This window comes from Pelodiscus sinensis, chromosome 13 (assembly GCF_052426305.1).
Source record: "Pelodiscus sinensis isolate ZL-2025 chromosome 13, ASM5242630v1, whole genome shotgun sequence".
NCBI lineage: Eukaryota > Metazoa > Chordata > Testudines > Trionychidae > Pelodiscus > Pelodiscus sinensis.
Genome location: NC_143064.1, coordinates 46,687,884 through 46,823,343, shown reverse-complemented (window position 1 = coordinate 46,823,343; position 135,460 = coordinate 46,687,884). Strand labels below are relative to the sequence as shown.

General features: G+C 51.7%; 2 protein-coding genes across 8 annotated transcripts; one reads left to right on the top strand and one right to left on the bottom strand.

The window, feature by feature from the left end:
- Positions 1-26,601: 26,601 nt before the first annotated feature.
- Positions 26,602-109,389, top strand: LOC102449669 (H(+)/Cl(-) exchange transporter 5). 7 transcript variants are annotated; one of them, XR_003088347.3, is made up of 14 exons: positions 53,324-54,142; positions 61,373-61,525; positions 76,953-77,104; positions 80,189-80,288; positions 82,895-83,082; positions 84,680-84,802; positions 85,357-85,563; positions 86,726-86,806; positions 89,252-89,794; positions 92,268-92,454; positions 95,143-95,541; positions 97,581-97,797; positions 99,185-100,125; positions 101,081-109,389. XR_003088347.3 is itself a non-coding variant. In XM_075896674.2 (13 exons), the coding sequence occupies exons 2-13, from the start codon at positions 61,390-61,392 to the stop codon at positions 99,273-99,275; spliced, it is 2,424 nt and encodes an 807-aa protein (XP_075752789.1). In that variant the 5' UTR covers positions 26,602-26,792; positions 61,373-61,389; the 3' UTR covers positions 99,276-109,389. The 7 variants fall into 7 exon arrangements, 5 of the variants coding, with proteins under 5 accessions (XP_075752789.1, XP_075752788.1, XP_025037921.1 ...); XR_012895629.2 differs by having other exon boundaries at positions 99,185-101,239; positions 108,890-109,389; XM_075896674.2 differs by lacking the exon at positions 53,324-54,142 and adding an exon at positions 26,602-26,792 and having other exon boundaries at positions 99,185-109,389.
- Positions 109,390-117,082: 7,693 nt separating this feature from the next.
- LOC102454704 (tumor necrosis factor ligand superfamily member 10-like) lies at positions 117,083-129,793 on the bottom strand. Its single transcript, XM_075896676.2, has 5 exons — positions 129,281-129,793; positions 119,663-119,809; positions 118,932-118,968; positions 117,945-118,052; positions 117,083-117,668 (listed from the first exon to the last, which is right to left on the bottom strand). The coding sequence occupies exons 1-5, from the start codon at positions 129,515-129,517 to the stop codon at positions 117,226-117,228; spliced, it is 972 nt and encodes a 323-aa protein (XP_075752791.2). The 5' UTR covers positions 129,518-129,793; the 3' UTR covers positions 117,083-117,225.
- Positions 129,794-135,460: the final 5,667 nt, after the last annotated feature.

The following is a 135,460-nucleotide window of genomic DNA, read 5'->3' as shown; positions in this document are numbered from 1 at the left end:
TTCTCCGGTTTAGTTTTTTTTTCTAGCTCTTCTCCTCTTCATCCCCACCCTGCTCTCCAGGTTTAACCCTCCTGCCTTTGAGGAGGGGGGTTGAGTCTCCTTCCTTCGCTTCTTGCCACCTTTGTCCTTGTTCAAAAGGAGGCTGAGCCCAACCCGCCTCCTGGGCTGGTGTAAATTGGCAGTACTTGCTGCCAGGGCTTCCGGGGGGGGGGGGGGGGCAGCACTGGTTTACAGGAGCTGGAGCTGGAGCTGGGTGGGAGGTTGAACCTGGATCCCAGCTTTGTGGCTGTCCGCTCAAGTGCGGCTTCTTGAGGACTTTCCCGGAAGCGAAGCTGTTAACAGTGGACCTCCCTTATGAGTCAGGAGCTAGTTGTGGGCTGTGTGGTGGAAGCAGATCTGGGGAGCAGCGAGTCTGACACAGTCGCTTGACCAAGCAGAACCGCCCCCTCTCGCTAAGAAAATAAATATCCACGTCCTTTTCCCCTCAGCCTGTTTCTCTCCCCGTCTGGCTGCGTGTCGCAAGACCCTGGCCTGTGTCCTGTGCTTTCTTACTGCTAAAGGGAAACGCTGCACCATTTGGGTGAAGAGATGCCCTTGGGGCAGAAGAGCGAGGACGTTTTCAGAGTTTGTTTGCCGAGAGTGGTTCAGCAATCGCATCGATATTCTTTAAAGCCTCTAATTAAGATGTTTGTCACGTGCGCCCACTGATCCATTTCCAGCCCCAAAAACTGCAGAGAAAGAACCTCCAGGTTGCAAAGTCCAGTGCTCTGAAGTTAGGCCAGGTTAGGTGCGGGTTGCTAGTGCAGTCTTCATCCCTCATGGGCATATGCATTCAATGATTTTTCCAGATCACCTCTGTAGAGCTCTGTGCAGATGTAACCCACACGCCTGGTGTGGTTCACTGTCCCATAGGGTGTGTCTAGACTACATGCCTCCTTCGACGGAGGCATGTAGATTAGCCAGATCGGAAGAGGGAAATGAAGCCGCGATTAAAATAATCGCGGCTTCATTTAAATTTAAATGGCTGCCCCGATCTGCCGATCAGCTGTTTGTCGGCAGATCGGGGGAGTCTGGACGCGATGCCCCGACAAAGAAGCCTTTCTTCATCGGCACAGGTAAACCTGGTTTCACGAGACTTACCTGTGTCGATGAAGAAAGGCTTCTTTGTCGGGGCATCGCGTCCAGACTCCCCCGATCTGCCGACAAACAGCTGATCGGCAGATCGGGGCAGCCATTTAAATTTAAATGAAGCCGCGATTATTTTAATCGCGGCTTCATTTCCCTCTTCCGATCTGGCTAATCTACATGCCTCCGTCGAAGGAGGCATGTAGTCTAGACACACCCATGGAGTGGCATTTAGACCACTTACAGTAAGGTGTGTCTAGACGACATGGCTCCATAGTCAATGAAGCAGGAATTTAAATAATCCTCGTGTCATTAAAATAAACATGGCCGCCGCACTGTGCCGACGATCAGCTGATCAGGCACAGCGCAGCAGTCGAGATGCGGATCTGTCGGCTGCGGAAGCCTTTGCCGACTGATCCCTAATGCCTTACGCCATGTAGTCTAGACATACCCTAAGAGATAAAGAACAAGGCAGCTCTGCAGCCGAAGATATGAACCAGCTGGTTTTATAGCTCAAGCCGTAGAGCAGTGTTTCCTAAACTTTTTAAGAATACAAAACCATTTTTTTTTTATGGGGAGCACCAAAGATTTTTTTGTTGAGGGAAAAAAAAATGGCCAGGGGGAAAATTATTGAGGGGGAAAAAAAGAGCTGGGGAAAGTTATTGAGCAAAAAAAAAAAAAAAAAAAGTCTCCTGCCCCTTTAAGGGTGGCTATTTTGAATTCTATTATTCTCTGACTGCCTCAAGGCACGCCGGTGTGCAGAACACGGCTGTTCAGGCTCCTCCACTAAGCTTCAGAGGTCCCAAGTTCAAATTTACCTGGTAGCAGTTATACAGCTACAACACTTGTATCTGCATCATATCCACAAAAATAAGCTATGGATTTGCAACACTCTACACCTCTCTTTTTTTCCTGAGCACAGGGTGGGCCCTGCTCCCTGAGTGAGAAGTTCTTGAATTGTTTTCTTTTATCCTTGGTGTTCAGTGCATGGAATTGGCTTATTTGCTGCACACAACCCCTGCGCTGGGCTTTTCTACGAGGCGCTGACTGTACCGGTTTAGTTCCTCATGAACATAAATGAATCTCTCTTCCCAGCGCCTCTGCGGTGTGTGAGGGGTTAGCCTCATTTTACACAGGGGGAGCTGCAACAGACTTTACAGCCAAAATTATCAATTGTGTCCACTAGTTTTGGGTGCTCAGTTTGGGAGGCCTCAGGCCTGTTTCTTCTGCATTCTTAACATCGTATCACGGGGCTTTGGCTGTAGCTGTCGTTCTCAGTATTTCAGTAAATCGGCCCCCGGCAGGACACCCAGAAAGCGATCGATTCACATTCAGTGACACCCCTGAGAAGATGTTCGGTTTATACGATTGGCAGAGGCGGGGTACAATCCATTTCTCCAGGGGAAGTATTCAACTGCCTTAACTATGAGACCATTTTCTCTCTCTTGGCAGGCCTCTGCCTCATCTACCGCACCCCTGCCAACCTCTGCACAAAATGAGGCAGGGCCCTCCCGGACAACAGCCTCCTTCATGTACAGTTTTGATTTACCTTTGGGATGTCTTTACTGAATGGTGCAGGGATCCCAGGGAAAAAGCATGTGGGATTATAATCCATGTTCTCTCTAAGTTTTTCCATCCATGTGCGGAATAAAATGTTTATGTGCACCAAGGCATAGGGCAATGTGCACCACCAGCAGAAACAAAAACGGAGCTGTGGACATTCTGCTAATCAGCTGGGCAGCATTTGAATTTCTCATGAGCATCTGCACAAACACCCAGCTTGCAGGGAACACTAGTAGAGTACAATTTCTACCACAAACCAATGCTATCTACAGGAAAGTAATATATGTAGGCAATAATACTGTGCTTTCCTCTTAAGGGATATGGCCAAAACATATCTTTTGCGTATAGTTTTCATCTGTATCTTCCTGCATTGACCTGAGAAATATGCAAGAGAAACCATTGTAGCAGGGAAGGCTGAATGTAATTACAGGCTATAAAATCGTGCATTGTGCAAAGAGCAGGGAGAGGATAGATTTAAGGCTGTGCAGGCAAGAAGTGCAATGGTTTGAGCTGGAGTGAGGTTTATAAAACCCCAGTAGCCAACCACACATCTAGAAAAAAAAAGGATCTGAAGTGTCTTTAAAGGAATTGACAGTGCTTAGCTGGGATGGGAACAGGAGCTTTATAGTCTCCTGGCGAGGGAAGGACACTCTTTAGACTACCCAGTTCCTCTTCTGATTGCAAATGCGCTGTCTCTGGAGAAACAACAGCTTTTTCCTGGCTGACCTGTGGCACCAAACTCCCACAAAGTCAGATCACGGATCTTGAAGGATCAGTTCTACAGTTCCCTGAAGGAAGTGCAGCCTAGTGGTGAGAATTCTGGCCCAGGATTCAGGCGTCTCTTCCCTGATTTGCCATGGATTGATTTTAGGCACGCCACTCCAGCGCCGTGCCTCAGTTTCCCCTCTCACATGGGTCGAATGATGCTGGCTTCTTTCGTAACGTGCTTTGAGATCGACTGACAAAAAGTGCTGTAGAAGCATGTAGAGTATTTCCAGCCCTGCCTTTCACGTGGACCCAGCGCTGTACCTAGCCCATGAGCCGTGGGAAGACCAAAGTGGTGTGGAGGGCCTGGGTGTACAGGAGAGACAAGCCCATTCTGGCCACGACTTTCCAAAAGGGGCGAGTTTCTGGGTGGCTCCTTCAAGGGAACGTCCTTTCAGCGAGCGGGTGCTCGGCTGTTTCTGGAGAACACACCCCTTTACCGGATCCCAGCTCTGGCACCCCAGGTCTCTGTCTGCTCCTGAAAGCTTGGCCTAGATCCACGTCAAAGATCATTGCAGCTGAAAGACCATGTGGCCCGGAGATGCTTGTCCACCATGCTAAGAACTGCTCGGAAATCTGCCAGCGGCGTGCCGCGCAACTGGCAGAGCCAAGTGCATTGTGGGAACCCGGGCGTGGTGAAAGACTCGTCTCTTGGGCTAAATAATATGCAGGGCTGGATGGAGCACTTGAGACTGTGAGTGGGACCCATCCTGCATGGGGGCGGGGTGAGATGGACTAAATGTCACCTAGTAGGTGCTGCCATTTCTGTGAGTGATCCATGTAGCAGCATCGCCTCCAACACTGTCTCTGCATCTTCCACCCACCACCCTGGCCGGCCCCCTCTTTAGGGCTGGGACTGCAGCTAGCAGCAGGCAGGAAAACATTGAAAACCCTGTCTCCAGCAGTGGTTGGAAACCCAACTTCTCCCTGCCGGGCTGGCCTTGCAAGGCATGCTGAGCTGAGAGGGTGAGGTTAGCCACTTCCTCGCATCAGAACCATGCATGACATCAGGCTTCCCAGAAGACACCTGCTCCCCAGCCCGTGCAACGTGACTCGAGGGGTTGCCAAGCAACTGCCTCTGTAAATATAGGCGCGCCCCCAAGGGGCTCCCCCACACAGCGAAGATGTGTTTGTGACTGTGTGTCGGGGCAGTTGCTGGGAGGGGCGGCTGGGTTTGCGCGGGGCGACTGGCAGCGCCGAAAGCCACCCTGGCAAACACACAAACTGAACAAACTCAGCATGCTCTGCAGGGACAAAGCCTGGAGTATCCAGTCCCCATTCTGAGCCCCAAAGCCGGGGATCTCGCTCCCCTAGCAGTTCTGGCTGGGCCAGGTGCAAGGTGTACGGAAATTGTCGTTTTTTCCCCCTGAAATTGACGATCCAAACCTGAATCCACAAGGGGGCATTTGTCCAGCTGATGATGGCTACAAACAGGTTTTTGCTCTTCAGTGCAAGCAGCCTTCACGGCAGCAAATCTCACTCAGCAGGTATTGAGTATGGATGTAAAATCCTGTTTAATTGGTTAACTGGTTAAACTGCCTAACTGGGTAACTGATTAAAGCGGGGCCAGGTGGGAAGACGGTTCTAGCCAAGGAGGGCAGGTGGGGCTCTGCCAGCCCTCTGCCCGCAGCAGGCTGCAGGCGACGGGCTGCTCCTGGGTACTGGTTAATCGTTACCTGGTAAGCAACCGGTTACCCGTTCACATCCCTCGAGTCGACCGGACTTTCCTTCGGAACTGGTTGAAATTTCTCACCTTGCAACAATTTCCTGCAAAATCTCCACAAAAACCAACAACAAAAGAAGCTCAAATGAGCCACGTTTTTAAGCAAAACTCTTTCCCCACCTTTGTCCCAATCAGAGGGTTGACGTTTTTCAAGTGTGGACAAAAATTCTTGGAATTTCAAAGGAAACCGCTCAACCTTCAGCTAACGTAATGTAACAAGCCGGGGAGGCAGCTCTCCCTTCCGCTAGCCTCTCCGGCAGAAGGTGGAAGACCTGCACTGCCAGTCCAATGCAAGGGACCAGCAGCGCATGTGACTTCCTGTGTGCTACCGATTCCGTCGCACCCAGGGCCTGGCCCCAGCCCTCTCATTTCTTATCTTCAGTGGGGTTTGGACAGGGGCTTTGCCTACAACGTAGGCCCTGATCCTGCCAGACGTGAAGCACGTGCTTAGCTTTCGGCTACCGAGCAGGGGCGTGGCTCTCCGGGATGTGCCACACCTTTTGTGCCACACGTTCTGCCCCTGGGAGAACTCTTCCCCCGTGGCGAGTGAAGAGCGAGGGAGGAGCAGGGTGCTCCTAAGGATGGAGCTTCCGTTCCGTGTCACGGGGCAGAGAAAACGTGGTTTTACATATTCAGGACGGGGCGTGGGGAAGCCCAAAGCGGCCGATAAATGGGTCCAAGAAGAGCATCCCTCTCACATCACATCACTGTGATGGACACCGGGCAGCGTACCAGCCCTGATTGCCTTCACCTGACAGCTGCATTGGACAGGCTGGGTGTTTGCTGCTCCTTGGAAGCCACGTGGTTTCCCTCCTCAACCATGCTCTTCACTGTAGGGCATGGGACAGCGTGTGGGACGCACTCAGCCAGAACCCAAGAGCTCTGCAGAGAGAACAGAACCATTCAGACTTTGTCTAAAACTCCACAAAGCCGCTCAGATCCCCTGTTTGATCCCAGCCTGCCCCTGGACCTCACTGCCACAACCAGCTTTGGCCACGATCCCACACAACCTAGCAGCGACCCTCGCTCCAGCCTTGGGGCCTGATGATCAGGGCAGTGCCGGACATCAACACTTTAAAAAATGGCGTCTCAAAAATGTTGCAGACGAGGTAGGTCTTGTTACGAGCTGGCTGCTGAGGCTAACCGTGCACTAAGATCCCTCTCAATTTCACTTCTTCTTTGGAAGGAGGACTCTTTCCTGACTGTCTCGTGACCCTCGTGATCCAAATCCCCGCTACCTCCTTGTGAGCAAGGCAGGGAGGAAACCCCCCGGGTGTGGATCTCTCCGTGCACAGTGTGAGGAGGGCTACCTGTGGTCCTGCCTTGCGAGCTGGGTCCTTGCACTTTGAAACGCGGCTGTGCAGCAAGACGTGCGGTCTCACGTGCCCGCCTGCAGAGGAGACAGATGCAAAAGCTCATCTCCGGCAAAGCCCTCAAAAAAGGGAAGGCGCTCCCTCCTCCCTGCCGTGGTCTCAGAATAGCCGTGGGCCAGCTCATCTTCACCGGGGAGGCGTCGCGGCGGCTTGGACCACAGAAATCCCCCTGGGGTTGTCCCTGGGGTGCCGATCAAGCCACCCATGCCCACCTTCCTGCCAGTGGCATAGCCCGAAGGGCCCACTTTGGGGGGGCCCCGACTGGATTGGCAAGAATGGGGGCAGAGCAGGGCAGAAGGGATGGGAAGTAGCCCCAACTCCGCTGCCCGGCCGGAGCACCAGGGCAGAGCAGGATAAACCCCAGGGGGTGGACCTGGATGCAAAGTGGGTAGGCCACGGCCCACTCCCTCCCACCCGTGGCTACACCGTGGTCTGGATCCTACAGCTGTGCAGAGGGTTGGTGGCTGCAGGCTGCAGCGCCCCCATCCCTATTGCACCAGCGAGTGGCCTGGGTGAAGTCCGTTTGCAGGGGCTGCCAGCCCCGTGCTCCACGGGCCGCTGGACGGTCACGGGCAACAGGGCAGGTTGCCTGGAGCCTCGTGAGCTGCCGACATGACGTGAGCACCCGCCAGAGCAGAACGGGCACATGGTCCCTCCACGGGGGACTCGTGGTCCCTTGGCACACCCTTGGGCTTGGCTGGTTCCTTGCACCACAAGCAGGTTGCCTAGCAACTGCTGGAGTCTCGCTGTCATCTGCTTTTCTTCCAAGCCATGCATCACACACGGGGCAGGAAGTGGCTAGTCATGAGCCCGGCAGCAAATCACATCGACCCAGAACAGCCCCTGCCTGAGCAGTGCTCCGTACAGAGAGCTGCCCCGGTGCCGGGAGCCAGGGGCTATGTCATTCCTGGGCAGAGGGAAACTTTGCCTCCCCTGCCATGGACACGGGGCTCTGAGACCACGAGCCAGAGCGCCTGCCCCTCCCTGGACAAGTCTCCGTCGGGAGCACAGACCCCGCCAGCCAGATCTGCTGAGCTCCCTCGTGCTACCAAGGGCTGGGTTTGGTCCAGGCCAGAGCGCCTGTGGTCACCCTGACCCGCGTTCCTGCTGCCACAGGCGTCTCCTGGCTCCGCACAGGCGCTGTGCTGACGGTGCCGGAGGCCTCTCTCAAGGACTCCCCCTAAGGGACAGCGACTGCCCCATCATGCATTCACCGTTGCTCTCCCTGGCTAGTAGCAGCTGGAGGCGCCATCCCGCTGGAGGGGACCTCTCCCGTTGCTCTCTAGCGCCCGCCTCTGGTCACAGGACAGAGCAGCATCCAGCCGGAGACTGGACCCCGCAACTGAGAAGCAGGGAAAAAAAGATGCCCCTTAAGCTCCAGCCCCACATGGGTGTGTGGGTGGAGCGGGGGGGGGGGGGGGCGGGTGTTGATTACAGTGGAGACACGTCTGTAGGTTTTGCATCTGCTGTTCTAGCAGGATCCGGTGCCACTTTGGAGTTGGGGAGTCCTGGTCTGTGGGGACCTTGTTTCTGATGACAAGCTTGTGTGTGTGTGTGTGTGTGTGAGAGGTTGTGGGGCAGGGTGGGGGACTGCTAACGGGGGTATGGTCGGAGGGGGATTGTTTCTGTAGGGAAGCAGGTCATCTCAGGGTACTTGGGTGCCAATTCCAGGATGTGATCGACTTCTCCAGTGGCGTCCCCTTGTTTGGGGAAGGCAGTTTGGGGCGTGTGAAGGTGCACACCCCAGACTTTCCTCTCCGAGCACAGTCGCTGGGGTGTGAGTAGAGCCTGGCTGTAGATAACCGACTGCTTGGTGTGTTTCCGTGGTTACAGGATCTATGAAGCGAAGTGTGATGGGCCAGGAGTTTCCTGTAGATAATCGTCCGCAGGGTTTCATGGTTGAAGCTGATTGTGGGTCCAAGAAGTGCGACTGTTCCAAAGACAGTTTAATGGATACGGGGCGGGGTGGGTGTTGAAGTCGTGGTGGCTCTCTCACAGGGCCCCAGAAACAAGCTGCAAAAGGGATCGCTACCCGTGGCCCCCAAAGAAACTGTTGGGTCTCAGCTCCCTCAGACCTTCCTTGGCCCCGGTGGGCCCTTGGAGTTGAGCTCCTGAAGAGTTGGCGGGCAGGAGTCACGCTCTGGGATGCTGAGGAAAAGCAGATGGTTCCTTGCTGGGCGTGAATTAATCAAGACTCATTATCTAATTAGGAGCTCACAGCACAGGCAGGAAGAAAAGCTTCTAAGAGCGACCAGGATTCATTCCTGGTCCATAGGTACCCCCAAGCTGCCTGGCTCGTTGTCTCCCGATAGTGGGTGGAACAAGTATCACAATTGATGTGTCTACTGTTGCACACAAGGTGAGGGATTCTGCCTGTAGCTCAGGCAAGTGCTGCTCATACCTTCAGAGCCAAAGGCCGTGGGTTCAAACCCCTACCAGAGAATGTATTACACATCCTTGGAGCATCTGTATTAACAGCCAGAAGCTTCGGGTGCCCTTAGCAATGGAAGATGCTGACGTCAGGTGTCTGCTGCCGCCATGGAGAGTTTGTTTTCCTGTACGACACACCAGCACGTGTGATTTCTGGGGGAGGTTCTGAGGTCAGTGTGGGAGGGGGGGCGAGGCAGGAACCGCTGTGCACCACTTGGTTTCTGTGTGAAGAGCCTGTTTCCTACAGTGTGATCTGTCACGGGGGCGATGCTGGAGGGCAGAGAGTGGATCAATATGTACGGCATTTACTCCCCTTCCCCAAAGGGCATGGAATCAGTTCCTACCTCTCAAGACCCAGTGCGCTGTCATGCTGGTTTTGCTACGTTGGGCCCCGTATTATTAAGCTCCATGGATAGCTTGAGCAGTTTAAGGGCAGGGTGGCAGACCTGTTTAGAGGAGGAATCACTTGATAATTCCTTGTCCTGTTCATTCCTTCTGGGGCACCAGGCGTTGGCTGCTGTCGGCAGACAGGATAAGATCAGAAAAACGGCCAGACTGGGTCAGACCAAAGGTCCACCTGGCCCAGTGTCCTGTCCCCCCAGAGGGAGTGAACAGAGCAGGGAATCATCAAGTGATCCCTCCCCCGTCACCCATTCCCAGCTTCTGACAGAGGCTAGCGACACCATCCCTGCCCATCCTGGCTAATAGCCATTGATGGATCTAACCTCCATGAACTTTCTTGAACCCTGTTAAAGTCCTGGCCTTCACAACCTCCTGTGGCAAGGAGTTCCACAGGTTGACTGTGCGCCGCATGAAGAAAAACGTCCTTTGGTTTGTTTTAAACCTGCTACCTATTGATTTCATTAGGTGACCCCTAGTTCTTAGGTTATGGGAACAAGTCAGTAATTTACTGGGCTAGATGGACCTTTAGACTAACCCAGTCTGGCCCTTCTTATGTTCTTAGGTCCCCGGAAGCCCCTTGCCCCTGGCCTGTGGGAGTTTTACAGCGGCTGTGCTGGGCCTGCTAATAAAGTACAGCCGTGGCTCTGAAGCCTGCAGTAGCCCCACAGAGGGCGTGTGTGGGTGTGAGCCATATGTTCTGCTCCATGCGATCACGGCTGCTCCACCCTGGGCGCTGTCCCCCGGCAGCTGCATTTGCTGTGGCGGACCTGCCACGCCCTGCCGCAGCCTGGCTCTGATGATCCCGGGTCAGGCACTGACTCACGGGCCGGGGCCTCCTCCCTGGGGCTCTCCCCACCCGGAGAGTTTGGGGGGAGTCATCTCTCCCCACAGCCTGCCTGTGGCCCTGCTGGGATGAGCAGTCCAGGGAGGCTGTGCTGGGGGGGTGCATGTCCCCTGGGGTGTGCTGGGGTGTGTGTGCATGTCCCCTGGAGTGTGCTGGGGGGGTGCATGTCCCCTGGGGTGTGCTGGGGGGGGTGCATGTCCCCTGGGGTGTGCTGGGGGGGGTGCATGTCCCCTGGGGTGTGCTGGGGTGTGTGTGCATGTCCCCTGGAGTGTGCTGGGGGGGTGCATGTCCCCTGGGGTGTGCTGGGGGGGTGCATGTCCCCTGGGGTGTGCTGGGGTGTGTGTGCATGTACCCTGGAGTGTGCTGGGGGGGGGTGGGGGGGGGGGGCTGCATGTCCCCTGCGGTGCGATGGAATGGATTGGAATGTGCTGGGCGGATGCATGTTCCATGGGGCATCCTGGGGGGGGGGGAGGATGCATGTCCCCTGGGGTGTGCTGGGGGGCTGGGGGGTGCATGTCCCCTGGGGTGTGCTGGAATGGATTGGGATGTGCTGGGGGGGTGCATGTCCCCTGGGGTGCGATGGAATGGATTGGAATGTGCTGGGGGGATGCATGTTCCATGGGGCATCCTGCGGTGTGCTGGGGGGGGGTGCATGTCCCCTGGGGTGTGCTGGGGATTGGGATGTGCTGGGGGGGGGGGGTGCATGCCCCCTGGGGTGTGCTGCAGTGGATTGTGGGCCGGGGCAGAGGATCATTTGCTTTTGGAGGCTGGAGCAGGGCTCATGTGTTAGGTTTGAGGGTGGGGGATGGGTATCCTACAGAAATGATTTCCCATGATCCTGGTGTGGGGGGGCATATTGTTGGCCCTTGATCCTGTCGCCCCCCCATTAGTGAGGCTGGAGGCTGACTTCCCCGGGAGGAATCCGCCGGCACAATGCAACCCGCGGCACAGCTGCGCGGTATCCTGTCCCCTCTCCTTGCTGGGTCACTTCCACGGATTGTTTCGCTGCCGTTCTGTGGGGCCGGGATGTCGGGAGCCCCCCCCCCCCGCCCCGGGGACACGTGCGATTCATGGCTCAGGGTGGGCTGGGGCGCCAGGCAGCCTCAGTGCACGGCGCTTCCCCGGGGCCTAGGACAATGGAGGAAATCCATCCAGCCACTCCTGGCCTCCTTCCCACCTGGCTTCCTGCCACGTGGTTACTCCCCCCTTCTCCTGTGGAGAGGCAGCTTAGGGCCAGACCCACTGAGGAGCCTCGGTACTGCCGGGGATCTAGATCATAGCGCGGGCGGAAGATGCCCTGGGCCTCTGTGGTCACCGCCCATGGGCAGCAGCCCGGCGAGTGTCCCTTCCGTGGCTCGAGGCCGGTTCCCGTTCTACACGTGGCCTGTCCACGGAGGTGCCGGCAGGGACCAGTCTGGGCCCGTGGGCATGGTGGGTGCTGGGCTGGATGTTTAATGGTGCAAACATAACGGTGTGTGTGTGTGTGTGTGTGTGGGGGGGGGGGTGTTGACAGGTTCGCAAAGTGGGGGCACCCATGCCACAAGGCCAGGCGCTTGCTGGGTGCATGGGGCTGGGCTGATCTTGGCAGCGCCCGTAGAAACTCCAGGCTAACGGCACATTGGGGGGCGTTAGGAGGAGTGCTGCCGGCAGATCCAGAGATGTCATTATTCCCCTTTATTCGGCGCTGGGGAGGCCACATCTGGAGTATTGCGTCCAGTTCTGGGCCCCCCACTACAGGAAGGATGTGGGCGCATTGGAGAGGGGCCAGCGGAGGGCGACCAAACTGATTCAGGGGCTGGAGCATATGACCTAGGAGGAGAGGCTGAGGGATTTGGGTTTGTTTAGGCTGCAGAAGCGAAGAGCGAGGGGGGATTTGAGAGCAGCCTCCAGCTCTCGAAGGGGGTTCCACAGAGGATGGCGAGAGGCTGGTCTCAGTGGGGACAGAACGAGGAGCAGTGGGCTCAAGTTGCAGTGGGGGAGGTCTAGGTTGGAGATTAGGAAGAACTATTTCCCCATGCGGGTGGGGAAGCGCTGGGCTGGGTTCCCTAGGGAGCGGGGAACTTGGGACAGAGGATCGCCATCCCTAGGGGTGTTTAAGTCCCAACTTGGCAAAGCCCTGGCTGGGCTGATTTCGCTGGGGCGGGTCCTGCCTTGGGCAGGGGGCTGGACGCGCTGACTCCTGAGGTCTCTGCCCGCTGCAGGGCCCCGTGTCTAGCCACACACTTCCAGTCTCCGGCTATTTCGGTGCTTCCCTTTCACAAGAAGCGGTTTCCAAGTGCTCTGGAGGCAGGAGGGGTGGAGCAGGGGTTCCATCCATCCAGCCAGGGGGAGTTTTCCACAGTGGTTCCCAAACTTTTCGGCATCAGGCCCCCTTTTTGATTTTTGAGAAACTCTCACGCACCCCCCCCCCCCCAAGGAACTGACCGGGGCCAAAAAACCAAAATAGCAGCAAAACTTAGGGGGGAAGGGGATTGATGGAGGAGGCTGGGTCACTTCGCACCCCCCCTGGAATTTCTTCAGCCCCCCCCGGGGGGGTACGCCCCCCAGTTTGGGAACCTATGCGGGGCCCAGGGCATCCTCCGAGAGTTTCGTAGAAAACAAGGCCGAGCACTTGGCTAGGAAAACCCTCCTTTGGCTTCCCATGCTTGGTGCAGCCTCGCCGGCTCCCACAGCCCGCAGGGACGAGCCCCGGAGTGGTGGGGAGCCAGCGAGCGCGCCCGCCCCTCGCTGAGCGGGACCGAACCTCCGTGGGGCGGGAGCGTCATTCCTGGAGCTGTTTGGCAAGCGGCAGCGTCTGCCGCTCAGGGACAATTTCAGTGCGAGCGGCGCGAGGGCGGGGGAGGAACGTTGGGCGGGTAGCCGCCACGCCCCAAACCCGGCAAGCTGAATGGTTTGGATGCCGTTTGGGGGACGTCAATGAAACTGCAGGGTTTTGAGGGCGGAAGCCAGGCCCTTTCCAGCCTCACTGGGGCCAGCTCCTCGCACCGTGCACACAGAGCTAATACAGACACCCGTCCGGCTCCATTCCCGGCCTCTCCCCCTGGGGAAGGGTGCCTGGCATTGAACCTTCTGCTCTCCGCAGGATGTTTGCTTCGGATGCACTGACCCCTGGGAGTGGTTCCCTCTCACAGGGTGGCCTGGCCCTTTAAGGGAAGTCGGGCTCAGTCTTACCTGTGCTTAGGTCTCTGCCTCCCAGGTGACAGGTTAGGGATTGGGCTGGGGATAAGGTCAGGTGACCAGGCGTCATGTGATGCTAGTCCCAGAGTGGGGCTTGGGGGAAGAGGAGAGAGCCAGGGCTAGGGACGGAGCTGTTAGTGAAGCTGCTTAGATCTGAGTGTGAGGCAGGCCCTGATGCAAAGGCAAGGAGGGGAGAGGCATGGAGGAAATGCAAGTTCACACTGGACCAGGGAAGATGCTGGCCTGGAGCCCTGTAGGGAGGGGTTGGGGGAAGCCCCCCCCCAGGGGTATTAGGAGCCTGTGAGGGGGGGAGGTGTGATGGACTGGGCACGTCTATTGCGTTAAGCTGTTTGTAGGGTAGCAAAGCAGTCTCCAGATGGAGAGAGTAATGGCAAAGTTGTGGTGACCTTGCCTGGCAGTGGGGAAACTGAGGCAGCAGCCGGGCGCGACCTTGGATGAGATCAGGCCTTGCCACGCTGTCACTTGTGAGTGAGTTGTTCAGGGCGCTGGGGGCAGCAGAGCGAATGGTGTTCGCTGCGGAGGTGGGTGGCGGCCTGGCCTGGCCTCTGACACGTTGCTGGAGATCACGCACGTTCTGGTGGTGACCTGGGCTTTGGTTAGGGAACTCTGGCCCTGGAACCTTCTGCCTTGGCACGTCCACTCTGGCTGCCTTGAGGGCTCCAGTCCCCGAGGAAGAGCCTCTCTGTGTGCCCCGCTGAGAGAAACGTCTCCCGGCGAGTGGCAGGAAACCCAGTGCATGCTGGGCCACGAGGAGGTCTATTCTAGGCAGACGCCAGAGCAGCCGGACGGGTTCCGTCGAGCTGCCAGGTCCCAGACGCGGACGCTGAGGGTGGGCACGGTAGCAGGGCTGGGCAGGCAAAGGTCGGCAGGAGTTTGATACTTTGACGCTGGGTTCAGAACAAATCCAAAATTTCCCACCAGCGGGACAGCCGGGGGGTGCCAGACACTAGGGCTGTGAATGGGTAACTGGGTGGTAACTGAGTGGGTGACGCTTACCAGGTGATGGTTATCTGGTACCCAGGAGCAGCTGGGCTGCAGCCCGCCAGAAGTGGCAGCTGGGGCCAGCAGTGCCCCCCAACCTGCTCCCCTGAGCTGGCATGCCCCCCACCCATCTCCTTTAATCGGTTACCTAGTGTAATACCATATTTAACCAGTTAACCTTAAACAGGATTCTGCACCCCTCATCCCTGCCTGTTTCCGAAGGAACGTTGTCAAACCCAACCCTCCCTGCAGAACCGTTCGATTCCAACCCAACCGTCTCACTGGGATTTTCCCTACTGGTCCTGGGGGGGCTGCATCGCTCACTGCACCCCAGGATCATGCCCCCTGTGCCCCGGGAGCTGCAGGGCCAAGAGAGGAAAGGCATCTCCAAAGGCAGCTTTGAGGCCAGCCATTGCATTTTGAGAGTGGGGCCTGCTTTGAGCGGCATGGGAGAAAATGGAGGCTGAGGGAGCTGGATCAGGCCCTTCCAAGAGGGGCTGGCATGGTGATACATTTCTCCAGTAAAATCCCTACTCCCTCTTCCACTGCCAAAGGCCACTGCAGGCTCTGGTCCCTCCTGCTCCAGGAGTGAAGCTGGTGAAAGCGGATGGTCTGACTCTTCTGCCAGTGCAACCGACGAAGCTCCCATTGGAGACCAAACATCAGTCTCTTTCTTCGGGGGGGCGCGTTTGTTCCCCAGACACTGCCACGACTCTTGTCCCCTCTCTCAGGGACTCTCGATGGGCTTCTTTTTACCTTTCCTCTGTGGACCAGAGCCTTGATCTGTGTTTCTTAAACTTTTTAAGACCGAGGAACACCAAATAGTCATTTTTTTAATGAGGAACACAGAGGATTTTTTGTTGCACACACAAAAAAAAAAGTCGTCTGCCCCTTTAAGGGCGGCCATTTTGAACTCCGTTCTCCGCAGCACACCTCCGACTGCCTCGCGGCACACCGCGTTTAAGAAACACAGTGTTTAAGAAACACTGGCCTAGATCCTCTGAGTTATCTAAGTGCTTCACCCCCCTTGACACCAAAGGCATTGTGACCGGGCGTCTGCCTGCACCGGCCCTTTAAGGGGTTAAAACCCAGCTCTGGGCGAGGGCTGGAGCCTGGGAGCAAGTAGCTGCAGCAGATGGCAGCCAGTTAGGGCCAGCTGTGGGGAGTATAAATCCAGGCTCGTGGAGCGGGATGGGGACACTCTTGCTCTGGCTGGGGAGCAGGAGGGACCTGGTGACCAGGGAAGCTGGAGGTTTCCTGATTTAGAGCAGAGCCGGGCTGGGGAAAGGCAGGCAGAGCTGGGGGTGCCTGGGCCTGAAGCAAGGCCTGAGGATACTAGGGCTGTGGGGCAGCAGCCAGGATAGGCCAAAGCAGCAGGTCCACACTCCCTTCCCAATGCTGAGCGGCCGTTTCACACGGCAGGTTGCCCCTGTGGCAGGGCTAGATGGAGACTGGCAGTGGGCCTCTGAGGCAAGGCGGGAATAGAGGGCTGGGGGGTCCCTGAGAGGTAGGGTGCAGTACCTAGCTAGGAGGGTGCCCCGACAGAGTGGTGCAGAATAGTAAGTAACAGCAGCTGCGACACCAGCCAGAAGGGGGCACTCCCGCACCAGAAAGGCTAGTTCCCTGAGTGACCAGCAGGAGGCGCTCTTGGTAGAGAGACCTGCTGTTTTACAGGCATTACCGGGTTCCTAGGGGGGACGAGGCTCCTAAAGGACCAGATGCCAAGTGACGGAAGCTTGTTAAAGTTAATTCGGGGGAGAAAATGGATCAGAAAAGTAGCCTCCCCCCCGATCCCTCGTCCCGGTGACAACTCGCCAGCGCTTCTCCGTAGCAAAAGTGAGTTTTGCCAGGGGGGCGTTGGCAGGTCTTTGAGCGCCTGGCCGACAAGTGGGCTGGGATCCGGGCAGTTATCTGGGTCAGGACTAACAGGCAGGTTCTGAGGCTCTCATGGTGATGAAGCAATCCAGGGCTGTCCCCGGTGCCTGGAGGAAACCACCCACTTCCCTATAATGAGCATCGGTGGCCTCGGGGCTGCCCTGTGGGAAGTTAGAAACCCTTGGGTAGCGTGACTTACTTCTCTGTCTTTTCTTCCCACGAAGCACCTGGAATTTCCACCGAGGGGAGACCACAACCCGGGCAAATAGAGACACTGAATGCTGTGCCTGCTGGTCCCTGGGTTCCTGAAATGGAAACCGGAGCAGAAGAGACCCACTAATTCTCGCCAGGGCTTGATTGGTTGGGCATGACAACCAGTGGTGCAGGGCCCTGGGAAGGGCATTGGGGCCTTTCTAGAGTCACCTTTCTAAGCGCTGGTAACTAACAACTTCCTACCTGTCAGGTGGTTAAACACTGGAATAAGTTGCCAAGGGAGGTTGTGGAATCTCCGTCCCTGGAGATATTTCAGAGCAGGTTAGACACACACCTGCCAGGGATGATCTAGACCAGTGTTTCTCAACCTTTTTTTATAAAGTACCCCCTTGTCCAAAAATATATAAGTACCCCCAGTACCTACATGTAGAATAGTGATAGAAGTGTAGTCGTGTTAGTCTGGTGTAGCTGTATCAGATTGGCAGTGGTGTCCTGTAGGATAGTGTATCTAATTGCTTGTAATCCACCTTCATCTGGGATGTTGGTGTATACACCAGTATCTACAGTTTTCAGAGAGACACAATTTTTTTCTACCGTTGCAACACATTCGTTGAAACAACTTAATCGTAGCCGGGCGGGTGATGACATTTTTGGGTGTAAAAAGTACAAAAATAATAAAGCGCTGTAAAACTTAAAACAAAAGCTCAGTTTTCTCCATATGTCAGCTGTGTTGACGTACCCCCAGACTTCTCTCGAGTACCCCAAAGGGACTTGTACCACTGGTTGAGAAACACTGCTCTCGATGGTGCTTGGTCCTGCCGTGAGCGCAGGGGACTGGACTCGGTGACCTCTCGAGGTCCCTTCCAGTTCTAGTGTTCTAGGAGTCTCTGATTTAGAGTTGTCAGCTCCTGTTTTTGACCAGACTTTCCGGTGCACCTGGTAACCCTAAAGGGCGCCCGGCCACAGAAGCCAAACACTAGGTCGTCCAGGTAAAACCTGGACAGGTGGCAGCCTAACCCTTCCCCCCCAGCTCAGGTTAGTAGGCCCAACTGTGCCTCTCTGTGAAATGGGAGGGGTGCGGGTGTCAGTGTATTTCCTCCCGGAGACGTGTCCCCATTCCAGCTGCGTGTGACTGATGGCCACACACAGCCCAGGGGCGGAGTCCTCGTGCCCTCTGAAGCCTGCTTCGTCCAGCACAGGGCAGAGCCTGCCTGGGTAGCTGTGGGGGAAATGACTCACCCCCCACAGCCCGCAAGGACTGCCCGTCCGGCCTCTCTTGCCCACACAAACTCACTGACAATTAATCCACTTCATGGGACAGGCTGAGTCAGCAGCATCTGTTTGGGTGAAGGGGCATGGAGCGGGGGTCAGCAAGCGGGTGTCAGGCTGGGTGTTGCTCAGAAGGGTGTTCTGGGCCGGAGGAAAAGAACAGGGGTTGTTTGTCTCCTGACACTCACTCATTCCACCCAGGCCAGGGGATCTGGCTCCGCAATGAACTTCCAGAGGCGAGAAGGCAAATCCAGACAGCAGCTGTATATAGCAAACATGGCAAAACTCTCCTCTTTGAAAGGGCCTTTCCATCCTATAACACCGCGCGGACACCACCTTCTGCCCCTGAATCCCAGCCACCTACACCCCACCCCAAGGGGAGTTTTGATTCTGAAAAGGGAAGAGAGCCAGAGACTCCATGCAATCCACTCAGGACTTGTTACTGGCATTGATCTTACATTAAAGGTGCCCAGATGCTGCAGAAATGGGCAGCAGATTAAGACTCTTAGGTTCCAAATCTTGCAGCTTTTCGCGTCACGTGGCACTGGAGCGGAAAGTGTTGAACTGAAATCCTTGGAGAAGTGAGCAGGTCTTCTAAGGACCAGCGTGTCATTCTCTCCTAGGAGCAATGAAACACTGAGGTGAGCTGGGAGAGCAATGAAGGTCTCCAAAAAGTCGGCAGCAAACTGGGTCTGACTGTCCAGAGAAAAAAGAAGGGTAAGATGGGTGCCCTGACACACTTCTATCCCACTCCACACGTACAACCACAGCAGGCTTAAAACAGACAAAAGGAAGTATTTCTTCATGCAGTGCACAGCCAACCTGTGGAACTCCTTGCCAGAGGATGTTGTGAAGACCAGGACTTCAACAGGGTCCAAAACAGAACTAGATAAATTCACAGTGGTTAGGTCCATCAATACTTATTAGCCAGGATGGATAGGAATGGTGTCCCTACCCTCTGTTTGTCAAAGGCTGGGAATGGGTGACAGGGGAGGGGTCACTTGATGATTCCCTGCTCTGTTCACTCCCTCTGGGGCATCTGGCATTGGCCACTGTCGGCAGACAGGATACTGGGCTGGAGGGACCTTTGGTCTGACACAACCTGGCTGTTCTATGTTCACGGCACCATGAACACACAAGACGGAGCTTGGTCCTGCCTTGAGGGCGGGGGCTGGACTCGATGACCTCTCGAGGTCCCTTCCAGTCCTATGATTCTATGATTCTATGATCTCTATAGGGAGTAACGCGGCTTTAAGGGAAATACCTGTTTTTTTTTTTCTGGTCCATGCATCTTCAACCAACATAATTCCAATCGCTGGTTTTTATTGCGATGGATGCTGTAATAAGAGGCACAACCCACTTGGGTTCCAGTCCCCAGGAAGAGGGAGAAAAAAATTTCTGCCTTGTACACAGAGTTGATTTCCTCTGGAATCACTGAGGGAGAAGGATAAAGGCAGAGCCTCTTGATGGCCTATTTACAGTCACTTTTTAAACTGCCCTTTACCCCGGCTGCTTAGTTATATAACGCGCTGTGACCTCTGCCGCTGGCAGGCAACCAGAGTTTAAAGGTATTTTCCTCTGATCTCTCCCTGGGGACACGCTGTAAGTTCAGGCAAGTGCATGCTCCGATAAAAGGGAAACTGTCCATGCCCCGACTGCAGCAAACCGGATTGTGTGTTGAACGTTGTGTTGCTAAACAGACAGCGCCAGAGAAAGGTTAGTACCCGTGTTACAGCTGCCCTCTAGTGTTAGAATACTGATAGAAATGTAGCTGTGTTAGTCTGGTCTAGCTGAAACAAAAAACAGGGCGATGTAGCACTTTAAAGACTAACCCTAGTGTTAGGAAATTATATTCAACATTGGAAAAAGTTCAGAAAAGGGCAACAAAAATGATGAGGGGTACGGAATGGCTGCCATGTGAAGAGAGATTAATAAGACTGGGACTTCTCAGCTTGAGAGAGATAACCAAGGTGGGATATGACAAGTCTTTAAAATCATGACCAGCGTGGGAAAAGTGAAAGAAGAAGACTTATTTACTCATTCCCATGACCTAAGAACCAGGGGTCACCAAATGAAATGAATAGGAAGCAGGTTTAAAACAAGCAAAAGGAAGTTTTTCTTCACACGATGCACTGTCAACCTTCGGGACTCCTTGCCAGAGGATGTTGTGAAGTTCAAGACTATAACAGCGTTCCAAATAGACCTAGATACATTCACGGAGGTTAAATCCATCGATGGCTACTAGCCAGGATGGGTAGGGACGGTGTCCCTAGCCTCTGTTTGTCAGGCTGGAAATGGGTGATGGGGAGGGATCATCTGATGAGTCCCTGTTCTGTTCACTCCCTCTGGGGCACCTGGCAAACTAGCCCAAAAGGCCTGTGCTGCTTGTGGGCTCATCGCCCTGTCCATGGAAACCGTCATTGGCTCCTGTGACACTCCAGCAGGATTTCCAGTGTGTTGTGCAAGAGAAAACACAGTCCACAAGGCCCTGGAGCTAAGGGTCCTGCTGAAAACACCTGGGAGAGGGCTTCTGCTTCTCAGCATCCCAGTCCCCGAGACTTACCTAATAATGGTACGGAAACGAACGCCAGCAGCATGCAGGGGGAGAGGACGTTTGAGGACCCCACGGAGGTCGAAGAATGTGCCTCATTGCTTGGAAACCCCTCCCAGCCACCCATCTGCAGCAGCAGCGAAACGAGAGAAATTTCCCGAAACGAGAGAAAACGGGGAGAAATCCACCAGCTCCCACTGTGCCCAGCATGAAGTCCTATAGCTGCAGACTCAGTCAACTCATTCAGACAAGGCCTATGGGGAAAGAGTATCAGGGAGCTGCCTTCTAGTTCCTACTTGGGAAGTGGAGTTTTCCGGTGTAACCCACACACCGAGGCTACGTCTACACTGGCATGATTTTCTGAAAATGCTTTTAACGGAAAAGTTTTCCGTTAAAAGCATTTTCGGAAAAGCACGTCTAGATTGGCAGGACGCTTTTCCGCAAAAGCATTTTTTGTGGAAAAGCGTCCATGGCCAATCTAGACGTGGTTTTCCGCAAAAAAGCCCCGATCGCCATTTTCGCGATCTGGGCTTTTTTTGCAGAAAACAGTACTATATTGTCTACACTGCCCTTTTGCACAAAAGTCTTTCGGAAAAAACGGGAGCATAGTATTTCCGGAAAAGCACTGATGATTTTACATGAGATCGTCAGTGTTCTTGCAGAAATTCAAGCGGCCAGTGTAGACAGCTGGCAAGTTTTTCCACAAAATCATCTGATTTTGCGGAAAAACTTGCCAGTCTAGACACAGCCTTAGTGGGTGCGATTCACTATCCAAGGTAGTAGCACTTAGACCATGTACAGCAGTGGTCTCCAACCTTTTTACACCCAAGATCACTTTTTAAGTCTCAGAACAGGCGAAGATCTACTGCCCCGCCCCTTCCTTGAAGCCCCGCCTACATTACATAAGGAAATCTAATGTAAATGTACCGTGCAGGTGCACAGTTCAGAGAGGGCTCAAGAGCTACTCTTAGAGCCCCTGAGATCTACCGGTAGATCGCGACCTACTGGTTGGTGACCACGGATGTACAGTGAGAGATAAGAACAAGGGAGCTCTACAGGCTAAGTAGCCAACTATCTGGCTTTGGAGCTTGTGTTGTAGCTACTCCTTTCTTAAGCACTGGAGGGCCCATGTTCAAATCTGCCTTGTGGTAGCTATACTATCATAGTGGATCACTGGGTTCCATTATCACAGAAACTAAGGGTGTCTTTGCTATTTGACTAAATGCTACTATGCAAATTACAATACAGCCTGCTCCATGACACCCGATTTTCTGACAATCTGGCTCTATGAAAGCTGAAATTAATTACATCTTACACTCGGCACAACCTTCTTTGGTCCTTTACCTCACTGTAATGGCAACCAATGTTCCTTCTTATTTTTTCCACCCATTGGTAGAATAAATTTTCTGTGCACTGAGGCAGGTGCAGATGTGCACCACCAGTAGAACGTGTTCCCAGCTGTGGGCGCTCTGCTAATCTGGTAGGCAGCACCTGAATCTCTCCTGGGCGACTGACCAAATGCTCCAGGGAGCACTGGTGACAACTCTCCCTTCCATTACAATAGCCTCGTGGTCTCCAACCTTTCTAACCACGAGATCACATTTTCAATTGAAGTGTAGTATAAAATCTACCACAAACCCAAACACAGATCAGGGTTGAGGTGCCCCACTTCCTTCCCGCCCCTTCTTTGAGGCCCCGCCCCTGCTCCACCCCTTCTCCGAGGCCTCACCCTGCTCACTCCATCCCCTTTCCTCCCCCATCCTCACTTACTTGCATCAGGCTGGGGTAGGGGTTGGGGTGCAGGCTCTGGTCTTGGGCCAAGGGGTCTGGCATGTGGGAGGTGCTCCAGGATCAACCCAGGGTGGGGGATTGGGGTCCAGGAGGGGTTCAGGGTGCAAGCTCTAGGAAGGCGTTTGGGTGCAGGGGGACTCACATATGAGGCAGGAGGTTGGGTGCCGGAGGAGATGCAGGACTGCAGTGGGGTCAGGAAGCAGGCTGTGGCAGGGCACCGTTTAACTGAGACGGCTGCCGGGGGGTGGAGCAGTGGGGTTAAGGCAGCTGACCCCTGCCCTGGCCCTGCCCCACTCCTGAAAGCAGCTGGCATGGACAGCAAAGGCTCCCTGGCACCATGTGCTGCCCCCCATCTACGGGCACTGAGCCCACAGCTTCTACTGGCCACGGTTTCCCATTACTGATCGATGGGAGCTGCAGGAGCAGTGTCTGCAGGCCAGGACGGCATGTGCAGACCCCCTGCTCTGCTCTTTCAGGGGCTGCAGGGACATGCCAGCCACGTCCGGGAGCAGCAGTTACATTGGGATAGTGACTCCAGCCATGACAGGTTCGGCATTTTAGAATTCACTACTCAAAGAATTAAACTTAAGGGTAAGAGAGAAATGAAAGTTATGAAATGCACAGGCCAGTCAGAAACCCAAACCAACCCACTTTGCAAGCAGTAAAAGTAACAACCCCCCACGTATGTGCTGGGTCAGGAGAGGAGAGGGAAGGACAGTGTGTGTGTGTTTGTGAGAATGACAGACACACAGTGTGTGAGTGATAGAGATGTGCATTGCCAGGCTCCCTCCATCCCCTTCTCTCTGAGTGGAGACAGGGTACAGAAGTGGGGGGAGCAGGGACACCCTGACATCAGCGCCCCACTCTTCTCCCTCCCTCGCCCTGCACAGCAAGCAGGAGGCTCCCAGGGTGCAGCCAAACCAGTCAGGATCCCCTGTCCGAGGCTCCAAGATCGACCGGTGGTTCCCGATCGACTGGTTGGTGACCCCTGCAGTAGCCGCGTTGGTTTCAATGTCAGGGAGTTAAAGAGAAAATCTGTTTGTGCTACAACTTTGGTTAATCACAAACACATCCACCCAAATGGGGGTTCCAGTATTAAAGTCTTCTCTTGTTGGACACCCCAATATCTCCCACCAGCTGGTTACAAGACATGCACTAATGTGCAGCACTTACCAGGGGGTTATTTTATACCCTGGACGTACTAGACAGCATCCGACGGGTTGCTTTGCGTTGCCTGCTTCATTCTCAGACAGGACAGTAATTGTGGTGCGGATCCACATTCAGAGATGTTGGGAGTCCTAAAAACCTGCCAAGAGCTTTATTTATATTTCCTCCTCTGCTCTTTATAATGTTTTTCTTTGGGAGGCAGGAGACAGGCTTCATGGGCTCCTAAAATGGAGAAACTAACAGCATTAGAAGGAAACAGGCAGGCTCTTTGCAAGTCACCTGGCACCGCTCTGCCAGTTCCCTTCCATTCTGATGGGCAGCGGTTCCAGCCGAGGGTTCCCGCCACGCACTCTTCTGCTGATACCCTCAAACCCACCCTGAGGCCACCTTGCTAGTCTAGCCCTGCGCTTCCCCACAGCTCTGCCAATGCACCTCAACCCAGACCTGTGTGGGTATGTTTAGGGAGGCTAGAAGATGCTGTAGCCCCCCCCAACCCGAAGTCTGAACCTTTGAATTTCATATGCAAGGTCTGCCTGTGCAACAAAGCTTGGTCTGCTCCCAGCTTTGCCTTTGGAGCAAGGGGTTTGTTTATCCACAGAGGGAGGCAGGGGGACTAAGCCAACAAAAGGCTCGTCATTCCTTGCCCTACACATGCATATTTCCATGGGGGCATTACCAAACCCTACCTTTTCTTTGGCCAGCAGGCTATACAAGCATGATTTTTTTTTACGATATTTCATCCAACCACAAGGGAGGAGGGAAAGATACTAGACTAAGAATTTTTCCCAAGTGAGAGTTACCACCACAGAGCTGCCTGATTCATGAGTGTATGTCTACACCGCAAAAACCCCAGCGGCAGCAAGCAACAAAGCCCAGATCAGCTGGCTTATGGGGCTCATACAATAGGGCTAAAAATAGTGTCGCTGGGCGGCATAGATTGGAAAATGGGCTCTAAGACCCTCTCGTCAGTTGCGCCCCCCCCCCCGAGTTTTGAGCTCCAACCCCAGTGGAAATGTTTACAGGGCCATTTTTAGCTCTGTAACGTGAGCCCAGCTAGCCCACGTCAGCAGAGGAGTCTATGGGATGGAAAAGGTGAACCCCAAACGTTGTCCTTTAGAACGACCAGAGTGGTCTAGTGAATAAGGCACCGGACGGGGAAACACAGGTAGAACCTGTTGACATTTTCCCATTATCTATTTTTTCAGTATAAAAAGCAGATTTGGCGCCACCGAAACCTTTAGTAAATGTGCCACTTTGGCCAAATTGTTTCTGTTTAAAAATATATATAAAAGCTCTTCCCAGAAACGTTGCCAGGGAATCAGGGTTTCAGTTTGACAGTTTCAAAATGTTTGGATTTTTTATTTGAGAGTGCTTTTTGCTGAAAAAAAAAGTGCCTCCCTTTAATACTGTGTAATATTAGAACATGCTCAACATGGACATGAAATGTTTTCATTGACCCCAAGCAATCTGGTTTAGCATTATGAAATGCCAAATACTTTAAACTGTTGGCTTCCCGTTTGGCTCATTCTTTTTTCAATTCTTTGGAATTCTAGTAAACCAAGAATCCTGTTATTCACCGAGCTCTATCCAGGGGACCCAGGCATGCAGGCCAGAGTCATACGCTGCTGCTAGGTGGGCAAAGGAAGCGTGGATGGAAGGTCTAATGGAAGGTCTAGGATGGGAACTGTGAGAATATGTGTAAGTGTTTATTATTATAGTGTCACCTAGAGGCCTCAGCTGAGATCAGGGCCCCATTTTGCGAGGAGTTTTACAAATGCCTAGTAAGACAGTCCCTGCCCTAAAGAAGTTATGGTGGGAGAGGTCCAGATTGGATATTAGCAAGGCTTGACGAACCGCGGTGAAAGCAGCTCGCCAGCCCTGCACTGCGCATGCGCAAGAGCCACATTGCGCATGCGCGCATGCCGCCAGTAAACGGGGCACCGGGCTGAAATCTACTTGCCACGGGTGAGTAGTTTCAATAGACTGTCGAGCCCTGGATATTAGGAAAAGCTATTTCACTAGGAGGGTGGGGAAGCACTGGAATGGGTGACCTAGGGAAGTAGTGGAGTCTCGGCTTGACAAAGCCCTGGCCGGGATGATTTAGTTGGGATTGGTCCTGCCTACAGCAGGGGGCTGGACTTGATGACCTTCTGAGGTCTCCTCCAGCTCTATGGTTCCACGATTCTATGATAAGAACTTGTAGTCAGGAACAGTAGCATTTTTTGGGGGGGGAGGGAAGGGTTTGGTCAGCCTAACTACGACTTATCTGGAAACTGGGGTGAATGCATAAGTACTGGAACTAGGCGTGGTGGGGGTGCTGCTGTACCCTCTGCTTGAAGAGGACTCCATCATGTACAGGTTTTAAAGTTTGGTTCAGTGGCTCTCAGCCTCCCTCTCCCCACCGTACATTGCGGCAGCACCCCTGGATGTGTGTTCTCTACCTCTGGCAGAGCGACTGACGATTAGCCATTTCCAGGTCAGGGTGAGGCTGGGGCCATGTGGATGAGCGGGACTGCGGGGAGCTGCCCAGTGTCTCATTTAACCTGAGGGCAAACCCATGCTACATTGGCAGAATGGAAGTGTTGGGGACCCCTCTCCTGAATTTGGGTGGGAAGGGATCTGGATTTGGCTCTAGGATCCGTTGTGAAACTCAGTTGAGGTCTGGCTTTCACCCCGCCTGCCCAATGCCAGGCCTACGGTTACCAGATAGTTTAAAAAAAAATACCGGACAAAAATTTGATAAAATGTTGAACCGGGGAGTAACCAGAGACACCTGGGGGAGGGGAGAATTCGGGAGGTTGGGCCAAAATGCTGTCATGGCCCCTTTAATTGTCACGTGTCCCGAGTGGGCTTCCGGCGGGTGCCAAGCTGGCCCCAGGAAAAGCAGAAAAACTTCCTTAATTAGAAAATGCACAGTCCAAATGGCAGACTGTCCAGTTCAGTACCAGATACCTGGCAACCCTAGCCAGGCCTGGTGAGAGATGTTGGGTCTAAGAGGGGACATGTTAGCTGGGGCCCCCTTTCACTTTATTCACATGGAAGTTATATTCTGGGGGCACCCTGAGCTCGGGCCCCAGTACAATTATCCCTCCATCAATCTGGCCAGTGTCCATAACACTCCAAACTCCTGCCTCTGCCCATGCATAGAGCCACATGAGATGAGGGATCAGACAGCTGACTCCTCTGCTATACGCCGAGTAGGCTGTAGGGGGCGCCTAAACACTAGCGCCCCCTCTGCCCAAACCAAAGATGGCGGCACGGCGGCTTCACTGTTGTACTGCGGCTGAGCCCGCGCTCGCGCCCCACCCTTCCCACCCGAGGGATGGCACAAGTGCGCACGCGCGGTGGGCTGGGTCGGGAAGGTGGTAGCGTCCGGGATGGAGGCGCTCGCGACAGTCACTTGAGTCGCTTCCCACCCCCGCCGCGAATGGAGTCTCCCGCTCGCAGGTGCTGCGCTGCGGGGGAGCGGGCGGCTCGCTGAGACACGCTCGGCCGGGATCGGGGCCGCCGCGCCCCGCAGAGGTGAGCGCCCCGCGCCTGCCGGCAGCTCCAGGGGCTCCCGCGGGCAGGAGCGCGCGAGTGGGGGGAGCTGGGGGGGCAGAACTTTGTGGGGGGGGAGCTGGGGGGGCAGAGCTTGGGGGGGGGGGAGCTGGGGGGGAGCTGGAGGGGCAGGAGCTTGGGGGGAGCTGGAGGGGCAGGAGCTGGGGGGGGCAGGGGCTTGGGGGGAGCTGGAGGGGCAGGAGCTGGGGGGGAGCTGGAGGGGCGGGAGCTGGAGGGGCAGGAGCTGGGGGGGGGCAGGGGCTTGGGGGGAGCTGGAGGGGCAGGAGCTTGGGGGGAGCTGGAGGGGCAGGAGCTGGGGGGGGAGCTGCAGGGGCATGGGGCAGGAGCTTGGGGGGAGCTGGAGGGGCATGGGGCAGGAGCTTGGGGGGAGCTGGAGGGGCATGGGGCAGGAGCTTGGGGGGGAGCTGGAGGGGCAGGAGCTTGGGGGGGGGAGGGGCTGGAGGGGCAGGAGCTGGAGGGGCATGGGGCAGGAGCTTGGGGGGAGCTGGAGGGGCAGGAGCTGGGGGGAGGGGCAGGAGCTGGGGCAGGAGCTGGAGGGGCAGGAGCTGGAGGGGCATGGGGCAGGAGCTTGGGGGGAGCTGGAGGGGCAGGAGCTTGGGGGGGGGGAGCTGGAGGGGCATGAGGCAGGAGCACATGTGTGCACGTGGAGAGGAGCTGGAAGGGCGCAGGGCAGCTGGTAGTTGAGGCCCCTTGCGCTCAGGCCAGTGCGTTTTCTCCAGGGACTGGAGGGAAGCAGGGTCTGGGCATGTGCTGGTCACTCTAGGAGGCAGCACGCTCTTGAAGCCCCCAAGTCCCTGGGCAGTTGGTGTCTGTGCAGTGAGCCCCCATCTCGGGTCAAGGGCCCAGGCCAGTCTCCTGACATCGTGTCCCCTCTGATGGGTCCCAGAACTGGACCGGGAAGTTGAGGGCTGCTTTGTGCAGGGGGTTGCTCTGGGCTGCTGTGGGTGGATTGCTTGGGTCTAAACACAGCACTTCCCGAACTGGGGGCTGTGGACACTGGTGCACTGCAGAGCAGTTGGCGGTGGCCTGTGGAAAACTGGCTTGTCACATGGGGCTGGCTGTTCATTAAAGTCCATTAAATAAACAATTACGAATGCATCACTTTCCTGATGCTCTTTTCCCATGTAAGCAACCAGTGTAGTTGTGAGATCAGAAATGGACGAGTAGCTAGTTCTGCCTACCACCTATACTCTTATTAATGATTAAGTTGCCATCCCCCTTAAAGTGGTCCTCACCATGGCAAAGCTTAGGGCCTGCCTGCTTTATGTACACTTCATAGCCCTCTTTAAAAATATAAGACCTGCAGCAGCTTTCTGGTTTGCCTGGACAATAGGGAACATTTTGCATTTCCAGATCAGACTCCTTGTACAGCGCCAGCAAAGACAGGGCTGTGATGTGAACCCTTACAGGAGCTGAGTAACTGCTCCTCAGATAGTCCCATTGACAGCTAAAACTTTCTATGGGGCCCTGTGGTAGGCTCCCAAGCTCCTTGGTCAGGCATAGAGCAAAGCAGCCACAGCACAAAGTTAACTTAAGAAATCTCTTTTCATGTGTCATCGCTTCTCAGCCTATTAAAGACTTAGATTGAGTGTCATTACCTTCATTTAACACATGCCTAGGCCTTATCTCGGGGATAGGTACTGGCTGCTGCCCATCCCTGTAGTAACTGTGTGCTTGCTACGTGAAACTGATTGGCACTAGTGGAGATCCTTGTGAAATTCACGGAGATTCTGACTCATTGTCCAGGATACATGCACCTGAGCTTGTGGGGGGCTGTGCCTTTAAAACAGACTAGGGCAGGGAGCCCGGACCATCATGCATGACTTTGTGTTTCTGCTGGAGAGCTTTACCAAACAGGAACAACGGCAAAACCTTCCGGCAGGTGGGCAGACACCTTTCATCTCTTCTGGAGGCTTATTTCACAGGTGCCTTCAGAGCTCTGTGATCTGCAACTGTCTGCTTCACCTGTGGGGATGTGGTCTTTAACTGGATCCATTAAGTCTTTTGAAGCTTGTCACTGGGGCTGCAAACTGGTAGCAGAGGCAGGATGGGAGCCCAGTGGTGGCACTGGTTTGTGTTTACAGCCTAAACCCTGACGGAGGCCAACAGCTGCGATTTGCCCCAGTTGGAGCCTTCGCACTGGTTTCTTGTTCACAAGCAGTGAATTGCAAGAGTTCAGTCAAGAGAGGACAGATCCGTACATGGCTCTGGCCAGCTCTCATCCAAAGGAAAGGGCAGAGTTCTCTGGAAGAACTTTATAGTCACTGATGCTGCCTTGTTGTTCAGGGTAAAAGCAGAGTTCCTAAACCAACGATGTGCTTCAGCAATTCTTTGGTATTAGGAACATAAGAGCAGGTCAGACCAACGGTTCATCCAGCCCAGTGTCCTGTCTGCCGACAGTGACCAATACCGGATGCCCCAGAAAGAGGGATCACAACAGGAAATCCTTACGTGATCCCTCCCCTGTCACCCACCTCCAGAGAAACAGAGGCCAGGGACACCATTCCTACCCATCCCGGCTAATAGCCATCGATGGACCGAACCTCCATGAATCTATCTAGCTCTGTTTTGAACCCTGTTCAAGTCCTAGCCTTCACCGCATCCTCTGGCAAGGAGTTCCACAGATTGACTGTGTGCTGAGTGAAGAAAATAGCAGCAGCTCTGAAAACTCAGGGGTGCAACATTGAGGAGTGATTCTTGTTTTTGGGACACCAAGGGACAGCTCTTGTAGCCTCTGGCAAATCTTTCATGGGATTTAAGGGGAGCTTTACTCTAAGCACTGTGATATTGGATACTGGCTGAGTGCGAAGTATAGCGTGTTGAGATTTGGTTAGGACTTACTGAGAGCTTCGTGTGTAGCTCTGTAGCTTTTTCTTGGATGGATAAGGTAGCTTTGCTTGTGTGGTACATTAAGGTTACTCGTTTCTACTGAAAGTAAAATAGTTTAATGAGGAGGCAGCGATATTGAAAGATGTTTCTTTCAAAACAATGTAATGAACTTGTAATCTTTAGAGACATGTTTCATTTATCTCTGGAAGTGGGGGAATGGGGAGGGATCATGTGAGGATTACCTGTTGTGTTCACTTCCTCCGGGGCATCTGGTATTGGCCCCTGTGGGCAGACAGGACATGGCTCGATGGACCGTTGATCTGACCCAGTCTGGCCGTTCTTATCAATGTAGCTTTAGCTTTAGAAAAATAATACAGGCCAACCGGTGTAATTAGAGAACAAAGCAGCAATGGTAGAGAAGACTTCCATATTCCTTGAACTTTGAACAATGGTAGCAATTTAGCAAAAGATCTCGGACTTGCAAACATTTTTTCCTGATGACCTGGTGTTTGTATGAAACAATGGATACAGCTTTTCAATTTACCTTTCTTTTTAAAGCAGCCCCAATGTCCTTGGTTTTCTACGTGTGTGTGTGTGTGTGTAAAAGTGTTCTGCAGAGATTGCTTTGGTAGAGGACAGTGAAATGGCTCCGGAGAGATCCTAGAGACTTCTCTGTTTGTGTATGGCTGGCTGGGTGCAGAACTTACTCTGCAGTTTGACGTGTTAAAACCTTTCGTAGGTTTCAAAGTAGATTCTAAGTCATGTTTTTTCTTTGCTATTTAATATTTCACCATTTGCCTCTCCTGGGCTGTGGGCTGACAGGGTAGATTGCAGCAAGGAAGGGTTTAAAACTCCCTCCATTTAGTCGAGGAGGGGGTAGCCCTGTTAGTCTGTATCTTCAAAAACAAGGAGGAGCCCTGTAGCATCTTAGGCCAGATTTATTAGGGCCTGGATTTTCCCCCCAATAAATCACTTGGTTTCTAAGGTGCCATAGGATCCCTCATTTGTTCCATTTAGCTTCTTGCTTAAGCACTGGCATCACAGTGGCATGAAAATTGAATACGTCCCTTCCTTTGTTTCCCCAAGTACTTAGTGTTAGTGTAAAACTTGAGGTAATGAGGCTGTTTCTAAGCAAGGCTTGATTTCAGGAGGGCAGCCAATGAAAGACTCCATCCTAAATAACGAAATGAAGAGGTAAGTTTAACCGAAACAGTAATATAATGACTTGGCAGCAGGCCCATCCTTAGGAGCCTTATGCAGTGCTACTAAATTAGTGCCCCTATGCCCGATGGCAGCCGGGGAAGTGACATGTTTTTTAGATTTTACAATCTTCAGCCACACACTAATGAAATAGTTTAAAATTTGTTTGAAAACTAAGGGTCTGTGGCCGAACACAGTACATTCAGAAACTGACAGCACATCCGTGGGCTTGGCAAATGCCTTTTAAATGACTTCATTACCACTTGAATGAGTCTTTCACAAGTTCAGTGTCTGCTAAGAGGTTGGGCAGGCTTTTTCACTTTGAAGTTAACTAGATCCTCTCCAGAGGAAGCAGAGCCACCAACAGGGATAGGAAGAGGTGTGTGGATGGACTGATGAGACTGATGCCCCAAATTTTCAGGTGCCCTACACACAGTTGCTTGTCAGTTAAGATTATGACAGAGCACCCCTTAAAAGATTTTTTTTTTAAACACATTTCCCTTCTTTTTGAGACAGGTTATTATCTGTATGCAAGTTCTCATGTTCTGTCTTTTCCCAGAGGAAATTTTGCTAAATGTTGGTTAATCCGATAAGGAGTGTGTTATGGGATGTTAAATAATTGTGTTGGATTTTGAAAGTTTGAAAACCTTTTGTCCTCTCATAATTTAGATTCCTTGATATCATCACTTCACCCTTGTTTTAATTCCCATTGTGGTAATGTGTATAACAGGATTTTTTGCCATGTTGGAATACAGTTTTAATTTATCACAAGTTGACTTTCCCTTAGTCTCCTTTATAACTAGGGCTTGTCTCCGTGGTGGTGTAATGCTCGCTATGGGCGGCGATTTCCAAAGCACACTAACCTGTTTGTTAATTGGTCCATGTAGATCTTTCTGGTATGCACCAAAGGTTTCCTCGTGTGCCTTCCCATAGCTCCGTTTGTGTAGCTGCCCCCTTGATCTCAGCTTTAAACGTCTGTACCTCTACGAGGTATAATAGTCTTACAAATAAACTAATCGTTAGGTATGGACCATAGGCCTGACAGCGATTTCCTCCTTATACACCAATTAGTCATGCTTATGTTTCCTAAAATGGAATCCATCACTTCCAAAACTTTGGTTTCATTGTCACAATCTTCACTGCCCCATATGGGAAAAAACGATGGCCAAAGAGTGTAACGGAAAAAATAGCATTTCCTGAATACCCGGGCAAGCAGCTGTGTTTTGAGCTGCTGTTCTCTCTGTTGTCATCTCTCCTGCCCCACGGCATGCTCAAATGGGTCTCGCCTTACCAGCAGTGTCGTGAACGGTGAGAGTGTCTTGGCCAAAGGATATTGACTTTTTCACAAAGGCTCCTGACCAGCCTTCAAATGATAATGATTTTCACTTATTGTCGTGGGCTGTATTTCATGTAGTGACCTCGATTTCACATAGAAGTGAAAGACTTTGTGTCCTGTAACTAGGACTTCTGTTTTTCAGGGTGTGTTAGTTTTATTTTGTGCAGCAGGGGCAGTTATTTTTAGCCATTTTTCAGTTCTAGGTAGAAGCCCAAAACTTGGGAGAGAAGGGAGTTGGAACTTTCTCCTTGTTCATCCTGTAATGAGTAATGGCTTTAAAATACCAGAGTGCTCTTTAATGTAGCTCTGTTTCACTAGCAGGGTCTGCGTGGAATAATGACCATGAAACACGTTGGTGAACTTCGTAAAGCAAACCCTGCAGTACGTGTTACTGTCGGTTTAGACCAGCCGTTGGATCCATGTGACCATTTCTGGTATTCAGAGGATAAATGTCAATTTCAATTTTTTTGTATTGTGGGTCTTTTATTGGTGAAAACAGAAAATCAGATGCACACCCAAAACCCGTCCCTGAACTCTGTCAGCTCCCTGTTCTCTTCTTAGCACGTTCAATTTTATTTTCATGCTACAGGGATAAGCTAGCATAAGAATGAAGGGGGAATCGATTGAACCCCTGGAGAGGAATCTGAAGCCAATGAAGTGTGTTAAATGCCCTTTTTTAACACATTAACTTCTCAGGTATAAATGTTCCAGGTAAGCACTGGCTGTCATACTAGAAAACTGAGAGTAATAAAAACAGCCCTTATTAATTTTGTGGACTTTCCAGCAAACATTCATCTCTGATCCTGCACAACAAATCGGTGTCTGAGCACATCTCAGCCATAGAGAAACACATTCAGTTCTCAGTGTCTCTGATCCTGTGGATATTCAATAGAGGTTGTACCTGGGGTCTTGTAAGATCAGCTGGGAGTTTGAAGAAAAAAATCCTGCTGAAAAAGGAGCGTGTAGGTATTAGGCAGAGTGAAAGCTGTAGGATTATTTAGCAGTATTTGGGGTATGGGTGAGTAAGGGTCACCCATCAAGCTTGTATAGGGCGACTGACTCACTGCAGGCTATAAAACATCTTACCTGGCAGACTGACTATTCTCAGAGCACATAGTTCAAGTCTCTGTGCAAGAACTTAGGGACAGAATTCAAATGACCACACACAAAAAACCCAGGTTCATCTCTCGTTGGCACGGCATGCAGACACTCCAAATGCTGTAGGTGTGCCTAAGGAGGTTATTTTTTTAAAGGAAGTGATATTGCTGAATCTGACATTTTATGCTGTTGAAGTTCCTATCTTTAAAATCTTTCCTAATGTGATATTGGCCAAGAATTTTCTGTTGCAAGATGGGGGACTTTCCTGACTCTCCTTTTTAATGAACAGTAAATACGATTGTGATTTTTAAAATGTGAAGTAGAAAATCAGATTTCTTGAATTTGATCAGGACATTTGCTGTATCAAATGAATAAAGGATTTCTTCCTAATACTCTTTAATTCTGACCTTGCGTGTGCCACACTCTAGATGCAAAATATGATCACCAGTCTGTGCTCCGAAACTTCTACAGACCAGCACTTACAATACAGTTTTATTTTGTATAACACCCAATGTCCAAGAGGAAGCCGGGGATAGACATCAACAGGGAATCTTAATGCACGCAGCATGGGGAGCTGCTACTTTGGAGCCAGAAAGCGATCTTTTAAAAGAGCTACCAAGAAATGGGCCCGTCTATAAATAACAGGCCAGGTTTCAAAGTACACAGTTTTCCACTGAGTTTTCTCTTTGTAGTTGACCAGTGTTTTTGTGCATAATGTTTGTAGCAGCAGCGTCTATCTTCACCTATGGAAGGAATGCTTAATATGGGTATAACCAGAGATTTCAAAAAGCTCCAGAGTCTGCAGATAATTCTGGGGCTGGGATGGGGTAGTGGAGCACAGGGATGTAAGCGACTAGTCGACTACCTGATTACCATATGCTTACTGGGTAGTCGAGTACTGACTTGACTAGTCGCTTTCTCTTTCCCTCCCCCTGCTAACTCTATCAGAGAGAGGCAGCAAGGAGGAGGGAGCAGGAGCTGCTGGGAGCCAGTTTAAAAGCTGGTTTCCCCCAGCACTGTCTCTGGGGGGACAGGGGAGGCAGAGGCTAGTGGGGGACTGGGCGCACCCAGTCCCAGACACCACACCTCTGCCTTTTAACTGTATTAAGAGCTGCCATGCTCTTAAAAGGCGGAAGCACAGTGCAGTTAGCTCCCAGGGCTGGGAGCCAACCCCGCTTCCACTCTCTGCCCTCCCCCCTTCCCATCGACCAATCGAGTAGTCGATGGAAATTCCATCAATCTAGCATCCCTAGTGGAGCAGAGATCTCTTTTCCTCCTACCTTCGTCCCTGCAGCAGCCCGTCTTCGCAGATGAGATGGGTTTTTTGGGAGCTTTCCCCCAGAAAATCACAGCCTGACCTGGAAGCAGAGGGTGAAGAGGAGGCTGATCCTTTTGTTCATGGACAGAACGTGTAATGCATCTGGGGGAGAGTGGTAGACCTGGGACCTGCCCTTCCAAGCAGGTGAAAGAGGCGCAAAGCTTTTTTTCCAGCCCTGAAAGAGGGATGAAGCGTCAGTGGGATCCAGTTGGCCGTTGTTTCAGGTGGAGCTCCTAAGGGCCCAAGCAGAGCTCAGGCGATCATGCCGGTAGAATTCCCAGCAGCTGATTGGCAAGGAACACGTATCTGGTTGTAGCCCTCTCCTTAGCCTTCTCTACCTGCCTTTGAGCTAATTGGGTCCTTTCTCTAGGAAATGCCGGGCAAATTTCCTGGCATTCTTGTCAATACTTGGACATAAGATTCCTGGGCATCCTATGGGCCCTAACCTATAGTGTTCGCATCTCCTGTTTGTAATGGAATAAACGCTTTTATTGCCCAAGCGATTGCTAGTGGAGTTAACCCCCTTCTCCCTTCGCCACCACATCACACTCACAATTAGCTGCTTATCAGCCATGACTCTACGTAGGGATGTAAAATCCCATTTAATTGGCTAACCATTGTATAACAGATTAAAGGGGGGGCACTTCAGTCTGACTGGAGCGGCACCCCACATTGGACTGGAGTGCCTGCCCCCTTTCCCCTGCTGCAGGGAGGGCTGGAGCAGTCCCTACCTGCGGGGCCCACCAGAACAGCCCCTGTTCACGGCGGGACCCCAAAGGGCTGGAGCGGCCCCCTGCCGACGGTGGGTGGACAGCTGCTGCCGCCCCCAATGGCTGAACAGTCACATCCCTAACTGTAAGGCCACTTCAGAATCTCTTTCCAGAATATTTGCCTGCCCCATGTGACCTACGTTCTTGGATTCTAGCTGTTTATCGGACATCTGGATGTGTTAAAATCTGGTGTCCGGGGAGCCCAGTTTACCAAGCAGTCCTGAGAGCTCCGCAGAACTGTGTCCCTTGCAAATTTCACCAGCTGTGCTTTTGTAGCATTTCCCCTCCAGATAATTGATCGATCTGGAATAGCATTAGATCATGATCAGTTTTCTGGGCAGCCCTGCTAGAAAACCACTTTTTGGGGGATGTAAAGGAGGAATTCTGTTCCTCCCTTCCCCCCCCCCCCGCTTGTGAATGGTGTGTTTATCTCCTACAACAAAAAATAGTCTAATTGTCATACCATTGTCTCTGCATTACCAAACTTATTTTCTGTTCTCATATGGGAAGTACTAGTTTTAGCAAGTTCTTGAGGGATAACTAACATGCCGGGTTTTTCTTTTTCCTTTACATAACAGCGTCTGTTGTTTCTTCTGTTACAATAGACGTTCTTTTGCTAACTCAGCTGTATTTTAGATCCAGAGTCATGACGTTTTTGGCTCAAATTATGAGACCGCATTTTTTTTATTGAAATGCTTCTAATAATTCTCTAGCCTCAGCCGGCCTGATTTAGATGTGATCCAGGTTTATCCATTTTGTGCCGAAAGTAAGGCTGGGCTTCGCGAAGGGGACCAGTGGCAGCCCTGGTATTTCGGAAAGTGGTACTGCTTTCTGGCAGTGCGACTAGACAGGGATGATGCATCGCTGACTTGGATCTTCGCTAGCATTTCCAGCTTGAGGCATCCTTGCAGTCGTTGCTTTGTGTCCCACATTCAGGGAATCGGGGCTGGTAAATAGTTGCTGTTCGTGTACAGCCTGCTTAAATGAAGGGAATGCATTAGTGGCAAGAATTGACGTTAGGGAGGAGAGTCTAAACCACTGTCTGATTAGCTTGCATAACCTAAAGGTTTTTTTTTTTTTTTTTAAACGCTTGAGAAGTAACTTTTGATTTCCTGGGCTAGCAGGCGAAGTGAAGAACTGCATCAGTTTGATGTTTGATCCCGCTGTCTCAAGGCAGCCTTGGACATGCGGTCAGCAGAATGCCAATGGGGTGTTTGAAAACGGTTGTCCCGCTGTTACAAGAACGTCTCTTTCACGTCAGCTAGACTTGCTGGCCGGTCGTAATGCAGCGTGGCTTTAGCAACGTTAGTGGGATTACTGGCGATAGTGTATAAATCCGCTCTGGGGCAGGCCTGGAACCAATCTCTCTGTAACAGTTGATGCCTTTTGAGAAGGATTAGCAGCCTAGGGGGACTCTGCTATCTCAGCAAAGTTGAGTGCCTTCCCCATCGTTCTGTACCCCCCCAGTTTCCTGTCACCTGTCCTTATCTCCTCCTCCCCGGCTTCTGTCCCCGCCCACCAGTTCCCTGCTGTCTCTTATGCAGGTCTTTCTCTGTCCCAACACTAATGCGGTTTGCCAGGCCTCTCCTCATCCATGGCTACACCTTCATTCCCCGCTCCTGATTCAGACGTGGGGCGTCTCGTATAGCCAGAGAGAAGCTGCTGTGCCCTCTTATTCCGACTCTTTTTGTCGGAGTGTAGGGGCATCATGGGAAAATACACGGCCTCCTTCAAAAAGTTTGTAGTGTAGAATGCACGGCATAGGAAGGCTATAGGACAGGGATACAATCAATAAGCACAGCTTAACTATAATAGCTATAACTATAATAGCTATAACTATCAGCCGGGAGCTGATACACCCGGCTCCCCCTGTAGCCCGCTGGTACTATTTCCTGTGGGTGTCCTGGAAGTGAGTCTTGAAAGGAATGGGTAAAGTACATTCTGACTTAAAATGTAAAACTCCATCTTTGCAGGAGACGAGTCTTTCTTTGTGCTGCTCTTTGCATGTGTTTGGTCTGGAATGCAAGCTATTTTTTTTATAGCAGCTGATATTACCATCAGGCTGGATTTAAAACTAGTCCAGCTGGTTTCCCTCTGCCTCTAAACCTCCAGTAAACCAGGTGCCAGACAAAAGCAGAAGCCAAACTTTGTCACACCAGCGAGGGGGCGACTTTTTCCCGTACTCCATCGTATGCCAAGCCGCCCACTCTCCTTAATACTTCTCTGTAGTCTCCTGTCGTGTATTCAGCAGTGTCCCAGATGTGGGGCCATGTTTGGAAGGGGGCAGAGACAGCAAGAGCCTGTATTTGCGAGGTCAGAGAAGCAGAACATCGGATTAAGTAGTAACAGGCCATTGGCAGGGCAGAAGTAGATTATTCCCCTTTATTCAGCACTGCTGAGGCCACACCCGGAGTCTTGCATCCAGTTCTGGGCCCCCCATTACGGAAAGGATGTGGAGAGGGTCCAGCGGAGGACAACCAAAATGAAGGGGCTGGATCACATGACCTACAAGGAGCGGCTGAATGATTTGGGCTTGTTTAGTCTGCAGAAGAGAAGAGCGAGGGGGGATTTGAGAGCAGCCTGCAACTTCCTGAAGGGGGTTCCAAAGAGGATGGAGAGAGGCTGTTCTCAGTGGTGGCAGATGGCAGAACGAGGAGCAATGGTCTCCAGTTGCAGTGGGGGAAGACTAGGTGGGATATTAGGAAAAACTATGTTACTAGGATGGTGGTGAAGCACTGGGATGGGTTCCCTAGGGAGGGGGTGGAATCTCCATCCCCTGGAGGCTTTTAAGTCCTGGCTTGACAAAGCCCTGGCTGGGTTGATTTCATTGGGGTGGGTCCTGCTTGAGCAGGGAGCTGGACTTGATGACTCCTGAGTTCTCTTGCAACTCTGATTCTATGAAGGTGACTGGTGGGGACAGATTAACTGACCGTTGATAGTTAGATTCATTGTCTCGTGGCAGGCCTTGAAAAGGGATTCACACAGTGTGTAAAACTTTGCACCGCGCTTTTTATTTGCGTTTGAAATACTGATTTGCAGGCCTGTGATGGCACCGAGTGGGGTAAGAAGTGCAGCTGTGCATATGAAAATATTAAAATCCTGTTCTGGAAGATTAGATTTTGAATATGTCTCCTGAGCATGGCACTGTGGGGTTTCCCGTCTGTCAAAGGTAGTTTGGAAAGTCAAAGTCCAAACACACGAGAGGTTTTAAAAGGCCCTAAATTGTGCAGCTTGATACAAACCAATCACCATAAAGTAAACTCGGGCATAGGGCATGCCAGTTTAATATGGGGAAGTGGAAATCTCATCATGTGTTTTACCGTAATGCATTCTGGGCCTATAATTGTCACAGTGAAAACGCTTGTACAGTTCTTAAGCAGTTGTGCAGGCAAATGTCTTATAAGTGTCAAACCGAAGTAGAGCAAAGGAAGACCTTAAGTGTTAATACCACCGAGTGCTTGCCCTGGTGAGGCTGGCACTGTCTCAACACCAGTCGGTCATCACAAGGAACTTCAGATTTTTTCTTTGAAATGTCTGGTGTGATTTCGAACACCCTGAGATAAAGGGTGGTTATTTGTGCCATCGGGGGTGTGTGTGTGTGTGTGTGTGTGTGTGTGTGTGTGTAGGTGAACACAAAAGCCTTGATGATCTTCATAGCTTCTTGCCCCTCATCCTTTAACCTTCATACGGCAGCCTCTGGTCTTGTGGGAGGACTGGAGGACTGGACACCTCTGTGATGGGTTTTAGGGTGGGAGGCATGCTAGAACAAGATGAAGCAACGCCTTCCTTCCTTCCTTCCGTCCCCCAGATGACAAGCTGCTTCCACAGCACTTCTGGTTTTTATCCTTCCTACAGCGTGTGTCGTCCCTCCCAGAAACCCTGTTTTAGAAGTCTGTTAAGTGGCATAACCATGGCTCAAGATTTCTGCTGCACAGAGGACTCCCATGCTACAGCACTGGGAGCAGGGATGTAAAGGGTTAATCAGGTACCTCGTTACCTGGTACGCATCAGTCTTACCAGCATGCTTATCCAGTATAACTGGGTAACTGGAGGGCCGAAACTTGGCTAGATCTGTCCCTCCTGCCTGCGGTGCTGTGGGATCCCGGCTGGCCATAGTGCTCCCTCCCTTCCACTTCCTCCTCCCCCCACCATGGGCTACAAGGGGGGGGGGGGGGGCTGCTCCTTCTGGATTACCATAGTGCAGCACTGAAACTTTATGAAATGGGCCTTCTATTGCACATACATCTTATTGATCCCCTTAGAAAGTTCAGAGTTATTTCTGATACAGAGCAACCCCTTTGGTCTGATCTCATTGGGACTGGAGCCGGATTGGAGAATCAAAAATCCGTATAATCCAGAGAATGGGCAGAGCGCTGGAGCCCCGCTGTCCGAGGCTGTCAGTCGGGTGGGTTCATACCGGGGGCTGGGTGATGGAAACCAGGCTAAGCAGGGCTCTTGTGGAGCGAGAGGCTACTCTGATCACTACGCATAATTCCAAGGAAGGGTGAATCATGACCGCGAGTTTGAAATCTGAATGTTAAGTCAGCAGAAAGTTTGAAGTCATTTCCAGAAAACCATTCAGGAAGTTGAGCAGAAGTTTAGGTCACCACCTCCGACAATAGTGTTTGCTCCTGATTCCGTCGGAGCAATTTATTAACTTGACACCCAGGGGCGTGCTTGTGGCTGCAGAGTTCTTTCCTCTCTTCCAAGCAAGCCCAAGTTCTGGGTGTCCACGAAGTAATTAAAGGCAGTGGCTAAGTCGTGCACTAATTTGCAATACCAGACTATCCATCTTGTGGAGCAGGGAAAATAAACCCTGGTGTTCACCTATGTTGTTTTGTAAGAAATCGGGGGGTTTCTGCGAAAATTCACTGAGAACTCACATTTTCTTAGATCTTCCTGCAGCTCCTCTGCCTTTTCCCAGTTGGCATCTAGGGGTTTCTGGGTCACAGCCTGGATGCGTTAAGCACAGTCAGTGACTAAGAAGGAATGCGGTGGGCTCAGCATGAGACACTGCCTTTTCGGTTTGGGGTACAAATAAGGATGTTAAGTATCAGGTAATTGACTAATTGAATAGTCGATGCATTTTTGCATTGACTATTCGATTAGTCGATAGGGCGCCTCTGCCTTTGAAGTGTAGCAACAGCCCTCGGGCTGTTACTATTCTTCAAAAGCGAAGGTGCTGATGCCCGGGGTCAGCTGGGGACTCCCCTGCTGATCCTGGACCCTGCTGACCCTGGACTCTGTGTGGTGCTGCTGCTTTTAAACACCGCAGCGGTGTTTCAAAGCGGCAGCGTCGCACGGAGCCTGGGGTCAGCTGTGAAGTTCCCAGCTGATCCCAGGCTCCAGGCGGCGCTACCACTTGGAAATGCCGCAAGGCGTCCGACATCGGGCTCCCTGTGGCATTGAAAGCAGCTGATCCCAGGCTCTGTGCGCAGCTGCCGCTTTGAAGTACCCTCTCTTTTTCCCCCCTCCCCCCCTTTGCTCCCTCTACCTGAAAGAGGCAGCAAGGGCGTGGAGGGAGAGGGGGGAAGAAGCGACTAGTCGACAAGCATTTGCTTATCAGATAGTCAACTAGTCCTTCACATCCCTAGTACGTAACCTGGTGGGTGTGAAGTAGAGGGTGTGAGGAAGTGGGTCTGGCCCAGGAAAGCTCATCACCTATTGAACCTTCTTGTTAGTCTTTAAAGTGCTACATAGTTTTTCCTTTCGGTCTTGCCAACACGCTGGAAATCGAATTGCAAAGGGACAAATGGCAATTGGGTGCCCAGTTCCCATTGACAATTCTGTGGCAGCGGAATTGCCCTTTGCCCCTTTGAAAACATCCCTCTTACAGTCTGTCCCAGCCCTTATTGCATTGGCCTGTGCTTGCGTTGCTGACTGTCAGCCAAAAGGCAGATTTGCAGACAGGTAAGAGTTAAAAGGCCTCATGGAGCCTGTTGCGTATACTGTCTGTGATCAGCATATTTTGAGATTCATAATGGCACGTGAAGAATCCAGAGAGGATGATTTTAATAGTTACCAGAGCGGCTAGCTCACCCAGAACTAGAGAAACACATAACATGATTTGCCTCCAGGCTGGTACTTGGTATGAAACACAGACCAGATGGTATTTTATGGTACTGACGCAAACTTCTAAGATGTTCACGAAGTCCCTGGAAATCCCAGCCTGCCAAGTGTTTCTGCCCCTTTTCACTGCCAATAGAATCATGTTGTGCAGCAAACTTGATGCAGCGTTTAAGATTTCTTAATTATGTAACCGTAGGGCAGGCAAGTTTCCTACAGCCATGGGAACTCTTCCTCGTTGCACACCCAGTATGCTTTGCGGTGTCCTTCTTTACTAACAGGAATAGAGGCACATCTGAACAGAGAACTGTACCTGTGTAAAACATAGTGATAGAAATGTAGCCGTGTTAGTCTGGTGTAGCTGAAACAAAATACAGGACTATGTAGCACTTTAAAGACTAACAAGATGGTTTATTAGGTGATGAGCTTTCGTGGGCCAGACCCACTTCCTCAGATCAAATAGTGGAAGAAAATAGTCACAACCATATATACCAAAGGATACAATTAAAAAAAAAAAAGTGAACACATATGAAAAGGACAAATCACATTTCAGAACAGAAGGGGAATGCAGGGGGGGGGGGGGGGGAAAGGAAGGTGAATGCCAGTGAGTTAATGATATTAGAGGTGGGGAAGGGTAGATGTCTGTGAGTTAATAGTATTAGAGGTGATAATTGGGGAAGCTATCTTTGTAATGGGTAAGATAGTTGGAGTCTTTGTTAAGTCCCCTGCGGAGGATTCCCTTTCAAGTGCAGATTTGAATGTCTTCTGAAGTAGGATGCAGGTTAGCAGGTCATTGAGACAGTGTCCTTTCTGGTTGAAATGACAAGCAACTGTTTTTTCTTTGTGATCCTGTCTAATGTCTGTTTTGTGGGCATTGATTCTTTGGCGAAGTGTCTGAGACGTTTGTCCAATGTACATAGGGAAGGCGCCTTCCCTTCACCGAAGACGAAAAGCTGATGCCTTCAAATGGAGCGTGCGACTGTCCGAGGAACGGCTCTGAGGAACAATTGAGAGAGATCGTTCCTTTCTGCGACGGTCCCCTGAATAGGAGGAGCCGGTTCATTAGTCCACATTGCTGGAACCAGGCCACAAGAATTCTGTTTTGCTTGGCTGTGCCTACTGGAAAAGAAAGGGAGAGGGATGCTGCAAGTGACTGCGTTTGAACCTGGAAGTTTCACTTACATCATTACTGCTGTGGCCAAATGAATCCCGGTGTGAAAGAAACGTCGCATTGGTAACCTAGCCGCTCTGTGCTACCTCATTAGGTCTGAGGCCTAAAATAAGTCAAATTGGATCTTTGTTACTGTTTACACTAGTAAAGGCCGATGTTTTGAAACATGTAGGTCCTTGCCACTTGGCCTTTAATGACAATGATTTACTTGGCTGGGGATAATATTTTGATGCATCGAAAACACACCAGCAACTTGTTAACAAACTGATGTTGGACCTAATTTGCATGTATAGGTTGAGTGTCTAGTTCGGCACCATTGGAACCTGACCGGTGCCGAACCTGCCGCTGCTTCCTGGGCTCTTCGAAGACAATGAGGGGTCAATTAGAGCTAAAGAACAGCCCAGGACACTCACTGAGAGCCGGGACGGTGGCGGTAAACAAGCTTTATGGGACCACGGGAAACTTGGCCACACCCATGATAAGTGGCCATCTAGCTAACTAAAATCATGCCGGACCATAGATGTTACTGGCGCAGAGTGTGCCGGATTAGAGAGGTTCCACCTGTACATCTAAATACAAGTGAATCTTGCCTACTGTTAAAGCAAAAGGAAAAACTATGTAGCACTTTAAAGACTAACAAAAGGTGGTTTAATAGCTTTTGTGGGCCAGACCCACTTCCTGAGAAGTGGGTCTGGCCCACAAAAGCTCATCACCTATTAAACCATCTTGTTAGTCTTTAAAGTGCTACATAGTTTTTCCTTTTGTTTTAGCAAGATCAGACTAACACAGCTACCTCTCTATTACTTGCCTACTTTTGATGGCTATTAATGTGAAGACGGTGACTCTCCAGGAATAATCTTTGTGGTGGTATGCTTGAAGTTTTAGGTGCAGAAAATGAATACTCAGAGACTGACGTAAACTTTCAGTGGAAATGTCACAACTGAACTCCCTAACCTTTTCTCTTCCTTTCCTGTTGACCTGTGCTGTTGCAGGAGGTCTGATTTGCACATGTTCTTCATCAGCTGGAATATTGTCTGGTCTAGATTGCAGTGCCTGTCCTCTCAAATGAGCCCCCAAATTTTGCAACCTGCTTATGTACAGCAGCCTTGCAGCTCTCTAGTCTGGCAAGTAACTTTGACCTTTGAGTGAAATATTAATTCTTTCACCGTTGTGGTGGGCAGATTTTGCGCCACGAATTTTGGTGCTTTTTACAAGGCCGTTGAATGGTGCGATCTAATAAGAGTGGAGGGCAGCAGCCAGCTACAACACAGAACACACACGGTTGCAGGTAGAAGATATTTTAGCTGGATCACTAGGTCAAAATTTGTGTCAGGGGATTTGCGATGTCTGTCTGTGCAGCCTAAGCAGGACCCTGGCTTTTAAATGCCATCCAGTGGGGGTTGGGAAGTATTTAAACGGGAAGTGACTGGATCTCAAAATCCGTGTTCTTAATGACAGTGTTAGGATAAGCATGGTCATTGTTTGCACAATACTCGCTAGAGAGACAAAAGGTCCATTGATCCTTGTTCTGCCTGGCTGTAGGGGGAGTTACAAAAGAGAACCATGGGGAGGGGAGGGGTTGGCGGGGGAAGGAGGGATGTGTGCTGTAGAGTTGACTTTTGCTTAATATTAAATATTTACTTGAGCTTGAAACATTTTAAATCTAAACATTCAGTCCAGCAAACCTTCTGGGACTCGAGGGAGTGAAGTTTGGGGTGAGGAAACCAGTTGCCAATCTACCAAGCTCTGCTTATGAGCCAAACATTAGTGATGGCCCTCTCAGTGAATCGGGGTGGGCAATACTTTTAGCAGGGGGGCCACCTCTCAAATTTTTGAATTGGTCCCGGGCTGCCCTGAAAGGGGTGGGGTCTTGAGTGGAAGGGGCGGGGCCAGGACCCATCTCTTGCTCCCTGTCCCCACCTTGCAAGGGGCGTGCATTGCCTAGAGTAAACTGCCAGCTGTTCAGAACAGCTGGCAGCTCGCTCTAGGCACTGCACACCCTTGATTGGAGGGGGGAGGAGACTTTGCACGCCCCTGTCCCCAGGTCTCGATTGGCCGGCAGTGGCAGGGTGCCTGCGGGTTGGATCTGGCCCTCAGACTCTCTTACCCACCCCTGCAGTGGATTATGCAGACCTTCATCCCTTTTCTTACTTGGCACGTGCTTCCTGCAGTGAGATCAGCTCCCTGTTGTGCTCCTGTCTTATGTGTTTTGGTCAGAAGTGAAATTAGTGATGTTGGAAAATAAATCATTAGGCTTCAGAATGAACAGCCAAATGAGGTGAGCTGGACTGCTTTCCATCTTTGTACTCTGTTAAGCTGGCTGGCTGTGGCGCTGGGACAGATTATAAACTGATATCCTCGTTTGAAAGTTTTCTCCGCAGTCATGGATTTATCTAGGTTTGATTGTATTATAGCACTGCTTAATTAAAACTCAAGTCACAGAATGACCAAAAACTGAGATTCCTTGGGTTTTTTTTTTTTTTTTTTTTAATTGGCTAGAAAAGCCTGCTTCCAACTTCCAGTTAGTGAAACAGGAAGGGGCCTAAGAAAAATTATCTACAAATCCTTAAATCCTTCTCAGTTATTAAACATGAGAGAAAGTGGATGTTGAGAAAGAATTGAAGTATTGTGTAAGGCTCCTAAGTACAGTAAAAACATCCGGCTCCGTGCCATTATCCTGAATCAACGCTGTCATGGCAATTTTGGTGGTTCAGTTATTAGCCATACTAGGAATTCATAGTACAAATTCTGTCGTATGCTCATCTATTTGAGTAGTTTTTTGGAGGGACTAAAGTATTGTCGCCTCTAGAGGAGAAGAGTGATTTGAGAGGAGATAAAGGATCTAGTGTAGAACCTAACTTCTAAATTTAGTTAAAAGCGGGGTGTAAACAATCTTTCAACCCAAATGCTTAAACTCCTCCAAACGTGGGCAGCTAAAGCTAGCCATTGGGGGAATGGAGCTGCTTTTACTAAGAGAACTGGGCACTTACAGTGGGTGCTGTACACCTTGTCGACAGTAGAACATTTGTATATGGCTGCCTGGCTTTGAAAACCGGAGAGTAAAAATTTGGAACTAAATTTCCAGCAGATAATGAGTGTACACACCCTGTTTCTGAAAGTGGATTGGGTGTGAATGTACACCACAAAAAAAAGGATTGCTTTCAGCTCACAGCTCTGTTTTGTGTGTGTGTGTGTGTGTGTGTGTGTGTGTGTGTTTGCAGTCAGTTGGTGGCAGTAAGAATGATTGCTTTTTAACCTGTAAGAATTGGAACTATTGACATAGTAGTTAGATGACATCAATTTGAGTCTTAGTCAGTCTTTAAAAAAAGAAGTTAAAGGAGTTTTAGGGATTATGCCTGTCCTTGAATATCTCGGTCAGAGATTCAGAAATCCTAGTTGGTATGACCTTTCCCCTGTGCACAGATGAAGGATCCACAAGAAAACTTACCTGTTGGAATACAACCCGGTCGTGAGCTGTGAAAACTGGGACCATTGTTTTACTAGCCAACAAAATTGGTCCATACTCAGGTGACGTGTTATACACGACCAAGTGCCTGTCTTCACCGAGTGAAAATTCATATTTAATATTGTTTTAACACCTTCTTCAAATTGTGCTCCAATGTGACTTGGCTTTCTTAGGCAGGTAAGTGCAGGGCAGGAGGGATGTCTGTACAGGGGAAGTGAGGTACAAAGAATATAACCTGGATGCCGGTGGAGAAGAAAGATGGGTTTTCTAATCTCGGGGGTAGTAATGGTTTTAATCTGAAGAACAATAGGTACATTTTTAGCCAACATGACTAAACTGAATGCTCTTCTAGAAGGATCGGCTCTGGTTCTGCCTTAGGTCAGACGCTCAGTGACTTTGTGTGGCTAGAATTTTTACTTGCACCTATTGCACAGTTTTGTTGCTGTCAGACTTGTTACTGTGTTCGAGTCCTGCTCGTGGTTAGCCCATATCCCAGGGTAGGGTGTCTGCCACAGCTCCTGGATGGGGAGGGCATTTCCTGCAAACCAGTTTGGAAAGTACTTGGAGGTAACGTGCAAAAACCAAATGAGTGAAACAGTTCAGAGTGGAAACCCAACCAGGATGGAGTCCTGTGGCACCTTAAAAACTAACAGATTCATTTGGGCATACGTTTTGGTGGGTAAAAACCACCCCCTTGAGGATCAGATGCGTGGCGTGGAAATCAGAGGTTGGAAGATATATATACACATGTGCGCTCGTATATACATCCCTATCTCTGGGATTTCCACTCCATGCGTCTAGTATACCTACTAATATATCACAAGAAGGAAGTTGCTTATCAAGGGTAGGACCAATGATAACAAGGCCATTTCAGTCAGGGTGAATTTGACTCACTCCCAGCAGCTGACAGAGAGGTGTGAATCCTGAAAGATGGAAAATTGCCCTTGTATTGGCATGACCGTTCTAAGTCCTTATTCGATCCTCATTTGACCCTGTTCAATTTGCAAACAAATTGCAGCTCTGCTGTTTCTCTTTGTAGTTTTGAAGGTTTTTTTTTTTTTTTTTTTTTTTTTTTTTTTGTAGCAGGACGGCTACTTCTAAATCCATTTCCGAGTGTGGAGGGAGGGTGAAACATTCTCCCACTGGATTGTGTGTGTTACCTTTCTTGAGGTCTGATTTGGGCTTATTTATCCGTTGGCGTAGAGAGTGTCCGGTTTGGTCAAGATACGGGGTGGGGCATGGACGGCACACGATGGCATAGATCACGTTAGTGGATGAGTTGCAGGGGATGGTGTGGCTGATCTGCTTAGGGCCTGTGATGGTGTCGCTTGTGTAGATGTGTTGACAACGGGGTTTGTGGCAGGGATAGGTTCCTGGGTTAGTGTTTCTGCGGTGTGTGGCTGCGGGTAGGTATTTGCTTCAGATTGGGGGCCAGTGTGAGTTAGCTTAGTACAGTTTGATCTTCTTAAAAACAACTTGTCCATGGCACTTCTGTGCAAAGCGATAAGCATTATCCCTATTTGACCCCTGGGGAAACCAGGAGAAGAATTATGAATTGTCCAGAGCCACAAAAGGAGTCATTTTCAGAGCTAGGAATAGAACTCCAGAGGTCTGCCTCCTGGCCCCAGTTTCTCTATGCTCTGCTGACAGTTCTGCTTTTAATTTTCCTAATCTCTCTCTTCTGCTGGAGATCCTGAAGGCAGTAACGGCACATTTCACCCAGTTGCAGACATCTTCACTTCCATTATGTAGGAGTACGTGCGAGAACAATAACGAGTTTTTTGAAGTGCCTCTTTGAGAGAAGCAATTCTAGTCTCTGGTGATAACATTTTCCTGAAGGCGTTGATCCTGCCATTTTTTCCAGTGCTTATTCCTGCTGGAATCGCTAAGACTCCAGGGGCATCTTGAGTTGCATTTAACTGTGGTCAGTGGGGAAAGGATTTATTTTAAAATAGTCACCTCTTGGTGTGTTTGTACGGGAACCACCAAGAACTGATATTGGGTTTTTTCCCTTCATTCTTCCTTGTGAAAAACAGATGTTTCTGGGATCCCCACCTCTTTCTGTTCCCTCTTCTGTAATTTGTTTTCTTAAGCTCTTGGAAAATGAATTCCCACTTGATTTTTGTTTTAAATGTGCTCTTATTCAGGAACTAAAAGCAGTCCGCATAAAGTAGTTGGGAAACTGCCAGAACTTTTCTTAAAGACACTGGATAGTTTACTAAACTGACACTCTTTAACCAGGGCTCGACAAATAATACAATCTACTCGCCCCCTGTGGCGGGAAGAGCTGGGTTTGGGCAATCTGCGCATGCGCGGCTCGCCGGACAGCGCGGCTGGCGAGCGGGGCTCGCCGCGGTTCGGTGAACCCTGCTCTTAACACTGAGTCAAAGACTTCAGCTGTCCATCCAGGTGCATGGTGGGAAAACTGGTGGTGTGTTGCCCGCATTAAAAGAAGACGTCTAATGTGGTGTGTGTTCGGTGGGAATTGGGGCCATCCGAGTTTTGGAAAAGTACAGAGGAACAATATCTACACTTCTTAGAGTCCTCCGGTTTCCTCAGCCCACTCCAGGTAATTGTTTTTGGCCTGTGTACGAGACTGCAGCTACTTGGGTTGTCAGTGTCTGCCTGTAAATAGGGGACCCTGGTCCTTCCTTGGCACAGTGCTAATACAAATAATAGATGCGTGTCTGTGCGGATGTAAAAATGATCAGCCAGCGGCTGTTGATACCCCGACTGTGAGGTTTATGGGCGTAATTGCATCCTTAATGCACACGCAGTTGCTGCTGAATGGCTCTGTTCTATGAGAAGCAGGTTTTGGGCAATTGCTCTTCTTTTCTCCCTCTTCCCCTTCTCTCCCGACTAGAGGGCTCTCCCGCAAAGTAGCTTAGGGCCTGTTTTGGCCCCTTCGTGTAAAGGTTGAACCTCTCTAGTCCGGCCCACTGTCGTTCTGCTGGCCCCGTTCTGCAGCGTGCCACTGCAAAGATTTTCCGTGGTTACACCGGTACCTTTGGACAGTCCTAACCTGGCCTGGTGCCTTATTAATTCTAACATTAAAAAAAAAAAAAAAGACACCCAGGTATGTTGTTACTAAAAGCCACTCTTCTCTCTACAGATGTGAACGACTAGTCGCCTGTCCGATAAGCAAATGCTTTTTGGATAGTTGAGTCGACTAGTTGCTCCCCTTCCCTTGCTGCCTCTGTCAGAAAGAGGCAGCAAGTGGGGGGGAAGAGGAGAGGGTGTTTCAAAGCGTCAGTGCCACATGCAGCCTGGAGCCAGACCCTGGGCTCCACACGGCGCTGCTGCTTTGAAATGCCGCGTGCAGCCCGGGCCAGCTGGGAGCTGCACATGGCGTTTCAAAGTGGCAGCGCCGCATGGAGCCCGGGGTCAGCTGAGGACTCCAGCTTTGAAACGCCGCGGGGAGCGTGGGGCCCTGAGGTTGTTGCTACACTTCAAAGGCGGAAGTGCCCTTATCGACTGATCGAATAGTTGATGCAAATTGCATAGATGATTCGATTAGCTAAATCGAACTGTTCCATCCCTACTTCTTCCATGTTCAACGAGGAACCACGCCAAAGGGATTGCTTCAGAAACACGAGCCCTCGGCAGAAGCCAAGCGTCGTTAACCACGGATGAGAAGCGAACTGCTCTCATGGTGGTGGCTGCTTCTGCTGAAGTTTGCCGTCTCTAGGGCTCAGCGGCAGAAGGCTGAGGGGGAGTGCTGAATTATTCACGAGGAGCTGCCGCTGGCACGCAGATAGACAAATCAACTCTCTGCCCTACGTGCGAGAGACTTTGTCCTACTTCCCAACGGCCCTGGGAGGATGATGCATGCACAGGTGTCCGATCGTTATCTGCTACGCCATTCAAATCTTGCGCATTAGATTAGCAGAGGACCAGCAATCTTGCATACACCTGTACCATTTTGTAACAGTGATCCAGCGAGCACAGAGGGGTGCATTGGCTTCCTGGAACAAAGCTACATTGCTGAACGTGACCTGGAGCATCCTAGTGCAGCTCTTCTCACGTGGTGGGTTACGACCCCGTTTTAGTGAGGTTGCCAGAGCCAGGGTGTGAAGACGAGGCCTGAGCCCTGCCATCCAGGGCTGGGAAGCTGCTTTAGGTCATGTAGTAGTGCTTGTTGGCAGAAGACGATGGCGGGGCGCTGGCGTTTGAGAACTTCCGTCCTAGTTCATTACCGTTAATCTTTACAGCATGACCTGTGCAAATGATGAGCGGTTGGGAAGGGGTCCCATATGAAGAGAGATTAAAAAAACTTGGACTTTTCAGCTTAGAAAAGAGGAGACTAAGGAGGGATATGATAGAGGTCTATAAAATCATGCCTGGCGTGGAAAAAGTGAATAAGGAAAAGTTATTTACTTATTCCCACAATAAAAGAACTAGGGGTCACCAAATGAAAATAATAGGCAGCCGGTTTAAAACAAACAAAAGGAAGTTTTTCTTCACTCAGCGCACAGTCAACCTGTGGAACTCCTTGCCACATGATGCGGTGAAGGCTAGAACTTTAACAGGGTTCAAAAAAGAGCTAGATAGATTCATGGAGGTTAGGTCCATCAATCGCTATTAGCCAGGATGGGTAGGAATGGTGTCCCTAGTCTGTTTCTTTGGAGGTAGGTGATAGGGGAGGAATCACATGAGGATTACCTGTTGTGATCTCTCCCGCTGGGGCATCTGGTATAAGCCACTGCCGGCAGACAGAATACTGGGCTAGATGGACCTTTGGTCTGATCCAGTATGTTCTTATGTTCTTAAGTGTTTGAAAGTGCAAAACACTAGTGCAAAACACAATCACTTGCATTTTTTACCTCCTTGTGGTTACTCAGCCCATGTTTGCCTTTTGTGACAACTTCTTCCCTGCCTTACTGTGTATTCTGGGTTGCTAAACCAGTTGTGTCGTGGAAAGCGCAGGAGAACGCTTGGAACCACTTGGCGATGTAGATTGATGGCTTCACATTTCAGCCTTACCATCACCATTTGGAGCACACAAGACTTCACAGTATCTGAGCCAATGCTGGGAGCTTCCTCCTTCCCCACTGATGCAGCTGGATCACGTGCAGCCATGCAGCTCTGTTTCGCTGCTCTGAATCCGAATTTCCCATGGGGAAGAAGGGAGGGCTAAGATGGACAGGCTTGTTACGCTAGTAGAGGAAGGGATGGTTCTGTTTGCCAGGACAGGAAAAGCTTGGTGACCGATGGAGGGAAGCGTAAATGCCTTTTTTAACTCACTTAAAAGACAATAGAAGAGGAAAGTGTATGGGGCCAGCATTGAACAAACCACTAAACCTCCCTGGTAAACTGGTTTATTTCTCCAACAGAACGTTTTGTGTATTAAAGGCACAGTTTTGGTTTTAAAAATCACTTCTCTTTTTTTTTTTTTTCTTAGGCTATAATTAGATGTAACATTTCTCTTTTCAGTTTTTCTGCCCAGCAGACTTGCCTGTTCCCTCTGTATAGTCACTTTCCTGTCCTCTGTGTGCAAGGCAGTGGTGCAGAGGGGGAAGAAATCACTAACCAGCGTGGGATAATGTGATGATAAATCCACAAAGGTCTAGTATTTGAAATGCCTTTACGTTGTATTTAAAAAGAGGCTGGATTTCAAGTTGACAGGGTCCCTGTAAGAATGTTTTCATGATACACTCTCCCTCTGTTATACGGTCTGAGGGGTAGCCGTGTTAGTCTGTAAAATTTTTAAAAAAACTTTAAAAAACCCCAACAAGTAAATAGTCCAATGGCACTTCAGAGATTAACACAAATATACGTGTCGTATCATGAGCTTTGGTGGACAAAACCCACTTCCTCAGATGAGAAGATCTTGAGGCTCGAGATGATCTCATCTGAAGAAGTGGGTTTTGCCCACGAATACGTGTCCTTTTGTTAGTCTCTAAGGTACCACAGGACTGCTTCCTCTACTATGTGGTATCTTCAAGTTTTTGCTTCTCGGAAGATATTTGCACTACAGTGCCGATTGGCTAAAGAGTGTGTACGGAGGGTGGCAGATTATTTTTTTGTGAAGCTTGTCTTATTTTGGGAAACTCGGAGGTATTTGGTGTTGCACTCTATTCTACTTTTCTAATGATCAGAGTAGTAGCAAAAGAGAGCACTTGTTCCAGTCCTGAGGCTAAGAGCCTTTTATTTGGCTTGGCAGGGATACAGTACAGAAAGCCCTTTAGTCCGAATCTTGTTATAAAACTCGTCTGGCAGTGACTGTAGGCTGCAGGGTGTAACCTGCATTATTTTAACACACTCAGATCACTATCTGGTGGAATTCTATTTTTTTTTAACTCGATACTTTAGTAATATGAAGTACGTTACAGTGAGGCACTAATCCATGGTTATTGCTTGTTGCAACCTCTGTGCATAGATCTGTTTTAGATTTACATATAGATAAGATTTCATTGATCAGTGCTTTGGGACGAGTTAGCTATTGATGAAGTAAATGTATTATGAGGTTTACTTGTAACATTTTGGGCTCTTTAACTGCACCCACGTATGTCAGCAAGTTTTGCAGGCTTTGGCTTGGCCCCAATATGAATGGCTAGTCTAATTTCAATGCTTAAACTGAGCCAAGAGCAGAATGTATCATAGTGACAAATATGTAGACCTACCAGGCTGCTATGATCACAGGAATGGCTAATTTATTTTAAATTGTTTCTGTTCCTTTACTTTTGATGGGGATCCTTACTTTTGTCAGATTTCGCTTTTTAAATCCTAACCAATCTCTAAACTAAGGGAGTATACAAGGATCCGAAGCTCTTTAATGTGGGTTTCCCGCCCTCATATGAGAGAGTTAAAACCAACTTACTTTAGAGAACTACCCCTTTTTGTAACAAGCAAGTGTTCAGCTCTGAACATGACCATTTTATGTTTGAAACCACAGCACACGTGTAAGAGTAGCAGCATGAATGTGTTTCTATAAATCTTTGCTCTGCTGGCTTCAGGCCAGGTGTTGTAAGTATTGGCACAACAATCTGGTGACTGGATTATACTTTCTTTATAACTACTTGCAGTTAGAACAGATTTCTGTGCTGTTGATACTTTCCTCCTTACAGTTTGCATAGGATTTAAAGGGATTCTTCTAAATATTTGCGGTACGATAGATGAACATCCAGTTCAAGAGGCGATGTGAGCTTTGAGATCAGGAAGCAAGAGAACACAGAAATGAGCCGAACAGGAAGCAAGATGTGGTTGTCGGGTGCTTTGATGGCTGGCTGGTTTCAGAACTTGCGTTGGAATTGGCTTGGCCTATAAGAAAAGCGCCGTGTCTCTAATGATCTGGACACTGGTGCGTCTCACTTGAAAATCCACAGCAGGGGGAACTGTTATTCCTTTCCCCAGAGTGTCTTGGGAAAGCAGCTGATCGGGATTAGAAGTGTTCAGTTCTCTTGAAAGACACTTCTCTCTTTTGGTATAACTTCTGCGTTCGAGCTCTGGAGCCAAAGCCAAATCTTTTATCCGACGGAGGAAATACGTCTTGGGAGCTGCATTTGAAATATTCATATTCAGCAGAGCTAATTCAACATACTCCTTCATGTAGAGCGCTGGCCCTTTTAAGGTTGCCTTTCTGGCAGTGGGTGGACTGGTGTGAGTTTGAATTGGCAGCTACTTCACACAGCCCTACCGACAGCTCTGTTGGAAGTATGGTAGGCAGACTTCAGACTGAGGTGTGTCAGCTGGAGTAAAACAGGCGAGTAGGGATGAGAAACAAGTTTATTCCAGGGCTTGGCACCGGACAAAGGATGAAATGGGAAGGGGGAAGAGACCGGGAGTTGTAGTGACTGAAAAGTACTCAGTTACCATCATGGAGACAGAAATGTAGAACGTCTTTCTGCAAGTGCAAACTCCTATTGGGCAGCTTTGTTGTTATGGTTCCTGTCTTCTGAGTCATTTCCAGCCACCAGAAGGGTGGATCTATTTGGGATTTGAATCCAGTGTTTCAGCACTGTGGTGGACTGAGACGGAGAAAATGGCATCTTGTAGAAGAGGCTGATTGAAGAGTATTTGGACGATGACTTCCCCCTGGCGAGGCCAGCAGCCTTCCGGTATGTGTGCCCACTGTGGGGCGGGAGGGGAAGCCAGGTTCTCTCTCCCAGTGACTTTCTGCCTTATGCTTCAAGGGAGCTGTGATTTTTGTATTTGGGGTTTATTGATTTATTGGGGGTGGGGGGTGGAACTGCTCTCCTTGTTTGGAAACTTAGGGTTTGTCTACAGCTGGCCCGCGCCAGCTGATTGTTGAATTAAGGTGTAGATGGGCAGGGTCAGGCTGTAGCCCGACCACTCCAGGTCTCCCCCCCCCTTAATCAATTAACCAGGTAAACATCATGTTTAACCAGTTGAATGGAATTTTACATCCCGAACATCTTCATCATAATTCTCTGGGTGTGTGTTGCAGTGTAGACATACTTTCAGCAAATTTCCACTGTGTTTTCTGTAACTGGGGACTCCAGAATTCAGCACTGAAAGAAGGGGTCAGTTGCATTTTAGAATACTCATTAATTCAACCGCTTGCTTCCATACCGGATTGCTGTGCGCACTGTAGGGATGTTAAAAAGCGTTAATTTTTATAAACATGTAACTGCTGAATTTTAGCGGCTACACGTTTACACACTGGGGGCAGGTGAGAACTGGCGCTCATGGGGAGCCGGCATTACCTCCTCCCCCTTGCTGCCTTTGATACAGAGGCTGCTTCCGGGCACCGGTTAACCATTCCCCGGTAAGCATCACCTCTTCACATCCCTCGTGGAAAGGTCGATACCGATCCACTCTAAAGCTTGTTCTGAGATATCAGAAGGAGGAGAGGATGTTTTCCATTCTATAGTCTGAGTGTGTGTAGATTTGATTAGCGTAAATGGCCTGTTAGGAACATCAGGCAAAACCCGGGAACGACAGGGATGTTGCTGTGTTATGTGGTGGGACAGAGAAACACGCAGTTCGGCTCTTGGAGGCACGTGGCCTTTGGATTTCATCCTGAGACGCAGGCGGTCGCTTTGTGGGAAGCACGAGACTTTGTGAACACTCAGATGACATCGGATAGCTAACAGCTTGGGCTAGAGTTCACCATAGGAGTGTTGGACTGGAAGGGACCTCACTAGGTCATTTTGTCCAGTCTCCTGCACTCATGGTGAGACTGTAATAACGAGGCCGTTCCTAACAGGTGTTTGTCTAAACGATTCTTAAAACTCTCCAACAGATTCTACAACTTCCATAGGCAGTTTGAGTGCTTAATCACCCTGACAGAGAGCTTTTCCTACTGTCCAACCTAAACCTTCCTTCCTTCAATTTAAGCCCATTGCTTCTTGTCCTATCCTCCGGAGGATAAGGAGAACAAATCTTCCCCCTTCTCCTTGTAACAATTTATTTATGTTTTTGAAAACGGTTATGTCCCGTCTTCTCTTCCCCATACTAGACCCAGTTTTTTCAGTCTTTCTGCATCGGTCATGTTTTCTAGAGCATTAAACATTTCTGTTGCTTCCTCTGGACTTTCTCCACTTGGTCCAGGTCTTTCCTGAAACGTGGCATTCAAAACTGGACACAATACTCTGGTTGAGGCCTAATCAGTATGGAGTAAAGTGGAAGAATGACTTCTCGTTTTGCTTCCAGCCCTCCTGCTGATACGTCCCAGAATGGTGTCTGCTCTCTTTTTTTTTTTTTTTTTTTTTTTTTTTTTGCAACAGTGTGACATGGTTGACTCATTGAGCTTCTGCTCTGCTATAATCGCCCAGCTCCATCTCTGCAGTACTCCTTCCTATGCACTCACTTCCCATTTTGTATGCATGCATCTGACTGTTCCTCCCTAAGTGGGGCCTTTTTTTCCAGTTTTTCCAGATCATTTTGAATTTTAATTCCTCCAAAGCTCTCGCAACTCCTCCCAGCTTGGTATCATCTGCCAACTTAAGTGCATGGCATTGTCTGAATCACTACTGATGAAGACACTGAACAGAAGAACTAGACCCAGGACTGATCTGTGCCGGTCTGCTCTCGTTTTGCCCTTCCAGCCTGACTGTGAACCCCTGCTACTTGTATTCTCGGAACAGTTTTCCAGCCATTTGGGATACTTGTTTCCCATTCTTCTAAGACACTTAATAGCAACAGTTAAAAATACTTCTCGAAAAACATGCATACAAGTAATGCAAAGTTGCATTACATGTAGACCTGGGTAGCTAGTCCAAATAAATCTTGGACCTCAAGGTTATTGGTCTGCCTCCCAATTTTGTTGCGATGGAGAGATGTCCACCACGTCTTTTCAACGGTCAGTTTTGAAGCAAGTTGCTATTTTGTGCCACTAGCTAACCACACAATACACCCTCCCCTGGAGTTGCCCCTTTGCCAGCAGGTTTATTGGAGACTTATGCAGACTGCACTGCTCTCCCCACAGAAGGGTTTCCTACAGATCAGAGATGAACCTCGCTGGCGGAGATCAGAGATCTGCCTTCCCTCTGGTCCGTGTTGGACCTTTGCGTTGAATGCAGAGCATTTCAGCTTTCAGAGGGCTGTTAGCCCAGCGCCTTTGCACCATGAAATTGTTCACGTTTGTATCATCTGGATGTCTTGTGTCTAAGTCACATAGATGCCCTCTGAAATAGCTAAGGGACATACACTGAGGGACCCACTTTATCTCTTGTAGGCTGCCTCTCCCGGGGTGAAACATGGCCATTTTTGGAGCACAATGGTGCAGCTTAGCTTTGGTCAGCATGTGGCGTTAGTTCCGTATCTGGTGGAAATGGCATCTCCAAAATGTAAAGCCAGGAGGCTTCCAACTGATTAATGTTAGACTTTATTTGACTGTGTTGTAAATAGTCTGGCCAGAGAGGAGACCCAACAGGCCACAGATCCGCAACAAGTCACTTTCAGAGATGTGGAGAAGATAAGACTTAAGGCATCTCCTCTGCACGTTGTATGAAGTACTGGAAGCCGTCCCAGCTGAGGGCTGTGACAGTGAAGGCACGCTGTCAGCTTATGGTCAGAGGACAGCGGCTTTGCTTCCTGTACTGGACATTGGGTTCAGTCAGGGTGAATGTACACTTAGCATTTTTTTTCTCTTGCACGCAGCATCAGTTTAAAGTTCAAACACAATTGATAGGCCAACCAATATTGTGTTTCGGGGTACAGGCAGTCCCCGAGTTACGCGGATCCGACTTATGCCGGATCCACAGTTACGAACGGGGCCCTCTCCCTGGTCTCCAGCAGACCAGGGAGAGGAAGCAAAGCGGCGGAGCACGCGGGCAGCGGACAGCCCAGACGCGTGTCTGGGCTGTCTGCTGCCTGTGTGTTCCGCCGCTTTGCTCCCCGTCCCCTTGGTCTGCAGACCGGGGGACGGGGAGCAAAGCAGAGCAAAGCCGCGGAGCCCGAGGGCAGCAGGACAGCCACGGCGCGTCTGGGCTGTCCCGCTGCCCCCGTGCTCCATGGCTTTGCTCCGGACACCTGTGGTACAGCAGCTGGGGCGCTGCCGGTTGGTCCCGTAGCACCGCTCTGGGCGCTACTGGACCAACCCGGCAGCACCCCAGCTTCTCTGCCCCAGGCGTCCTGATTCAGCCACTGCTGGTCAGTTTCAGCAGCGGCTGAATCAGGACGCCTGGGGCAGAGCAGCTTGGGTGCTGCTGGGTTGGTCCAGTAGCGCCGAGGAGTGGCGGCGCTACTGGACCAACCCAGCTGCTCTGCCCCAGGCATCCCCAAGTCAGCCGCTGCTGAAACTGACCAGTGGCTGACTACAGGAAGCCCCTGCCCCGGGCTTCCTGGAATCAGCCGCTGATCAGTTTCAGCAGCAGCTGACTTGGGGATGCCTGGGGTTCTTAAGTTGAATCTGTATGTAAGTCAGAACTGGCGTCCAGATTCAGCCGCTGTTGAAACTGATCAGTTTCAGCAGCGGCTGAATCTGGATGCCAGTTCCGACTTACATACAGATTCAACTTAAGAACAAACCTACAGTCCCTATCTTGTACGTAACCCGGGGACTGCCTGTATTTTTCCGTGAGTAGTTTTGTCCTCCTATTGTGCAATGCCGCTGCTGTTTTCCTGAGCAGTAGGAAATGATTTTGCAGCGCATAATTCATGCTGTTTGGAAGTGCTGATCTTTCTAAAACCGCTCTGAGGTGCATCGCTGGGGTGAGGCGGCAGGGGAGCCTAGCGCTTCCCATTCTTCCAGCAATCTCTGTCTAGCAGGTACTCGCTTGGGAGAGGTTTCTGTGGGGCTCATAGCACCTGTCTGCAGTTGGAGCAGCAGGAAAGGTTCACACCGGAAGAAAGAATCCGGTGTTGGAAATGCAAATACTTAAAGAAGAATGCCCCATGTCAATTCTTCCTGTTAAAGCAATTAATGAGCAACATGTTGCAATATTCTGCTTTTACTCTCTGGGTAGGGGAAAGCAGAGTGTAGTTGGGGAAAATGCCCGATAACGGCGTTCTTTTGCTGTCTTTGTGTCTGGAAACGCCAGGCTTATGAATTGCTGTTTTCACCTACAGATAAGTTTTGTGGTTTAACTCCTCTCTTCTTGGAAATGTTGAGCCACGTGCAGTTTCTGAGCTACAGTGCAAATGTTCCTTATCCTCGCCAGAATTTTGGAGATACACATCGAGTAGTAACGTCTGCTGCTGAGCTTTCTGCTTCAGGGGGAGTGAAGGGCTTAGGGTTCTGTTAATGATCATGGGCAAAACAGAAATTCTAGAGCAGTGTTTCTCAACCTTTTTAAATAAAGTATCCCCTTTTTTAAAAAAACATAGAAGTACTCCCACTACCTACAGTTTTCAGACACACACACATTTTTTTTTCTGCCATTGCAACACATTTGTTTAAACAACTTAATTGTAGCCGGGCGGGTGATGAAATGTTTGGGTGTAAAAAGTACAAAAATAATAAAGCGCTGTAAAACTTAAAACAAAAATTCAGTTTTCTCCACCTTTCAGCTGTGTTGCTGTACCCTGCGGACTTCTCTCGAGTACTCCAAGGGTACTCGTACCCAGAGCTGGCCCAAGCTACGGGCTGACCGGGCTACCCATTGTAGGGGGCGCCGCGCGGGCCTGCCGGACTGGGCGGGGGGCCTGCGCATGTGCCGGTGCCCTGGGGGTGGGGCCGCGCATGTGCCGGGCGCCCAGGGCACACGAATGGCTCGGGCCGGCACTGGTTGAGAAACGGTTCTAGAACTAGTTGAAAGACGTTGCGATGGTGTACCAGCTCTGTCGCCCGGATTACAACCTTTAGCATTGGCCACTTGTCAGGCTTTTCCGAATCCTCTCATCTGTTGTGTACTTCATTCCTTACCTTTTAAATCCTCCTGTCTGATTGTGAGTTTTAATCCACCTACTTCAGGCTTTGCACTCATGACTTGAGGGAAATGTGATGTTGGATTTTGATGTGATATAGAGCACCATGCGGGTGCAGTTTCTTGAGTATGTGCATAATACCGTTCTTCGTCCCTGAAGCTGTTTCTCGCTGAGTTTGGAGTGCATGTTAATGAAGTTTTCGGAATCCATTTGGAAAACATGATGCGCCTTCGTGGCATCTCTAAGTAACCACAGCGGACTGCTTAAAATCAGCAATTGATTTTAATCTTCGTTTGCATTTGTGCTCTCTTCTTGGTTTCTTCAGGAGGTAAAGTCTCTTTGTTTTGTGACTGTTACAACATGTTGACTTGTAAGCAAATAAAGCCCTTGGTTATTTTTGCTAACTAGGAGTACGTTCTATCTATGCACATTAATTTAAAGCTGTATTAGGGGGCTGCGCGCTCTGCTCACTACGCTTGCCTACCCTCCTCTCTGTGGACGCTTTTGCTTCGCTGAAAGAGCCTCTTGGCACTGATGTCATTCTGTTGTCCGGCAGGAAAACCATTTTTATGAGCAAGATAATAGCGTCACAGACATTTATTCAGATTCTTAATTTTTCTGGTTTTTTTGCTTAGAAAATGAAAAAGGACACACCACAACATTACCTAATGCTTTTTTTAACTTGGAAGTAGGGACGTGAACGACTAGTTGACTATCCAATAAGCAAATGCTTAGTCGACAAGCTAATCGACTAGTCGATATTCCCTCCCCTCCCCCCCGCTGCCTCTATCAAAAAGAGGCAACAAAGGGGGATATGGGGCGGGGGTGGGGGGGAGAGGCGCTGCTGCTTTGAAACCCTGTTCCAGTGGGGCACTGTTTGAGTCCCCTGCTGGCCGCGTTCCCCCCACAGTGCTTTTGCCTTTTGAAGTGTAACAGCCCTATCAACAGCCAATTAATCAAAATTTCACAGCCCTACTTGTAAGTCGCCATGCTGCAATTTGTATGCTAACTGAAATTCCGTTGGAAATATACAACAGCATTTTCAACATGTTGGTATTGGTTAAATAAAACTACCTCCTGTACAGGGGCTCATAAACTACTTTCTATCCGTGTGTTTTAAAACGGGCGTATGAAAAAGAAGTATGTATTAACTGTTAGTAAATTGAACTGATGGGTTACAGCCCCAATGTCCTTTAAGATTTTAGAACTAATAGGTCTGGTCTGCTCGCGTCTGGATTTTATTTGTAGAGTAGAAAAGGGAAAGAAGCGTTTCTGATTTTTCATCTCCCAATCTGTTTCTCAACTTTGGGACCCCGTCACTGGACTTGAACTAGTCAAACTGAAATGAATAAAATGTTCTCTCTGCGTCAGCACAAAGAGTGACTGCTGTCAAAAATGGGTTAGCACTTAAACACACACCCTCTGGTTCTAGGCATTTAACCAGTGACTTCCACCATTTCAGTGGTTTGACTGTCTTTTGAACTTCAGCAGCAGACTGGTGGTGCTTACATGTGGTTTTTAATTTAATAGATAATAAGTTCAGGCTTTCATAGGTTGTTATAATTTTAAATTGAATATTAAATACATTCAAGTTTGAAGAGAGAAATCCAGGTGTGTGTGTTTTTTTTTTAATCACTGATTTGTATGTGCCCTGCAGGTAACGCTTCTGAAATGCTGCCCTCTTATTTCATGTAACTAAATTACTGTTTCTGGCCCATATGATAGTGTGAAATATATCACAGGAACACAGCTTGTAAGTGTGGAAAATCCAGTCAGATCCCTTGGCTAGAACAGGCAGCTGTCAAACCTCACACCGGCTTGCCATGTTGAAATACCGAATCTGGTACCTCTCGTTCTGTGTGCGCGATACCGGGTCTCCCGTTGTATTCTGCTCAACTAGTCAGACCGGATTGATGAGTAGTCAGGCTTCAGTTCTCCTGGGATGCCGGGGGGTGTGCACTGGTGTCTTCGACCTTATGCTATGGAAACTACCTTTGTTTTCCCTTTCCTCCTAGGTGCAGAGGCTGTAGCGATGAGTAGTAAAGGCTATCGGCGAGAGAGTTTCCAGAGCAGCACTAGTGATGAAGACCTGGTGGAGATAGCCGGAGGAGCTCTGGACTTCTCCCTGACAGATGACGATCCCCCACTGGATAGAGAGATGTTGGGAGGTAAATTTAGTTCCGTATCCCTAACGTCTGGATGTCGATTTCAGGCTAATGTGTGCTATTTTGTGTAACTGTAGCAAGAGCTGGCTCCTTGGTGGAGGGGCCCGGTTGTGCTGTAAGGGCCATGTGCTTTGCTGGCACCCTCCTATTGTGACACCCGGCAGTATTTTCACCCGGCTGGCTGGCTGCACAGGCTGCTGTAGTAATGGAGAGCAGCCAAGAATGCACTGATTTGCTTCCATTGGCCTGTCACCAAAAGTAAACCGAGATTGAGTAAGGATTTGAGTGTTGCACAGAGTGCAAGTAGCGGAGTGTTCCTTTAAAAAGGGAAGTGAGGACTTCAAGGACTTGTCTCCTCAGAGCCCTTCTAGACTCTTCACTTATCCCTGGGAGCAATCAGTCAACCAGTCAGTGGCCTGAAACAGCCTGTTGCATGGGTGAAACCAAACAGCATCTCTTGGGTGTTCTTTTACATTGAGATGAGGTTTTTCTAAAAGATCTGCTCTAGGATAATTTTGGGGAGATTTTATGGCGTGTTCTGCAGGAGAGCAGACTAGGAGATCACAGCCAGCCCTGCTGGTCTCGGAATCTCTCAAACGAACTCAGTCTCGTATGGTTAGTGCTGTTCGTGAAGCCATGAATATGCACCTGTATTAGGAGAACTGGAACAGCATACTTAGGCTGGCATAGCCCAACAGCCAATCAGCTGAGAGGTTTTTTCTGTTGGTGTGGGAGCACCCCTCCCCAAAAGAAGTTAGCTATGTGGACAGAAACCTCCTTCTGTGAACGTAACTTTCCAGACAGCGGGTTTTGTTCACATAGCTATGTGGGTCCGGGGTGGGTTTTTTCACACTCTTTACTCAGAAAACTTATATTGACATAAGTATGTATGTAGACCAGCTCCAACTTGCAGTTCAGAACCTCCTGTGTGTTGCTTGCTTTCCAGGCAGGTACGCACACCTATCCCTCAGCATAGACTGCATCTCGCCCACTGTTTGAGAACTAGAATATCTCACTGTCATAATTTTGTCTTTCAGTCTGGAGAGTCAGGTTGTCAGAAGTCAGTTGTCAAAGGCATCAAAAATGATGGAATAAAATCTCAGATTTGTCCGATTTGCTTTAAGGACTGTACTAGGTGCATTTTTGATAACATGTACAGAATTTTGAAAGATAAAATAGTCCTATCAAGGCTGGTGAGTTTATAAGAACTTTTCATTGCTTGCTAACACTTGCAAACCAGCATGATTTGCCAACGGACGGGTAATCATGCCTCTTTCCTATATCTGGGTGGATATTCTATATCCATCCACAGCCATTCTTGGATTTCAGCAAATTTAAAAAATAAGTAACTTTTGACCTCTTGCTGAGCTAATTTAGTGACACTCATTTAGTTATATTCTGTCAGCTAGGTCAAATTTAGAATGAAGAAGGTAGAGAGAATAAAAATATTGTCATGCATGAGATGCATTAATATTCTAAGCAGCTTCCCCCCCTCTTTGTTTGTCTGCGTACTGACGAAGATGGTCAACTGTAGCTACTGTTGTTTTTTCCACTTAAAGGAGCTGGCATGTACACAAACCACAACTGGGTGGAAAGATACACATGAAATCCATAGATGGTTAATGGAACCACTTTAAAGAGGCTGTCTCTGAGATGTGTATTTGCTCGGAGCTTGGGCTTAACCATTTAATAAAAATGTGAAAACCCATGTTTAAAATGCCCTTAAATATTTCTTTCAGGGAGCCTTTTCTACTCCTTCCAATGTCGCAGATGGAGCAATATCTGGTGTGTTTTCTGTGTGCTGGGACTTTCCACGGCTCATTTTGCCCATTGGACACCCCCCGTGCACCACTGTGTGAGGACATGGAGAAGTGGATACATTTTGTTTTAGTTTTGCATCTCTAAATTTAAAAAAAGCCAGTTCACAGAGCAGCTGTCTGGCTACACAACCAGCAGCATGGCCAAACTTCTTGGGGGCTTTCCTGGTTGGCTGTCCCTTCCAGAGCGGGAATTGAAACCATATTAACATGCACTGTGGAACTTTCAGTGCAAGGAAGGAGGGTCCATAGGGCAGGCTAATGAGAGGTAGCTTTACGGATCAGTTACAGATCCGGGCGAGGGCCTTCCCTCTAATCCCAGGACTACGTAATTTTCTTCAGCACTTTTCATGAGGGAACTTGTCAAAGGCTTTCTGAAAATCCAGGTGCGCTATACAAACTGGGCCACCCTCATCCACATACTTGTTGATTCCCTCAGAGTTGTAATAGTCTCGGGCATGACTTCCCTTTACAAAAATGTTGACTCTTCCTGCACATCCTGTGTTCTGATATGTCTGATAATACTGTGGGTTTTTTTTCGTAATTCTTACCAGTTTTCTTGGCATTCATAGAATACTAGGACTGGAAGGGACCTTGAGAGGTCATCAAGTCCAGTCCCCTGCCCTCACGGCAGGACCAAATACTGTCTAGACCATCCCTGATAGACAGTTATCTAACCTACTCTTAAATATCTCCAGAGATGGAGATTCCACAACCTCCTTGGGCAATTTATTCCAGTGTTTGATCACCCTGATAGTTAAGAATTTATTCCTAATGTCCAACCTAAACCTCCCTTGCTGCAGTTTAAGCCCCTTGCTTCTTGTCCTATCTTCAGAGGCCAAGATGAACAAGTTTTCTCCCTCCTCCTGATGACACCCTTTTAGATACCTGAAAACTGCTCTCATGTCCCCCTCAGTCTTCTCTTTTCTAAACTAAACAAACCCAATTCTTTCAGCTTTCCTTCATAGGTCATGTTCTCTAGACCTTTAATCATTATTGTTGCTCTTTTCTGGACCCTCTCCAATTTCTCCACATCCTTCTTGAAATGTGGTGCCCAGAACTGGCCACAATACTCCAACTGAGGCCTAACCAGTGCAGAGTAGAGCATTAGTATTGAAGTTAGGCGTATCGGCCTGTAATTGCCAGTAGGGATGTGAAAGTTTAATCGTGCAAATGTTAATAGACAAGGCCAAGCTTATCGATTAATGTTCATGGTGACTTGCAGGCTCCCGCCCCGCTCCAGGGGAGCCAGCTACCGCCCCGCCCTGCGGGTGTAGGGAACCGTGTAATCACTGAGCTTTTTCAGCAGTTGCACGTTTACCCAACTTCCCATTTTTTAACACTCCTAATGCTAGAATTGCCTCTGGCACCCTGTTTTAAAAACTTGGTGTGACATGAACTCCCTTCCAGGCAGCCAGCACAGCGTGAGAGGTCAGCGGGTGCTCACGTCCCACAGTTGGTAGTTACGCGGTTTCAAATTTGAATGTCTTCAGAACTTTGGGGTGCACAGCATCTGGTCCTGGTGACCTGTTGCTGTGGAGTGGATCAGTTAGTTCTAAAACCCTCTTCCTGCTGACACGTCTTTGGCACAGTCCTTTGGATTGGTCACCCCACAAGAGTCGCTCTGATGTGGGACTCTCCCCCATATTCTTGGCAGTGACGATTGTGAAGAACTCAGTTTGCTTTTCTGAGTGCTCCTGTAGCACCCTTGTCTGTTAGCGGCCCTACTGCCTGTTTTTCAGGGTTCCTACTTCTCAGGTACTTCAAAAGTTTCATCTCCTGGTGACAATCAAATGTCACAGGAGAATTCTTAAAAAGCACCTTCCTGGTAGCATGGGAATGTTTATTACATTAACCGAGTGGAGTCTAAAGGCTCTGATTTACAAACTGAGTTCTATTTATTGGCTTTCTAATTTTAAAGCCAATCTTCTCTCTTTATTTTCAGGGACCTGATTCACAATTTTAGATCCATTAGGGCTGACAGTACAGAAACTTACAGCACTGATGGTGCCCGCACCTTTGGCAAAGGCCAGAGATGATGCAGAACTCTCTGTAAATGTAGTGATTCTGTTGTCTTTGGTGTAATATATGTTTGCAGCGTTGTAACCAGGATGTTAGAAAGACAAGGTAGGTGAGGCAAGAGCTTTCATTGAACCAATTTCTCTTGATAAACAAGGCAAGGTCTCTCTGAGCTCAGAAGTTTCTCTCATCAAAGTTGGTCCAATAAAGAGATGTTACATCACCCGCCTTGTCTCTCTACTAGCCTAGGACCAATGTGGCTGTGACGACACTACAAAGGATCCTTAATGGGTGAGGCTTACTGATTCTGGTTGACCGGTGGGGGCTGGAGCAGCTCCTCACCCGCTGCAGGCCAGGGCCTGCTCCAGCCTCGCAGGGTGCGCTGTGGGTGGCAGCTGTGAAACTGACGACAAAGCCAGGCAGCCAGAGCCCAGCTGCCCTGGGTGGCTGGACTCTCTGGGGCCATGAAATTGACATGGCTGCGCTGCTCCCTGTGGAAACTCCTGGTGGCTTTTCCTGGCTATTGTTGGGGAACGGGATGTTGGGCTATTGTTGGATGCCCTGGGGCAGTGTTCTTCGGTCCTGGTGGGATGTGGGGGTGGGGGCAGCCCTCTGTTTGGAGAGGCAGGGCTTTCCGTGTTCGGCAGTAACAAGCAAAACTGCCTTAGTGAAACGCCTGACAATCGCAATGTCCTCTCCCAGCTGGATCGCCCCCAACCTTTGGCTTATCCCTCCGGTAACAACGGGGCAGAAAATCTGTTAGTTTGCCAATCTTAAGGACTCTCGTGCGGTGCTTGCCGTTTCGCCAAGAAGTGATGTGTGATTATATATTTACTCGGACTGTGCGTCCTGGAATTTCCAATTTGGACTCTTGCACCTCAGGATTAGAGAGAGAGATGAGCCGCATTTTTCTTGATTTACTGCTCTGACAGCGAAGCGACGCCCATGGCCGGTAACTTTTATGCTTGTTCTGCGGGAGAATACACCAATGCATTCATCCAGTAGTTCCAAATTCTAACAGCATTTCTCACACCATGTGGCTAATGATCCTTCAGCGCTAATTAGCCTAAGCTGTTGTTCACACCCTAACAGCTGTGCTAACTTGGCAAGGAGAGGGCTAGCTCTGGAATGCTTTGTATTTCTGTTCTCCTTGAATATTCCATTAATCTTGTCTGCCTAAGTGCTGGATGAATGTAGCAGGGAGCAAAGTGGATTTTAACCCCATTCTTTAGCTAGTAGTGGTTGCTGTGGTCTCATGGGACAGAGCAGTAGAACATTGCTTCAGAGGGGATGTACTGGCTGAGTTCTGCCCTGTTTAACAGCTACACACAACAGCCTGGCTTTGCCTGTACTCGCTGTGAAACTGGACCTAGTAGCTTTGCGTTGGTTCATTAGTTTGCATGTGAAACACCAGCCCCCTTCCACACCTGTCCTCTGCTCTGTGGGTGGTTCTACTATTAGCTTGCGGCTGGGCTAGTGATGCAAGCATGCTGGGTTTTGAGTAGCAAGGAGGAGGATGGTGTGAAATGTGCAACTGACCAAGCCTTTGTGTTGTGGTGGTCTGTATTAGGGTGCAGAGGAGGAAAGATGGGCTGTTTTCCCTTGTTTTGGGGGGTGGCTCGCGTTTGGTGTGGAATGGAAGAAAATTCTTTATGGTGACCTGTGAAATGTGGAGCTCCCTAACCGTTTTGGAGGCCTTATATAGACGATAATATCCAGAGCTATAGTAGCAAGGAATACGAGAGTTCTGGAAGGGCTATAAATCTTCCTGCTGCAGGGAAATAAGTCCCAAATTTGAATGTGGGGGGGAGGAGGTAGGAAGAAATTTTGCCTGCAAGCAGATTATTTCATTAATGGCTTTCTGCAAGACTTCTCGCACTTGCCTCTGAAGCACTTGGTGCCAATTGTTGCTGGTTATAACAGGTTACTGGCTGGCTGGACCTCTGATCTAAGGGCGACATCTTGACCACTTTGACATCAATGGTGAAACTCCTATTCACTACCGTAGGGCCAGGATGCCCCCTGAGTTTCTTTAGGGGGCTGGGACGCATACGTACAGTATCTGTTGGAAACTGAAGGCATCTGACTGAGGTTTCTCTTGGGCCAGATGTAAAGCTAGTCTATGGAGCACTTTCCCAGTGACTGTCCGGCAAATATCTTAGGCAGAGTTTGCACGTTCTGATCATACATGTGTGTGAGTCAAACAAGGATCTGTGAGTTGTTCAGTGTCTTTTTTTGGTTTTGGTTTGCCTTGATTACCACGGAAGGTGTAAAACTAGGAATATTCTGTTTTTGAACAAGTGGCAAAGTTCTTGAACAAAGAGCCTCTGGAGACCTCACTGAAGAGGCTGGGTGTGTTTATGCAGAGGACTGTACTTAGGGTGCGCATGTTCTAATGGGCTGTATGATCCGAAAACCCTTTAAGGGCAGCTGGCAAGGGAGTTCTCCAAAGGATGACACGTGAGGTCTTAAATGTGAGCCAGGATGACACGCCAGCCGTTGATATCCTTGTGAAATGAATGCTTTAGCCTATAGAAGGGTTTCTGGGTTTCTCGGTTATGCTAAGTAGCAATGTTAAAGTGTAAACAGAAATCGGGCTGTTGCTTATGCTAGCGTAAGTCTAGGGGGAATACAGGAAATTGAGTGAGCTCATGGGAGTAAAGTTGGAGATGGTGCGATGGGAAAATGGAAGTTAACAAGGATCTACTCTAAAGTCATGTGGTGAATTTGTGTTGGGTTTTGGCAGGGCTTTTGAGAAGTTTGAATGTTTTCTTAAAATGCTACCCGTGTTGATCATATGGGAAGACCTTGATGTAGATGTTTGATATGTGACTTAAAGCGCCAATAGAGAGGTGGCAGAAGTGTGAATACGATAATACGTAGATTTAATGTTAATTTGATAATGGTTAATAAAAGGAGTAACCTTACTAAATTGCAGGAGCATTCCATTTAGCATCAAAAGGGGTATGCTTAGTTTACAGGATCACATGGCTGTACTACCACTCAGCTTCAACAGACTGATCCTCCTGTTAGTACACCCTTACATCTCCGAATGTGAGTATACTCACGGTACCTGCATAGATGCTAATTGCATGCATGTTTGCTTAACTAATCATCCTTCTTTTAAATAAAGTTTGGTTCTACCATTCAAAGGGTCATCTGCTAAACTAATTTGTATGTAACCTACCTAGAGGCTTGGCCCTGAGAACTAAGTTTGGTTTATTGCAACCTTAGTAAGTCGTTAAAACTATTGATCGGCAACATTTAAAAGTCCAGGTTACAGTGTAGAAATGGCATGCCAGGAGTTATGTATACTGAAAATGTTCTTAAGTTTTGTATCCGAATTGAGGCAGAGAACCAGGTTTCCTGCAAGGCAAGATATTTACACACCTCTGTCTGTTGAAGTGGAAAAACTTAAACAACAACAAATAGTCTTTCAGCACTTAAAGACTAGCACAACATGTAGATGGTATCATGAGCTTTTGTGCATGTTTTGTTAGTCTTTAAGGTGCTGCGAGACTATTTGTTGTTTCTTAAGTTTTTCCAGTTACAGACTAATGTGTCTACCCCTCTGAAGCTTCTGTTGAAGTGTTAATTAAGCATTGTAAGCTAATGCAATGGATTCCCGATTACATATTAAATTAATGGGGATATGAAGTCAACAGGGAGTAGCTCACAGGAGAAGGCATGGCAGTTGTACTGTGTCTGAATGTAGATGATGCATAAGTAACTTTGGGAAGACACCCCTCTATTCCTGCACTTAAGAAATAAGCAGGCAGCGGATTTACATTCACGAGAACAGGATCCAAGCCGTCCTTGGCTGAAGATGCTGCAGAAAAGGGTTTGGATGTGAAGCTTGTTCAGATAAGAGTAACTTGTTTGTTAAACAGAGTCTGTAGACAGTGTGCTGTGATGGGTTTATCAGGAATCTTTTGGTTCCAGTGCATTCCTTGTTATCACTTAAATCTTGACACTTGGATGATAGATGTATTGTTTTTCACTGTGACTATATCTCAGAGCTCTGAAGCAAGGTGCTGATCTTGCACTATTCCCTGGGGGGGTAGCGGACCTGATGTGTCTGGGAACCTTCCGTGGATAAAACCGATTGCTTTCCGGGGCGGGTTCGCCTACTGCTAAGTGGCAGGGCTCCAAGGAGACTGGCAGGCCGGGGATGTCACAGAACTGACAACTTGGTAAGCACACACAAGTCTCCTGCACACTGGAAGTTGGAGGTAACAAGGTGTTTGAAGAAGCCTAGGTAGGGCCAGGCATGGTGGTCAGCGATGTCACGGTTATGGCCATGAACCGCTGCTGATCTTGGCGTCTTTCCAACACCAGGGGGTGCAGCACATGGTTTCTAGCTTGGGGTCAGTCCCCGCAGAGTCCTTTGTCACGCAGGACCAAAGTCCATATTCACCATGGTGTAACATGCCAGAGCCATAGAGCGAGGCCGAAATGAAGCAGGTTATCCCTCGCCTCTTGGAGCCAGGGAACCGTCATCGGGTGTTGTGCCTGTCCTAGGCTAAGGTGCAATCCCCGGCAGACTCTGCAAAGCGTTGGGATGGAGGGTCGAAGCCATGCCCATAATGGGACAGCGTGGCTGGCCTGGGGGTACCGTCTGTGTGGAACGTGGCAGGCACCCCAGGCGTGTCGCCTTGGCTCTTGTAGCGGGCAAAACATCAACAGGCGAATGGGAAACGAGCGCGGCCCTGCAAAACGTGCCCTTGTGAAAGAGACTGTAACCCGTGGGACCCCTCCAGACAGATCCCAGGTGCTGAGAGGCGGGGAGCCAAACGCACAGCGTGTTGGTCACAAAGAGCTACGTTGTAAGCCACCGTAGCCGGAGGGAGATGCAAGTGCCCTGCGCTGTCCAATGTGTGGAAACGCCTGTGCATCAGATAACTGCCTCCGTAGTGGTCAGTACTGCAGTATAAATGCCCATCTCTCACCTGGAGGACACTGGATGGTGGCATTCATTGAAGGAGCTGGGTGGATTCCGAAGACTGGCCTAGCAGGGATGTTGGGGATTGGAATTCAGGGGCAGAGACGTGTCGGAAGCCAGCCCCAAGCAAGCAGCAGGTATTTGGTGCTAGTTGCCACTGGGGATGTAAGCGACTAGTCTGATAAGCAAATACTTATTGGATAGTTGACTACGGACTCGATTAGTGGCTTTCGGCAGCAGAGGGGGGGAGCAGGAGCTGGTGCTGGGAGGAACTGGCTTAAAAACTATTCCCCTCTCCTGCCCTGCAGCACCATCTCTGCTATGGGGCAGGGAAGGCAGAGGTGCAGTGGAGGGGGGGACCAGGTGCGAGCTGGAACAGCTGATTCCCAGCTTGCGCCTGGTCCTGCCCGCTGTCCTTCAGCCTTTTAAATGTCTTAAGAGCCTGGCGGCTCTTAAGACATTTAAAAGGCAGAGCTGCAGCAGGGTTAACTTCCTGGCCGGAAGCTAACCCTGCTGTGGCTTTGCAGTTTCCCCCTTATTGACTAGACAATGGAAATTCCATCGACTATTCGGTGAGCTGATTAAACACCATTTCACACCCTAGATGTCACTGTTCGTGCTTATGAAAGCGAGTAGCTTGCTCTCCGTTCCGAAGCAATGAACAGTCTCTGCAGCGGTCTAGGGCTGGGGCCGATGGTGAAATGTGTAGGCAGTCCTGAGCAACGGAGAATCTAATGTCTGTAGGGAAGGACTTGAACCATCCGCTAGCTCTTCGCACCCCCGTTCCTCTCCCCAAAGCGTGATGTCAGTTGCTGCAGTCGCTGCTTCTGCCAGGAATTTAAAGTCTCTGGCTCCAGCATCCTTGTGAGGTTTCCAAAGTCTCTGGCTCCAGCGTCCTTGTGAGGTTCCCAGTGTGCCGGTTGTGAAGGCAGGGACGCTGCATCTTTAACCGTCCTCTGTGCAGCTCAAATCCTCCCTCTTTCAAAGGAGGTCCAAGAGTCCGCTCATGTGACTGTCAGCTGGTGACGACATGCTCCATGCAGGGAGAGCCGGGCCGTGCTGGGAAGGGAGGGGAATGCAGCAAGTGCCACTGGAAAGGAAGTTACCCCGCAGTCCCCTCGCCAGTCTCCCGGAGCCATGAGACGGGCTCCAGAAGGCACTCCTGTGTCGGCGGAGAAGCAGAAATCCAAGTGAGGGTAAGGAGGCTGTTCTGGCTAATTAGAGCAACACACAGCGGCTGCTCGGGAGCAGGGGGTAAACTGCGGGTCATTGTTCGAAGGCTGCCGCTCTGATTTCTCCAGTGCTGAGAGGAGGGTGCTGTGAAGGGCCAAGAGTGACTATTGAATTTCTGCCCTCGAGTGCAGCCGTGCAGAGCGCTGTAAACACGCGATCCCTGTCCTTTGTGCAAAGCCGTTCTGCCTCCAGCGGTTCTCACGGTGGAAGGCTGGGGCACCCCAGAGAAAACTGTCCCCCCCCCCCCCACTCCCGCAAGCGCTGTGACCACTTTAGTGCCACACTGGGGGCCCATGGACAGAGCGATGCTCTGTGTAGGGGCACGTGCGGCTTTATGCGTAAGTACTCTTAGCAAATTGTCCGAAAGGTTTTAAACCAGGGAAAATCTACAAATGAGGCTTTGGCCTCTTGCTTTGGCCGGGGGCGAGTGAGGAGGGGGGGAAGCGGATATGCTGAAAAGTCTGTTTTCAAATGCCTAACTTCTGCCGATGAGTTGTTTTGCCTCCCTGCTAGCTGGTATCTTTGGCTTCGGTCTCCGCTCCAGTACCAAACGCTGATCTAAGTGAGCTAATTAGGGATGTGGGAAATCTGTTGAGTCATGTTGTCCGTGACCGGGCAGGACCGGGCTCCAGCAGACATGTGGCCCTTCCTGCCTGTTTCGAGTCTGTCTGTAATGGCTTAGTGTTTTGATTGTGACAAGCAGGGACAGGAAATGCAGCCCTGGTAAATATTGATGCCTACCAGCCATCTTCTCGTCCAGTGTTGCTCTGGCAAATGGGAGGATGTTTCTTTTTATGTTGGGCGGAAAGGTGAATTGGTCCATGCTCATGTGCTTGCCTTGTGTTGTCAGGACTCTCCTTTGCCGTGGGAAATGGGACTCGGATGGATAATTCTCTTAAAGATGATGGCGGCCGCTCGAGGAGTTTTCCCTCCGTAACAGGGGTGCTGTGTGGAAAGCTGTGCTGTGCTCACCTCTCCCTGACCAGGGCAGGCGCGTTCTAGAGGGTCCAAGGGAATGGACCCCTAGAACTTCCTTCCAACGCCCACGTTTGGGCAGGTAGCTGCTTGTCTGCACAGCAGGTTACTTCGGTGTAGGTTCAGGTGTGACTCGAGTGCATCAGCCTGCTGCCTAACAACATCCTGTGCGCATGCTGCGGCAGCACCCGTGACTTAGCACGCCAGGCCGTGCTCCGGGACTTTGCTGCGGTGGAGCAGCCTCCACGTGGAACCTAACTGTGCCCTGATTGGGCACGCTGTCGGTTCCTACCCCAGCTTGCTGCGCACTAACTTCACCTGGCGACTAGGGATGTAAGTGACTAATCGACTATCCGATGAGCAAAAGCTTATTGGATAGCCATCACGTTAGCCGACTAGTCACTTCCCCCCCTTGCTGCCTGTATCAAAAAGAGGCAGCAAGGGGGGGAAGCGGAGGGGATGCCGGCTTAAAAGCCTGTTCCCTCCAGCTCCGTGGGACAGGGCAGGGGCACAGCGACGGTGCTTCCGCTTTGAAATGTGCAAGAGCCCCAGCGGGGATTGCAAAGTTGGAACATTGAAAGACAAACCAGCAGGGACTCTTGTACATTGCAAAGGCGGAACACGTGCTAGTCCTTATCGACTAATCGACTAGTCGATGGGACTTCCATCGACTATTCGATTTATTCATTAATTGATATTTAACATCCCTGCTGTCGACAAGCCCTTTATAACTGACACATTGTATCACCGGAGTCTCCAAAGAGCAAATGACTAGGGGTGATTGAAATACACCTGCCTGAGGTCTCCTGCGGGTTCTCCGCTGTGTGTGGTCTTTGGGCTGCTGTGATCTGGCTACTTTGGGCTGACCCTCGGCTAGGAGCAGGTTCCGTGGGAGTTGTCTGGGGATATCCCAGGGGAGTGAATCTGATTGGGTCTTGGAAGGATCTAGGCTGAACAATGCCATTTTATGGAGTCTTTTCAGTCCCGGGGAGGGCTGCGAAGCTGAGCCCAAAGGCCGTGGGTTAATAGATGAGCTTTCATAGAATCATAGAATACTAGGACAAGTTTTCTCCCTCCTCCTTATGACACCCTTTTAGATACCTGAAAACTGCTCTCATGTCCCCCCCCTCTCAATCTTCTCTTTTCTAAACTAAACAAATGCAATTCTTTCAGCCTTCCTTCATAGGTCATGTTCTCTAGACCTTTAGAGAAGAACAGTTCCATGCTTTTGAAACGGCGGGTCACTTTTATTGAGCAAGAATTAACCCTTTATCTGCAGTCTCCAGTTTTAATTTGCAGAGTTTCCATAAGACTGCAATTTATCTGATTCTTTGGGGTTCCACCCCACCCCCCAAGGATGGCATAGTTAGGACTCTGTTCGCTATTGCTGATTATAGTGACTCCATAAAACTGTGAAGAGAGATTAAAAAGACTTGGACTTTTCAGCTTAGAAAAGAGGAGACTAAGGGGGGGATAAGAATGAGGTCTATAAAATCATGCCTGGTGTGGAAAAAGTGCTTAAGGAAAAGTTATTTACTTATTTCCACAATATAAGAACTAGGGGGTCACCAAATGAAGTTAATAGGCAGCAGATTTAAAACAAATAAAAGGAGGTTTGTCTTCACTTAGCGCACAGTCAACCTGTGGAACTCCTTGCTAGAGGATGTTGTGAAGGCCAGAATTTTAACAAGGTTGAAAAAAGAGCTAGATAGCCATTGATGGACCTAACCTCCATGAATCTATTAGCCAGGATGGGTAGGAATGGTATCCCTAACTTCTGTCTGGAAATGGGTGACAGGAGAGGGATTGCATGAGGGTTACCTGTTGTGTTCCCTCCCTCTGGGGCATCTGGTATTGGCCACTGTCGGCAGACGGGACATTGGGCTGAACAGACCTTTGGTCTGACCCAATGTGGCCGTTCTTGCATACATCAGGGTGCTTCTGGGTACGTACCTAAATCCATCTCGTTGCTTTACTCTTACAGCTGTGGTCTGATGATCACAGTGGTCCTTTCTAGCTTTAGAGTCTATGAGCTCCCAGTCTCACAGAGCCGTCCACTGTCTCTGCATAGCCCCTTAAGGGAGCTGTATCGCAGCAGCGTGCCGGGCTGGGGGAGCGTCCAATAGATTTACGAGCTGCTTGAGTCTGTGTTCTGGGGACTGCATGGGAGGGCCCTTGCGGTGCTAACTGGGAGGGGCCAAAACACTGAAGGACGGAGCTGCGGAGAAGCATAAAGCTGGAGTTTCTTTTAAAACTCTAATGCCTCTGCCTTGCCTGTTCCGTTCAGACTCAGCCTCCGTTCAGCACCATGTCCTGCCCTTCAGCCTGCTTGAGAATCTTTGGCCGCTTCTGTAAGTTACAAGCCTTGCTGGGGATACTTGTGTTCACTGTGAAAGCAAGTCAGGGGGTCCACCCTCAGCCAACAGGGCGCTCCGGCATGTGCGGTTCGTAAGCTGTAAGTGCATGCTTCCTGGCAGAGTTTGCTTTCGACATGTTTTCTCTCCACTCGTAAGTGCTCTTCAGAGGGCAGAGTAAAATGCTCTGCTCCTTCCTGAGCTTGATCTAGCGATCAATAAAACCAGATCAGCACTATGAAATCATCAGGCAGGGCGCCGTTCAGCAGCAGCTGTCCGTTGTGATAGTGCTTCCGAGCAGCCCTTCCAAGGGCACGGTTTATGGTGCTTTTTGCCTTTCGCCCTGGGGTTAGGTTTTTCATTTCATTAATGATTAAAGGCTAGCGCCTTAGGCCTCTGGAAGAAATGGAAAGCCTTGAGTTGCTTGGGCTGTAGAGGGAATTCAGAGCGGGAATGCCTGTAACATGAAAGCTTCCTTAAAGGAGGCCAAACTGGCTGCAAAATGATTATTCCCGGGTAAAACCTTCCTTCATTCTCATTGTAACCTGGGGAATCCTTGCTGCTTGAACATCCGTGGGCTTTAGAAGAAAAGTATGCATGGAGTAGTATTAAAGGAATCCACTGGTATAGACCAGGATCAAAGGTCTGTGCCTGCATATACAAAGGGGTGGTCTGATTTTCACGGGAAGCATTTGTTCCGCATTTATTAATCTGTCCAGAAAAGCCGCTTGATTTTCCTTGGATTGGGTTTAAGACTGTTCTATTCCCCCACCCTTTCTTCTGGCCCCTTCATGTCTCCAACTCACGTGAAAAAGAATTAAGCAGCGCATTTCCGAGTGGCAGCAAACAAACGTTGGCTTACTGTGTTTTCAGGCTCTTTTCCGATTAGAGATTACACGTCCTCTGAAACTGACGACTAAGGCAGCAATGGATTAACGAATGTTCTGCAGATGGAAACGAGTTAAACTGTATCACATGAGAGCAAATGCATTTGAGTTTTAAGGGGGGACACTTTCATCTCTTGACTTCATGTTCAGTGGCTTTACCCTTGGGAGAGAACAGGGCAGGCTGCTGGGCTCTGGGCCAGGCCTACACTGCGGGAGGAGGGGGCGGGGTCAGCTGAAGGCACACAGCTCCAGCTTTTGTAAATAACGTAGCTGGAGTCGATGTACCTCAAGCTGAGCTTGGCGCTGTCTCCCCAGTGGGAGGTGGTTGGGAGAGAGGCTCCCGTCTACTCCCCTTATTCCTCGTGACAGCCCGCAGGGGCGGCCTCAGTGTTCCATTGAGCCGGCCTTAACTAGACCCACTAAATTGAACCCCGGAAGATGGATCGCCAGCGCATCCACCCTCCAGTACATAGAGACGTGGCCTTAGAGTCAGGAGATCTGGGTTCTGTTCTCCTCTCTGCCATTGACCTGCCTTGTCACTTAGTTTTCTTTCCCCTCTCTGCCTGTTTTCCTTCCCGCCCTTTGTCTAACCTTGTCTATTCGCATTGCCAGCTCCTGGGGGCATGTGTGTGTACAGTGGCTGTGATAACAAGGTCCCAGCCTCAGCAGGGGCACCTTGGCTGCGCTCGAATACGATGAATGCCCAGCGGTCGCTCCTTCTGGTTTGGCTTGTTCTAGCATCATGCTGCTTGCTGCTGCCCTCCTCTTCCTTCTGGGACTGTTTCTCTTTTCCCCACTTGCCTCCTTCGTTTTCTTAAATGCCATTCTGGCTCGGTCCGTGACGCTGTACGTGGAAGGCCTCTAGTCCCACGACTCCAAAAATCCTAGCTCCATAGTCACCTTTCCTGGACACTTGATTGCTGCCGCCGAAGCTGAGCGTTCACTTGACCGACAGTATTTCTAGTCCTTCCGTTGGGAGAAGCGTAACCCAGTACTGCTCCTCGGGGTGGGCTGCTCGAGCACTGCTCTTAGCAGACGGGTGCTCTGGGAGGAGAGGAACCTGTCCAGTCCCGGGGGCTCCAGACTAGAGAGGGTCAACCTGTAGCTGCCTGCACCTAGGACTGTCTTCATCCCATCTGTGGGCAGCCTTGGACGTGGGAAATGTTGGAATGAATGCACCCTTTCGTTTGTTCTCTTTTTCAGGGTTCTCCTTATACAATGGAGGAGGGATGAACGGCACAAGCCACATGATGGACTTTCTGGAGGAACCTCTGCCGGGGGTGGGTACCTATGAAGATTTCAATACCATCGACTGGGTGAGAGAGAAATCCAGAGACCGGGACAGGCACAGAGAGGTAAGTCTGTTTCTTGCTGCTTTGCTTGTCACCCATGGTGCAAAACTGAATTGTCTGCATGTACACCTTTGCCTCCTTCTCTGAATACTTGAATCTGGAGACACGTACAGGAATATCTGAGGTTGGAGGGCTTGTTCCCAGAGAGTGACCAAAGCACAGGTGGCCTTTTAGTCCATGGAAACGTAGGTACAAATTTTACCGGCTGCCCTGCATTTCTGCACAAGGATTGTTAAATGCTGGAAACCTGCTCCAACCTGTCAGCGTCTTGCAATGACACGTGGGATGGAGCCAGCTCCATTTATCCCGTCTTTTGCCGAGTTTCTCTGCGTCCTGGATGCAGGAAGCTTCTGGGAACTGCATTACTGAATTGGGGGAGATGGCGAACACGCCGCATGCATAGTTTTGTTTGTGTATATTGAACATCTCTGATCCGGCACGCTCTGGCCCGGCCACGTCCGTGGTCCAGCATGATTTGGGTTCACCGGATGGCCCCTTATCACGGATGTAGCAAAGTTTCTCGCGGTCCCATAAAGTTTGTTTACAGTCCTCGCAGTCCGAGTTCTGTGCTGTTATTTAGCTTTCATTCACCCCTAGCTGTCTTCCAAGAGCCATGTAAGCAGTGCAGTGTGGGTAATGCTGCTAGACAATATTGGTCACCCGCGGTTCGGCAAATTCTCTGGTTTGGCACTGGACAGGTCCCGAGGGTCCTGACTAGAGAGGTTCGACCTGTAAGAAAGAGCAAGATTTCTTTTTGAGCACATCATAATGATCAGCAAACAATAACAACGTGGCCATGAATTTTCAGCCTTAAAAACATGTTGCCTGTTGGAGAAAACTCAAGGGATGTAACTCACGAGTTCCTTCCCCAGCCCTTTCTAGCTTTGTGCGGTGACAGAGTTGGTTTGGATAGCAGAGGAGTGTCCTCAGGGGGGAATTAACCTCTCTGACTGGCCCCTGTATCGTAAGACCCTTGCTGGGAAGCTGTTTACAAGGCAGTGCCTGGCCTAAGTTTGTTAAATGCAACGCTCTGGTAATGAAACTTCCAAAAGAAAACTTTGGCTGAGTCCAACGCAAGCGACAACAAGCGAGGGGTGCCCGGAGGTAAGGCTGCTTGTCAGCACAGGAAACTGGGCCCTCTTGTGTGTTGCTCAGACTATCCCGAAGAGGAGCAAGTCCTCGGAAGACCCCGTAAATGGCTGTGTCGATGCTATAAGCATGGTGCTTTCCTCCTCTCCCCTTCAGCTCCTTCCTCGCTGTCTGGGAGGGAGCGAATCCGAAGGGATTGCACAGAAAAACCAAAGAGTATACAAATGGCCAGCTGACTGTCAGGAATACCTCGTGAAATGCCCAGACACACTGCTAATGCCTGCCCCTACCTCGTCTATACAAACACATTCAGATCAGGCTCCACCGAAAATTGCTAACTGGCCAAGCAGATTAGTTAGTTTGCAATTGTAAAAAGAAACCTACAGCAGACAGTTTATCCTTTCCTGCCCCGGCCTCGCTGGGTCAGTAGTCGCTATGTTCGTAAACAGTCTAGACAGTTGCTGCTGAAAGGCACAATCTAAAGAGAGAAGTAATTTAACATCCTTCAGCCAGAGGGGCATCTAACTTCATTTATTCTAGTTAATGGGGATTTGCTGTTTGGCCTTTTACCCAGGAGTAATGGACTAGGTACTGGGACTTGCACCAGAATTGTTAGAGCGCTCAGTAGCCCCCGTTGGAACCTTTCCCCCAGCTATCAAGAGCAGTGAGATGAACAAAAACAAAATATTATTACATGTTAGGTATAGTTAATAGTGCAGAGCCTTAGAGGAAGTGATTAGCCTTGATCTTAGGACTCAGAGCTGGGTCTAAGCCTTAAGTGATCTCCTCGGAGCAGCTGAATACTCCTGAACCAGCATGTCTAGCCTGAAAAGCTGTGTTGAAATAACCTTCCCGCTAACAAAGATTTATACGCACAAGATCAATTCCTGAGATTGTCAAGGCCTTGTATATCCCAGATCAGAGTATACTTGAATGCCCAGCCTCCGTCATTACTCCCCCAGCAACGTGCTGGGGGGCGGAGTCTGGAACAGCCACGTGGGCTGGATGGATCCAGCCCGCTCGGTGGCTTTGCCCACCCGTGGGCTAGAGGGTAGATGGAGCACACGAAACACTTGCACCGTGCTGAAAAAGATGCATCTATCTAGGACAGCCGTGGCCAACCCGCAGCTCATGAGCCACATGTGGCTCTTGCCCCCCAAAAGTGTGACTTGAGAAGCAGCTTCTGCGCCCCTTGCAAATGGCACCCGCCCCCGCTCTCTCTCCCCCTCCCCGCCGGCCCCTGGCTTCCCTTTGCTTACTGGGTCAGAGCGGCAGGGTTTTAAAAAATGGCGCCCAAGATGGCGGCCGTCTTAAAGGGGTAGTAGTCTCCTTTTTAAAAAAATTTTTTGTTGTTTTTGACAATTCTGTTCTGGGGAGCTTTTTTTCCCCCTTGACAATTCTGGTGTGGCTTTTCGCATTTTTTCCACCGCTGTTTTGGCTCTCTTTAAGTGGGTTGGCCACCCCTGATCTAGGAGCTCAGATGCTCGTTGAGGATACGTGGCCTGACAGCAGGCTGTGGGATGCCCTGAAGGTAACTCTGTTTCCACAGACTGCTCAGGACCACAGTCCTGTTATAAGTAAGTGCTGGGCTCAGAACAACTGCAGACAAGTAAGCGTGCAACTGTGAGAGGTTAAATCGGAAAAGTCATTTTAAGAGGAGTCTGGCTCAATCCTTCCTTTGATTTCCCTGGTTTGGGGGAAGCTTAATTTTCCTTGAGCCACACTTTGTACCTGGTCTGCATAATGCAGGGCCTGACACACTTGGCTGCAAGGTTACGTCTTGTTTTGGAAACCCTCTGTTTCCTGAGTACAGTCGTGTGATTGAAGGGTAGAGTTTGATCTTTACTCGGAATGTTTGTATCGATGGGAGAAGCTCCGCCCTCTAATGTGAGTGTTAGTATTTTCCCCAGATGAATGAAAGCCATCTGCTTCTGAAATCGATCTGTGTGTGTGTCTGCTCTGCTGTGTCTAACGTCTGCCTCTCAACCTTTCCTCTAGATTGCTAGTAAAAGTAAAGAGTCAACATGGGCCCTGCTTCAGAGCGTGAGCGATGCCTTTTCTGGCTGGCTGCTGATGCTTCTCATAGGGTTGTTAGCAGGTGAGAGGACAACACAGTTGACAATGAATTCCCAGTCACCAGTGCTAGTGTGGATCCCCCACCCGAATTCTTGTGTGACCGGAGCCCGTGGCTTTCTGCACCGGAGCTGTGTGTTGCTGGCGGAGCCATGCTCGTACTTACAGCTGGTTCTGCTTCGATGGCTTTGCCGTGGAAGATCTATTTAAGCCAGGGCTGGGCAAAATACGGCCCTGGGGCCGAATCCAGCCCGCGGACCACCCTTCCGGGACCCTCAGGAACGTAGCTGCCGGTTTAAAGCTCAGTCCTTGCATCTCTCTCCCACCCCCAGCCCAATCCTCAGCTCCTAGTGGCCAGAAACAACTGGCCAGTAGGAATTGACCCCAGCCAATCTCTCAGCTCCTATTGGCTGGAAACAACTGGCAATGGGAACTGACCCCAGCCAATCTCTCAGCTCCTATTGACTGGAAACAACTGCCTTAGGGGTGCTGCGGGCTTAGATAAGCTCCTCCCAGTCAGAGCCTGCCTCAGGAATCCTAGCCCCTCCCGCATCCCAACTCCCTCCCCCAGGTCAGCATCCAAACCCTCTGCCCCGGTCACAACTTCCTCCCAGACTCTGTAACCCTCCTCCCCTTGGGCGGAATCCTCTCCGGCACCCAAACACCCTCCCAGACCTTGCACCCCATTCCTCTGCCCCAAGTCACCACCCACACCCTCTGGAGTCTGCACCCTTTTCCCCTTCTCCCAGGTCACAATTCTCTCCCAAACTCTGCACCCCCTCCTAGTGCCCCTCTCCCAGGCCAGAATCCTCTCCTGCACCCATGCCCCCTCCCTGACCCAAGTCACAACCCCCTCCTTTGCCCAAACTTCCTCTGACCCCACACTGTCTCCTGCACCCCAGTCCCTTACCCAGTGCGCCCTTCTGCACCCAACCTGTATCCTAGACCCTGCACTTTCTCCACAGAAAAGTGTGGCTCTCGACCACTTTCCAAAATCTTGGAGTGGCCCCCCCACCAAACATTATTGCCCACCCCTGATTAAGCACTTACAACCGTAGTGTCTGTCAGGATAGAAACGTGTAACAAGGTCGAATCTCCCTGATTGGGCATCCTGAATATGCCGCTCCCGCTGCAAATCCAAGACTAAGCCTAACAAAGAGAAATGTCTCCGCTGCTCCGTACCCCGTAGGTCATCAAAGAGCAGCTCGGTCCGACAGCCCAAGAGAGAGTCCCAAAGTTTGGGACCCTGAGGGCGCCCCCTTGTCACTACTGGAGCAGTCCACTTCTGGGACTCAGAGCAGCAGCTTTTTTGGCTCCTTTTTACTGCTGCGATGGGATAAAGGTGAGAGGCAGAAGGGAGCTTCCTAGGGGAGCCGGTTCCTGAATCTTTCAGAGGCAGATTTGCAGATCCCTCTATACTGCACCAGCAAGGAGTGGAGCAGTGATAAACGAGCGAGCTGCAGCAGCTACACTCACAATGAATGAGGCAGAGAGATTCCTATTTACATACGCAGGAGGCCTCTGGACGCAGGGCAATCGTACTTTGTGGCCCTGTCCATGAGTGTGCATGGGGAGTGTTGCTAAACGTCCAGCGTGTCTCCGAATCCATAGCACGCAGTCTGCAGCAGCAAGAGGGGTTGATTCCATTCATGGTCACAGTCTTGTTAATGCAACACGTTGGACGTGAGGGGCAAACCACCTCTAAGGAGGTTGGAGCCCATGGGAACTTAAAAACCACTGACCTTTGTTTCTTTACTGTCTCTTAATTCCATTTGTCACATACCTGTCACTCTCAGTTTCCAATGGGTATTGGAAATGCTTGATTTCCCAAAATGCATGCATCTGACGAAGTGGGTCTTTGCCCACGAAAGCTTATGCTCCGGTAAATCTGTTAGTCTATAAGGTGCCACAGAACTGCAGATTCAGACTCACGGCTACCCCTCTGATACTTGATTTCCCAAGTACTTTGTGGTTTAGTAGAACTCCAGGTTTAATGCTTACATGCTGTAGAAAAAGCAGAAGCCCTTTTTTACCCTGTCTGTGCCTCAAACTATCTGCCACCCCATATTTTGGTTGAAAAGATTACTTACTAACTAGGGATGTCACCAATTAACTGGTAAATATCTCCCTTTCCGGGCGATCTTTACCTGTTAACTGGCAGCCTGGCTGTGCTGGACCAGCCCTTCAACCCGACACGGGTTGGGGCGGGCTGCTCCAGCCTGGCCAGGTCCACTGTGCCATGGGCGGGGGTCACTCCAACCTGGCCAGACCTGCCGCCGTGGGTTGAAGCAGTTAACTGTGTGTGCAATGTTTAGCCAGTTAACTGATTAAACAGGATTTTACACCCCTCCTGATAACTTAAATGAATTGCGTTCTGATGCTTTTGGTGCAGTTTTTGTCTGCTCTTGAAATATTGAGGCATTTCTCTTCCATATTTCCAAAAGCATCCGTAGCTGATTCTTCTCTCGAGCGCCTGAAAGAACCAAACGACATTGTGTGCCCATAAGCAAATCCTGCAAGAATTGTATTTGTCGCTGTGGTAAATGTACCAGAATGCCACCGGAGAAGTAACCGTCAGGACATCCCGGCTATCTACAATCATTCTTAACTTTGTCTTCATTTTGCTATTAGGTTCTCTAGCGGGTCTGATAGACATCTCTGCCCACTGGATGACCGATTTGAAAGAAGGGCTGTGTCTGACAGGCTTCTGGTTTAACCATGAACACTGCTGCTGGAATTCCAATGAGACCACCTTTGAGGATAGGGATAAATGCCCGCAATGGGAGACCTGGTCACAGCTTATACTTGGCCATGGAGAGGTGAGCTGTAAAAATAATTGCTGGTCTGGTTTTTGTGCATTTACTTACTCACAAGGTGCCATCGGTCTTAGCACTCAATGCTGGCATCTTTCAGTAGTCTGAGTAAACCTAACTCTACGCAGTGGTTCTCAACTCGTTTCAGTCCACGGACCACCAGGCCAATCAAATTTTCGTGGACCACCTCTTTTTTGAGACATGATTAAAAAAAAGAGCAGACAACGAACATTTTGGTTTGAAATGTATTTCTTACTAACAGATTTCTGGTGCCTGCCCACGCCGTGTGACTTTGGACAATGTTCCTGTGGACCACCAAAAAAGTCACCATGGACCACCAGTTGAGAACCACAGCTAGGGCTTTATGTTTTGCCATGGCAGAATTCAATTTTAAACTGTTTTATAATTTTGATGGGTTAGATCAATGTTTTTTTATTTGTATTTTCACAGATGCATGCAATGTTGGGGTGTATCTCACTCAATTATTTTGTGGCACATTGAGATTAAAAAATATAAAACTCTATAATGGTTCTGACACCAATTTTCAAAATCACATGGCAAAATCTAGAAAGTAAATATCCTCAAATCAAGCTCTTAGGTTCTTAAGTAGTGTTTCTCTTTGTCTTTTTGGAAATTCAAATTATTACTGGTGGAAATATATTTTTTTCAGTTTGTGTGTGTGTACAGTGAAATTGATACGCACTGGCATTTGCCAATAAAAATCTATTCCTTTCAAGTGTAGCTATGTTAGTTGTGACAATTTCAGTAAGGGCAGAGGATAGCTTATTAATCTACATTTTTTGTTAGTCTCTAAGATGCTGCGGAACTATTCGTGGTTTAAGGTTCTTGTGTAAAGGTATCTGTATGCTAACAGATTTGAGTCTGGCCTCAAGTTTTTGCATAGTTTAGGGCAATGCAGAATTTGTTTTTGTTGTTGTTTGTTTTAAAGAAATGGATTAAGAGCTTGTATTCTGTGCTGGTGTGTCCAATAAGTACGATGTTCATAATTGTTCAGGTGGTGTAGATCTCTCTCCTCTAAATTAAGCCTCTTCTTAAAGACACACAGTCCACTTTATTGGTCAACGTACTTTATGCTTACAAGATATCCCATTGCTTCTCTTTTGGCTTGTCGTGTACTAAGGGGTCGCCTGTACGAAACACACATCCTACATGCTTCCCTTCCTCCCTGTCTAAATATTTCATAGACAGTGTGATCGAGAGTGACCGTCTAAATCTGGTCCCCAGTGCAGTGCCCGCGGGTGCCATGGCGCCTGCCGGGCCATTTCTGTGCGCCCGCCGAGTAATTGGGGCCGGCCCCTGGCGCGTGGCCCTTGGGTGGTGCCGGCGCCGGACACACAGTGTATCGGCGTTCCCACTCATGGGCATGCAGCACAGGAGCAGCGCCGGCATCAGGTGCGCGGTGCATGGGCGTTGACGGCTCCTGGGCGTGCGGCACAGGAGCAGCGCTGGCCCCAGCACGCAGTGTATGGGTGGCCCCGCCCCTGGGTGCCCGGCGCGTGAGTGGCCCCGCCCCCGGGTGCCTGGCAGCCCCAAAAGGTTGGGAACCACTGGTCTAAATCAAGCAATTTTGTCTCTGTTTCAGGGGGCATTTGCGTACATTCTCAATTACTTCATGTATGTTCTTTGGGCACTGGTATTCTCTCTGCTGGCAGTGTTACTCGTCAGGGGATTTGCGCCTTATGCTTGTGGCTCAGGAATCCCGGAGGTGAGTCTGAAATTCACTTTCCTCCAACAAATCACTCTGAAATATTTTCCATCGTTTGGCTAAAGGTTGCCCCTGGCGTTGCGGAGGGATGTAATTCTCCATCAAAAGATGACAATACCAGGGCAATTTTAAGGAAAATTGCTCTTTAAAACTAGAAAAGAATCAGAATGGTGTAATTTTTTGCTTCATTTCAAAGTGCAGTATTAAAACAGAACTAGTCTCCCATGTCTCCAAGTCATGACTCCAGAATTATTTCCTAGAACACCGTAACTACTAGCATGTCATCATAGAAGTTAAACAAACACGACTGTTTGTACAGCACTCGGAGCACTCTGCTAACTGCAGAGTTTTGCTGGCTTGAGTGACCGAACAGTTAACTTTGTTTCACTTTCAATGACAATAAAGAAAAACTTGTTTAACCTCTATATAGTGTTTAATAAAGCCGTAAAACAAAGTTCTTGACAGTTTAGTGGGCCTCTAATAAATAGAGATCCAGCCAGTTTGCAGATGAAAGATTTGAATGAACGGCTGTAAAACTTGGCTTTGACTTTCAGATCAAAACGATCTTGAGCGGTTTCATCATTCGCGGCTATTTGGGCAAGTGGACCCTGATCATCAAAACTGTTACATTGGTGTTGGCAGTATCGTCAGGCTTGAGTTTGGGGAAAGAGGGCCCTTTGGTGCACGTTGCTTGCTGCTGTGGAAACATCTTGTGTCACCTTTTCACCAAATACCGAAAAAACGAAGCCAAGCGCAGAGAGGTAAAAATGCACGGGAAGATTTGTGGTGTTGCACTTGGTGCCGAAGGGCTTATCACCATTTTAGCGTAAAAATATAGAATGGTGCTTCTCAGGTCATCGAATAAAACAATTTCTGTTGAGCATACAGCATGCGAACACCAGTACGAAAGCTGCTCTGTGTATATGTGTAAGGTGCTGCATATAATAGTGCTGCTTATATTGGTAAGGAATCTAGCACCAGCTTCTTAACCCAATACAATGCTGTACTGGGAGCAAAACATTTGCGTTTTGGCTTCCTCTGTGAAAATATTTCTATCCAGAAATGATACCGTTCCACAATGTAGGAGAGTAGAGATTCCGCTAGCTTGGGGCATATATATTAGCAAGTGACACAACTTGCCAGGTGCTTGATTCTCTAGCCCTATGAGTTCTAGTACTTGGTCAAGTGATGCTCTGTGGACTTGGATAGGAGTAAACACTATTCAGCATGAGTAACTGGACCATTAGACACTCAAATACCATGGCGATAGGTTCTTATAATGCACCCAACTAGTACAGCTGAGAATTCTGTAAATGAGTCCTATTGTAAAGTCCTATGACATTTTATGGTGACTCTCGGAAAGTGAGTGAGACGCTTAGTATCCTCTTGTCCGCATTATTTTCCGGCAACCATAAATACCTACATTGTGTCTTAAAATAGTGTTGTAACTGGAGTCGTGAATGACTCCAGAGTCTCTTGTTGAGAATTTTTTGTGAATGAATTCTCGTACACGGGATAGAAGCTGTAAGGAATACAGATAGCCATGTGATTGTTCACTGTAAAATTAACCAGAAAATACGGTTTTGTGTTTACACTACTGAGATGCGATGGTGACTTTTTATATTGAACCTTTCCCCCAGAACAATGCGGAATGTGAAATTGGAGGGAGGAGGTAATTGTGAATTACATCAATTACTAAATAGAGAGCCCTTTAAAGGTTAAAGTTTTTTGTAACTAATGGAACGTTGTACATCTCCGGTTGACTTAGGTCATTCCACCTGTTTACGATGGTCATATTTTAAATCAAGTCAGCCATTAGGTGAGCTGCACAATAGAAATCTGAGTTGTACAAAATGTACCTGCTTGAACAAAGGGACAATGTAACCATTGTCCACATATCTGACTTCTGACCTCTTGATTCAGGTTTTGTCAGCTGCTGCAGCTGCTGGCGTGTCTGTAGCGTTTGGTGCACCAATCGGAGGGGTGTTGTTCAGTCTGGAAGAGGTAATCAAAACTTTGCATTTTATTTCACAAATACTGAATTGATCCTGCTCTTTAAACATACAGCACTTCAGTCCCTTCTGGGTCTATTGTCATGCAAAGGAAGCATGCACCGTTAAATACAATTTGGAGTCTGCAACGTGAATGTTTCCATGAGTCAACCAAGCGTTTTATCTGAAAGGCTTACTTCTGAAGGGTGTGAATTAGCGTCCTTATTTTTGCAGCGATGCTGTTAAGTCCCCCACATAGCCCTCCGGTACTGACCTGTAACCCACTGCCCCAGTTTTCAGTCTTGTTCCCCAAACTTCCTCTCACACTGCATTTAAAAAAAAACAAAACCCCTCTGCCAGTTCATCTCCATCCTAATCTCTGTCCTCCTTGGGAATCCAGCCTTGGGTCTCTTCAAGGAGACTTGTCGTGCAGTTGAGTTTGAGGGGTCACAAGCCACGCAGATGGATTTTAATTGTATCATTAGCAGCCGTCTCATTCCTGTTCCCAGCGAGGGATAAGATCATGGTCGCTGAAGTGGCTTAGAGTTCCGCACTCGTGCTGCACGGGCGGTGATGTGCACCCTGTCGCTTGGCCCAGCTGTCAGCACTGTGTAACACAACATCCTCACAGCCACAGTCACTTTCCCTGCTGGGCACGGGCTTTCTGTGCTGCAGATGCCCACCAGTGATCCAACTGACTGCAAAACTTCTTTTCCATGCAACCAGTCAAGAATAGAACTCGAGATCAGCCCTGGTTACCTGATATGAGACACCTATATTAATCAGGGGGGTCATCGCGATGCCCTTCCTCTGCCTTAGTAAATTAAAAAAAAAAAAAGTTGCCACCTTCATATTTTCAAGCCCATAGGCATATACCATGTTTTGGAAAGAATTCTCCAGTCTCCCTAGTATTGTACCTCTGAAATAACCTTTCGTTAATACGTGTCGATTGTAAATACAGCTTGGAAGTCTGCTGACTTAACCCCCTCATTGTGGAAGTGGGAGACAGGGGAGGGATCCTGTGAGGATTACCTGTTGTGATCCCTCCCTTTGGGGCATCTGGCATTGGCCACTGTCGGCAGACGGGACACTGGCCTGGATGGACCTTTGGTCTGAGCCACTACGGCCGTTCCTATGAAGTGGTGTGAAGTCTCCAGTAGCGAGCCAAGTAGGGTACACACCTGATGCGCTCTGGGCTACTAAGCCATTCATGTGTCATTTCCTTTAGAATGAAGGAGGACCTGACGGTGCCCTGGCTCACTGCTGTTTCTAGGCCAGTTTGGTAACTGAGTAGCCAGTGTTTTAAAAATGTTTGGTTGTTCATTGAGTAAAACCATTTATCTTTAGCACACAGTACATCAGCTCAGTAGTCTAAAGGCTACTCTATGCATATGTGAATGTGTTGAGTATAGTATTGCTGTCTGTAGATACTGTGGGGTAGGTAGAGAATCTGGTACCGACCGTGTATGTTAGAGTCCTTAACCCTACGTTAGACAGCAGTGACTCTTATTGGACAAAAGTTTGAGGGGGAGCCGAGTTAGTCTAGAACAGGAAAAACTTAAAAAACAATAATCTGGTAGCACTTTATAGACTAACAAAACATAGACTCATAGACTTTAAGGTCAGAAGGGACCATTATGATCATCTAGTCTGACCCCCTGCACAGTGCAGGCCACAGAATCTCACCCACCCCCTCCTAGAATAATCCTCTCACCCATATCTCAGATATTGAAGCCTTCAAATACTTTGAAGACCCCAAGATGCAGAGAATCCTCCAGCTGTGACCCGTGCCCCATGCTACAGAGGAAGGCGAAAAACCTCCAGGGTCTCTGCTAATCTACCCTGGAGGAAAATTCCTTCCTGACCCCAAGTATGGCGATCAGCTAAACCCTGAGCATGTGGGCAAGACTCACCAGCCAGACACCCAGAAAGTTCTCTATAGTAACTCCTATCATCCCTCCATTGACCTATTCCCACTGATAATGAATGGTCAATTAGTTACCAAGATCATGTTATCTCATCAAACCATCCCCATCTAGTTTAATCTTGAAACCAGATAGATCTTTTGCCCCCACTACTTCCCTTGGAAGGCCGTTCCAGAACTTCACTCCTCTAATGGTTAGAAACCTTCGTCTAATCTCAAGTCTAAACGTCCTACTAGCCAGCGTATATCCATTTGTTCCTGTGTCCACATTGGTATTAAGCTTAAATAATTCCTCTCCCTCCCTGGTATTTATCCCTCATGGTATTTATACCATGTAGATGGTGGTATGAGCTTTCATGGGCACAGCCCACTTCTTCAGATGACCAGCTGTGCCCACAAAAGCTCATGATCCCATCCACATGTTTTGTTAGTCTATAAAGCGCTACCAGACTATTTGTTTAAGTTTTTTCTTATTGGACAGGAATTAATGCCAGTTTACAGTAAATGACTGAATCTTCCTCCCCCCTTTTTTAGGTGAGTTACTACTTTCCCCTCAAGACTCTGTGGAGATCTTTCTTTGCCGCCCTGGTAGCAGCGTTCACCTTGCGCTCCATCAACCCTTTTGGCAACAGCCGCCTGGTTCTGTTTTATGTGGAGTTTCACACCCCTTGGCACCTGCTGGAGCTGGTGCCGTTCATCCTGTTGGGAATATTCGGTGGCCTTTGGGGATCTTTCTTTATTCGCAGCAACATTGCCTGGTGCAGACGCCGCAAGACGACCAAGCTCGGCAAGTACCCTGTGCTGGAGGTCATTGTTGTCACGGCCATCACGGCCATCCTGGCTTTCCCCAACGAGTACACCCGCATGAGCACCAGCGAGCTGATCTCCGAACTCTTCAACGACTGCGGGCTGCTGGATTTCTCCAAGCTCTGCGAGTACGTCAACGACTTCAACAGCACCAAAGGGGATGATCTGCCGGACCGAGCGGCCGGCCCGGGAGTCTACACAGCCATGTGGCAGCTGGCTCTGGCCCTGATCCTAAAAGTCTTCATCACCATATTCACGTTTGGCATGAAGGTGAGAGCCACATGTAAGATGCTGTTCGGATGACGATTCAGATCCGTGTGTTCTGTAAAGAACTGGTAGAAAGTGGCACTCGGGCTTTCTAAATGGTAAGGATCAAGTGTAGTAATTGTCAAGAGACTTAACAGCCTACGTCCTGTGGGCTTTCAATGGGCTTGACAGCTTCTTGAGTAACATATGGGCTCTTGCGAATGTTACCCCTATTCTAAACACTGCTTGTGCCCAGTTATCAGTAGCTAGCAGTGTTGCTCTTAGTGTTTTGCAACACCCCACTGTCACAATTCATGGGCTAGCTGTACCTCACTCTGAGTGCACCTCTCTCAGGCTCACATCACTTATCTTTGGAGTGGATCATGCGATTCTCTCATACCTGCAGTCATCAGGGATCAGCACAGCACGCCTGACGTCACTTGGGTGCTTGTGGATCTGTTACTCCAGGAGCAATGGCAGCGGTAACCAGGCAGCCTTCTCCAAGCCAAGGCGTTTGAGAGAGAACAGATTGCAAAAGCAATAACCCCGTATTTTGCTGGACACATGCCAGCCTTTCCCTGAAGCTTAGTTTCCCTGGATCTGGGGGAAGGCCTCAGTCTTTCCCTGTACCAGTCTGTGCTCCTGAGAGCTGACCCATTTTCTCCTGAGAAGGCTTTCAGTCTATATCCATTGGGTTGCTTTAGGCGTTCCGAAGCCGAGCCGTGTCAGAGCAGATGATGTGATGATGGCTGTGAGAATCACTGATGCTTCCTGCAAGACCTTATTGGAGGGACCACTGCACGGCTCAGTTAAAATTCCAGGCTGGGGAGAGGTGATTGTTTTGACCGTAGTGATGGAATTTTCACTCTGATGGGGCGTTTCATTGATAGTGACCCAGCTGCTGTCCAGCTGGAAAGCCGTAGGGGAACTCATGTGTAGAGAGATTTTCTGTTCTCATAGGACACTGGGGGTGTGTCTAAACTACGCTCGCCTGTCGACATGAAAGCCCTTTATCGACCTCCCCGGTAAACCTCATCCTACGAGGCATAACTGGGAGGTCGACAAAGGGCTTTCAGGTTGGCGCGGGAGTGTCCAGACTAGCGCGCTGAGCCGACAAACAGCTGCTCAGCTGTTTGTTGCCTCAGTGCGGCAGCCATTTAAATTTAAATGAAGCTGCGATTATTTAAATTGCGGCTTCATTTCTCTTTGCCGATCAGCCTGATCTACATGGCTCCATCGATGGAACCATGTAGTTTAGACGCACCCTGGCTTATTAGAAACTTACCCAAGCAGAACAGCAGGAACCGGGTGTGTCTAGTAACAAATCCTGAATGGAGAGGGGTATTGAAGCAGTTAAAATCGACTATAGAGCAGGTAAACACCAGCAAAGAAATGAAGCTGGGCGCCGGACCGTCCTATCTCAGTCACCCACAGCAAGACCTCCTCTTCAATCGGAGATGGTGTTTTGGGGCTGCATCACTGAGTGGACGTGGTGAAAGCATTGAGCCTATTGTGTGTATTTGCAGAAGAGTGCAGATTAACGGTGGAAGCGTAAGGCAGTGTGTGATCCCAAACCTTCCTTTGGGATGTGGAATGCTCCATAGCTTTAGCTGGGAATAGCGTAAGGCACAGTGTCTGTCAGTTCTTGGGTGTTTTTGAAATGACCTGTTATCTCCTCTGGCTGAAGCACGGTTTTTTAGAGCAGACCCCTTCCCCCAAACCCTGCCCTGTTTCAGGTGTGAGTGACTGGTAAACACAGTGGACTGTGTAGGGAATCGAGATTGAATGCTGTCGTTACGGCGGTGTTACCCAAGGCAGGCTCTGCGCACATTGCATTTACTTGTTCACCCAGGACTTACTAGCAGTATCAATACAGCATGGATCCTTCCTAGGGATGTTAAAATGCGGTTAATTGACTAATCGAGTAGTCGATGGAATTTCCATCAACTAGTCGAAAGGCACTTCTGCATTCCAAGAGCACTGGTGGGGCTCTTGTACATTTCAAAGGAGGAATGCGGAACGCTGCGTACAGCCCAAGGCCAGCAGGAAGACCTGCTGATGCCGGCTTGAAATGTACAAGAGTCCCCAGCGGCATTTCAGTGGAACCCAGGATCAGCTGTGGACTCCAAGCTGACTCCGGGTTCTGGGGAAATGCTGCGCAGAGCCCAGAATCAGCTGAGGAGTCCTCAGCTGACCCCAGGCTCCACGGCTGCCCCTTTGAAATGCAGAGGCAGCGTTTTAAAGCGGCAGCACCGCACAGCTGATCTCTGGCTCAGCTTTGTGGCGCTGTCGTTTTGAAGTACCCTTCCCCCCCCCAATTCTTCCCTCTGCCAACATACTGGTGCAGGGAGGAGATCTGTGCCGAGTGTGAGGATTTTTGATGTTGATGCCGATTGCCAGCCCAATTCTGGGTCCAGCTTCTAAGTCCGTCACCCATCCAGGTCTGTTTTGCACAGTGTTTCTTTACCTCACACGGCCGTGTTGGATTTATTGGCAGGTCCCTTCGGGTCTCTTCATTCCCAGCATGGCGGTCGGCGCCATCGTGGGCAGACTCCTAGGCGTGGGAATGGAGCAGCTGGCTTACTATCACCACGACTGGGCTATATTCAGCGGCTGGTGCAGTCAAGGGGCTGACTGCATCACTCCTGGCCTTTATGCAATGGTTGGGGCTGCAGCGTGTCTAGGTAAGCAACGAACTCTTGTCGCATGCTCCTTGCTCAGTTACCTACAGAGCTGCCTTCAGACCTGCAGAGAAATGCCTCTGTGCGAAACGCTGCTGCTCGCTTTGCAGACTTTCGTCTGGCGAGAGGAAACTCTTTGAAACTTTGATGTGTGGTGTATGGATCGCATTTCCTCCTGCTCCGGTCTGCCGCAGGGTGTCTTTGGAAATGAGCTGAAACACTTCCCTGGGAATTTCCTGAGTGTATACGTAAATCTCCCATCAACCTCCTTTAAATCTCTCGCTTGGCTTTTTAGTCCTTCCTTCAGCCTTCCTGCTTCATGGCACAATTCCTGATTCATGTGCTCTGTTTTGGGAGCATTTCATCCCTCTAACAAACATCCCTATTCTGAAGTAGGAGCATATCTGACTGGGTTCTACTAGTGGGATGCAATTCCTGGCCACCAGTGTTCGCTGTAAGCGGTGAACCCAGAAGTTTAGATTTATCTTGGTCCTGCTGCTGCTGCTGTTGAGAGAAAACAGATGAGTCTAAAAACTCAGAGCACTTGCTTTTTGGCCAGTAGCCTCCAAACTTTGTTCCACCTCTCCTCCCTGGGGGCGGAGCAAGGCAAGAGGTGTGGCCCAGGCTGGAGCCAGAGCCGGTCTCTGGGATTGGGAGTGGAAATGTGTCCAGGTCGCAGTTGAGGGCTGGAAGTCAGAGCAGCGCTGGGCGTGAGTGGTGCTCTCCTCGGGGCTGTGTGTGTGCGTGCGCGCGCACGCTCCTCCCCCAGGGGGCCTGGCCCAAGTCTTACTGTGCCCCCTCAAATGTTACTTTGGGGGGCGCCCCATTGTTTAGGGGCCACTGTTTTAGGCTCATTCTGGTGTTGGGGTTCTGGGGAGGAAAAAGGGGAATGTAATTTAGATGTCCACAAATGCTTGCTGGGTGTGCAGAAGCTGCGGGAAATAGGAAGTGTGTGAACATGCTGGTTTAGCACATTCTCGGCTGTTTTGGAAAGAGATCCGTCAGTCACTCCCTGCTTGCCGAGGACTTTGTCCGTCCTCTTAAGCAATCGCTTTTAATAACCCTGGTTCTACTCATTGGGCTCTGTCACCGGGGGACACATGCTGAAATGGAGAAGTCACTGTACAGCAGAAGCCCATTACTGGAGCAAAATCTCCTGTATTGCAAAAATGTAAAAGCGAAAACCAGGCTTCAGCGTAGCGCTAGGGACTCGGAGAACTCCTGAAAGGAGCTTGGTTGGCTAAAATGTCGAGAGCTGAAGGATCGTTTTCAGAAGTGACTTAGGTGCTTAAGTCTCTCTGGCGCTTCTGAATTAGTTGATCCATTTTGCTTTGGAAACGTGTGTGTGTGTGTATTGCCCAGTGTTCAGAATGTCTGTGTAGTTAAACCAAAGCAGCTTAAAAAGCCTCTTGTGTTCTCCTGTGGCTGTCCAGGGACCTGAAGATGGCAAAGACAGGGTCTGAATGCCCCCGGCCTGGCAGGACAGCAACCTTGAAAGAAAGTAACAGATCGTAAACAGTTTTCTGTTCTGTTTCTTGCTGGAGACGTTTTGGACCTTGATTCTGCATCTGTCAACAGTTTGGGGGTTAATTTGTGCTCTTGCCAAGGAACAACGATCACCTTCCAGCAAGCTGGGACTAAGAAACACCAGTTGGTATTTTATTTATAGATAATAAAAATGTATTCTGTGGATGCATGTATATTTTATACTAACTAATGGTTCTCAGTCCCGGCTTGCTGGGAAATGGATAAATAATGTAAATCTGGACTGTCAAAGAAAATAACTTCTGAAATGTGTGTAATTGTCAAGCAGATTTCAGTGGCTGTCAGTTCCTCATGAGTGGCGTGGAGAAAGTGAAAAAGGAAAAGTTATGAACTTGTTCCCATAATATAAGAAGTAGGGGGCCACCAAATGAAATTAAGGGGCAACAGATTTAAAAGAAACAAAAGGAAGTTCTTCTTCGCACAGCGCACAGTCAACCTGTGGAACTCCTTGCCTGAGGAGGTTGTGAAGGGTAGGACTGTAACAGGGTTTTAAAAAGAGTTAGATACATTCATGGAGGTTAGGGCCATTAATGGCTGTTAGCCAGGATGGGTAGGAATGGTGTCGGTAGCCTCTGTTTGTCAGAGGCTGGAGATGGATGGCAGAAGAGAGATTGCTTGAGCCTTACCTGTTCGGTTCTCTCCCTCTGGGGCACCTGGTGCTGGCCACTGTCGGCAGACAGGACACTGTGCTAGATGGACCTTTGATCTGACCCAGTCTGGCTGTTCTTATGTTCCTTGCAAGAGCAGACTCCCTGAATTTCATGGAAACAGCCACAATCGGGAGTCCCTGAGGACCCAGCGATACCAATGCCTGTGGGTTCCTTAGGGCTCTTCCTGTGTCCAGTGGGAGAGTCACAGGGCCAGCTCGGGGTCCTGGCTTCGTGGCATCAAGTGACGCTGAGAAGCCAGTCCAGCAAACCAGACGTAATGACCCAGTCCCAGCCACAGAACCATGTTGAAAACCGTGTCCCTTCTGTACGCAGAGCGTGAAGGCCAGGGGTGTCCGTCCGGTACAGCCTCCCGATCGCACAGCTTGCGTAGAGGCCCTCGTGTACAACGCCTCCGTTGCACATCAGGGCCCAGGGAGCTCCCGGGGGGAATCCCTGGGAATGCGTCAGCCTCTGAGACTTGCCTTCTGCTTTGCAGGTGGAGTCACCCGGATGACCGTGTCGCTGGTGGTGATTATGTTTGAGCTCACGGGGGGACTGGAATACATTGTACCTCTCATGGCTGCCGCCATGACTAGCAAGTGGGTGGCAGATGCCATTGGGCGGGAGGGCATCTACGATGCCCATATTCGTCTCAACGGTTACCCTTTCCTGGAAGCCAAGGAGGAGTTCTCCCACAAGACTCTGGCCATGGACGTCATGAGGCCCCGGCGGAACGACCCCGTTCTGACTGTCCTCACGCAGGACAGCATGACCGTGGAGGACGTGGAGGCCATAATCAACGAAACCACGTACAGCGGCTATCCGGTGGTGGTGTCCCGGGAGTCCCAGAGACTAGTGGGGTTTGTCCTCCGGCGGGATCTCATCATCTCAATTGGTAAGAGTCGCGGACCTGCAGTGTGCTCCAGTCGGGGCCTCCCTGCCACCTCGTTACCGAGCGCTCTTGCCATTGTGCGGCACCTCTGATGGAGGCATGCAACCTCCCATCCCCCTCCGCCGTGGGGTGCAAGGTGCTGCTGGCTCTGTGGGAGTAAATAAATCGGGGCGTGAGGGCTCTGGCCCGGCCGCAGCTAAAAAGACTTTATTCTATTGGCTGACTCATTTTTGAAAGACGCTTCCTGCAGCCAATCTGGAATGCGGCTGGCGTCTTGCCTGCTCTGTGCATTGAAAAGCAAAGCTCGAGATGCACTTGGAAGAGCAGGTCCGGCTCTTGCCTTAGGGTGCCTTGTCCGTGTTTTCTCCACGTCCCCGACTGCTTGGGATGGCGCTGCCAAACCTGCTGGTGCAGGGATCGGTGTCGCGGGGTTGCACCACCCTCCGCTCCCCCAGGGACAGTTAAAAGGCTGGGGGGCTGTTTGCCACTCATGCCTCAGTGCCGCCTGGCGGAGACCGTGTGAGCTCCCAGTGGCGCTTGTAGGGGGGGCCCAGAACTGCGTGAACCAGCCCTGTCCAGGCTCATGATAGTGGGAGACTAGTGCACAACCGCTGCGGCGTGTGGTGGGAATCTGCAGGCTCATGTAAAATTTCGATGAATTGGCTAATCGAATAGTCGATAAAGGTGTCTCCGCCTTTGAACGACAGCCACAGGGCTGGCCCCGTGTTCCCCGCGGCCTTTCAAAGCAGCAGCCCCACAGGGAGCCCAGGGTCAGCTGGGACTCTGAGACCCAGGCTGCATGCGGCGTTTCAAAGCAGCAGATCCCGGGCGCCACGTGGCGCTGCCACTTTGAAGCACCCCCACTTCTTCCTCCCCATCCCTTGCTGCCTCTTTCTGATAGAGGCAGCAGGTGGGGGGGGGAAGCGACTAGTCAACTAGCATGCTTATCACTAGTCCAAATGCTTATCGGAGAGTCGTCCGCATCCCTAGCATGCAGAACAGGCTTCACTCTGTCTCTCCGTGTGGGAACTGTGGCTCTCAATACGGCTCTTCCTACCGATTTCAGCCATTGACAATGGGAGGGAAGGAAATGCAGGAAAAATACTCTCCAGCTTAACGATTTCCTTCCTGGGGCCTGACTGCACTGGGCTACAGCGTGGCCTCGTTTCGGCGGGGCTGGGCGTTTCCGGTGGAGCGGTTTGTGCTCGCCGAAGGTCCCCAGAAAAGGGCTTGTTCCCAGCTGTTAACCTGATCTGATTGTGGAATGTCCTAGCGAGGCGCCGTTCGGAATTCCGATTGCTGGAAGCCTCCCTCCTCGTTACCGTAGCCAGTCGCGATCGTTCGCTGGTGCCCAGACGCTGCGGCATGCTCCGGGTGCTGAGAGTGGCCTGTGCTGGTTGGGAGGTGAAGTCGGCTAGTAAACTGTACGACGATGGAGAATTCCTTAACGGGGCCACCTCTTTAACAATGGGGGCAGGGGGAATCTCCTTTCTAATCAGGTGTCCGGAGTGATCCCTGTCGACTAAGTTGCTATAAAATATTGTTCTCTATGAAATATGGGAGAGGCCCAGTGCAGTAGCCAGGAACGTGTTTCATACCCCACGTGCCTCAGTTGGCCCACTTAAAAAGCTTTGTGTAGGTGAATAAATTAACGAGCGCTGCATGAAGGCCAACTCCCTCTGTGCCCGGCATGGTCATCAGCCCTCTCCAGAAGGGCTCTGGTCCGGGTGGGTTTCTGGGCAGATGACGCCGCAGGTCCGGCAGCCACAGGAAGTTAATCCAGACGCGGTGGCGAATGCCATTCGGTGCAGAGCCCCATGTCCTGTGGACGGTGCCCCGGGATGTGCTCAGCTGCAGAGAAGGGAGTTGGCTGCGGGGCCCTCATCCCTCCCTCGCAGGTGGCTGGACAGGTGTGGGGGAGAGCCTGTGCCACTCCTTTGCTTGCACAGGTGAAAGCCTGACCCTTTGAAGCTCTAGGGAAGCGAGCAGAGACCCGAGCTCGAAATGTCTCCCCTCTCTAACCCCCCGTGTGTCTCACCCAGAAAATGCCCGGAAGAAGCAGGATGGAATTGTGAGCACCTCAGTTATTTATTTCACTGACCACTCTCCTCCGCTGCCTCCGAGCTCCCCGTCCATGCTTAAGCTCAGGAGCATCCTGGACCTCAGCCCCTTCACCGTGACGGACCAAACGCCCATGGAGATAGTTGTGGATATATTCCGCAAGCTGGGACTGCGCCAGTGTCTCGTCACTCACAACGGGTGAGCGCGCCGCACGGGGGCACGGGGCCGGGAGCCTGAGCGTGGAGCACAAAGCATGGACCGTCGCTCGCTCAGGTCTGCGCGGGCCGGGAAATCGAGGCACGGTGCGCAGCGCCAAATGTGTTGCGTGGTTGGAGTCGGCGTGCCCTGCATTGATTTTTCTGGGGCGGGCCCCATAGCGGGAGGTCGACGGGAGACGTGCTCTCATCACTTGCGACTGCGCGGAGTTCTGGGGTCGATGGGGCTGCCTTCAGTATTCGATTTAGTGGGTCCTTACTAGGCACGTGAGCGATGTGGCTAATCACTTCCCCCCTTTCTGCCTCTATCAGAGAGGCAGTAAGTGGGAGGAGCAGGAGCCGGTGCTGGGCATAGCCGGCTTTAAAGCTGGTTCCTCCCCCTCCCGCCCCCAACACCGTCTCCGTGGGGGGCAGGGGAAGTAGAGGCACAATGGGAAACGGTACCTTGCTGCAAGCTGCAGTACTGCTTCTGAAATATACAAGTGCTCCAGCGGGGCTCTTGTATATTTCAAAAGCAGAAGCCCGGCAGGGAACGGGCAGTCCCTTCCCTGCTGGCCCCACACTCCCTCAGGGCTTCCTTTTGAAATGTACAGGAGCCTGGTAGGGCTCTTGCTACAGTTCAAAGGTGAAGGCGCCCTTATCGATTAATCCAATAGTCGATGGAACTCTAATAAACTCATCAAATAGTCAATGAATCTACATTTACCATCCCTAGTCCTTACCAGACCTGCTAAATCAAATGCCGTAAGTTCAACCTCTGGAGCGTCGATCTTCCCAGAAGTGTAGATGTGCCAAATTCATCTCTCCTTTGAAACTGATGTAAATCCAGAATAACCCCATTGGTTTAGCCAGAGTCATTCTAGATTTACATGCGATTAACTGAACAGAATTCAAAGCATAGCAAACGTAGGAAGCAGGTGCAGAACAACGGACCGTGTTGGAAAAGGCAGTACACTGGGGGCGGGGCAGTGCGTTAAAGCCGTTACACAGCACTGTGTCAGGTCTCCGCACCCGAGAGACCAGGCCTTCTTCCCCTTGAGCTGTGTGGAGGGAGGGCAGGGGTCTGTGTGTATGGGAGAGTCTATTGATTTTCTTTCAGTGAATGCAAAAGGCAATGTTGTAAGATAAACCTGTGGAAGACCGTTGTGGGGGGAGAATTAAAGTAGATGATTGGCTAATTGGAATAGATCTGCTTGCCTCGGTAAGGCTACCCGAACTGGATTGACCGGTGCTGGGCTCCAAAACATCAGTTCCACTCCGAGCCATGGGAACATTGGATGGCCATCGTGGCTTCGAATTGCCGTCCGAGTCCTTAGGAGGCAAAATCTGAGAGAGGGGCTCATCTGCTAACGATCTGTTATTTTTTTCAGGAAGCTGCTTGGGATCATTACCAAAAAGGACGTATTAAAGCACATTGCACAGATGGCTAATCAAGACCCGGATTCCATACTCTTCAATTAAAAACAGACCCATACGTATGGGGTGTTCAACACACAGACCTGGGATTCCCTCCTCTATTTTTATTAAGAAACTGGAGCTATCTTCAGGGTTTTCCTGTATGGAGCTGAAGATCATGTTTTTCTACAAAATAACCAATTGCACTACGTAATCTGTGGGAAATAATCTTCTCTTTAGAAGACCAGACTTTATTATAATGCTTTTGTGAAGTTGCATTGGAAAGATTCCATGAAGGAGTAAAAGCAAAATGCTACAGAATTAAGTCTGTTCCCTTTCTTTTATTTGAACGTTGATAACTAATGTTGGGAGGGGAAGAAAGCCAAGCTACCTTTTAAGCCTTCAAAAGCCACGGAGGAGAAGAATGGCCCACAGCACTGAGAGACACCAAGGGCCACAAATTGCCAGACAGCTGCTTGGTGAAAACACAAATCTCCTAGTATGCTTAGGCGTCTAAAAGCAATCGGCACAATGGTAAGAGGGCTTTTTAGTTCTCTGTTGGAACCCCAGGTAAATCTACGTATTCCTGCATGCAGGTCCAGCTACGGGAGCACTTGGTTCTGCTTCTAATCAGGACGAAGCTTCTGTTTGTCTTCTCTCACTGGATTAAGTTACCTGCTGATTTGCTCATCGAAAAGTACCCAAAGGGGGAGCTGCCAGTTACGTTCGTGCCACTCTCCTCTGGTTGGCTCAGAGCAAGGGTTTGTCCTTCTCTATCATGAGCCATGAAAGTGTTAACAGAGTCCTGAGTTTATCGCCTGTGTTTTACTGTGCTCCTTCCACACAACCCCTGATCATGTTACAGCTTTTGCACAGCTGACCTCTTAGCCTTCAACATAAGACACTGCTGAGTAAGGTATGTCTCTCTCGTTGGGGGGGCCGCCCCACCAAATGTTTACATGGGTCGCATCCTGTTCTCTGCTTCCCGGCCCTGTTCTGTGCTGAGCTCAGGGTGAAATCCAGTCTCTGGGAATGAGCACACGGCCACGGCCTGCGTAGTCCCCACCAACTATGCAATTCACACTCTGCCTGCCTGCCCTCCTGCAGGAGGGTCCTCCCCGATTCCGTTGGTCCCAGAGTCAGGGAAATTGAATCCGTGTCCATGAATGAATTATTGACCATTTACTGACGCTTTCCATGTGCAGAAGAGCAATCAGAATCCAGCCTTTTCATCCTAGCACCCACCCTAGGTCGACTGGCCCGCTCTAACACCTGCGGAGTGGAGGGAAGTGGTCAAAAGTTTTGCCTGAGCAAAACTTCATCAGATAGTCCCTCCCCCGGCCTAACACAGAACTTTGCTCCCTTTTCATGCTTCAGGGCCACGAGCTGACAAATGGCTTTAAGGTCACGTGTCTTCCAGCTGCCTTAGGTGTGGAAGACTCAAGCTCTCAGTAGTTGAGCTGCCAAAAGCAATGGCCGAGTTTCCATCTGCCTACGCGTAGCCTGTGGGTTTAGTTCCTGGAGGGCAAGCATTGGGCCATTGGGACAGACGTTCCATTTAGCACTCATTGGCTCCTTTTGGGGCTGTCTTGGCTACAGGCTAGAAGGATCTTGGGGACTGAAACCCCCTTGCCCATTCAACCCGTGGGAAGTTCACACTGTCTAGGCTGCCCATGGTAATTCTGTGCTCTGGGTAACTTGAACTTCCGTGAGCACTAACCGTTCCCTTCAGGGCAAGTCTGCTCGTTTCCGCTTGAAGCACAGATCAAATGTTTTCTGAGCCTTTCCAGCTGCTGGGAGCTGTCACGGCTGCTTCAGGAGCTTGAGGAACAAGGTGACAGCGGCTGCTACTTGCTTCTCCTGTTCAACAGGAGTCAAGTCAGCAGACCAGACTGTTACCACCACGTCAGTATCTCCGGCTTGGAAAATCAACACCGGGACTTTGTCTTCCGGATCCGTGTGCAGCGGGAGACAGCTGTTTGGTCCCTCTCTGACAGGAGTGGGAACCGTTGGCAGCTCCCCACAAGCAGGTTTGTGTCTCTAGAGCTCTCCTCAGTTATCAGCGAGTTGCCGTTGGAGTCTGTTTACCGTGAAGCTGTAGGATTTTCAGAGTCCTGCCCCTGGCTGCTCAGAACAATGCCCAGGGTTCCCAGGGTTGGTTAGAACGCCACAAAAAGCTATTTGGGGCTAAACTAGAATCCACCCTACCCCAAACAAATCTCATTCATCCAGAGAACAAGTGTCGTTTTGTGTACCCCCCGCCATGTTCCTGACGCAGAACTTGGCTTTCTTCTCACACATCAGGGAGGCGAGGAATGGCGGGAAGCTCTTGTGTCTTGCAGCTGCCTTAGGTGTGGAAGACTCAAATGCTCAACCAGATGCACCTAATGGTCCCAGTTTTGTGTCTTTGGCCATGTCGACACTAGGAAATTAGTAAATTCAACATCTGGCTTAACAATCAAACTATTAATGGAGATTGCCTATCTCCTAGAACTGAAAGGGACCTTAAATGGCCATCTGGTCCAGTCCCCTGCCTTCACAGCAGGACCAAGTACCATCCCTGACAAATTTTTGCCCCCAAATGGCCTCCAAAAGGATTGAACTCACAACCCTGGGTTTAGCAGGCCAATGCTCAAACCACTGAGCTATCCCCCTCCCCCATGTCTGTGCTACAGGGAAGCCTCAAAATGGATCCAAGGCCGGTTCCGTTAACGGGGATGTGCTACCTCAGAGCCCAAGGGAGCACGGCGGGGGAGGGGCAAAGAGGGAAGTGGTTTGAATGGTTCGTTATTTCGAAATAGCAGCACCGGTGCATCCACACTCCTGGCATTTCATAGTAACCATTTCAAAATGAGCGTTCTTCCCTGAGGAAAGCAGGAGGACAGATTTCGAATTACGCAGCCCGTTCTATCGAAACAAGGGGCTTGGTCGCGCGGACGCCCCGCTTATAAACGCGACCAAAGGGGAATTATTTAGAGATCAAGTGCTGTCAAGTGCGTCATGTGTTGGGCTCCCGTGTCCCACGGGGAAGGAGCTACTGGTTACTGCCGTGTGGGAGCGGGACGGCAAACACCGCGGGGTGCAACGTGGCAGAGAGCTAGGCCAGGATCACCCCCGGCTTTAGCCCACTCAACGTGCGTCGGGTCAGCACGTGTGCCACGGAGAGGATCTGGTGCTGCTCCTACCAGAAGCCACGGGTGTAGACGTGGTACCGAGCTGCAAAAACAAGCCAGACGTTCCAGAGGAGAAAGGGTTTTGCTGGAATGCTGCTCACGAAATAAAATTTCCGGCACTGAAAGGCTTTGGGTCTTAATGGCAGGAAATCCCTGCCTGGCGTCCTATCGGAGCGAGGTGCGAGCCGACCGACTGTTGGTCTCCGGCAGCGTTTCTGTGGGTTTGCTTTGGTTTCGCACTGCGTCCTTCTGAGCCGCCAGCCGGTGTCCAGAGGGAAGCTGGCTCGCTGCATTGCACAGTCGGTTTCCTTCCGTTCCTAGAGGCTGCTGTGGTGGCCCGGAGCGTGGCAAAGCAGGCGGGGTGGCGCTCCCGTTCGGGGAGACCTTGCTTGGTAGCCGTTCCCATGACGGAGCAGGGGAGAGGCAGCCTGGGGCATCGCAGGAGGAGTGGGAAATGGCTGACAGTTCTGTTGGCCTCCGATGAAGTTTGGAATAGAGATGTAAGCGACTAGTCGTTTATCGGATAGTCGAGTATCACTCAGCTATCACTCTCAGAGAGAGGAGCAAGGAGGAGGGCTCCCGCCAGCCCTGTCTCCGTGGGGAGCAAGGGAGGCCGCCATGTCGCCACTGCTGCGCCACCTCCTTTGAAATGTACAAGAGCCGTGGACGTGGCAACGGGAGAGAGCAGCGGGACAGCGAGCATCCCCCCGATCCAGTCGTCGATGGAAATTCCATCCACTCGATTAGTTGATTCATCGAAATGTAACATCCTTAGCTTGGAGTTCCTCCCACAATTGGCGGGTTCGGTTCTTTGGAGGACCAAACCAAGGGGAGGCTAAGGTGGTGATGTATCATCGTGGCCCGAGGTAATTAATGTTGGGGTGGCCACAGGTGGGACTAAGGATGTGAACGGTGAACTGGCTACCTGGGAACAGCCCCCTACGGGTGCAGGGCAGCTCCAGCCCCCCAGGGGAAGCAGGGACCTGCCCCCCCCATGCACTGGAAGCTGGGCCTTCCCCCCATGCACTGGACTGCAGACTTCTGCTGCCTTCCCCCGTGGGGGGTGGGTATAGGAGCAGAAGCCAGCCCCCCAGCACAGAGGGGAAGGGTGGCAGCGGGACCCTGCTTAATCAGTTAAGGTTTAACTGGTTAACTGATTAACCAGGATGTTACATCACTAGGAGAGACTTAAAGGTGACTTTCAGGAAAAGTGTACCAGAGAAGTAATAGGGCCTGAAAGATTCTCCCCCCCCCCCCCCCCCCCCCGAAAAGAGGGTTTTAAATCAACTTCCCTGTTATGCAGGATGGCTCTGAGGAGGACTGGAGAACTGGTCAGAGAGCAGCAGTGAGAAACGCCTTAACAATTGAGAGGGGAAGAGGTTTTGAGTCAAGGCAAGACATCTTTCAAAATGTCTGACCCCTCTGTCCCACGCATGCCCGACCAGCACTTCGATGAGCTGTTCTGTGGCAATGGTAGCGTCTCTGCCCTTTGAATGGGACGCTGAGGGAAACCCACCCACGCACCCGGCGTCTGACAAGCCCACCGCCAAAACCAGGGAAGGAGGGAAAGACTTTGTGCGTCTCCCGTTACAAATAAGCAGACACAGTTTAACTTTTCAGGCCTTCCCGCTCCCGCTGAAGAAGCCAGGAGAGGAGGTGTGAGAGGCCGCACGCTCTTTGCAGGCCGTTTTGTGGTGACTGAAACACGTGGCCCTTCCCAGCCCAGCTGCGCCACAGCCCCATGAGATTCTGGCCTACAGCGGAGACGCAAAAGGAATTTCTGCGTCTGTCAGGAACTGAGGACAGATGAGAACCCCCGGGAATCGCGCCAAAAGAGCAGGTCCCCGGGGTGTGATCTGTTCCTCGCTGGCTGCCCTCCTCTCGCTAAATAGGCCACAGGCCTGGGCAAGGTATGAACTGATCAGCACCTTGCGAGCGCAAACGTTGTTTTCCCACCTTTGTATTCAAATGAGCTGTGACTGACAGGGCACTGAATAACCAAGAGCTGATCCTTGTCCGTACAGTGAAACTGTCCCACTTACCTAAAGCCATTTAAAAATTCACTTGAGGCAAGTCTCCATGGCGACACCGGCAGAATTAAACCGGTGTATCCAGGTTCACCATGTAGACTTGGGATGTTAAATATCGGTTAATCGAATAATCGATTAACCTCATGAATTCTTATCAGTGACTCCGGGCGGGGGGGGCGGCAGCCAATGCACTCTGGCCCCACTCCTGAAGAACCCCCTGCTGTATCAGGCAGCAGCTTCCCTCATGGCCTGTCTGCCTGTCGCCCCACGTTGCTGCCTCTGATACAGAGGCAGCAGCACAGGGTGGCAGCAGCCCCCGTCTGGCACAAGCTGGAACTGAGCTGGGCTGCCCGCCCACCTGGCTCCTAATACACTTTAAATGCAGAGCTGCAGCAGGGGTAGGTCTTGGTCCCCGTGCAAGCCAGGACTGAGCTGAGCTGCTGGCCAGCCTGCTAAAGAATGTACTCGCAAGGGAGGAGGGAGACGTGTGTCGTCTCTAGCATTAACCGATCAGCCTTTTCTTATTGGTTAATCGACTACACTCTTACATCCCTAGCGCAGACCAGCCTGGCATATCTGGATGGTGGCCATTGTGATATAACTAAACCGGTATCGTTCTGCCAATCGATTTCTCTTGCAAAAGGCAGCGGTCTTGTGTCCCGTAGTTGGTGTTGAAAGGAGTCCGAAGGATGCACGGCCAGAGAGCACACTGGGGAGTTCTAGGCCGATATCAGGCAAGATAGTTAATCTGCTTTCAGCCTCAGTTTCACCAGCTGTATAATGGGCAGAACCCTCCCCTGCCTCACAGGCCTGGTGTGAGGAAAACAAACCACTCCCTTAAGGAGGGTGGGGTGCTCAGATCCAGTGGTAAGGAGCCAACGTTTCCTGGGTGGAGATGTTCGTAGCCTTATATATGCAGAGGTGCCACCACCCCACTCCACCCTGGCTGCCTACGCAGGGGGAGGTGGCTGCCCTACTTCTGTGCGTATCCTGGATCCAGTACGGTGAGAGGTGCTCCTAGGACGGGGCCTGTATCTGTGGGAACTGTTGTTAGGGGCCCTGGGGTTAATATATTTTTAATATTCTCAATACGCGGCGTACAGACGATTGAAACGCCCCTTGAATGTAACTCTCGCTTGGGGGCTACGGCCTGGTTTGGTAACATCAATATTGCGATGTTATTTGCCTCGTCCTGCCCCACGTCTGCACTTTTCAGAGAGGGCGTCACTGCCTGTCCATCCTCCCTGAGCCCCACCCCAGCTGAAATCCTCCGCCCTCCCCTGGATTTGTCCTAAGGAACGTTGCTGTGTGTGGTACCCCTGCTCCGCTCCCCGGGCCCTGGCTGGGCTGGAGCCGAGAGCAGGGGGGAGGGAAGGCTGAGTCGTAGAACGCTGCTTTGGGGGCTGGGGCGCTTTGGTTTGTAGTGTTTCGGGGCAGGCTCAGCAACCTGGTTTCTTGCCTCTGTGTTCTCACTGGGGATTTTTGCAGACCAGATTAAATCAGGGGGGGCGGGGGGAGGCGGGCGGGGCGGGGGGGGGGGCAGATGAAGGAAGCAGTCACCGAGGGCACACAGTCGTCGGGGTTTGCGGTGTTACCCTACGCTTGTGGAGGGGACGTGCCACAATAATTGGGCTGCAGCAGCTCTCTCCCGTGGGGCTGGCTGGCCAGTTAGCTGGGATGCTGATGGGAGGGTGCGAGGCTGGATTTAACCAGCTCCCGTGTGCTCTTGTAGCTGGGGGAGGTCTAGGTGGGAGATTAGGAAAAGCTATTTCCCTAGGCGGGTGGGGAAGCGCTGGGATGGGTTCCCTAGGGAGGGGGTGGACTCTCCATCCCGGGAGGTGTGTTTAAGTCCTGGCTTCACAAAGCCCTGGCTGGGTTGATTGAGTCAGGTTGGTCCTGCTCTGGGCAGGGGGCTGGACTGATGCCTCCTGAGGTCTCTGCCGGCCCTGGGGTTCGATGCTGATTGTATGGGGCAGGGAGTAGCAGCAGCACCTGTGGCGTACGGTGGCCACCAGGGGGCAGTGCAGCTTGGGAGATGAAGGCGCAGCGAGGAGAGAAAGCTGCAAGAGGCTGTGTTGGGGGGAGGGGGGGGTGATGGAGGTTCCCTGGACCAGGTACCGAGCGATTTGCATTTCAGACGGTGGCGATGGGTAGGAGAGCAGGGATGCCTCTGGGATCCATTCCTGCCCCTGAAACTGCCAGTGAGCGTCCATCCTCGTGGGCAGAGCTTGCTGCCCAGTACCGTGTGTGTGGGGGCGGGGGTGGGGGGTGGGTCCCTGCAGTCTCTCGGGGAGCACACGCACTAGCGTCCCGCCCTGGTTCCCCACCTACCAGTCCGGAGAGCATGGATCTCCTAGGGTTGCAGTCAGAGGCTCCACTGGGTGAAGCGTGAGCATGAGGGGGGCTGAGCTTGTAGGTGGAGATTCCACCATCACCCCCCTGTGCAGCCCCCGTGCCCTGCTTTGCCCAGGCCCAGGCAGGGTGCATGCGCAGAGCACGAGCGGATAGCTGTTCTGGTTGGTGCCGGTTGCTGCCATCACTGAGGGCCTCAGTTTGGAGCCGCTCAGTAGCCTGCGTGTGTTGAGTAAGCCGCGAGGGATCTGGGCGCGTGAGTAAGCCGCGAGGGATCTGGGCGCGTGAGTAAGCCGCGCGGGATCTGGGCACGTGAGTAAGCCGCGAGGGATCTGGGCGCGTGAGTAAGCCGCGAGGGATCTGGGCGCGTGAGTAAGCCGCGAGGGATCTGGGTGCGTGGGCTGAGGGCCAGGTGCAGGGTTAAATGCGATCTGCCTGCCTCTCGTCCCACCTGATGGCTGGTTCAGATCTCCTCGAGTTAGGCACCTGAAATCCCTACGAGCTCTTGTCCGCACCCACGCGCCTACACCGCATTAGCGCTCACGTCCCTCCTACCGTCCCCACTGCAAGCATGCCACATTTAATTGCCTGTGGGGAAAAGTGCTGCCTCCTTATGAGCAGCTGGCCGACTCCAGGCCAAGCCTTTACCAATTGCCAGCGAACGTGTGAGCAAGGCCACAAGATCTTCCGCCTCTTAACCCCCTGTTGCTTTTCCAAAGCTCTGTGTCTCCCTGTGAATGCAGACTGCGCGTAACCGCCCTTTTGCTTGACATTGGCCATTAATCATTAACTGTTGGCCAAAGGAAGAGATGTGTTCGTGTGTGTCCATCGTTGCCTGCAGAGTTGATAATAGCAGAGGCAGCAGAAAACCGAATGACCTGGAGCAGTACACGCTGGCATTGGATCCACAGAAAAGGGGCCGAATCGTGCCGAATGCGACTGAAACCTTTTCCCTGATGCTTTAAATAGTAGCTAGCTCTTCTCCGGTACCGCCGCAACCCCACCCTCCTCAGACAGGACAATACTGTCCGCAAGGTTTATTTACGCTGTTCCAAGACATTTCCGGGAGTTGTTGACGTTCGTGGGTTTCCTCCTTCCCTGTGTGCGCTTGCGCCGTCTTTGGGACCTAAACCAGTTCAGTTTGGAAGGGGGACTAAACAAAACAGAGGGTCTGCGGCTGGAGAGGACTGGTTAGAAAACTCACACCCGGGGGAGGTTTTAGCTCGAGTTGTTCCGAGACAAAGGGCGAGACAGGCCCGCCTGGCAGTTTGCCTGAGGTTGAGGGTGTTTGTCTGAGCCGCGTATGCGCTTCCCCGCAGTGATTTCAGAGTCAACAGAATCCCAAGGCAATAAAGATTAAGATACTGTACTGGTGGCTGTAAAATTGAAGGTGCTTGTTGACCAGATTAAACATTACGGAGCTCCAAGGATTCAGGCCGATCGGAATTTTTCATCACCGCCCACAACTGAACCACCTCCCGGTTTCTTTTGTTAAAAAAAAAAAAAAACTGTTCTCCCAAAATGTCTCATGGGCCTCCTGACAGCAGGGGAATGTTTTGAAAGTCTGAGGCACATCAAATGAGAATGGCGAGATTTCTGCTGTTGGAAAAACACTTTGGGGGGGGGAGTGTTGTTTTGTAATGTCTCTGATGCTGCTACTGTGTGCGATCCAGTTGTTCCCAGTGAATTCTTCATGCTGGTGGGCGCCTTTCATGGGGCGGAGTGGTTGGGGATCGGATCGTTTGCAGGGAAATCTTGAGGCTGTCAAATCTGTCTGGGTCAGGCAGAGGGTAGAAATGGGGCTGCTTTTGGCGCTCGGGGCTGTGCTCCGCTTTTGCGTCTCTCTGAGCCAGGCGTGTCGAGCCTTTTCCATTGCGGAGAGAGCTTTGAAAATAACCAGGGGGCTGGTGGTGGTCGGAGTCTGTCACCAACCCTGCTTGCTGAAATTCCCAGGTTATTCGTGGGCCTTTCTTCTCTCCCCCGTACTGTTGTATTCTCTGATTCTGGGAACTGGATCATTTTTCATGCACAACGTTACGGGCCCTACAAACAGTTGAATGACACAGCACACTGGATGGGGTGTGTGTGTGTGGGGGGGGGGTGTACTAACTATAAATGCACACAGTGTGTTTCAGATACAACTCATGAACCGTTGACTCCGGCTGATGCCTCCGACTATTACCTGTCTACATAGATCTCTGCATCTTCTCCCCATATGCACACAGCTCCAAGCAGACAGAAAAGGGTCTGCTAGAATCTCTGTTTCACCCCTAAACTTTCTTTGGAGCCTGGCCTTCATTCCCACAGCTCGCTCATACGTGGTAACACAGGTGCACAGCCGGTTGTGTGCCCCTAGTGCATGAATCGCTTGGCCCAGCAGGCAGCTCCTGTTCAACCCTGGGCAGGTGTTGTCTATGAGACGGGTGTCACGACAGTGTTTTTCTCAACATGGCAGCCTCCCCGCGTCCCATCCCCCAGTCGCAGAAATCAAGCGATGGCAGGAGACTCTGCTTTCGTTTGTTTAAATATTGCCTTTCCAGCCCGATTTGTGGAGAAAGTCGGGAGGCTGAAGTGGGTCCCCTCCGAAAGCGGCAGGGAGCTGGAGGCCAAGGAAAAGACACCCCCCCCCCCCCAAACAAAGAAGAGAACCATTTTTTCAATCGGTGTCATGGTTTTTGAGAGCCTGATGGAGGACTTTGGATTAGCAATACGGGCTCCTAGGTGACTATCCCTGAGAGAGGCGCTCTAGAAACGCCCACGGGAGATGGCTACCTCTCAAAAGGTAGTGTTTCCTGTTAGTAATATTGGTGGTGTCATAGCAGCCAGGAAACACACACACTCCTCTACCCCTGAAGAGTGTCCAATCTCCTTTTCATTTGTAAACAGCATATGCGGACTTTACAATTAGACCTTAATTTTCTTTCTCACCCTGTATTCCCAGTCATTTTTAGAGAATTAAAAAGGAAACTCTTCAGAATCCAACCTGTCTTGCTGTTTGTGCTCTAGGTGGGGATGGCTGGCTGGTTTCTGTTTTAAAAAAAGAAAAGGCTTCCCGATGTCTTGATGGCAGAGACCAGCCTGAAAGCATGACCGAGTAATTTCATGACTCAGATCAAAACCCAGCTCATTGCCAATAAAACTTTGTTCTTATATAGCCTGTCTCATTTGTTGATCTCACAGCACTTTGCAAAGGAGGCTGCTATAATTGTCCCTATTTTATAGATGGAGAAACTGAGGTCGCTCTCAATTTGGCTACAGAACCATAAGATTTTTTTTAAATTGGGGGGGGAGGGGGCTATACTCATGCTCTTTGAAGATGTCAGGTTGGCAAATTGACATAATATCCAAGCTGTAACACCACTCGGTTTTGAGTGAATCATAGAACCATTTTTTATAAAAACAAAGCTTAAATGCTGGAGCTGAGTTTTAAGATGCTCCCCTTTAAATTCCATCAGCCTCGTTAGAGAACGGTATGACAAACCCAAAAGGCCGTAATGAAGGAAATGAAAGTTAACCCTTTCGCGGGTGGGGGTCTGTGACGAGCCACAATGGGGTGGGTTTTGCTTGACTGTTGGGGTTGGAAAGGAAGAGCGCAGCTACGTTGGCTTTTAAAGTAGAGTTGTTAACAAGTTCACCTGGTTAGGCAGGAAGGGGAAAAGTGGCTGCTATTGAGCAACTTTTTAATCTAGAGACACCTGCCCAAGGTGGATCGGCACAGCAAGCGCCCTTCTTTCAGGCTAAGTGGAAGAAGCAACTAAGTTCCTTTTGCCCAGTGAGAACAGGAAAATGTAGAAGTCATTGCCGAAAGGGAGGGGGGGGGGGGGGGGGGAGAGCTCTGAGCAAGAACTAAGCCAGGGAGATGGAGGGAATTCCCTGAGACTGGCTTCACACACACAATCGGTGTGCGAGAGACACAGAAAGCCGGCAGGTGTGGAAATTGTGAGCAAGTAGCCTGCTGTTTCCCACTGTGTCTGGGGGCACAAACGTTGTGCACTGTCCTTGCAAATACACAGCGCTTGGCACAACAGAGGGCTGGGGCATGCACCTCCGGGGTAGGTCTTCTGGGATTCCCAGTTCACTTGTGTGCCTCTTCGGTTGGTTCACAGCTGTGACAATCCAGAAAAGTCCAACCAGCTATGATATGTCTACGTGGGAAAGGGGGACCAAAATAATCATACCCCTGCTTTAAGGCCACGTCTATGCTTATCCATGGATTGCAGCTCAGGAGATCGATCTTCTGCCATTTGATTCAGCAGGTCTAGTAAGGACCTGCTAAATCAAATGCCGAAGGCACCACCATTGGTACCGGTACTCCGACTCCTCACGAGGTTCAAATCAAGTTATGTCCGCTCCAGCTATGCAACTAAGGTAGCGGGAGCTGGTATCTTAATTCGAACTTACCCAGTTAACCTGGCCTTAATTACTCCAGTGCAAGTCTGCCTCTGGGCACATATTGCCGAGGAAGAGTGTCCTGTAACGTGCGTGTAAATCAGGGGTCTCCAATCTTTTTAAGCACAAGATCGCTTTTTGAGTTTAAGTGCAATCTAAGATCTACCTCAGATATAAATACCCTTGCCCCGCCCCCTTCTCCAAGGCTCCGCCCCTGCTCACTCCATCCTCCCTCTCTTGCCCATCCGCCCTCACTTTCATCAGGCTGGGCAGAGGGTTGGGGTGCAGACTGGTCTTGGATTGAGGGATCTGGAGTGTGAGCTGCTCTTGGGGTACTGGAGGGGGTTCTAAGTGCAGGATCTGGGAGGGAGTTTGGATGCAGGGATGCTCGGGGCTGGAGCAGGGCCTTGGGGTACAGGAGGGGGTTCGTGACTGGGGTGGGGTTTCAGGGTGTGGGCTCCAGCTGGGCCCTGCTGACCTCAGGTGGCTCCTGGATGGTGGGGCAGTGGGGCTAAGTCAGGCTCACGCCCGCGCTGGCCCTGCGCCACTCCCAAAAGCAGCCAGCAAACTCCCTCCCAAGTCCTATTGTACCCCCCGTCTCTGCTCTGTGGGGAAAGGATACAGAGTGGGTGGGACATCAGCACCCCTGCCCTGCCCTGCCCTGCCCTGCCCAGAAAGCAGGAAGGGCAGCTGCAAGGAAAAGGGAAGGAGATGCACAGCAGAGGGGCAGCTAAGTGCCAGCACTTGACAGCCTCTTGGCCAAACCAGTCAGGATCCTGTCAGAGGCTCCGAGATTTCCCGGTAGATCCCGATCGACTGGCTGTAAAGACATCACAATCAGGCTACCCCTTATCTAGGGCATTTAACCAGCAGATCTCAAAGCCCTTCACAAAGGCCTACGTCACTAGCGGGGTTCGTTTCGCCATGTGTGGGCTGAGCCGTCTGCCTCGTGGGGGAGCGCAGTGAGCAGACCACGTGCCCCAGCTCGCTTTGATGTAGCTAGATCAAAGCTAGCTCAAGGGACAAGAGCCGCGTAGCCCTGATAGCTCTTCAGTCCCCGCCCCACATCCTGGGCACGCACGAGAGTGCAGCGAGGGCTGGGGAGTTGACTTGAGAAAGGGAAGTTTTCTAGCAAGGCGGAAATACGGCTCTCAGGAAATGACTACTCCGCTAAGGCTGCGCTGGCCAAGAACGGCCTTTGTGGACTAAGGCTCCGAGCCAACCCCATCGGCCAGAATCCAGGCCACGGCCGGGGGAGCGGGGGCTGTGACGGGGGGAGGTAGGCTGGCAGGCGGGTGTGGTGCAGTCACAGAAGCCAGGACAGGAGCGGCCCCAGGGTGTGGGAGAACTGAGGCGATCCAGCGCTGCCGAAGGCGAGACGGTGGCAAAGCCACGTCCCAGCACTGCCAGAACAAGGCACCCGCCAAGCCCGGGCCAGGGTCTCCATTCACGTGGCTGGAACCCAGGCTCAGTCTGCTCCCTGTGCAGCGAGGCCTCCTTCCCCCTGCGCCTCCAGGCTCTCTTCTGGGATCCTGGGTGCAGGGGAGGACTTGGCAGGAGCTTGCTGCATGCAGGGATCCAGTGCGAGCAAATGGCCTGCCCCTAGTAATATTCCCTGAGCCATTCGGGGCCTGACAGCGCTCCCAGATCCTTCCGGCGCTTGTATCTGATCCCTTCTTTACTTCCAGGCTGTCTCTTGCCACCACCTTCCCTCCAAGCACGGAGAACCAGGCAGGAATCCCTTGGCAGCCCAGGCTGGTTCCTCCTGCTTCTGTCCTGTGTCTTTCCCCTCCCTCATTCCCCCGGTGGTTCTGTTGCTGTTGCATCCCCAGCTCAGCTCAGCTCCCAGCAAGGGCTCAGGACTAAGATCTGAACCCCTGGCCATGCAGTGACCTCGACACTCAGTCCTGCTTGCGGGGATAGGACACCTCTGGGGAGGATCTCGTGGAGGGCATGGTATGTATACCCGCAGGGACCGCTCTGCTGCTGATTCCACCGTGAGGCTGACGAGGCTCTGCCGGCTTGTGCTCAGTCCTGGTACCTTGCATGGGAAAGAGGGATTGTTAGATTCCAGGTGGAGGGGGGGGATCTACTTCCCCGAGGCTCTGCCTTTCTGCCGTGCTCACGGCCGTGCGTCGATGCTCCTGGTGAACACGGCGGCCGCCTTCCACCCCAGAGGCAGCTGCACGCCAGCGTTTGTCACGGCTGACTGTATCCCGCCCCTCCTATGCGGCTGCGTCCCGTTCTCGCCAGCGGAGCTGTGCCTAGAATCAAATGTGTTTCCTGCGTTGTGAACTAGGCCAGCTGGGTCCCAGCTGGGGGCCCTCGGCCGGAGCCAGCAGCAGCCGGGCGTGCCCGACAGTCGGAGTCAGCGCTAGGCTGACGCGGAATTTCTCCGCTCCCAGGGGCTGGGCTGGTTACCCGATCTCCCAGCTGGAGGTCAGCGCCTGCAACTGACGCGCAGTCTGGAAATGGGCGAACGCCTTTTGGTGCTTTGTTTTACCCTGGGCCCCCAAGCTACGCCGCACAACCCCACTGCCACAGAGCACCCCGACCCCGCTGTGAACCCCACGCACGGAGATTTGGCCAGTGGCAAGCTCATGACCGCAGGAGGGACCACAGGGGAGGGGAGGGACAGCAGAGAGGGGCTCCCCCCCTTCTGGCGTTGAGGGACAGCGTGAGCTCATCTGTGCGACCAGCTGCTCTAAGAGGCAGAGCAGGGCAGAGAGTTCGGCCTGGAAGTGGCGTCACATGGCTGTCCTGCTCCTTTGCCTTGTGTTTTGACAGCTCCCCCCAGCCCCACGGGTCCCTCTGCTCGGCACAGAACTGTGCACCCGCTGTGCCCACCCCATGTTACCCAGACGGACAAACCCCGGCTGGCCTCGTGTACAAGTGGGGTTGCTGAGCAGGCAGGCCCAGGGGGCTGGGGTCCTGCTGTAATGTGGGGTGGGAGGGGGAGCAATTGGTCTTGGCTGATGGGGAAAGCTTTCAAAAGCCTCCGGTGACTTTGGAGCAGAAGCTGCAGTGCAGGTCACTAGGGAACCCTTGGAAAAAGACGGGGGCAGGCCGGGGTGCTATATAGTACTCTGCCGAGTTTGGGCTGCCTTGCTCCGCCTCCTGCCCCGCCCCTCATCCAAAGCCCTGCCCATAGCCCCGCCCCTCATCCAAGGCCCCACCCCCTGCTCACTTCATCCCCCCCTCGCTTGCTTTCTCACTGGGATGCAGGCTCTGGGGTGGGCCCGGGGGGAGGGATTTTGGGGAACTGGAGGAGGCGCAAGGCTGGGGGATAGAGCGGAGGGGTTCAGGGGCTCCAGGCTGAGGCAAGGGGTTGGGGCGTGGGAGGAGGTACGGGCTCTGGGTTGAGGGTATGGGGGCTGGGGGTGAGAGATTTGGGGTGTAAAGGGGGCTCTGAGCTGGGCCTGAGGGGCTTAGAGTGTGGGACAGGGATCAGGGCTGGGGCCTGGGGAGTGTCGGGTGCAAGCAGCACCATGTCCCCCCTCCGGCTCTATGCAGAAGTGAGGCTGCTCTGCACGCACCCAGCCCGGTCTGCAGGCGCTGCCCCTGCCCAATGGGAGCAGCAAGGGCGATTTTTGGGACAGGGAGCAGAACCCCCGACTGCCTCAGGCTGCTTGGGAGCTGCACCCCCAGAGGCGAGCGGGGAGCCTGCGAGCTCCACTGCATGGCACTGCCAACCGGACCGGCAAAGGCCTGGGGCTGACCAGAGCTGCCAGGGTGCATCTGACGAAGCGGGTCTTTGCCCACGCACGCTTCTGCCCAGATCAAGGTGAGTCTGGAAGGTGCCGGAGGGCGCCTCGCTGCTTTACCGATCTCTGCGTAACTCCGGGGAGCTGAGCCTCCGGGCGGCGGAGCAAGGTGTTTGCAGGCGCTCGGCTTTCTCCGGAGTCCAGCGGGATGCCTGCTGCCCATAGGGGTGCCACAGCGCCGCCCCCAGACTCTGTGTCTGGGGAGCTCAGCCCTCACCGGCACAGGCCTCAGTCCCGTGTAAAACCCTCCGAGCCTGACCTGGGTGGGCAGGTGGCAGGTTGTGCAGCATGAACTCAGCAAGGACCAGCTGGGCGGCCTTGGTCTGTCTGATGCGATGCAAACGCCAGGAGGGAATACACGTTTTATTGCGCGAGCACAGAACACTGCCACGGAGCCTGCTGGGCAGCGCCCGCCCCTTTCGCCGGAGCGACCCTTCGCTGCCGCACATCGGTACAGACAGGCGGCCCCGGCTTGCTCTGACAACGCACACAATACACAAGTAATTACAGAGGAACACTGGGGTTTTGGGAGGCCTGCCCAGAATCGACCAGCCGAGCATGGGGTGAGCCCGGATTCGGTGCTAGCCATTCCAAATCGGCGTTCAGCCCCGCCTGTGCACCTCCGCTGCCTTCCCGGGAGGCGGGGGGCAGGAGCGGGCCATGCAGTTGAGATCTAGGCCTTGGCCAGGGTCGGATTTTAGACACGATGCCTGAGCCATGCAAACCTCCTACTGTAAGACAGCAGAGCGGCTACACTGGGCCAGGCCACAGATCCATGTAGCCCAGGGTCCTGTCTGCTGACAAGGTGCCCCAGAGTGACACTGAGCGATCCCTCCCATCGCCCATTCCCAGCCCCTGGCACCTTAGGCCAGGTCCGCACGGCGTGAGAAAGTCCCCCTACGCCGCGCCAGCCTAGCTGGAGTCGATGCACCGTAAGTGGAATTTTTGCGGCGTCCCCGCTGCGGGAGGGCGACGGAAGAAACTCTCCCGTTGACGTCCCTTACTCCTGACGGCACTAGGGGGAGTTAAGCCCCTCTTGTGCGGACCGGGTGGGGTGCGCCCATCTGACTAGCATCCCGCCTGCGGGGGAGGCAGAACGGGTCTGGGCGTGCCGCGACGCACCTGCAGCCTGGCTCACAGCTGCCGGTGTGGCGGGGCAGAACGAGGCGGGCAAACCTGATCCACTGACCTACATTCCCCTCCTCGGCGGCGGTCTCCCTCCCTGATCGCCTCCTGCTGGCTCTGGGGTGAGATGCTTGCGGTGTGCACGGAGGCGGGCGTCCAGGTGGCCTTAATAGCTCGTGGCAGAAAGGGGATTCGGACCCACAATGGGCTGTTGCGGCCCGGCTCTGGAGAGCCCAGCATGGTGGGGTGACAGCCCCGTGTGCGGCTCTACTGGCTCCTGCTGCCACATGCCCCTGGCCCCGCTGGGCCGTGGCTACGCACGTCACACAAGGCGTGAGTGGGATGCGCGGTGTCGGCTTGCTCCAATCGGCTGGATCACGTACCATCTACTCAGGCCAGAGCAGAACAGACCCCCGGTCCCTGCCCCGGCTCCTTCCCCGTGGCCGGAGGCAGGTACGCGGCAGGCTGACCGCTGGGACCTGTCCATGTGAGGGAGTGGCTGTGCTGGAGGGAGGAACAGCTCCCCCGGCCACCTTCCATATTGCGTCCTCTCTGCACCGTGCCGTTTGGTCCAAGTCCCCTGCCCACTGCAGACGCGCAGCCCTGGAGCTCAGCTGAGCAGGGGTCCTGACGTGCCAAACTACGGCAGCTAATCCTTTGCTTTCACACGCGCCCGCACTCCGCTTGGCTGGCCCCGCACGTCCTCCCCCCGCGGACTCAAGAAACTCAGGAGCTGGTTCCTCCGGGATCCCCACCCGGAGCCCTATCTGGCCTGCCGCTTCCCCCTCCTCCCTGGGCTTGGATCCGCTGGACGAGTTTCCCAGCATGTCAGGGCCTCTCCCTGCGCCCACCAGTACCAAGTCCTTCCACGCTCTCCCCTCCGCACAGTTTGCTGCCCTTCTGCTCTGGCTCCAGCAGGGGGCGGGAGGTGCATTCGAGGCTCTTCCACTGTTCTGCGGCTGTAGGCCAGTCCTCCAACAGCACAGCCCCACGGGACCAGAACCGGGGCCCTGGCCTCTGTGGCCCAGCATCCCTGCCCTGCTGGGCCAGGTGGGTTTGCAAGGCAGGAACAGGGAGCGGTGCAAAGCCTCGGCCGGGTCCCCGCAGCCGGGCCAGCGGCAGCCAGAGCGTCTGCAATGCGATGGTCCAATGGGAGGCGGGTGTAAACGCAGGCCCCGCCCCCTCACGGGTCAAGCAGGAAGGCCCCAAAGTAACTGGCGGCGGTGTCGTCGTAATCGATGGCCGGGGACGAGACGGAGACGAAGAGCTGGTCGCCGGCCTGCAGCTCGAACAGGCCGCCCTGGTAGAGGGTGTGCAGGCCGTCGGCGGCCTCGGGCGCCCAGCACTTGGTGCCCACGCCCTTGAGCAGCAGGATGGGCTGCCCGTAGGCGGTCTCGCGGTTGATGCACTGCACCAGCTGGTGCCCGGAGAGGCGGGCGGCGGCGCCGGCGCCGGGGTAGCGGAAGTAGATCTGCGAGTAGATGTAGTACTTGCCCGCCTGGCTCACCCGCAGCTTGCCGGCCTGGTAGGTGACGTTCTGGAGGTGCGTGTGCACGGTCCTGTCCTCCCAGCGGGTGACGGGGTGGCGGCAGGACCGAGAGAGCTCCCCAAAGTGTCCTGAGCCACCTAGGGGAGAGCACAGGCGGAGGTCACGGCTGGGAGCGCGTAGCAGCCTACGTGTGGCGCTGGGGGAGACCCTTGACCCCATCCCAATCGGGGGGGGGGGGGAGGGGACTGCCCGAAATGTGACGCTCAACAGCTGACATGCAGTTGGCTCCCCGCTTCCCTCATTGCCCAAAGCCCCCAGCCCGGCTCCTCATGCGAACGGTCCCCCCTTCCTGCGTCCCTCCCGCCCGGGCCCCCACGGCACCAGGCCCCACGGGGACCCTGGCCCGGACTCACCGTCCTGGGAGGGGCTCTGCTGCCGGAGGCTGAGGTGGGCAGAGGCCCTGCCGAGGGCTCCGGTTGCCAGGTGCCCGGTGGAGGTGTTGAAATCGCTCCTCATGGCGTCTGGGGGGGAAGGGGAGGGACAAGGAGCTGCCGCGGCTGCAAGAGGTGAGTGTCCCTCTCCGACAGCCCCCACCCCCCGCCAGGCCCTAACCCCTCGGCGTTTTCAGGGCGGGCGACCGGCGCTCCTGAGCCCCCCGTCCAGGATTCCAGCCCCTCCTGCCAGACCCCCCAGCCCTAGGGGAGAAGGGTGCGGGACAGGCGTCCGGGCCCATTTTAACCCACGTGAAGGCTTGTACTTGGAATGGCACCTCGGGGGCTGGCCACCCGCCCGCCTTTAAAATGCCCTGCCCTTTAAGCATCAAACTCGCTGGCACCTTTGACAAGCCCAAACTGGGGTGTTTAATCAGAACGGCCCTGGAGGGGCAGACCAAGGACCCGCCCAGCCCAGGGTCCTGCCTGCCCCACTCTGCCGGCTCCCGGTGTTGCTTGGGGGGGTGCAGAAGCTGGCAAGAGGCAGCGTGGGGGCTTGGTGGAATGGGGGCGGGGTGGGAGGGGGCAAGGGATGGGGTGTGCGGGGGGGGGGGAGGGGTATCCTGAACCCTGCATTCCCCTAGGGATGGACCCATACTCCAGGGTGCTGGATTAGAGAGGTCCAAGCGGTTGATGCAGCCACTTGAATGTAGCCATTTCTAGTGCCCGGCAAATCCACGGGTGTCTGCTTTATAGCCCAGATCACTTCTGTGGATGCGGATCCAAATCTTGTACCCAGAACCCTGCGGAATTGCGGACGCCGGCTTTATGTCTGCGGGTATCCTCGTCCGCATGCGGCTCGTTTTTGCAGATGTCAATGCGGGTGCCAGCTTTGCATCGGCGCAGGGTTCTAGCCTTTCTGTCCCCAGCCCTGCTCCCTGCTCCCTGCTGCCAGCGCCAGAACCTTACCTTTCAGCGGGCTCCTGCGGATAACGTTCTCTGTCACCTGGAAGGGAAGAGGAGAGATCACTCGAGTAAACAGGAGATTGTCCTCCTGCCCCTTTGTGTCCTGTGGCCTCTTCCAGGCCCCCAGATCTGTCGCTGTTTCGAGTTGTCATCAAGCTCTGCCGGACTCTATGCCGTGCCTGGCAGGGTAAAGCACCAGGCTCGTCCACCCAAGGAGCTCAAAGCTTGATAACTGGAGCTCCCAGTCCTCACCTCTTGCGGTGGGTATTACAGATGGGGAAACTGAGGCTGCATCTCCGGCAGAGCCTCGTTCAGAGCATGGTTTTTCTTTGTGCCCATCCCCATAAACCACGTTCCGGGCTGGTTTGGCCACACCCTTGGCCGACACCCACTGGCAGCAGTGGGTAACCCTGGCCAGGCAGGCCAGGGGGCGTGAAAGAGGGAGCCGAATTATTTCATGGCCTCTCTGCCAAGATGGCCGACGAAGGGGCTCGCACTGGTGTCTGTGGTGTCGTTCATGAGGTCCTAGACAGAGACCTACCAACTCGTTTCATGTGGGCCACCAACAGCCACCGGGTGGTACCAGCTCTGAGCCCCTTCTGACCTGGGAACTGAGTGGAGTTAGCCACCTGGAGGGAGTGGCCAAAGACCCTCGGGCTGGAACGTTTCCTTGCCAAGTGCCTAACTCCCATTTCCCTCCCTTCCCCCACCAGCGTGGCTCCACGTGGACTCACCATGTTCACGTAGGACTTGAGGCTGCTGGCCAGCTTGAGGCAGGACTGGTTACCCATCAGCTCCTCCAAGTCAGGGACTTCCTGCAACCTGTGGATCAGCTGCAAACACTTCAGCTCCTCTGAGCTCCCCTGCGTCTGGGCTTTTAACTGGGAAATAATCAGATGAGTTGACAATGAAATGAAGCAGCCGCTTGCGTAAACAAAGGGCTGCCTGCCTGGCTGCACAGTAGGGGGCAGAGGGAGCCCTGGGTTGATGTGATCTCCGGCTAGTAAACATGGACTGCTGCTCTTCTGTTTCATACCTGTCCAGAGTATTGTCTACACTAAAAGGAAGTTTGCTGCTGCTGTGATCCATCCTCCGGAATTTGATTTAGTGAGTCTAGTTAAGACCTGCTAAATCAAACTCAGCCCCCGCCGCTGTCCAGTACTCCTTTTGCAAGGCGTAAGGGAAGCCAACAAGAGTGTTTGCTCTTGTCGGTATCTTGCCACGGGGAAGCCATCAAGCTCGGCTTAAGGTAAGCCAACTCCAGCTACGTATTCTACACATTCTATGTGGCTGGAGTTGCGTACCGTAAGCTGAGCTGCCCGGTCTAGTGTAGACCTGACCTTACACAGCCCAGGGCTTAGATGCAGGAGCTGAGCATAAGCCTGCAGCTCTCTGATCACAGTGCCGGAGGGACTGAGATCCCAGGAATTAACCAACCAGTGGACAAGCCATGCAACCTGGAATCCGGAACTCTGCCACTGACTTGCTGTGCAACCTCAGACGAGTCACCTCCCCTGTCAGTGCCTCAGGTCCCCTTGCTCGCGTCAGCAAAGGCCTGAGAGAGCTACGGACGATGCGGCTTGTGCAGTAGAGGTCCTAGAACGGGCGCCCGCGCTGCTTGGGGCATTGCAATCCGCACCAGAGCAGCGTTGCTCTCTCGCGCTGGTTTATTGCTAGTCTTGGGATAGTTGATGTCAGAGAAACAAAGTGGAGCGGGGAGGGGTGCAGACAGGGCTAAGGGGGGGATGCAAGTCAGCACCCTCACTCTCAGAATTGTCTTGCGCCGCTGGTGTTGGTAGGAGGACTTACACCGCAGGGGACACCCAAGGAGCTGACGCAGGAGAAAGGGGACGCTGCTTTTGGAGCAGAGGGGTCTGTTTAACTCACTGCAGGACAAGACCTGGTCAAGAGAAAAGGACTTGGAAGAGAGAGAGATGCGAGGAGAAGCGGTGAGCTGCAGCTGGATCCTGGCCATCCCCGGGAACTCTGCCCTGAGCCCAGAAAATGCTCGAGTGGTGAGGAAACTGAGGCAGGGAACTGCGCGGGGAGGGGGGGTTTCTTGTGCTAGTTGAAGCAGTGGCTTGTGTTCAGAAGTTCTTTCAACACCTGCCTACTGACACTGCTGGGTGTTTCTTGGCAGCTGGCAAGCCAGGGTCCCATAAAGCTGGTGCCTACGTGTGTGCCGATGCCCCTGAGTGTCTGGGGATGGGGGGGGGGGAGCAATTTAAAGGGCCCAGGGCTCCAGCCACTGCCCCGATAGAGGCAGCTGGAACCTCCCCCCCCCCTTTGTCAACAGAAGGGTGCAATGGACACAGCACCTCAGGGCTGCAGAGGGGGCTGCCTGTGTCTGGTGCAGGCCAAGATTTAGTGCATCTGGCTAAGGAAATGCAGGAGGAAAGCTGGCAGGTAGCACTGCCCAGAGCCTAGGGCTGGGCCGAGGCTGAACGCCTGCCAGCCTGGCTCCTGGCACTGCCTGGGCACCTCTCCTATTGCCTTATGACCAAGAGATTGAGGTCAGGCGTTGTGCAATGGACTGAGCCTGCAACACACGCACAGGCCCAGCCTTCCCTCCAGCTGTTTAGATCTGCAGTGTCATGTTATTGTCTCCCGCTCAGCCGGACTCGCCCGCCAAGGCAAACAGTCCCGCCGGGGAGAGGTGCTGGCTCGCAGCCTGGCAGAACCAAGTCCCCGGGTTGCAGGGCCAGGGTGACGGCAGACCAGCCTCCTCGCTCCTGCTGCCAGCCAGGGGCCGGTTGCAGTGGTTTGGGAACAGGGCTGAGGCCTGCCCAATTCATTCCACAGGGGAAACCAAAGAGCTGGAGAGTTTAAAATACCCAGCATGGTCCTGCAGCCGCCCTGTTGGGACAGTTAAGGGCCTGGGCCCGGTCGGCCTCGGTCGCACTGGGTGCCGTTTGGCTGCTGCATGTCACTTCTCACTGCGACGAGGGATGTAAAATCCTCTTTAATCAGTTAACTGGTTAACCCCTGGGCCGTGGGTGAAGGTCGGGGAGGGGGTAGGCAAACTCCCAGCCACGCCCCTTCTTCGTAGGCCACGCCCCTTCTTCGTAGGCCACGCCCCTTCTTCGTAGGCCATGCCCCTTCTTTGTAGGCCACGCCCCCACAGGAGCCAAGCCCTTCCCTCCAAGCACCATGCGGAGGGTGGGTGACCTGAGCACCGGGAGGGCTGGTGCTTAAGGGCAGCAACGCTCTGCCCCCATTATGCCTACAGTAGGTGTTCTGGGGGCGGAGTGTGGGCGGAGCCAGGCTGGCCGTTTGGGAAGGCAACGCCTTCCCCTGCCTGTTCTATCCACTGCCCCTGGTGTAACCCATTACCCCTTCAAACAGAGGTGGGCAGGGGGAGGCCACTCCAGCGCAGCCGGGCTGCCGGTTAACCAGTAACTGGTGAGCATCACTCAGTAAAGGCACTACTTACCGGTTAACCGATTAACCACTGACCCCTGTCTGTGACTGCAGCGCCATCTCCTGCAGATCAGAGGGACAAGCAGCTGACTCGGACTAAGGTCTGCGATAGCTTCAAAAGTTCATATGGGCCCAGAGCTGCGGGAAACGCCCTGCGCCCCGCTCGGCTACGCCCCCTCGTGTAGCTGCAGCTCTGATGCACAGAAGAGGGCTTCCATCCCCACTGGCAGCTCCCTGTTGGCGTAGGCTGCATCTACACCTACGAATGGCCAGGCTGGCTCAGAGCGAAGGCCCGTCTAGCCGAGGGTCCAGTCTGCAGACAGTGGCCAGTGCCAGATGGGGCTTTGCCAGCATAGCTCTGTGAGCAGAGCCTCGGTGGGGTAGACGTAACCTAAGGACTCCCGAATAAGCAGCAGATTAGGAGGTAATGCCCCAGCCCTTGTACGTGCATCAACTATGAATCCCCCAGACCTGCCGAGGAAAGCTGAATAAGCCTTTTCTTAGACTCAGCCCTTGTCTGTAAACAGACTTCAGCCCTGGCAGCGCTCTCTCGTACATTTCATGCAACCCTAGGAAATGGAAACTTCACGTGTCCCTGGGCGGGGATGGCTTCTGGGAAAATGAAACAAAGCAAGTTCAAAACCCTTCCCACGCCATTCCAACACCTGGCCGTGCAGCCGGTACAGCCGCCACAGGGCATGCCAGCCGGAGCTGGCTCGCTCCTTCCTTGGGCAACTCCAGCATCTGTTGTATCCACCTGTTGTCGCTCCTCCCAGATTACAAATGTGCTTTGTGTGCTGCATCTGTGTACCTTTGTGTGCTGTGTTTCCGTACAGCGCCTACCACAACGAGGCCCGGTAATAATCACAAATAATTATTCTCCAGCTCACTGCCAACACATCCACTGATCATTGGCACGCTTCAGTCAAAACTGACCAAAGCCAGCCTGATCCTAGTTTCAGCTGGACTGATTCTGATCTCACAAATGCTCCTTTTCCACTGTTGAACTCCGCTGCTAAATTTGTGCAACAAGCCCAGAGGTGCCAGGGTTGTGAACTGCAAGCAGCACTAGTGAAGCGCTAGTGAACACCACTGCTTTCCAGTGCCCAGGAGAAATCCGCCAGCTGGTGCTAGGCTGAGAGAAAACTGAGACTAGCTTGCACGTAGTTCCGCTGTATAGAAGGATGAGCCATACATGCTGCTATAGATCTTCCTATAGCAGTGCACGTAATTGTCTGTGCCTCTCTCCTCGCCTTTTCTGTGCAAGTCGGCTTCTGTGGCCCTGCAAACTGTTCTGCATCAACAGGTCTCCAGGCCAGGATGAAATGCCTGTGATATGGACAGAGCTCAGCATGGGCAGAGAGGTCTGCCTGTTCTGGACAGCTTGCAGGATCGGAGTCTCCGATGGGAAATTCCTCTGCATGGCTCTCTTAGGACAGCGGAGTTCAGTTTTGGGCTGGGAGTACTGGGTGCTACTCAGATAAAACAGGGTGCAATAGTACTGAGGGGAGAGGAGACGGGGGCCCAATCTTAGCGCAGGTTTGGGGGTAATGTTTTACATAGGGTCATTAGTACCATTTCCAAGGCTCCATTGATTGTATGCGACTTAGGCTCCTGGGTGCCCAGAGGGCAGGTATTTAGGTGCCTAGTGGAAGTCACAAAAATGCCTAGACACTATAGCCAATGGGAGTTAGGCACCCCATAGGGACATAAAATCCTATTTAATTCATCAACTCTTTAAACTTTAACTACTTAACTGATTACACGCGGGTGGGGGGGGGCTGGAGCATTCCTCCCTCTGCCATGACCAGGGGGCTGCTCTGGTGCAGCTGAAGTGCCCCCTCCCTACAGTGCAGGCCCCAGGGGCTGACGCAGCCCCCTGCCTGTGGGCAGGGGACTACTTCAGCTCCCTCTCCCCTGCTTACTGGTTAAGCAGTTAACCATTGATACCCCTAGCACCTACTCTGCTTTGGCACTTTCTAAAAATCCCACTGTGGCTATGTCTACACTGGCAAGTTTTTCCGGAAAAATCAGATGATTTTCCGGAAAAACTTGCCAGCTGTCTACACTGGCCGCTTGAATTTCCGGAAAAGCACTGATGATCTCATGTAAAATCATCAGTGCTTTTCCGGAAAAACTATGCTGCTCCCGTTCGGGCAAAAGTCTTTTTCCAAAAGACTTTTGCCCGTAAAGGCCAGCTGGCAAGGTTCTGTTTTCTGCAAAAAAGCCCTGATCGCGAAAATGGGGCGATCGGACGCTTTTCCGCAAAAAAAGCTTTTCCGGAAAAGCGTCCTGCCAATCTAGACGTGCTTTTCCGAAAATGCTTTTAACGGAAAACTTTTCCGTTAAAAGCATTTTCGGAAATTCATGCCAGTGTAGACATAGCCTAGGTGTCTAGCTGCATATTAGAGTGCCTAAATACCTGTGTCAATCTGCTCCTAAATCACTTTTGAAAATGGGACTTCGAATCCTTAGCTCCTTGGACACTTTCGAGAATCATACTCGGCCGGCCCGGCATAAATGATTTTATACCCCCCGTCGGAGTTTCCAACCCCTGCCAATGGCGACTGTCCAATGGGTTTAGACACACGGTGGGAACAAGCACAGCGGTGTTTATAGCTCGGCTACTCCTAGGAGCGTTTTGACAGGTTGTGAAGAGGAGCAGCAGCTCCACATTTTCAATCACGCAGAGGGCTCCCTGCTGTCTGCCTCTCAGGGGCAGCTGCATTACTGAGACACAGTTTGTCGACGTGGCTTAGTTATTATGTTCCGTGGGTTTACGCTGTTGCTTGGCCAGACACAGATTTACTGCCTGCTGCTGTGTTGTTTATGCGCCACTCAGCCGCCCTGCGAATCATTGTGGGGATGCAGGGAGGTCAGAGCAAGCACACGCCTGCAATCCCGGATCTGCCTGCTGACCCCCAGAGGGTCCGAACTGGCGCTCAGCTTGGTCAACAAGCATCTCCCCAGTGACTGTTGCGGGCTTTGACTTCTGATGTGCCATGGAGGGCTACTGACTCTGACAGTGGCTGCTACCAGATGCCCGAAGTTTGTGGGAAGGGGGGTGGAACCTTCCCTGTTGGCTACCGGGATAAGACCGAATTCCTCCTTGTCTGCAGAAAGGCGAGGAGTCCTCGGGCACCTTTGAGATAGGGATGTGAAAGCTGCCCCAAGGAGTTAACCAGTTAAACGATGTGTTTAATTGCTGCCTGCAGCAGAGGCTGATAGACCCTGGGGACAGTAGCCCCGCCAATGCCGGCTACTCCAGCCCATCCCCACCAGCTGTGGCCGCTGCTTGTGTGCCTGCTGGCAAGCCTGCGGTGGGTAGGGGGCTGCTCCTGCCCGTGGGGCCCTCTGGTTAACTGGTAAGCCTAACTGGGTAACCAGTTAACTGTTTTATCTTTAACATCCCTACTTAGAGACTAACAGATTGATTAGGGCCTAAGCTTTCCTAGGTAAAACCCACTAGATCTGTTTTACCCAGAAACGCTTAGGCCCTAATCAATCAGTTAGACTCCCTCCCTTGTTTTTGCAGATACAGACTAACACCCATCCTCAGGCATTTTGCTTTCCCCTTCATTTTCCTTTTGGTAAAACGGGGCTCGGGGGCCAGCCTTTTTGGGGCTTTCACCAGCTAGCAGCAAAGCACCAAACCCCAAATGAAAGCTCTCCAAGCCGAGAGCTCTGCACAGCTATGAAATTTGTATCCACCCGTGTCTGTAAATATGAGCCAGGGGCATCCGCCTCCACAGCGTGTGGATACCTGCGGCTATCAAGCAGGTCTCCACAGATTTGCAGGGCTCTGCCTGTTTCCCCCTCTCTCCCTGAGTCAGCCTGCCTACCCTGGCTTCATGGGAGAGAATTCCCTGGCTGCTCGGGTGCAATAAGACTGGGTCATGCCTCAGTCACTGTTATGGGGAAAGGTGCGTGCCAGGCACGGGTTGCAGATCTCTGTGTACACACACACACACACACACACACACAGAATGGCTGCAGAACACACACACACACACACACACACACAGAATGGCTGCAGAACACACACACACACACACTGAATGGCTGCAGAACACACACCACACACACACACACACACATTCTGAATGGCTGCAGAACACACACGTGCGCACACACGCACACACACATTCTGAATGGCTGCAGAACACACACGCGCGCACACGCACACATTCTGAATGGCTGTAGAACACACACACGCACAGCACACATTCTGAATGGCTGCAGAACACACACACGGACGCACACACAGACACACACACATTCTGAATGGCTGCAGAACACACACGCACAGACACACACACATTCTGAATGGCTGCAGAACACACACGCGCGCACACGCACACATTCTGAATGGCTGTAGAACACACACACGCACAGCACACATTCTGAATGGCTGCAGAACACACACGCACACACACACACACACAGACACACACACATTCTGAATGGCTGCAGAACACACACGCACACACACACACACACACACACATTCTGAATGGCTGCAGAACACACGCACACACACACACACACAGACACACACACATTCTGAATGGCTGCAGAACACACACGCACACACACACACACACAGACACACACACATTCTGAATGGCTGCAGAACACACACGCACACACACACAGACACACACACATTCTGAATGGCTGCAGAACACACACGCGCACACACACACACTCAGACACACACATTCTGAATGGCTGCAGAACACACACGCACGCACACACACACACATTCTGAATGGCTGCAGAACACACACTCAGACACACACACATTCTGAATGGCTGCAGAACACACACGCGCACACACACACAGACACACACATTCTGAATGGCTGCAGAACACACATGCGCACACACACACACACACACACACAGACACACACACATTCTGAATGGCTGCAGAACACACACGTGCACACACGCACACACACACATTCTGAATGGCTGCAGAACACACACGCACACACACACACACACAGACACACACACATTCTGAATGGCTGCAGAACACACACACACACACACACGCACACACAGACACACACACATTCTGAATGGCTGCAGAACACACACACACAGACACACACACATTCTGAATGGCTGCAGAACACACACACACACACACACAGACACACACACATTCTGAATGGCTGCAGAACACACACACACACACAGACACACACACACTCTGAATGGCTGCAGAACACACACACACACACAGACACACACACACACTGAATGGCTGCAGAACACACACACACACACACACACACACACACACACACACATTCTGAATGGCTGCAGAACACACACACACACACACACACACTCAGACACACACACACTCTGAATGGCTGCAGAACACACACGCGCACACACACACACACACACACACACACACACTCTGCATGGCTGCAGAACCGCAATCTCACGTTGAACAGGGACACCACGCGCTGTGCCTGCTGGTAGGACTGGCCCTGGCTGCAGGGAGGTCGGGGCGGCGCTGGCTTGCGGCGGGTCTGTGGCCGGGCGGTGCTCGGCGCGGCAGGACGCACAGCCCGGGAGCGGGGCTCGGCGCTGGGAGGCACCGGGGCGTCTCTCGAGAGGCGGCGGCGCTTTCGCTTTCTCGCAGCCCCGCGGGCCCCAGGCTCCAACCGAACCGGCGGCTCCCGCTGTGCCCCGCCCGAGCAGCCGGGGAGGGAGACCGTGTCAATCCAGCCCGCCCGGGCCGGGCCGCTCTCCGCGGTGTCTGTGCGTGGATCAGCCGCTAGTCCCCCAGCCTGCCCCGAGGCTCCAGGAGTCAATCCGACAGGGGGGGAGGAGGGAGGGGTGGCTGAGGGGGGCAGTGGGAGTGTGAGGGACAGTGAGGGGGGTGTGGGGGTGTGAGAGGAAGAGTGAGGGGGGAGTGGGGATGTGAGGGGGGAAGTGGGGGTGTGAGGGACAGTGAGGGGAGAGTGGGGATGTGAGGGGGGAAGTGGGGGTGTGAGGGACAGTGAGGGGGGAGTGGGGGTGTGAGGAGGGAAGTGGGGGTGTGGGGAAGGGGGAGGGGGGGGGGGTGTGAGAAGAAGAGTGAGAGGGAGAGTGGGGGGTGTGAGGGGGGTGTGGGGGGGTGTGGGGGTGAGAGGGGGGTGGGGTTGGGAGGAGGGGAGTGGGGGTGTGAGAGAGAGTGAGGGGAGTGGGGGTGTGAGAGGGGGAGTGAGGGAGAGTGGAGGGTGTGAGGGGGGGTGTGGGGGTGTGAGGGGCAGAGTGAGGGGGAGTGGGGGTGTGAGAGGGGGTGTGAGGGAGAGTGGAGGGTATGAGGGGGGTGTGGGGGTGTGAGAGAGAGTGAGCGGGAGTGGGGGTGTGAGAGGGGGTGTGAGGGGAGTGGGGGTGTGAGAGGGAGAGTGGAGGGTACGAGGGGGGGTGTGGGGGTGTGAGGGGGAGAGTGAGGGGAGTGTGAGGGGGGGTTTGGGGGTGTGAGAGAGTGAGGAGGAGTGAGGGTGTGAGAGGGGGTGTGAGGGAGAGTGGGGGGTATGGGGGGGTGTGAGGGAGAGTGGGGGTGTGAGGGGGGAGTGGGGGGTGAGAGGGGGTGTGAGGGAGAGTGGGGGGTTGAGGGGAGTGTGAGGGGGGAGGAGGGGAATGGGGGGAAATGTGTAGCAAGCACTTTGGGGCCAGTTCTCAGGATTTTCCCAAGGGCGCCCATGCGGGTCCGAGCAGCGAGCTGGAAGTGCGCCCCTCGGAGCGCCAGGAGATTTCCAGGCAAGCCCGGGGCGCCGCATTTTAACCCCCCCCCCCCCCCCCCGCCCTCGGGTTTGCCCCCGAATCGCTCCCTGCGCCCGTTCCCCTGCAGCCGCCCCGCCAGGAAGGGGGGGTCCGGGCTGAGCTGCCCCCCCCCGGCGCGCCGCGAGCCCCGGGCGCACCTTGGCGATGGACATGGTGAAGTAGACGAAGAGCCCCGTGGTGCAGGCGATCTGCAGCGCCAGGATGGCCATGACGGCCATGGCGAGCCACACGGGGCTGCAGGGCCGCCGCCGCCGCCGCCGCCCGCAGCCCGCCTCGTCCTGGTGCCCGGCCGCGGGGCCCATCATGCACGCCGCGGAGTCGCTGCTGTCCGAGCGGTAGTACGGCTGGTTGTTGGGCTGCGGCGGGAGGGCCATTGCATGGCAGACAGCCCCCGCGGGGGGAGCCCGGTGTCCCCCCCTCCCCGGCCGTGCCTCTCGGAGCCGCCTCCCACATGCACAAGGAAGCGAGTGCAGAGAAAAGTTCTTGCCCCGGGAGAAAACTCCTGGGCGAGGGGGAGGGACGGAGTCAAACGGCTCCAGGCAGCGGCTGCGAGTCCCTGCCCTCGCCTGGCGGCTGGGGGAGTGTAAAGTTCACTCGCCCAGTAAACAAAGGCCGAGACGCAACACGTGGAGGCAGCTCCCCCGCTCTGCCCCCTCCTTGTTTACCAGCCCTGACCTGACTCAGGGATGCGATTTGCTTCCAAGTCTGCTTGGCTCCTGGGGGTGCACCTCCCAGATGCCTGTGTCTCTGGGATGGGGGGCGCTTCTGTTCTTATGCCTCCCCCTCCTCAAATGCTTGGCCTGGTTGTGGACTGGGAAGCAGCTGCTGAGTGTGGGGTGCAACCCCAGAGGTGGCTGCATTTCAGTAGCAGAAGAAATTGTCCCGTCTGGGCGTGCAGAGGCAGAAATACCTCTGAGGTCACCAGCGTATCCCTTCCACCCACCGAAATTGGCCCAGGAAAAGATACCCCCCGCCCCCGCTTGTCTCCCCAATTTCCTCATGTGAAGTAGTCCTAGTGGAGCTACAATTGGGCATAGAAATGGCTGGTGAAGTATATGCAGCATCAAGCCCTTCATCTGTTTGGGGACCCAACGGGCAAACGGAATTCCTGCGGAAGGAAGTGCATGCTTTATTTGGGTAGGGACTACACAATCCAGGAAGGCAGGTATTGTCTTCCCAAAAAGACAGGGGTGGCCCCAGCCACACTCCGGCTTGCTGGGAAGGCTGGGGCCAGGGTGCCCGGAGCTCCCAGGGCCAGAGCCGAGCTGGGGCTGTGGGTGCAGCTGCCTGGCATGGGGAGGGGTGTGGGGGTTCTCGCCTTGGCCCTAATGGAGGCGGGGTCGTGGGTGTAAGAGGTGGGCCCTGGGCGTGCCTCCCCAAGCCAGCCACTCACCCACTGCCCATGGATTCCTCTGAGGACAGCCATGTGCATATCAATAATTAATTTTTATGAGAATAAATCAGGGGTGGGCAGTAATGTTTGCAGGGGGGCCACGTAATGAGTTTTGCTATGGGGTCACGGGCTGGCTCCACCCCTGGAAGGGGCGTGGCTGGGGACTAGCTTCCCCCCGCCTTCCGAGTTGAGTTGTCTGCTGCTGGAGGTTTTGAATTCAAAAAACACAGCAAAGGGCTCACAACTCTCAGCCTCACTGCTGCCACGTGGACTGGCAGCCACCCCGGGTTTCTGCAGCTATTGAAAAGGCTCACAGCTCCGGCCCCTGCCAGGGTAGCACCTGCATCATGAGCCGTGAGCCATTTCAATAGGATCCTGCTGCCTTAGTCACCTGGAAATTCTGTGGCACCGGCAGCAGGATAGCAATAGAAAGCAGCCAGATGCAGCCAGCAGGCCAGATCAAAGGGTTAGGTGAACCAAATTCGGCCCCCAGGCCACATCCTGCCCACCCCTGGAGCAAATGTTACCTTAAGTACAAAAAAAAGCTTTAAAAAGAACCAAGGTATCAAAGCACTAGAAAGAGGATAAAGTTGGAAAAGTAAATAGAAATGAATAAATAAACGGTGAAGTAACAGGTTACTGTGAGTAAGCGGGAAGAAGATCTGGTGCATTGCATGTGAGGAATGGAAGTGGAAGAGGCATCCGGGAGGGAAGGCACAGAGGGTATGTCTACACTACCATCCTAGTTCGAACTAGGTGGTTAATGTAGGCATCCGAAGTTGCAAATGAAGCCTGGGATTTAAATTTCCTGGGCTTCATTTGCATCTTGCCGGGAGCCGCCATTTTTAAATGCCCGTTAGTGCGGACTCCGTGCCCGCGGCTACACACGGCATGGAGTAGGTAGTTCGGATTAGGCTCTCTAATCCAAACTACCGTTACACCTCGTTCCAAGAGCCTAATCCAAACTACCTAGTCCGTGCCGCGTGTAGCCGCGGGCACGGAGTCCGCACTAACGGGCATTTAAAAATGGCGGCGCCCGGCAAGATGCAAATGAAGCCCAGGAAATTTAAATCCCGGGCTTCATTTGCAACTTCGGTTGCCTACATTAACCACCCTAGTTCGAACTAGGATGGTAGTGTAGACATACCCTGAGATATTATAATTACATGACATGCCCTAGCTAACAGGCTCCTGGTTCTAGCTAAAGCAGCTAGACTAGCCCTGTGTTCAGTGATCTGCATTGTGGGGAATGGACATTAACAAATATGCAAGAGCTCGCCAGCTGGGGCAAGTTTTTCCTTCCTTGAAGCTATTAAAGATGTAGAGGCGGTGACATGGACTGAGCACTGGGCTAGGAGTCAGGAGACCTTGTTCTGCCATTGATCTGCTGCGTGATTTAGGGCAAATCACTTCAATCCAGGAGGCCCCGGGTATTCAGGGGTGTGACAGCCGTGGGGGTGAGGCATGGGGATAGTTCTGTGGATGTGGGGCTTTCTCCGCTGCATGTCTCTATTCCCTTCCTGCCAGTTAGGTTGCAGGGTGGGATTCCTCTCACCACCTACGTAGGCACAATGTCCGCCAGGGCCTCAGCTTGGTGACCCGTGACTGGTATTAATAACGTGACAGGGTGATCAGCATCCCTTACTGGCGTAGCCCTTCCAGCCACGACCACCATGATTGCCTTTTAAATAGGGAGACCTTTGCAAACTGGAAAGCTTCCCAACCAGGTTTGCCCTTTGTTAGCTAGGGGAGCTAACTCGCCAGGTAAACGCAGGCACAGACGCATCAGACAAGGAGCAGCTGGGTTTTTTAATTTCCCTTTCCCTTCACTGTCTGTTCTGGGGTTGTCTCTTGCATTGGAGTTCCTGGCACTTTGTCAGAACCTGCTTCCTGCTAGGAAGAAGTCCCAGAGTGAAGACACGGGAGATGCAATGCCTGGGCAAAGGAGTCATTCAAAGGTGTGGTAAGGTCTGTTTTTTTTTTTAAAGAATCAAACCTCCCTTTTCTCATTCATTTGCATCATGAGTGGTTGCATTGACTCATGAACTTGTGTTTTCAAGCCCTCGGCTTCCCATTTGCATGCTAATTAGACTGTTTAGACCAGGGCAGTCATTTACTCTACATTTCTATAACACAATGGGGACGAGGGTCTGGTTGGTCAGCAGGTACTATTACAATTTAAGTGTTTCTCCAGAATCATCATTGTCGCTGTCATTTAGTTCAGCATTTTGTGTCCGTGATTTACTCTCCTGTGTAAATCAATGTAGTGTGATCAGATGCTCTTGTTGTGTTGGCTATAACTGTACTGAAAGTGGTATGATTTGTACCGCCTCTAGATACATCTGCCCTGGCCTTGTCTACACTAAACGGAAGATTGCCTCTGCCGCGATCTATCTTCCAGAGTTTGATTTAGCAAGTCTAGTTAAGACTCGCTAAATCGAACTCAAAGGGCGCTCCTGTCAACATCTGGTCATCCTGCTTCTGCGAGGAGCAAAGGAAGCGTTTGCTCCCATCAGCCTCCAGCTGGGAGGATGCAGCCAATCTCAGTTTAAGGTAAGCCGACTCCAGCTATGCATTCTACCTAGCTACGTATTCTGCATAGCTGGAGTCGTGTACCTTAAACTGAGCTGCAGGGTCAGGTGTAGTTTGACAAACTTGCTAAAATAACAGTGGGATCAAGGGGGCATTGCGTTTCTACCCAGGAGGGCCAGCCGGCCTTCTACAGGCCACGCTACTCCATCCTCGTTGGTTTGAGAGAGCTAGCAAGCGGTTAAAGCAACAGAGGGTCGTCCACGCGGGCTGTAAATCGCACACCTGGTTAAATGGTAGGCATAGCCTCATTCGGCTCCCAGAAGTATTCAGCAACTTCACTGATGGCTCTGATGACAGCTGCTAGCCAAGGCAAAGAGTGACTCTACCAGATCCATGTCTGGCATGCAGCAGAACAAGGTCTGAGGGAGGAAGAAGGGTCTTGTGGGTTAGGACCAGGAGTTGAGAGGTTGGCTGTTAGTTTATCATTTGTTTATGGCAGCTCTCATAGGGTACGTCTAAACTACATGCCTCCGTCGATGGAGGCATGTAGATTAGCCAGATCGGCAGAGGGAAATGAAGCCGTGATTAAAATAATCGCGGCTTCATTTACATTTAAATGGCTGCCCCGCTCTGCCGATCAGCTGTTTGTCGGCAGATCGGGGCAGTCTGGACGCGCCGCACCGACAAAGAAGCCTTTCTTGATCGGCACAGGTATGCCTCGTGAAACCAGGTTTACCTGTGCCGATCAAGAAAGGCTTCTTTGTCGGCGTGGCGTGTCCAGACTGCCCCGATCTGCCGACAAACAGCTGATCGGCAGAGCGGGGCAGCCATTTAAATTTAAATGAAGCCGCGATTATTTTAATCACGGCTTCATTTCCCTCTGCCGATCTGGCTAATCTACATGCCTCCGTCGACGGAGGCATGTAGTCTAGACACACCCATAATGTGCTAGGCACCCTCTCGACACCTGGTCCCTGCCCTTAGAAGTGTGTGGGCTAGGGATGGCCTCAGGTGTCCACCTTCAATGTGGGTAGCTCCGAAAGAACCATTTTATAAATTACTGGCTAGACTGCATTTGATTCCAGTGAAGATCCATCATATTTTTGTTGCTAGGGAGGTGCTCTTGAACAAGTGATGTCCAGAGATTAGTAGTTTTGGGTAGGAACGTATTAAAGAGATTAATCTTAGAACAAAATGCCAGCTTCCCAGAGATCCCCTGACCCTAATGCTCCAGGAAAAGAGCTATGTTTTAAACCGAATGACTAATTGATTTTTTTTCTTGTTCGCAGCAAGACTTGTTTGGCAACACATCTTGTTGCTAAAAAGTGATGTCTCCTGCTATGGAACGGTGGTACAGTAAAATATGGACTGTCCTTGTAAGTTGTAGAGAAGAGAAGTGACTCCTTTTAGCGCACTTCAAGGAGGAGCCAGCAAACAAGCCAGACTCCTTAGCTATGTTATTTGGCTAACCTAACCCTAAATAAGTAATGTACAATGTAGCTTGGAAACATCAGATTGTAACTCTACCGTAGCAAAAAGTTTTCGGAGAAAACTCAGTAGAGTTGCCAGATAACGTCACAAAAAATCCCAAACAGGCAGGGAAAAATTGGTTGACAAAAAAAAAAAAAAATCCCCCCCCAAAAAGAAGTCGCTGCACCTTTAAATTACTGCACTCCTCGCTCTCTCTGCCCTCACAAATGCCGCTGGCCATCTGGAGGAAAACAGAAAATACCAGGCACTTTACATGTCCAGAATTCTCTGGGTTTTTTGACCAGACGGAAGGCCAAAATACCGAACTGTCCAGGCAAAAACCAGACACCTGGCAACCCTAAACCTCAACCATGGGCTGTGTTCCATACAAATCTCTGCTTTCACCCATGCCTCAGTTTCCCCTCTGTCCAATGGGAATGATCCACCCATCCACCTCCCAAGGGGCATTGTGTGGCTGAATTCATTCATGTTTGGGTGAGTCATTGTGCGGAGTGACTTTCTGACTGGAAGCGCTAGAGAAGGGCAGACGGTAATGACGGTGACTCTTGCGTTGTGTCTGAACTTGATTTTCTTGGTTCGGTTTGACAGTCTTGCCGGGCAAGACAGTGAGTCCTGAACTCCTGCCAAGCCGTGCCTCGTCCTCCTTGCATCACTAGTGGGGACGATTTAGCCACTCACTCTTGAATTCACTCCTGCGTTGCGCTCTTGAGGCATCTGTTTTCCCAGACAGCTGTTAGCAAACTGCCCCCTTTTGTGATCTGGGCTCTGCAAGGTCTAAGAGCTGCCTTTGGAGCACTTAGGTCCAGACCTGGATCTCTGATTCCCTGCTGAGGCTGCTGCACCCCCTGCCCGCAGGCCACGTGCCCCACATCCACATTACGCACTCCTAGGCAGGGCTTTG

Excerpts from the sequence above, each read along its gene's own strand:
- LOC102454704 (XM_075896676.2), bottom strand. The coding sequence starts at position 129,517 with ATGGCCCTCCCGCCGCAGCCCAACAACCAGCCGTACTACCGCTCGGAC. Across the intron at positions 119,810-129,280 it reads TCACCATGTCCATCGCCAAG|TTAAAAGCCCAGACGCAGGG; the intron begins GTGCGCCCGGGG and ends ATTATTTCCCAG. Across the intron at positions 118,053-118,931 it reads CCGCAGGAGCCCGCTGAAAG|ACGCCATGAGGAGCGATTTC; the intron begins GTAAGGTTCTGG and ends CTTCCCCCCCAG.
- LOC102449669 (XM_075896673.2), top strand. The coding sequence starts at position 54,109 with ATGACTTCCCCCTGGCGAGGCCAGCAGCCTTCCG. Across the intron at positions 83,083-84,679 it reads TTATACTTGGCCATGGAGAG|GGGGCATTTGCGTACATTCT; the intron begins GTGAGCTGTAAA and ends TCTCTGTTTCAG. Across the intron at positions 85,564-86,725 it reads ACGAAGCCAAGCGCAGAGAG|GTTTTGTCAGCTGCTGCAGC; the intron begins GTAAAAATGCAC and ends CTCTTGATTCAG.